Source organism: Malania oleifera, chromosome 10 (assembly GCF_029873635.1).
Source record: "Malania oleifera isolate guangnan ecotype guangnan chromosome 10, ASM2987363v1, whole genome shotgun sequence".
Lineage (NCBI taxonomy): Eukaryota > Viridiplantae > Streptophyta > Magnoliopsida > Santalales > Ximeniaceae > Malania > Malania oleifera.
This window is the reverse complement of record NC_080426.1, coordinates 1,924,261-2,068,118: the sequence shown is the minus strand read 5'-3', so window position 1 is coordinate 2,068,118 and position 143,858 is coordinate 1,924,261. Positions and strand designations below refer to the sequence as shown.

Genomic DNA, 143,858 nt, shown 5'->3' with positions numbered 1-143,858 from the left:
GAAATATTTAGATATTTAAAACGAGACACATGTTAGTAAGACAGAATAAATTATTTACAATGTGTGGCAATATGAGTTTCGTTATATCATAATATACTCATTTCAGTAATAATACCATTTAAGAAAAATATACAAATTATATTCATAACCATATAGATATAAAACATAAGTTTTTATAAGCTTTAATTCCATTTTCCAAACTCATTCACATGCAACCCATATTTATCAGTGAAAGTACCCGAGGATAGGGGAGATTACACGCTCATACATGTAGCTTTCCTCTACTCTGATATCCTTTATAACCTTACCCGAATAGTTTGGGTGCGGCTACAACTGATACTTATCAGGGCACTTACCTTACTCAATAAACCCTCAGGCGGAGAGTTTTACCTCGCCTTAATTATTTATATTGTTAAACTCACACTCCTTCATTCTCATTTCCATTTCACATCTAGCTCATGAGTGTCCTTGGTAACCAATCCATGTGTCTTTTGTAACTCATGGCTGCCCTAAGGATATTCTCCACGCCATACTTCCCCTCATGGTTAAGGTTGTGCGGCTTGAAAGCTGGATCTAAACCGCGGTTGACCAACCCGGTTAGATAAAAAATAAGAACTCTACTTGTCCGTCTGTAGTATGATTGGCCTACCGCAGCCTGATCCAAACTTAGGGGCAGTCAACATCTCTCTAAAGGCCTAATCGACTGTCTCACCACACTCTCCACAAAACTGTGTGGTTGCACTTACACCTCACTAGCAACGGTACCGTGCTATTTATCAACAACCGTTCATCAGGGTTCTTATTTCCACATTTCTCATTCACATTTCGTATTCACATTGCATTATTCTTATTGCAATATTCACATTTCCATATTCAAAATTTCAGTATTCACATTTCAACATTCACATTACAATATTCACATTTTCAAATTCACATTTCAGTATTCACATTTCAACATTCACATTGCAGTATTCACATTACAATATTCACATTTTCATATTCACATTTCAGTATTCATATCTCATCTCATAATGGTATATATCACATTTCAATATTCTCATCATTTTCTGTTTCTTTCTCATCTTTTCAATACTCATTCCATTCTCATAATAGTATATATGTAGAGACCCAGAAAAAAATAATAATTAAATAATGAGGAGAAAGGAAAATTTAAAGAAGGTAAAGTAGGGTTCGTCAACAAACGCTCTGGCTTCGTTGACGAACTCCTTCGTACTATTCGTGGACGAATTTCAGGTTTTGTCGATGAAGAGAAATCGAGAGAGGGTATTTTAGACCCATTGGTTCGTCGATGATCTCTTTGCCTTCATCAACGAAGCCCTTTCTTCGGTTCGTCAACGAGGCCACATGTTTCGTTGACGAAAATATGCAAAAATCACGTTTTCAGCAAAGAATTTCGTCCTCTTCTGTTTCTCTCTCTAGAAAATAACCCTCTCATCTTCTCTCTAAGATTTTGGCTTTGCTTCTCCTTGAGTTGATGATCAGAAGCTACCATGATAATCCTGGGGAGATTCTTTACAACTTAGCTAGAGCAGAATCTTAGTTTGAGGAGTTTGGACATCATCCCAAAATTAGGGTAAGTAGGATATTTTAGAATTTTTATAGTTATTAGACTTTTCTGAACCCATATTTAGTATTAGATATTGATATACTGGTGTTTGAGATGATTAAACTGAGGTGCTATGATTTCAGGGTTTGGGTTTCCAAACACCGCATGCATGAGTTAGGATTCCAATGGGTGTTATTTTAGAAACCCAGGTAAATGACAAATAGTTTATAAACTGGAAATTATGGACATGCGGATTTGGGGAAAATGTGAATGTAATAATTATTCTGGTAAATTCAGTTGTTTGATTGGGGATTATATGTGTGTTATTCCAGGGTGTTGAAATTATGAATGTCGCGTGCATGAGATTGTAAAATAATACCTAGTGCTCAGATAGTCAGGTAAAGGGAATACATGTTATGCCAACTTTATTAGAAACTTTACCAGTAAAGTATAGTAGTTGGTTATGAGTAATAGAATATGATTTTTGAACATATTAGAGCTTGAAAATTATACAGTTTTACTGTTTATAGAGTTTTTTATTTAGTTGTGTGGCAAGAGAAATACTAAATTATTATAGAAAATTCATACAACATATTAAAGCTTGAAAATTATACAATTTTATAGAGTATGTTTATATAGTTTCTACAGAAATATGTTATACAGATTTACAGAGACATGGTTATATAGTTTTTACAGAATTATGATATATAGCTTATACAATTCTATTTACATAGCTACGACTATACAGTGCTTCACAGAATTACAGTTTATATGGTTATACAAAATTATGATATACAGTATTTTACAGAATCATGTTTATACATTATGTTACAGAATCATGATTACACAGTGTATTATAGAACATGATTATACCGTTTTTTTATAACCATGATTCTACATAATTTTATAGAACTATAATATACAGAGCATAGAGCCATGATTTAACATCCTTCTAATTTTTATTTTTTTTACTAATAAATACTATGAAATTCCACCGCTCCGTTATTTTTTAATTAATATAAAACCATCAACCTAAGCAGTGAGAAGCTGAAATCATATAATCACAACCATATACATATACAATACAATACCATAGTGCCAACACGTTCCCCTAGTATAAATACACAGCTGGATCTCCCAAAATATACCTCATTTGAGACTAGAACTATACAAGGAAAACCTTCCAACAAAAAACAAAAAAAAATTCACTCTAACCGCAGGCAGCACTGAAACCCCTCTATCTGCAAGCTTGATCTGCTCGCCTCACCGGATCACTTGAAAAACATAAGTTAAATGGGACGAGGCAACACTCAGTAAGAAGAAACATGCTATTACTAGGGTGTAGCAAGTGAGTCATATACTTGGAGAATCTGATCAAAGTAAATATTATAATTAATAGAATCTGCAGAAAACTCACATGTCTATTACAGTAAAACATACACCTAGGTTGTTTAACATAATTTGGGTTTTCTGAATAATCTGTTCATAATACTTCTAAAATATCTAGGCAGGACTAATTTCTGAAAAATATGATCATACATATATAATAAAACTGAGAAAATTCCCTGGATGGATAGCTGAAGTCATGAATTAACCCCTCAAGACAGGGTTGTGCGGCCCGAAGGCAGGACCCAACCTGGCTGGCCAACCAAGGTAAGTCAATTGAACTCTGACAGTCAGATCGCCCCCCTTAACCCATATTTGATGGGGAGTCTGTCCACAACATAGGCATGATCGACTTCTGAATACCATCTATTATCTGAATAGGGGTTGCACTCTGAATTGAATATAGCTACGGTACTGTGCTCTGCTGCTGAATATGGTCCATCAGGATCTGATACTATATATAAATAACTGATATTTCTAAAATACTGTGTTTACCATGATTTTTCAATAACTGAAATAACCATAACATTATATATTCTGAGCTAAATAAACTGTAATAATTGGATATCTGAAATGTCTGCATAACTGGATAACTGAATTTCCTGATTAACTGTATAAATTGAACGTTATGGTTTTGAAATAGGTACATCATCATATTCTGAAAAATACTGTAAATTTCATGTTTCTGTACGTATACTGAAAATCATCATATTCTGAAAATTATGGAAACTGTGTACTGGAAATAATAAACTCATGCCACACAATTAAACATTAATTTTGTCAGGCTATAAAACTGCATAAATAATCTGAATAATAATTTGCTGAAAAACATATAATTTATACTGAATCAAAGCAAGTTTGCCTAGCATAACATATTTCCCTTACATGATTCCTACTAAAATCCCCTACTGTGATGGGTCCTACACCCGTAGGGCTCCCCACTCAAGACCCTGAAAATCATATATCTCAGAACAAAATATCACTATTTCTACATCTACACCATTCCCTACAACTGCTAGAAAGTCAAATTTTGACAAAAATGTCTTACTGAATCTGGGATGAAATCCAACTTTGTCCCACCGACAATCCACTCTAGAAGACTTAGGGAGAACTTCCCTAGGAGCATCAAGGTGGCCTCAGATTGTCGATCCGGCGAACGACGGGGCTGAAATCGAAGAGAGAAGGAAGAGGAACCGTAGGGAGGAGAGAGAGAAAGAGAATTCCGCGAAATTTCTCGGTAAAAATCCTCGTTTAATACTATTTATACTGTGGCCTTCGTCGACGAGCCACGTCATTGCGTCGATGACGTCACGAAGAAGGTTTGTCGATGAACACCATCTCCTCATTGACGAAACATACCCTCGTCGACGAATCCCCTATATTCGTCGACGAGTCCTTGATTAAATTCTTGAGTTATTACACCCAAAGTGCAACGTCATCGACGAACGCGTAGCATTCGTTGACAAAGCCTACTGCCTCTTTCTGCTTCTGTGTTGACTTTTTGAGTCTGATCCATGTTTTGATGCTGATAAAGCACATATATCTTATGTGTGTATTTAGCATGTGAACAGGTCCATTTATTTAACACACACATAAAGAAACGGCGATGGAAGTTTGCAGGACTTAAAGACTATACGATCAAGCGCATTCCATGAATTCGAAAGAGCAAAAAAACGAAGACATTTGTTTTTAATTTGTAATTGGATTTAATTCTATATCTCTTGTCTGTAATAATATATGCATCTGCATGATGTGTTTCAATGCTCAGAACGATCGTAGATAGATCCTAGAGACCAGCACATCTCACCAAAAACCATTTTCTAAAAAGACTAAAATCATACAAAGTTTTTGGAATAGCTTTAGGGTCAAAATTAGGGCTAAAACGAAGTTTACAAAAACTTCGGTCGACCAACACCGAATTTTTTTCGGTGTCTTGAAAAAGGACCTAGAAATGACCTTAGGACACTCACTCATGCATACCCATACTTGGTCATTTGAAATAGGGTGATCGTTGGCTCGAATAGGACCGAAATGCACAAAATGTGCACATTCAGTCGATCGAACTACCATACACAAAATGCCCCGGTTGACCGAACCCAAACCAGGTCAACTAGTTGACCACAATCCGATTGACCGAGCTCTTGTAGTTCAAATGGCCCTGGTCGACCAAACCTTCCTAAAGTCAACATTTTGACTTCCTAGTCGACCGAGAGAAAAATGTACTCCAACGCTCTTGTCGACCGAGGGTCCTCGGGAGATGCCCCAACGGTCTGATCGACCGAACCATCTAGTTCAAATTTTTCCGGTCGACCGAATCTTGCAAAATGGAAAATCACCCTTCGAACATACATGTCTAGTCAACCGAACGAACAGTTCATTTTTGGCCCGGTCGACCGAACCTCAAGAAATTCGGTCGACCAAACCTATCCTGGTCGACCGGTGCTCTCGGGTTAGAATTTTTTAAAAGGTTTAAAACGTCATTAAAACTTAATTAAACTTTCCCAAAATAATGAGCGTGTCCCCAACAGTCATATTTTTCACAAACTCTATAAATACCATCTCATTACTCCAAATTAGCAACTTTAATTAACTCTAAATTTCTCTCTAATCCTCTATTAATCAAAGTTCCCCCAACTTGTTTTTATTGCAAAAATTTCTTCTTTGGAGCAAAATATTTTATTCAAATCTCTCCAACTCTCTTTCACTTGTTTTATCTCAAAATCACTTTCAAAGAGAGTATTTTATTTTGGGCTTTATATTTGTATTTACATGCACATACTCTCACTTGTTACTTACTTTTTTAAAATCAATCTTTGAGAGTATTGCTTGCATTTCTCCTGGATTATTTCCTTGATAAATATTCTTTGGGAGAAAATTTATTTATTGCACAAACATTTTATTGAGCTTAACTCTTAGATTCTCCAAGTATTTCTTACTTGCATAAATCTTTGTTGGAGAACATCATACACATTTTTCATATACATTCTAGTTGTGCAAAAATCATTGAAAGAGAAAAACCCTAGGTTCTCCTATATTATTATTATTGGAATATCTTTTTGGAGAAAACCTTTTATTAGGGTTTAAATATAGTTAGGCACCCTTACTCCCCTGAGCATTATTTCATATCATTGGAGTGCATACTTTTATGAGTTTAAGCGTGTACATCCCTGCTTGTATTTTAGAAGCATATTTTATTTACAAAATGATTTTATTGTAATGGCTGGGTTCAGTCCTCTAATTAAACTGGAGAGTCTCAGCCCCATAAATGGTTCAGCCCGGAATTGAACTGGGGAGTCTCAGCCCTGCAAGTGAGACTAGTTTGGCTCAACCTAATAATTGAGCTAAGGTTTTCCTAGGCCCATAAGAAGAGGATGTAAAAGGCTTTTGCTCTGCCTGGTTAAGTGAGTAGGTATAGTGGAATCCTTGGGGGTAAGCCCAAGGCGGGGATGTAGGCCGGTTTGGCCGAACCTCGATAACAAATCTGGTGTCGCTCTTTCTATCTTATTTAAATTTTTACACTTTAATTTCAGCATGTGTATGAATGTTTATTTAATGTCGAAATTATTCTCATGCACACATTTGATTTAAATAAGATACTGCACACGTGTATGTTTGCTTTTATTGTTAAACTCGCTTTACATACACATATACATGTTGAATAGGATATGATACTGTGGTGAATCGATGAATTGTTAAAATTAGACAAAAGGTTTTTAAAAACCCAATTCACCCCCCTCCCCTCTTGGGATCACACCAATTCCAATAATTGGTATTAGAACCTCGTTGCAAAAGGCTTAACCATTTATGCTAAAGATCGCAACGGCTCAACTTTTCGGTGTATCCCAATTTTGAGGGTCAACACTTTGCAAATTCTCCATTGTTTTCACTGTGTAGATTTTACTGTGTTTGTTGAAAATACTCTTGTAAAGTCAATTGATTGGAGGATTTGGAAAGTATTTGTTAATGTTATCATATCCTATTGAAAAATGATTTAAAAAATAAAGGCATAATTTCCCAAAATCTGAAAATGATTTGAAAATGCATGACATGTGTTTTAATGCATATCATCTGTGTGCTATGTATACTTTTTCTGTGCCCTAGTCACTAATGCCTTTGTAAGTTTATTCTTTTGAGTGCTAAGGTCCTTTGGAAAACATAAGAGGTATGAGAAACCAAAAGAGAGATGAACACCACTCCGAGCTTAAATGATTAAGAAGGAGTAAAACTTAAAAGTATATCTATTCTCCTTCTAATATATTGAATAACTCATAGTATGATTCATATGATATATCTTGTGCTTGATTTATTTGTTGCTGTGAATCATATGACATTTGTGTTAATTTCATGTCATGATTTGTATGATATATCTTGTATTAAATCTTTGTATAAATCATGATAAATTTTTTATGATAATAGCATGATGTCTTATAAGGTTCAGCTCAAAGAAATTTTTATATACTCATAAGATTTCAAAAATTGTTATACATAGGGTTAGAATACTTTGAATGTCTAAATAGTGTATAATGCTTATAATTAAAAACCTTAATATAAACTATTATCATTCTGAGAAGCCTAAGAAAAATCTAGCCAGTGTGTGAGTTTCAATGATCTTACCCAATCTAAGCTTAATATATGTACATGTAATTATGATTGGTTAATATATGTAGATATTGGCTAGTGTGTGCTTATAACATTATCAATTCTTCATTCAAATGTCATAAGCATATTTAAATAAAATCCCATTCAAATGGACAAATTGATTTAAAATGTCATTATATTCGTAATGCTATATGTATATGCGTTGAAATTTGAAAAATCTTAAATATAACATGTTTTGTCCATCACAGAGCATTGAGTTTTAGGAAATTGATCTTATGTTATGCAATGTATAATCCTAAACTCATAATTGAGCTTAAACGATAAATCATTTTCAAATGATAAATTAAATTCAAGGAATTCATAAGCTTATCCTCCTATTTGAAAATATTTGTTATGCCAAATACAATCAATTAAACATATAATTCTTTGGCTACATAATTGAGGGAGAGCAGCATGTTTTGAAAATTCATCCAATATGCATTTTGTGGTATTGTGCTTATTATTTCATATATATTGGATGCTTTGTATGAGCTGAACGCAAATATCCATGTGTGCTAAATGAATATATTTTATAATGGATGGATATTGTTTAAATATGATCTTATGTGAGCTGAATGCCTATGTCCATTTTTATTTAAATGACTATATTTTCTCATGAATGGATAATTTGTTTTTAAATAAATGCGTATATCCATCTTTTGATTTAAGCTCAATTATATTTGATGGATAACTTATTTGTATTGAATGCCACTATTCATCGCTTGCCTGATGATTATATTTTTGTATGGATAGTTTATATTTTATTTGATATATTGATTGAACTACTTGATTGCATGCTTAGTCTAGAATGTCTCCTGCATGGCGGATGCAGTTGATGAGAATTGCATGCTGGTAGTGGAAATAGGTTCTCGCATACTTAAACTGGATTATTATTTGCTAATTGCGTGAATCTATCTAGTTTTAGGTACATGGTAAATTTGAGAAATGTCCGATTTACAGACGGCATGCTACCGAAATTTTGATAGGATTTTTCCCAAATCAAAACCTTGTGTTAAAGATGATTATGATAAAATTAATGTTAAAACATTTTTGAAAGGATAAGTGAAACCAAATAGAAAATTAAAATTCATCCTTACATAATCATTGAATAACTAGGAGAGCCCAGCTCCATCCCTATAGGGAGCACAAAAATGATCCATATGCATCACCTTCATTTATTGAATATTGAGGCTCTTGAGAATACCCTAAACATTATATCCAGTGCTTAAAGTCTTATGATTTGATATGAAATGTTCTTGGGTCATGAACATTATTGCATGCCTTATATATTTTATGATGCATCTATGGCTTATAGGGAAGACTATACTGAACATATGACAAAATTTCTTAACAGATAACCAGTATAGTTGCATTAAAAGGACCGCTTGTACTATCTGGTATACCTAGTAAAATCAATTTTTGATTAGTATAAGCAACACATTTCCCTTCCTAGGATGCACAGTAATTACATAGGATAGTACATGTGAAATCCAAACCGCTATGTATTTTGAAGACATGTACACATTTAGGATGTGTCTTAGGATAAACTTAGTTCATGGACACCATTTGGTTCAATTCTTGGGTTATGCACTTTCATTCCGGACCCAAATGATAAAACATCATCCTTGTAATCACATGTTTTGATGATGATCCATAAACTATGAAAAATTGCATGACTTATGGGGAGTTTTTCATTTCACACACACTCATTGTGAATTTTGAGTTGTGTCGTCCTTATTGAACCCCTATTGCATTAACCTTGAAGTATAACCTTGATCAGCTATTGTTTATTTAAATTGAAATGCAATATGTCATGCTAGTATGTGCTAAATGCCTATATTTGCTGCATGCTGAAAATCTTTTGAAAGGATGAATTTTTGAGGAATGCTCTTAAATGACTATCATCCCGAACCTAATGCAAGCATGTATGCATGCAAATATACAGGGGGAGTTTAAGCCCCACTCTTAAGAAAAATGAACTTAATGCCTATAATCTCCTGCATGCTAAGTAGTATTTAGAAGGATGAAAATGTATTGAGTGTGCTTAAATGAAATCCATCCTTGAACGTCAATGCACTTTTGTATGCTTGAGACTATACCAGGGAGGTTAAGTGTAACGACCCGAGTAATAATGGTATTTAAATAATAGAGAGGGAGAGAAATGGAAACAGGAACAGAAGGGGGCAGTAGACTTCGTCGACGAAAGCGGATCGTACTTTGGAGATAGTGATAATTTCTAGGAATTTACCAGGGCCTCATTGACGAATACAGGGGATTTGTCGACGAGGGTACAACAGGACCTCGTCGACAAGGGCGAACTTCGTCGACGAGAAAATACTAAGAGAAGAATTTGGGTTACTCTGAATTTTGTCGACGAAGGGTAAGGTTCATTGACGAATTTCCTTAAGGACTCATCTACGAGATGACGTGGCTCATAGACGAATTCCGCAGTATAAATAGCCCTAAAATCATTTTAATCACAGAAAATCAGCCACAAGCCCTCTCCTCTCTCTCTCCTACGACCTCTCACTCTTCTCTCTTTGATTCTGGCTCCGTCAATTTCCGGATCGATGATATAAGGCCACCACGACGTTCTTGGCGGAGTTCTCTTCAAGTCTGCCGAAGCGAATCGTTGGTAGAACGAAGTCGAAATTCATCCCAAATCTAGGGTAGGGTCTTTTATTTGAAATTTGGGTTTTCAGCAATTGTAAGAAATGTAATAAACGTAGAAATAGTAATGTTTTGTTCTGGAATTTATGATTTTCGGGGTATTGAGTGGAGAACCCTATGGGTGTAGGACCCGTTACAGTAGAAGGATTTTAGCAGAAATCAGGTAAGGGAAATACGCTATGCTAGGTTATTTGAGAATGTTTTCAGTATAAAATTATAAATGTTCTAGCAGAATATTATTTACAGTAGAAATTTATACAGTTTATCAAATATGATTAATATGCTTTAAAATTACTATGTGACTTGAGAATATAAATATAGTATAGAAACATGTTTTACAGTATTTTTCAGAGATGTGTTTTACAAAATATACAGAGAATGTATTTTATAGCAATTACAGAAATACCATGATTATTTAGTTTTACAGTACTATGACATACAAATTTATAGTTAATTACAGAAACACAGTTGATATAGATATAGTTTTCCACAACGTCATGGTTTATACAGTTATTACAGAATCATATTAAAACAAATAGTTGTATATAGATATGTATTATATAGTATCAGACCCTGTTGGACCATACAGTTACAGAGCACAGTACCGTAGCTACATACAGTTTATAGAGTGCAACCACTTATTCAGATAATACGTGGTATAAAATTCGATCGCATAGAGCCCATTAGTGGACAGACTCCCCATCAGATATGGGTTGAGGAGGGCTGATCAGACAATGGAGTATAGTGATTTATTCCTGGTTGGCCAGTCAAGGTAAATCCCACCTACGGGCCGCACAACCCTGTCATGAGGGGTTAAATCATGACACACAGTTATCCACAGGGAAGTTTACAGTTATTATTATGTTTATACAGTTTTACAGAAACAGAAAATATATAAATATATTAGCAGTATTTTGAATAGAAACCTAAAGTACAGAAATGTTAAGCAACAGGTAAAAGATGAAGATTATACTTCTAGTATTGCGCTTTATGGATTTAGTGATACATGACTATATAGTAATAGATTTTCTCAGTATTGTAGCTCATTTGCCACACACTAGTAATAGCATATTTCGTCTTACTAAACTTTGACTCATCCCAGTGTTGAATTATTTTTTAGGTGAGCTAATTGGGCGAACGGACCAGGCTCGCAGATAGAGGGGCCACAGTACTACCCTGTCAGAGAGAGTGAGTATATTTTTGGGAGTATTTTTGTATAACTCTCACCAATTAAGGATATTCGGGGAACAGTCATATATGTATATTTTGGGAATCCTGTTAGCACTCTGGTATTGTATATAATTATATATGGATATGTTTATTTGATTTTCACTTCTCGCTACTTAGGTTGATGATTGGGTTCAATCCAGTGTGGTATCAGAGCATGTTAAATGTTATAGTATATATATAAACCCATTTAAATAGCAGGATGTTACATTAAGCCCCATCCTTGAAAAAAAAAAAAGATAAGAATCACCTGACCCATGGACTCACATTACTTCTATGGTTCTTTACTTTTTGAGTCCAAAGGTTTTCTAGGCACCGTGAACATCATATCCTGTCTTTCTTGAACATCTTTGATATGGATTGTTCCGGGTACACATGAACACCATGCACGACTTGGTACTTAATATTTAACGCATGTATGTTTTAGGGACATTTTATTGGTGAAATTTATTCGTCTAACACATATCCAGTAAAATATGAAATTAATACTTATAATGTTTGGACTGTTAATGAACTTTCACAAATTATAACAGTATAAGTAGTTAAAAGAATCTAAGCACGTATTCAAATTGATAGGGGGAGCACCTAGAAATTATTTTCTATCTTTTTGTGCTCACAACATTTCTAGCTTAGATTTGGTTTTTGAATTCATTGTGGTTTGTGCTTAATTGTAATGTTTTCATTAAATATAATAAATGAAAATATTTTGTTTGCTACAGTGGTTTAGGATTTGCCATATGATCCCCATTCTTAAATTTATTTAATATCTTTGGATCTATATGGCTGCATTTTTCTGGTCATTCTTTGTGTCGTGCTTAAATGCTTAACTAGGAAAATGATGCTTGCTTGAGCTTTTAATTAAAGTTTCCTTTTTAGCAAGCATAAGCCCCTTGCATTTATTAAAAATTTTAAGGGGATATATTTTTATAAATATATATATATATATATATATATATATATATATACACATACATATATATATATATATATATATATTTTATACACATATATCTATATATACTTATATATATACATTTATGAAAGCAAGAATTGAACTTATATTGAAGATATTTTATGTCTTGCTTGTGTGTTGAAATGCATTCATGACTTGTGCTGTTCTATATTAAAATTTTATGTCATGAAATCTTTTAAGGGTGTTATATTACATAACTGGTTCATTGATTGTTCATGAAATGCATATGAACGAGTTAGACCACTCTTATGCTCAAACCTACATTTGTTGTCATATGTCGTGCGTATTGAACTCAAATCTTTCACGAGTCTTATAATATGATTAATTTGTCATGGTTTGTAGATAATCTTGGTTTGATCTTGTTTTTCATATGTTTTTTAATTTCTTAATGACTAGTTATGAAAATTATTTTGTGCTTAACAGTCATATATCTTTAAAACAGTTTAAATTTTCATGCTCATAATCTATATTAAAAAGAAAAGAGTTTTCTTTAAAAATTATTTTTTAAAAAAAAGGGGAGTTCTCTTTACTAAGTTTGTTTTATATGATCAATCTTTTCTACTTAACTTTGCCCTTTTGCTGATGACAAAAGGGGGAGAATATTTTTTAGCAAAATGTTTATGACTATGGGGGCAAATATCTTGAGGGGCGAAAACATAGGGATAAATATCTGAGCATGAGCTTTAATGTTAAAACTGAATGCATAATCTTTTGAAATGTCTTCTTTCATGAATATGTTTGAACTTTAATGTTTATATTTTACTTTATGCATATTCTTAGAGGGAGCCCTTTCAGACTGTACCAATTTTGCTCTAGTGTGTTTGTCATCATAAAAAATGGGGAGATTGTTGACTTTTTGAGTCTAAACCTATTTTGATGCTGACAAAACACATGTTTCTTATGTGTGCATTTAGCATGTGAACGGGTCCATTTATTTAACACACACATAAAGAAACAGCGATGGAAACTTGCAGGACTTAAAGACTATACGATCCAGCGTATTCCATGAAGTTGGAAGAGCAAAAAAACGAAGACATTTGTTTTTAATTTGTAATTGCATTTAATTTTATATCTCTTGTTTGTAATAATGCATGCATCTGCACGATGTGTTTGAATGCTCAGAACGACCGTAGATAGACCCTAGGGACCAACATATCTCACCAAAAACCATTTTCTAAAAAGACTAAAATCATACAAAGTTTTTGGAATAGTTTTAGGGTCAAAATCAGGGCTAAAATGAAGTTTACGAAAACTTCGGTCGACCAACACTGGATTTTTTTTTGTGTCTTCAAAAAGGACCTAGAAAATGACCTTAGAACACTCACTCATGCATACCCATACTTGGTTATTTGAAATAGGGCGATCGTTGGCTCGAATAGGACCGAAATGCCCAAAATGTGCACATTCGGTTAATCGAACTACCATGCACAAAATGCCCCAGTTGACCGAACTCAGACTAGGTCAACTAGTTGACCACAGTCTGGTCGACCAAACTCTTGTAGTTCAAATGGCCCCGGTCAACCGAACCCTCCTAAAGTCAATATTTTGACTTCTCGGTCGACCAAATTTCACAAAATGGAAAATCGCCCTTCGGACATACATGTCCGGTCAACTGAACGAACAGTTCATTTTTGGCCCGGTCGACCGAACCTCAAGAAATTCGGTCGACCAAACCTATCCTGGTTGACCGGTGCTCTCGGGTTGGAATTTTTTAAAAGGTTTAAAACGTCATTAAAACTTAATTAAACTTTTCCAAAATACCGAACATGTCCCCAACAGTCATATTTTTTACAAACTCAATAAATACCCTCTCATTACTCCAAATTAGCAACTTTGATTAACTCTAAATTTCTCTCTAATCCTCTATTAATCAAAGTTCCCCCAACTTGTTTTTATTACAAAAATTTCTTCTTTGGAGCAAAATATTTTATTCAAATCTCTCCAACTCTCTTTCACTTGTTTTATCTCAAAATCACTTTCAAAGAGAGTATTTTATTTTGGGCTTTATATTTGTATTTACATGCATATACTCTCACTTGTTACTTACTTTTTGAAAATCAATCTTTGAGAGTATTGCTTGCATTTCTCCTGGATTATTTCCTTGATAAATATTCTTTGGGAGAAAATTTATTTATTGCACAAACATTTTATTGAGCTTAACTCTTAGATTCTCCAAGTATTTCTTACTTGCATAAATCTTTGTTGGAGAACATCATACACATTTTTCATATACATTCTAGCTGTGCAAAAATCATTGAAAGAGAAAAACCCTAGGTTCTCCTACATTATTATTATTGAAATATATTTTTGGAGAAAACCTTTTGTTAGGGTTTAAATGTAGTTAGGCACCCTTACTCCCCTGAGCATTATTTCATATCATTGGAGTGCATACTTTTATGAGTTTAAGCATGTACATTTCTGCTTGTATTTCATAAGCATATTTTATATACAAAATGATTTTACTGTAACGGTTGGGTTCAATCCGCTAATTAACTGGGGAGTCTTAGCCCCGTAAATGAGACCGATTCAGTTTAGCTCGGAATTGAACTGGGGAGTCTCAGCCCCGCAAGTGAGACTAATTTGGCTCAGCCTAATAATTGTGTTGAGGTTTTCCTCGCCCCGCAAGGAGAGGATGTAAAAGGCTTTTGCTCCACCCGATTAAGCGAGCAGGTATAGTGGAATCCTTGGGGGTAAGCCCAAGGCGGGGATGTAGGCTGGTTTGGCCGAACCTCGATAACAAATCTGGTGTCGCTCTTTCTATCTTATTTAAATTTTTGCACTTTAATTTCAGCATGTGTATGAATGTTTATTTAATGTCGAAATTATTCTAATGCACACATTTGATTTAAATAAAATAATGCACATAGTAAACAGATATTACATATTATAGTTAATAGTATTTTTTAATAGAAAACTCAGGCTCATGTATTTTTAAATGTCATAAATGTGATTTACTATACAGTCATTTTTAAATAATATTTCATGTATAGTTTAGTTAAAGATATTAGTATGAGCTTTAACTCATATGTCACACACTGGTAATAACATGTTTTTCCTTACTGAGAGGTGTCTCACCCCAACATTATAAACATTTCAGGCAATCCAGAAAGGCGTGCGGGGCCGACTCTGAGGTAGAGGAGGTGGCTGAGTCGGCGTAGTTTTGGGGTGAGTCTTGTGCTGAGTTATAGAGTCCTCATCGTTTTGGGTTTTTGGGGTAATGATGTGTATGTATATATATATAGGTGGATTTGTAGCACTCTGGTATTGTGTATTTTGAAATATGGTTTGAATGCTTATGTTTTTCGCTGCATATGTATTATATAGGATATGTATAGGTTACCACGGCTCCCACTCCGAGCCGTGATGATGACAAATATTTACATGCAGGGTATCAGAGGTTATATATATATGGTTTTAAAAAAAATGGTATGAATTTTCAGGTCCTTACAATATATATATCTCATTTCGCGAATTTCCACATTTCTCAATAAAACATATCATATTCTCATATTTCCCCATTTATCATAGAAAACATTTCTATAATCATATTTTATATTCCAAAACATCACAATTCAATATTACTCATATACCACACAATTTTATCTGATGTTCTTATCATAATAATTTCAGGAAAAATATCATATTCTCATTTTCACGTATTAATTCAACCAAAAATTCTCAAAATGTCTGTTATAATTTATTCTCCTTACCTAACTTACTAAGAGGTACGTTAAAAGCCCAAAACCTACGCCCACGGCGTCTGAAACTCAAAACCCTAAAAATCACATTTTTCCTGGATCAATCAACTCATCTCCTGGAATAATTCTCATTTAACACTTCCCATGCCCTATATATTCCAAATAAATACTTAAACCCTTAAATACCTACCCTGATTTTGGAGTGGTGCCCAAGAACTCCAAATCAACAATCCGATCCGGTCAAGTTGTAGAGAATCTCCCCACAAACCCCGTGGTGACTTCTGATCGTCAAAACGGGTTTAGATGGAGCGAAAATCGAAGAGAGAGAGAGAAAGAGAGAGAGAGAGAGAGAGAGAGAGAGAGTGAAAACTGTAGGTTAGAGAGAGAAAACAAGAGGAGAGAAGAAATTTCGTTGGAAAATGACGGAAGAGCTATCTATTGGCCAAGCTTCATCGACGAGTTAAAGTGATTCGTCGACAAGCCCACGAAGGCACTTCGTCGACGAGGAGGCTGTTTCGTCGATGAACTTGAAATTCTCTAAAATTCCCTATCTCTCTATATCTTCTCGTCAACGAGACATGTGTATTCGTCGACAAGATCAAGAAGGACGTTCGTCGACGAAAACTCTGGGTTCGTCGACAAACCCCTGCTGATGCTCCCTTTAAAATTGATTTTCATTTTTCTTATTCTTTTATTACTTTAATTAATTAAATTTTCTAGGCCTCTACATTGAAACTCTCAAGCAACTGACTAAGAATCAATAAGGCACGGATCTCACTGTCAAACTTGATTTCAATTGAGGCGAGTTGATCCAACAGCTCGTTGAAATTGTTCAGATGTCTACAAAACCTTTCACCTGTAGACATGTTCATGGTAAATAACTTCTTCACTAAGTGTACCTTACTGGCGACCGAGGGCAGCTCGTACATGTTGGAGAGCAAATCCATAAGAGCCTTGGTGGTTGTCATATGCTTGATATTGAAGGCAACAGACTTTGCCAACGTCATCCTGATAGCTCCAAGAGCTTTTCGGTCAAGCAACTCCCACTTGTCATCCATCATGAAATCTGGATTTCCCTTCAATTTTAAGTGCAACTCCTTACCAAACAAGTAGTCCTCAATTTGCATCTTCCAGAAACCAAAGTTGGTGTCGTTAAACATCTCGATCTTTGAGCTTTTCATTTGACATCTTGATTCATCAATTTAGAGATAGAATCGGCACAAATGAACAGCACGGTTGGATCCAGAATGGCCAAAAACCTTAAAAATGGTTCAAGTTATTTAAAAAAAACAGGCCTAAAATGACTCCGAAAACCTGGTCAAACTTTCTAGTCAAAATCGGTCAATTTTCTATTAAACTTAACGGAATATACTCCCGCTTAACAGAATATTTTGACGCTGTTAACTAGCTGTTGACATGGTAGGTGGAACCCAGTGATGACATGTCATTGGTGTGGTAGGTGGGGCCCATTGATGACGTGGTGCAGACATGGCAGTAGGGCCTAGTGCTGTTATGGCACTGGAGCCCAATGATGATTGTGCTAAATTACACCAGGTAAATTCTCATGAAAGTGGGGGATCACAATGGACTGCTTAAGTCCCACTTTCCTAGACAGAATTTTCTTTAGATATGTAATTAGCACAATATAGCTCCTCAATTATGAGATACTGGGCAGGGCTCTGATTTGACGATTTTGCTCCAATCTGGCGACTTTACTTCTATTTGGAAATTTTGCTTTGATCTGACTCTGATACCAATTGTTAAGGATTTAGGAAAAATAATCACACACACAAGTAAAACAAGCACATAAAATAAGAACACCAGATTTACGTGGTTCGGTCTAATTTGACCTACGTCCACGGAGCACACCAAATTTACTATAACTTGGGAGAAAAACAAGAGTAAGAGACACACACACTCAACTCAACTCTTCTCACGCTTTACTCTCTTACCTTCAGCACCCTCACACTTCTCGCTCACTCACTTCACTATATTCACATTCACGTACAATTGCTTCATTATATAGCTATATTGAATAGATAGGAAAGAAATGGAGTAATTGAGATATTTAATGGGTTATTTTAGCACGCGTGCATTATCATTCAAGCATATGAAATCTGGCTCCTCCACTGCAGTGTAGTTCATCATCTTCAAGGCCATTAAATTCTATTTCCATTTTCTCTGTTTCCATATTTGCTTAACATGATTCTCTTCCCCGTCTGGTTTTCCACTTCAGCCTTCCACAACTTGAACCTGGCAAACGTATCAGACTTGTGCCACATGAAGTATACCCAAACTTTCAATAAGTAATCATCAATAAAACTAACATAATAAACATAACCACCTCTTGATGCTACTTTAACCGGGCCCCAAACATCAGAATGCACATAATCAAGAATACCTTTTGTTTTTGTCTTGTGTATAGATGACTTGAATTTTGCCCTATTTTGTTTTCCAATAACACAAATCTTTCAAAAATCAAGTTGACATGATTTTAAACCTTTCAAGAGATTCCTCTTGTGTAATTCCTTCATACCATATTCCCCTATATGTCCAAGACACATATGCCACAAGACGGTCTCATCAGATTCAGCATCTACGATTACAGCTCCACCTACAACAATTTTAACAACTTGCTATTCTATTTCCAGTTCTTTTTTTTATATACTATAAAAATTATAATGCTCTGATACCAAACTAGATTAAACCAAACCCTTAACCTAAGCAGTGAGAAGCGGAATTCATATAAACACAACCATATATAAATATATACAATACCAGAGTGCTAAAATGTTCCTCAAAATATACACATATGACTGTTCCCCAAAATACCCTCAACTGCACTAGGGCTATATAAAATTATTTCCAAAATACTCACTCTACTGATAGGGCAGTACCGAAACCCCTCTATCTATGAACTTGATCTACTCGCCTACCTAGATCATCTGAAAAATGTTAAAGTTAGGATAAACCACTATACTCCATCAGTCTGATTCGCCCTCCTCAACCCATATCTGATGGGGAGCTTGTCTACTCATGGGCTCTATACGAACGACTATCATACCACGTATTGTCTGAATAGGTGGTTGCACTCTATACGGTATGTAGCAATGGTACCATACTCTGTAATATGTAATGGTCCGTCAGGGTATGATACTATATAATACATTTCTATATATACCTATCTGTTTTACCATGATTCTGTAATAACTGTATAAACCATGACGCTGTGATAAACTGTATTTGTATCAGCTGTATTTTCTGAAATAAACTGTAAAATTGTATGTCATGGTACTGTAAACTGTATCTGTATCAACTGTATAATCATGGTATTCTGTAATTACTATAAAATATATTCAATGTCTGTATAATCTGTAAAACATAGCTCTGAAAAATATTATAAAGCATGTCTCTGTACTATATCTATATTCTCAAGTCACACAATAATTTAAAACATATTATACATAATTGATAAACTATATAAATTTATGTTATGAATAATAATCTGGTAAAATATACATTTCATACTGAAAATCGTTCTAAAACTACCTAACATAGCATATTTCCCTTACCTGATTTCTACTAAAATCCTTCTACTGTGACGGGCCCTACACCCGTAGGGTTCTCCACTCAACACCCTGAAAATCATATATCCTATAATGAAACATCATTATTTCTATGTCTATAGCATTTCCTACAACTGCTGGAAAGTCAAATTCTTACAAAAAGGTCTTACCCTAAATCTGGGATGAAATCCAACTTCGTCCCACCGACGATCCGCTCCGGTAAACTTAGGGAGAACTTCCCTAGGAGTGTCGTGGTGGCCTCAAATCGTTGATCAGACGAACGATGGGGCCGAAATTGAAGAGAGATGGAGGTGGAGTCGTAGGAGAGAGAGAGAGGGAGTGAATTTCTGTGAATTGGTTGCGTAAAAATCCAAGTTTCAGCTATTTATATTGCGACCTTCGTCGACGAGCCACGTCATCTCGTCGACGAGTCTAATAGGAAATTCGTCGATGAACTCTCCCCTTCATCGACGAAATTCAGAATCACCCAAAACATTCTCTCAGTATCTTCTCATCAACGAAACATGCCCTCGTCGAAGAGACCCTCTTGTACCCTCATCGACGAATCCCTTGTGTTCATTGACGAGGCTATGAGAAAATTCCTTGGGTTATTATATCCAAAATGTAATGTTGTCGACAAATGCGAAGCGTTCGTTGACAAAGTCGGCTGCCTCCTTCTGTTACTGGTTCCATTTTCCTTCCTTTTATTATTTAAATACCCTTATTCTTCGGGTCGTTACAACAATAGTTCCCTACAATGTGTAGATATTCCCTTCTAACTTTTACCCTTTCATCACCGTTGTCATGATGTTTTCCTACGCGGGGTGAAACACACATGAATGTTGCCCCGGGGTCGCCACTAACATTTTAGTGTAGTTAGAACACTTGATTACCACCCAATTAAGAGTAAAATCAGTCTGCGTTAATATAGTCGGGCTCGGAAGTTTGTGTAACGACCTCGACCCGCCACGTGGGCCCGGAGTGCTACTTTAGTGACGTCAGTGTACCTGATATCTTATTCATCGAATATTAAAAAAATACATACGCAGCGGAAATAAAATATAAAATCCTCAAATTACATTACCAGAGTTCTAACTATCTTTATATACGAATATATCCATTTCCACATAACTACATCCAATAAAACTAAATAAAAATAAAATATCTATCTACACACTACCTATATAAAATTTACACCACTAGCCTGGCTACGCTAGCCTGCTAGACCCGATCTATAGGATTTCCTGAAAAGACAGTTTGTAAAGTAGGGGTGAGGCACAAACTCAGTAAGGGAAAGACTAAGTTAATGTCAGTGTGTGGCCAACATACATTTAGTGTACATAAAATAACCAGTTCACTAAATAGATAAATACATTTATGAAGACATTCTTATTTTACACTCACACACACAATTAGTCGAGGATAGGGAAGATTATCTGCCCATACAAGTAGCTTCTCTCTACTCTAGTACCATTACTGCTACCAGGTCACTCACCTTTCTCAGTAAGCCCTCGAAATTATCTTATTAAATAACCGTATTCACATAAATTAACAGATATGCATATAAGACATTTCCTGTGACAAACACGTCATTTACATCCCCATGACACGGGTTGTGCGGCCCAAAGGCTGGACTAAGCCTGGCCGATCAGCCCAAACAAAGTCAAAAACAACATCCTCTGCAAACACATCTACAGGCATCCACAACAAAGTTGCAAGTCCGACGCCCTTACTTCAACCTCACGCAGGTAGTCGGCTGGACCCCCTACACTTCTATCTAGACAGTGTGGGTGCACATAGTCTAACTAGCAACGGTATCGTGCTCACAATACCTTGGTCCCCAGGGTTCCTAAAGCATATCATGCAATTTAGATAATAGAAATCATCCTTTAAAATATTAATTCATATATATTTCCTGTTATTCCAAACACCTTACCCCTGACCACAAATAATAACCCTACATATAGCCATCAATTAAAACTCGGCCCTCGGCCATCAAATAATAATCCTGGCCCTTGGCCAATCAAATAACACCCGGCCATTAGCTGTTAATTCAAACACCTGCATTTCATAAACAATTCATGTAAGAACCCAAACCGTGATAAATGGGTTTAAATAAATAAGAGAGGGGTAAAATTGGTATTTGAACAGGTCGACGAAGCTAGAGTTTGTTGACGAAGGCCATGCATCTCTCGTCAATGAAGTTCAGAGACTTGTTGACGAAGAGAAGCCGAGGAGTTTTGGGAACCGGTGATATCAGGATTCATCGACGAATCCACCGTCTCATCGACGAGAGGACTATAGAGCCTCGTCGACAAGTACACCATCTCGTCGACGACTTTGCCCAGGTCAAATGGCTATAAATGTCATTTTTCATTACTTAACCATTAAGAAACTTCAAATATCTCTCTCTCTCTCTCTCTCTAGAGCTCTCCCTATACTTCCTCTTTCTAGATTTCTTCGTTGTTCGTCGCTAGAATCGTGAATCTGAAGTTACCACGAGGATCGTGGAAGGATTCTCTACAAGTTTTACGGATCAGAATCCTGTTTCAGAGATTTTGGGTTTTGGCATAAAATTGAGGTAAGGCTCGGTTTTCAATTCTGATCCGGTAGTTTTGTAGGGAACAGTGTTGTGAGTATATTCTGTACTGTTGATGTAGGTTTTGGAACTTGGTTCGCTGTTTAGGGACCTTAGAGTTCAGGATTTGTAATTTGGGGAAAAGGTAAGGGGATCTGTGTTTATATCGGTTTTTTTTTTTTTTTTTAAATTGGACTCGGTGGAACTGTGGTTCACGGTCCTGTGTGTGTTTTAGCTACTCATTTGGGGGGATCTAACGGGGAAAACTATGGATTTTTCATGATTACAGCTTTGGGAAAAAGGGAGCGACGGGCTGCATCCTTGGTTTTGTTGAAAACCGAGCGTATATATTGATTTATACTGGATTATTGGGATGGTCATGCCTTAACTTGTTTAAACTGTATTTGTTTGGAAAACCATGATTTAGATTACCAAATGGGTGTGGTTTGTTTGGTTATATGAGCATGCATGGGTGTGTGATTGTTGAAATGCTAGTAGGAACGGGGTTTTGAATTGTTCCAGGTACTGAAAGTGTCCGGCTCAATATCCGAGGGCGTGTGTTTATCGCCTAGCACATAGGCAAGAGTGTCCAGCTCTATATCTAAGGGCGTGAGCCTATTCCGGCAGATTAGGCCGAAGGGTGTGGATCCACCAGTTAGCGTTGATACGATGCCATGGGAGTTGGGGACTAGCCATGTGTCGATGGCTCCATGTTTGTGAGTTGGCTACCGGCCAATGCCGTATGTCGCGGGCCGGCTTCGGGTCGAAGGATGTGACGACATTAGGATTGCTGATCATGTGTATGTGTGCGTGTATGCACTGTGTAAAATTAGTACTGGACTGCATTTAACTACGTGTATGTTGCATTATGATAACACTCAAATGCCACACACTGATAAAACATGTGTTCTTCCTTACTGAAAGGTGTCTCACCCCTGCTGTACGTATATTTTTATAGGTCCTTCGAGTAACCGGAACTAGCGTCCTAGTGTAGGAAGCGTAGTGGTCGATGTACTGTGGTTAACTTTTGGGTAAGTGGTAGGACTGTATTTTGGTAGGTTGCCATTTTGAGATGTATTTGGGCACCCATTTGTACTTTTTGATAGAACCCGTGTTCTACTCTTGTATAGACTCTGGTATGGTACTATATATATATATATATAGAATGATCTTTTCCGCTGCGTATATTCTGTTGTGTTTAGATGTGTTTAGTGTAATGCCTTAACCTGGGTCTGCCAAGGAGCACTACATCTCTCCTCCTCCACCTGGACCAAACAACAAGGGGCAGGCCTTATCGGACTAATGACTGGCCCCACAAACCAACACGAGTCATTTTCAGTGTGTTTTGTCCTCACTCACACACTTCTTAAGAAAATTTCCCAAGTGGTCACCCATCCCAAGATTCCTCCAAGCCAAGCACGCTTAACTATGGAGTTCTTATGGGAAAGCTCCCGAAAAGAAAAATGCACCTTGTTGATATAGGTAGTAATATCTAATCTTTTAAGTCTTTCATCCATGGGGTATCACATTTTTGTAACACCCAAACCTGGGTTTGCCTGGGAGCACTGCGTCTCTCCTCCTCCACCTGGACCAAACAACAGGGGGGCGGGCCTTATCGGACTAATAACTGGTCCCACAAACCAACACGTGTTCTTTTCAGTGTGTTTTGTCCTCACTCACACACTTCCTGAGAAAACTTTCCAAGTGGTCACCCATCCCAAGATTGCTCCAAGCCAAGCACGCTTAACTATGGAGTTCTTATGGGAAAACTCCCGAAAAGAAAGGTGCACCTTGTTGATATAGGTAGTAACATCTAATCTTTTAAGTCTTTCATCTATGGGGTATCACATTTTTGTAACACCCAAACCTGGGTTTGCCTGGGAGCACTGCATCTCTCCTCGTCCACCTGGACCAAACAACAGGGGGGCGGGCCTTATCGGACTAATAACTGGTCCCACAAACCAACACGTGTTCTTTTCAGTGTGTTTTGTCCTCACTCACACACTTCTTGAGAAAACTTCCCATGTGGTCACTCATCCCAAGTTTACTCCAAGCCAAGCACGCTTAACTATGGAGTTCTTATGGGAAAGCTCCCGAAAAGAAAGGTACACCTTGTTGATATGGGTAGTAACATCTAATTTTTTAAGTCTTTCATCCATGGGGTATCACATTTTTGTAACGCCCTAACCTAGGTCTGTCAAGGAGCACTGCGTCTCTCCTCCTCCACCTGGACCAGACAACACAGGGACGGGCCTTATCGAACTAATGACTGGCCCCACAAACCAACATGTGTTTTTTTCAGTGTGTTTTGTCCTCACTCACACACTTCCTGAGAAAACTTCCCAGGTGGTCACCCATCCCAAGATTGTTCCAAGCCAAGCACGCTTAACTATAGAGTTCTTATGGGAAAGCTCCCAGAAAGAAAGTTGTACCTTGTTGATATGGGTAGTAACATCTAATCTTTTAAGTCTTTCATCCATGGAGGAGGAGAGACGCAGTGCTCCTTGGCAGACCCAGGTTGGGGCGTTACAAATGGTATCAGAGCCAACACCCAGCCGGAAGTGTGATGAGATTCACATCGCCTGAGTTTGGAAATGTGGGTTTGCAACGAGGACGTTACGTTCTATAAGTGGGAGAGAATGTGATACCTCATGGATGAAAGACTTAACAGATTAGATGTTACTACCCATATCAACAAGGTGCAGCTTTCTTTTCGGGAGCTTTCTCTTAAGAACTTCATAGTTAAGCGTGCTTGTCTTGGAGCAATCTTGGGATGGGTGACCATCTAAGAAGTTTTCTTAGGAAGTGTGTGAGTGAGGACAAAACACACTGAAAAGAACGCGTGTTGGTTTGTGGGGCCAGTCATTAGTCCGATAAGGCCCGCCCCCTATTGTCTGGTCCAGGTGGAGGAGGAGAGACGCAGTGCTCCCTGACAGACCCAGGTTTGGGCGTTGCATTTAGGGTGCATGGGAACCCCACGGGGTCGGACCCTCATCCTTTGTACTGTATCTTTGGATGTTTTATCGGATACAGGGACAGGTTAGCTTACATTTTCACCCCCAGGTCACAAGCATTTCTAGTATTTCTCAACAACAATTCCAGTATTTCTCAAATAATTCATACAAATTAAGTCATCTTCCACATAATTTTTCACATTTTAACGTATCCATATAAATGAACAAACTTTCCACCGTTCATTTTATTCAAAAATATCATACCATATATCCTAAGTTTCTAAAATTCATTTCGAATAGTTGGTTTTCAAAATAACCTTTAAATTCTCAAATGAATAAATAAATAAATAAGTATATTTATATAAACATAACAATTTAATTGATTCGAATTTCATAAAATTGCTAACTTAACTTAATCCCCTTACCTAATTCCTTAAAAAGCCCGATAACACCCCTGCTTATGCCCCAGGTGTTCAAAAACCCCTAAATCCTGAAATTCAAATTTCACCATATTATTCGTCATAATTCCTAGAGTAACTTTCCCTAAAGTTTCACTAAGTTTTGAATACCCTAAATAGCTTAATAAAAGCCTAAATTATCAAACTTACCCCTGATTTAGGATTGGTACCTCGGAGCTCCAATTCGAAAACCCACTCCGGTTAGATTGTAAAGAATCTCCCCACGAGTCTCCTAACAATTTCCGTTCGTTAATGGGGCTTATAGTTTAATAGAAATTGAGGTAAGTTTGAGATTTGATTTTACCCCAAGAGATATATCTACGCCGCTCCTATGACAAATCCGCTCCAGTAGAAATGTCGGTGGCGGCGAGCAGAGTTCAATGATATTTTCAGATTTTTGATCAGCCGAATAATGGAGACGAGATGGAGGAGAGTGAGAGAGAGGAGCGGAGGACTGCGCAGGTACAGGAAAGGGGGGTTTGCGGCGTCTCTTGATTCAATATGAGATTTCAATCTCAGATTGAATCTTATCCTAATATATATATATATTATATTTTTATAATATTATATTATTATTATATTATATAATTTAATTTATATTAATTAATTAAATTATTTTAAAAAAAATTAATTTAAATTTAATTAATTTAATTTTTTTAATAATAATAGTTTTTTAAAAAATTAATTTGATTTTTTTTTATTTTTTTTACTTTTATTTTTTGGATTACTACAGTTTGGTTAGGCGAGGGGAAGGTATTAGCACCCCCTACGTGCCCGTTCTTACGAATGATGCCTAATTAATCGAGAATTATCCCATAAATCAAATTTAATAAGTCTTTAAAATTATTCCATTTCAAAAAAGGTGAAGAAACAAAAAAAATAAATAAATAAAATACTATATAGATATTCCCTCAGAACTGGGGCATACCATACTCCGAAGAGCTCAATGCCTCCTATTGCAATCATCGGGATCGAAAAATCTAGAAAATAGTTTGAAAATACACTGCCGGTATTTTTAAAATTTTTTTAGAACTTTCTAACTATGAAAAATAATATTCCGAGAGGTTTGATACTTCAAAAAAATGTTAAAAATGATCTTCAACTTCAAAAACATTTTTCTTGATTTTTCTTCCATTTTTTTATAATTTTCTTGAATTTTGAAATAACAAAAAGACAATTAAAGCAAAATCATGAAAATAAAATCCAAATTTTTTTTTATATTTTTCTCATGAGTTTTCTGAATTTTTGTGTTTTTTCTAAGTGTAGGAACAATTTTTAGCCTAAAAAATATTTTGGTGAATTTTCCTAAATTTTTCAAGTGCAAAAACAAATTTTTAACTTCAAATTTATTCTTGAGAATTTTTGTAAATTTTCTAAATTTTCCTGAGATTTTTCAAGTGCAAAACAATTTTCATAATATTTTTTTGGATTTTTCTGCATTTTTTTGTGTGATTTTTGTTGAATTTTTTAAATTTTTTAAATTTTTTGTGATTTTTAACATGAAAAATTATTTAAAAATTAAAAAGCAATAAAAACTGGCTTTGAAATACTTTTAGAATTTTCCCCAATTTATCTTGACTTTTTGTAATTTTTCTGTAATTTCTATGATTTTTATGGATTTTTTTATGGATTTAAAATATGATAAGAAGGATTAAACCAATTCAAATGACCCGAACCGGTTTGGAGTAGAACTGGTTCGCAAGGGGTCAACTGGTTTAAGGTCTAGTCAAGACCATTGACAAGTGTCAGGTTCAGAGTGGTTGATGCATGCAAGTTGGGATTAATCGTGTGGAGACATCCCTACAGTCCACTGAGGGTGAGCATCCAATGGCTGAGATGAAGCACGCATGCTTCTCAGGTGTGGGGGACAACGTGTCATGTGGTAGGTGAATGGAATAGGCACGCGTACACGAAAAATCAAGTCGTAGTTGTTGCTTCTAATAGGGGCGATGCTAATCGTTGATTCACTGTAGTGATCCAATGGTTGTGGTGGGGAGGATGCGGATCACCACCCACGTGTCTTCATTCGAGGCATTTAACACTAATGCCAAACAAACGGTATAGATCGGACCATGCGCAAGCTTGATCCTAGGGTCATGGGGGGCTCCATGTGTTGACATCGTGTAGTTCTTAAGCTAAACATATTTAAGCTAAAATTTTTTGCTTCTCTCTCATTTTTACTTTATCCTTACTCTGTCTCTCCCTCTTTTCTTTTTTCTGTGAGGCAAACCCAAAAACCTTAGGGTTTCTTGTCATCTTCCTTCGAATGAGGCTCAGAAACCCTAGCATTTCTAAGATCTTTCTCTCAGTCCCCTTTCTTGCTGCAACTCCCTCAATCCTTTCTCTATTCGTGTTCTCTAAACCTCCTCTAAGGTCCCTAAACCTAGCCTTTCAATATCTAAACTCTTTTTGTTCCCTGAGGGTTCAAAGAAACCTCAACCCTACGATTCACCTCTGACCTATCCCTCTGATCTCTTATCTATGATTTCTGTAAACGAAGATTAGATCCTGAAGCCCTAAACCTAACTGCAAACCCTCTATCCTTTCTCCTTTTCTTTCAAGTTCACGTCTCAGTAAAGGCTTTTTCCTGGAGCCTTAAATCACTATGAAGCTAAAGATTCTGGTTTTGCCTACGACTGGAACGTGCAAGATAGGTTTGAACGAAACCTAAGGGAGGTTTGGTGAAAATGCAAGCTAAGTATCTCTTCAACCCTTCTTGTTTTCTTTCATTTTTTTTTATGTCTAATGTGTGCAATGTTGATTGAATGTTGAGTTGTTTGTTTGGATGGTTCTGGGAGTGATGCCATCAATGTTTGGGTTGGGATGATTTTAGGGTTTCTAGGATGGTTGGGGTTTCGGGTTAGGGTTACGGTTTCAACGAGGGTGACTGGTATCAGATCTTAGGTTGAAGACGAGTGAACTCATCTCAACCCAGTGAATGTGTTACTGGGTTGACTCGTTCGAGTCAACCTGATGAGTTGGGTGACTCGGATTACCCTAGTGTGTCACGTGTTTGCAAGCACGTGTGAAAGGACATGCGTGAGGTCTGGTGGTTTTGATGGACTTAGGGCTTGTTTCAAATGGGCTTCAAGTTAAATGGGCTTTGGGGAGTTTTATGGAATAGGCTTAGGGGGGGGGGGGTTTGAGAAACAGACCGGGCTTGGAGAATTTTAAATTTGGGTTATGGGTATTTCTATAATAAGGTTGGGCTGGGGCTAGTGTCAAAACAGGGTGGGCTCAAGTTCAAAAAAAATTGGGCTTCAGGGTTTTGAAAATTAGAATGGGCTCAAGGGTAAAAATTAAAATGGGTTGGGGTTGATATTTTTGAAAGTTGGGCCCGGGTTAGTTTTAAATTGAGGTGGGTTGGGCTTTGTTTAGTTTTTAACTGAGGTGGGCTTTATGGGTTTAAAATTTTTCATGGGCTGGTTTTATTTTAAAACAGGGAGTTTAGTTGGTTAAGTTTTAAGCTGAGGTGGGCTTTGTGGGTTTAAAATTTTTTGTGGGCTAGTTTTATTTTAAAACAGGGACTTGGGCTAGTTAAGTTTTAAACTGAGGTGGGCTTTGTGGGTTTAAAATTTTTTGTGGGCTGATTTTGTGACACTACGATTTTTCATACCATCTTTTGTTTTTTTTCCTTTCAATATATAAAACATATAATCACCTCTCGGCCACGTCATCACCTCTGATACTACACAAACATAACCCGACCCGAAAAGGGTACCAGGTATACAATCATTATCATATTCACAAACCTAATAGCGGAAGTCATTATATATATACATACCACAACGAATACACATACCAAAGTACTAATTCATCCATAAATACATGATTAACACATCACCAAAAAAGAAACACAAAATGCTCTATTAAAGATATTAGCTCCCCTCTACCTCGGAGCTCTATCACCCGATTTATCTCTATTTCCTAAAATTTTTAAATGATTGGGTGAGACACATCTCAGTAAGACGGAATAAATTATCTACAGTGTGTGACAGAATGAGTTTCATTATATCATGACATATATTCATTTCAGTGATACTATCTTCTGAGAAAAATTATACCAATTCCATATTCATAATCATATAGATATAAAACACAAGCTTTCATAAACTTTTAATTCCATTTCCAAATTCATTCACACGCAACCCATGTTTACCAGCGAATCTCATACAAGTAGCTTCCCTCTACCCTTATATCATTTGTATCCTTGCCCAAATAACTCGGGTTCAACTACAACTGATACTCATCAGGGCACTCACCTTACTCGGTAAACCCTTAGGCGGAGTGTTTTACTTCGCTTTAATTATTAATATTATTAATTCACGCTACTTCATTTCTCATTTCCATTTTATTTCCATTTCGATTTCCATTTCAATTCCATCTCATTTCCATTTCACATCTAGCTCATGAGTGTCCTCAATAACCAATACATCCACGTCTGTAACTCATGGCTGCCCTAAGGATATTTTTTATGTCATGCTTCACCCCATGGTCGAGGTCACTCTCCATACTCTATGCCATGTTTCCCCCCATGGTTGAGGTTGTGCGGCCCGAAGGTTGGACCTAATCGCGATTGGACCTAATCACGGTTGGCCTACCCAGTTAGATCAAAATAAACATATCATATACTCATCTATAGTACGAATGACCTACCATATACCCTGATCGGAACTTAGGGGGTAAAACAACCCTTCATACTAGCTCATTTGAACTTTCACGCCACATGCTCCACGAGTCCGTGTGGTTGCACTAAAACCACTAGCAATGATACCGTGTTCAATTCAATAACACATCCATCCATTAGGGTTTCATTTCCACATTTCAATAAATCACAATTGCAGTATTCACAATGCAATTTTTCACATTTCCAGTATTCTCATTTCACAATCATATTGCAGTATTCATGTTGCAATATTCAAATTTCTCATATTCACGTATCAGTATTCACATTTCATCATTCTCATTGCAGCATTAACATTGCAATGTTCACATTTTCAGTAATCATATCTCAAGATTTACATTGTAGATTTCACATTGCAATATTTTCATTTCCTGCATTCACAACTCATTTCATCATTTCAATGATATGTCATCAATTCAATATTAATTTCATCTCATAATAACATATACGTATCTCATTCCACATTATTCAACATTTCTCAATTAAACATTTTCACATTTCATATTTCACCATTTCTCAGAAGGTATTTTTCAGTACATATTACTTTTCATCATCTTTCTCATTTCAATATTTCATATTTCAATACACATTCCATAATCTCATAATTCTCAATGCAAATCATTTAACCCAGTTTCAGATACATTTCAGTATAAATCATATGTCACACAATTTTCATCTAATATTCATATCATAATAAATTTCAAGTTAAATGTCATATTTCATTTCTCATATTTCTCAACCGATAATTTTCAGAAAAGACTGCTATAATTTATTCTCCTTACATAGCTTACTGAAAGGTCTACTAACACCCTAAATCATACGCTCCTCAGTGTTCGTTGGTCAAAAGCCTGAAATTCATTTTTCCCCAAATTATTCAACGCAACCTCCACAATATTAACATTTAATATTCCCTAAACTCTATATACTCCAAATTAACTTTAAAACTCTTGAAATACCCCACTTACCTAGGTTTTGGGATGGTGCCTTGGAACCCCAAACTAAAAATCTGCTTTGCCTAAGTTGTAGAGAATCTTTCCAGGAACCTCATGGTGGTTCCTGATCGCTGATTCAGACTACAATTAGAGCGAAATCGTAGAGAGAATGGAGGGAGAGTCGTGGGTTTGAGAGAGAGAGAGAGAGAGAGAGAGAGAGAGAGAGAGAGAGAGAGAGAGAGAGAGAGAGAGAGTAATTTTTATTTAATGAAAAATGAGGCTCACAGGATCTTCTTATCCTGTTCACTGCAGAGAAAATCGTCGATGATTTTCTCTGACTCTCAAAAAACCATCACTGATTTTATATTAACCAGCTTAATTTATACCATTTAGCTGTTATCGGCCCACTGTAAAATCCCATAATCATCGACTGTTTTCTATCCACTCCAGAAAATCGTCACCTTTATCCCAATTTCTTTTATTATTTTATTTTTCGGGTCGCTATAGGCTTTGTTTTAAAATAGGGAGTTGGGTTGATTAAGTTTTAAACTAAGGTGGACTGTGTTTGAGAACATGATCTAGGTTAGGTTTTAAAAATTAAAACAGGCTTGAAGATTTAAAAATGAATGGGCTATGAGGTTTGATTTGAAAGAGTTGGTGGTTCTCAGGTAACCCAGATACAGTGTTTCAAACCCAGGCTCGGGTTTGGGCCTTAAAGGTTTAGGTATGGGTCTAAGAGGGTAAATGGGTTCGGGGGTTCGAGTTAGTTGGGTGATCATGTCTGAGTGAGTAAACAGATCAGGGTTTCAGGTTATGGGTTCGATTCGAATTAGAAGGTACGAACTTTGATTCAGGTTAGAAGCTTGGGTAACATGGTTAGGATTTGAGGAGCATGAAACAATTCAAAGGTCTAAACCTGAGCTCGGGTTCGGGTATGATCACTGTCCTACCATAATTCAAATTCAGATTCAAACCATAAACATGAAACGTAAAAGAGACGATGCACATTCACACCACTATTAACTGAATTGAATGATTACTATAGAAAGGGTCTCAAATTTTACCCTATCTTTCTCTCCTCCGTTCTTCTCCTTCTCTTCTGTATCTGTCTCCGTGTGAGTCTGAGCATGTCTGTTCTGAGTGATGCTTCTAAATTAGCCCCTTTTCTATGCCTTCTACTTTCTCTACTTCTGCTTCCTTCTCTGCTTTTAATTTGGAAAAATCTCCCACTTTTTTTCTAATTTTCTTTTTCTCTCAATGTTTCCAAGGTGTCACTAAGCTTTTTTCTTCTACATTGTCAGGCTCTCCATTTATAGGGAGTATATGTAATGACCTGCTATTTAACTGGGCTTTTTTTATTTTATACAATGACATTTAACATGCTCCAATACCATACTGGGATAAACTCAATCATTAAACTAAGCAGCAAGAAGCAGAAATCAAATAAACATATCCATATATAATTATATACAATACCAGAGTGCTAACAGTTTTCCCAAAATTTACATATATCACTGTTCCCAAAATATCCTCAACTGGTGAGGGCTACACAAAATATTCCCAAAAATATACTCACTCTCTATTGACAAGGCAGTACTATGGCCCCTCTATCTGCGAGCCCGGTCTGCTCGCCTACCTAGATCACCTAAAAATGATTCAACACTGGGGTGAGCCAACACTCAGTAAGACGAAATATGATATTACTAGTGTGTGGCAAATAAGCTACAATATTATGAAAATCTGTTTCCATATAATCATGTATAACTGAATATGTAAATACAGTACAAGTAATAAAATCCACCACCCTTACCATGTTACTTAACATAACAGTATTGTAGGTTACTGTTCAAAATACTTCTAGTGTACATAAGTATGTTCTCTATTTCTGTAAATCTGTATATACGTAATAGTAACTGAAAATGTTCCTTGTGGATAATTGTGTGTCATGATTTAACCCCTCATGATAGGGTTATGCCCGTAGGCGGGATCTACACTGGCTGGCCGACCAAGGTAAATCACTATACTTCATCGATCTAATCTACCCACCTCAACCCATATATGATGGGGAGCCTGTCCACGTCAAGGGCCTAGGTGATCGACCTACTACCACGTATTATCTAAATAGGTGGTTGCACTCATAACATAACATAATATCCGTAACAACGGTACCGTGCTCTACTATATGGTCCAACAGGGTCTGATACTATATAATATATCTCTATATACAACTATCTGATTTACCATGATTTTAAAATAACCGTAATAACCATGATGCTGAATAAACTGTAACTGTAATCCATATGTCATAGTATTGAGAGCTGTATAATCATAATGCTGATAATTGCATAATCATAGTATAGAAATTCGTATAATCATGGTACTAAGATTCGTATAATCATGATACTAGAATTCGTATAATCATGGTACTGAAATTCGTAAAATCATAGTACTGAAATTCGTAAAATCATGGTACTAAAATTCGTAAAACATATTTCCGTACTATATTCATATTCTCAAGTCACACCATACTTAATACATAATATTCATAATTTAATAAACTGTATAATATTTTAAAATTACCTAACATAGCATATTTCCCTTACTTGACTACTAAAAAGCCCTTATGCTAACACCTGCAGGGTCTCCTACACAACACCCTGAAAACAAAATTTTTCAGAACAAAATATCAATATTTTTTCACCTACATCATTTCCTATAACTGTCATAAGGCCAAAAATGGACTAAAAGACCTTACCCCAAATTTGGGATGAAATCCAACTGCATTTCACCAACAATCCGCTCCAATAGATTTGCAAAGAACTTTGCCAGGAGCGTCGTGATGGCTTCAGATCGTCGATTCAGCGACTGGTGGGGCCGAAATCGAAGTGAGAAGGGAGAGGGACCATAGGAGAGAGAAAGGAGAGAGAGAGAGAGAAAGAAGTCTGAAAATGTGATAAAAAATCGATTTTTCACTACTTATAAGGACAGATTCGTCGACGAAACACGTCACCTTGTCGACGAGTCCTTCAGTAAATTCGTCGACGAACCTTACCCTTCGTCGACAAAATTCAGAGTAGCCCAATCCTTCGCTTGGTATTTTCTCATCAACGAGACGGGACCTCATCGACAAGATCCTTAAGACCTTCGTCGACGAATCCCTGTATTCGTCGACGAAGCTTGAAAATTCTTGAAATTATTATTACCTCAAAAATGCAATGTCGTCGACGAAGCCTACTGCCTCCTTCTGTTTCTGTTTCCATTTCTCTCCCTCATTATTATTTAAATACTATTATTCTTCGGGTCACTACAATATGGGGATCATTTGACACCAAAATTTGTCACTAGAATCCCCTCTAACAACCCTAGCAGGGAATGTTTCCTACTTTATGCACCTATGGGTTTTTATTGCATTTTTTATTTTATTTTCTGCATTTCTAGCTAACAAACTGATTCCATTTGCTCTTTATACGAAGGTAACTTGGGGGATGCAACAGGTGGCAATCGGAGATTGGAGAACCTGGAATTTTCCTTTTGTTTTCTTGTATTTTTATTATTTTATGTATGTATGTACTCCCGGATTGCTCCTCCTACAACCACTATTTGTACCTTCCTTTTTATTTCCTTGTATGCTTTATTTTCCTGTATTCTGTAACTTTCTGCATATACTCACACTTTTTGGCATTTGTATGAATGTGCCTGGTCTCTCACCACGCTCCATTGTACACTGAGGCACGTGCCCTTTCTTTCAATACAATATGTGATGTATGCATTCCTAATTTTGACCAACACTCTGTGTCAAAGTTGACCAACCTTGCCTAAGAATACCTGATTAATAAAATATGATTTTAAGACTTGATCAAAGTTCTTGATTTTTAAAAATTAACGAACTCACTTTTGGCAACCCAATTCACAACTCAAGTTAGAACTTTGACCCATAATTTTGAGAGACTCAACGTAGGACTCAAATAAAAGATTTAAGAAACTCGATTTTCAAAATAAAAGGACTTTATTTGAGGTTTAGGACTCAAGTTTAAGAAACTCGATTTTCATTTTTGAGTTTCAACCAATAGCTTAGGAAAAACGAATTTTAAACATACAAAGGACTCAAAATAAATAGCACTCCATGAAAGAAAACTAATTTTGAAATTAATTAATAGTTAAGGAAACCTAGTCTAGTAGGGACCTATTATTGACTCAAATTCAGGGTCTTGGAGATTAATTTTTCAATTTAGAAGGACTCGCGCTAGGATAACAAAGTTAAGGTTTAAAAAAACAAAACTGAGAAGACCTAATTAAAAATCTAACAACTTATGATTTGAAAACCGAACAGACTCATGAAAACTACAAAACTCGAGTTGACATCAAAAGGACTCGAATTTGGACATTACGGGGATTTCGAGTCTTAATTTTAAAACTCAAGATCATGTAGGCCTCAAAGTCAAACTTTATTGCATCGGGTTTCCTTGGGGCGGCCTGGTTAAATTTGGGGTGCCTACGACCGTCAGATTTCCTTTCCATACTTTCATAACTCCACCTTCGAACTTGTAATTGAAACCATTACAATATAAGGTGTCAAGTGATATCAAACTCTTTCTTAACTCCGGAATATGTTTTACATTGCTAAAAGTTCTCACAGCACCATCAAACATTTTTATCTTAATATTTCCTATGCCAATGATCTTACAAGAAACATCATTACCCATAAGAACTAAACCTGAATTCACTAACTTGTACCACTCTTTGTTTGGAGTTATATGGTAAGAACATGTCGAGTCAAGTATCCAAGAGTCCGCAAGGTTATCTAACCCTGAAGAAACTGAAAGAACATCACCATCACTACAAATTGAACCTCTTTCTTGAACGACATTCGCTGATTTGAAATCCTCTTATGCTTTTCAGCATTTCCCTTCTTCCAATCCGGACACTCCAGTTTAACATGCCCGTTTTTACCACATTTATAAAACTGAATTTCCTTTTTCTTCTTGGATTAGGTGCAGGATTTCAGACTTTACCCACTTTTGAACTTTCCTTTGCCACGCTCATTATTACCTTTCACCACAAGTCCTTCTCCTTCATCACATATTTTTAGTCTTTGATGAAAATTCAGTAAGGCACTTGTTACCTCTTCTAAATCAAGAGTTTCTTTTCCATATGTAAGAGTGGTAACTAGATTTTCATAGGTATGAGTCGATGGCAAAGAGTTTAGTAGCATTAAAGTCTTATCATCTTCATCAAACTTAACATCAACTCTCATCAAATCACTTATGATTTGATTAAAGGCATTGATATGTTGATCTAAGTTTGATCATTCAACCATCTTAAGCCAATAAAGACGCTACTTAAAAAAAGTTTATAATTGAGTGATTTAGACATGTACCGGCTTTCTAACTTTCGTCATATAGCCGCTGGAGAATCCTCCTCCATCACATGATAGAGTATTTCATCGACCAAACACAAGCGTATTGTAGAATCGGTCTTTACTTTCAATTCTCTCCATGTTGTCTCATCCATTCCTTCCGGTTGAGCGCCAAGTAGAGCCTTAGTCATTCCTTGTTGCACAAGTATATCCTTAACTCTCCTCTATCACAAACCAAAATTTCTGGTTCCATTGAATTTGACCAAAAGATTAAGAAACAAATAAGAATTAACGCAAGGTTTACGTGGTTCGGCAAAGCATACATCCACAGAAGCAATCAGCACAAGAATTTCACTAAGAAATGTCAAAGTACACAATACACTTCACAATGATCTCTCTCTTCTGTCAATACACACCCAGAAGAACATAAATAATACTCCCTCATAGGTTTTCCTCCAAACTCCCAACCACCCCAACGTTCCAATTCAAAATTCAAATATTTTCTCGCAGTCCAGATGCACTTGTCGACGAGAACAGTGCACTCATCAACAAGACAGAGAAGAACACTCATTAACTAATCAAATAACTCGTCGACGAGCCCATTTTTCTGCTCTCAGTATCTTAGAACCTCTGAGTTTTCCTTGCTCTCAGATCTACTCATCAACGAGCACAGGGCACTCATTGACGAGTCCTTGCTACATTGCACCCTTATGCTTTTCTTCCTATCTTTGTTTATGAAACCCCAAGTATAAGAGCCACACTATAAACAATAGTGTGCATCATACATTTTTCTTTCTTCTTTTGCTTCTTTTATATGAGAGTTTGAATTTTTTTTTTTTTCTTATTTTAATTCGTCTTGTTGAGGAAAGTTGGGGAAAGGCAATGAAAAAGACAAGACTCCTCGAGATGAATTTGAATTTGAATTTGTATGTATTTGAGGAAAATATAATATAAAATTATATTAAATTTTGTTCAAATTCACATAAATCTAAAATCCATTCTCCAAACTACCATTAAGCTCCTAAACAATTGTATTCTTTTATAAAGTTGTTAAAAAAAGAAGTAGTGATTTTACCAGCACTCAGGATTTTGTTAAAAAAGAAGAAGAAGAAGAAGAAGAAAGGAAAATAAAAAAACATGAAAATTAATTTTTTATTTTTTTCCTCTCTTATAGCAATATAATAAGAATGAAATTCAATTATTTAAATATAATTAAATTAAGAAAAATTAAAAGCTAATATCATGCAATATAAAATTTCTGTTCTCCATTTACTCTTTTTTATTACTAAAACAAACAGAGTAAATTTTTTTTTTCTTCTTTCTGAATCCAGTCTTGGGCAAAGGTGGGGGATAGTTCATAGAATTTGAGAAGATTATGCATGATGAGCTAGTAAATAATAAAATTAAAATGAAATGATTCCATTCAAATCAGATAAAGCAAACAGAGATAAGATTGAATATTTATTCGCATTTGGTGGAGAGCAGATGGTTCTACTGTAGGTGCACGCAGCAGAGGGAAGAAAATGGGAATTGAAGGAATCCAAATTCCAAACAGTCCCGCCTCTGCTAGCTGCATGATTCCATGTTTGAAGCTCAAGCTTGGATTCAATTAGGCAGAAGAATATTGTTAGGACGTAGGCCCAACAATATGCGCAAATAATGCATTAAGCTTTCTTCACTTTACGCATCCCTTCTTTGCATCCAATCTTTAGGGTGTGATTAATGGGAATATATGCTTAAAGCCTAACCTTTAGCTAATCTTAGAAAGGATGAATGTATATATATATATATATACATACGTATATAATTTCTAATCAAAGAACTTTTGTGAAGTCCCTTGGGGAATATATTTGACTTTGGAATTGGAACTGTGGTGGTTGGTACACAATTGATGAAGGCAGTGGGCATCTTCGCTAACCCATGGCCATGGTATATGGGGTTGAAAAAAAAAAAGAGATCATTTAATTTCTTCATACTCTCATTTCAAACGTATCAAAGTGACTAGAACAATACTTAACTAACAAGTTATGTACGTCAGTCTAGTTATTCCTATCATATTGCAGGTCTAGAGGGCCTATATTTGATACTTACTAGAACTTCAAAATAATTTAATACATGCAGTTCTTAGAGGCTCTCCAAGAATCGCTTGATTGGTAAATTTAAATTTTTTATGATTCAGATTTGAATTTTTGGGATTGCAATTTTTCAATCAATGTAAATGAGTAAAGGAGTATAGCTTTTATCCAAGTACGAAGTTGGATGCCTAAATAATTTTAGACTCCATCATGTCAATGTGTTTTGAGTTACTTTTAATCATGTAACATTGCATTACTCGGCAATAAAATTTCAAATGAAAAAGATACTAGCATTGGTCTAAGTTGATCATTCTATTTAGAGCTCAAGAGATTACAAAGAATATTATCAACATTTGGACGTGGATTAAATAATTCCAAAATGGGTGACCAAGCAAACCATATATGTTAAAATCTCAATCCCGAGTATCATTGTAAATAATATACAAATTAGGGAAGTGAGCAAATATGGGGGATTTGATATTATTCAGTATGGAAATTGTTTCCTTATTCGTATTATATATTGGTATGTACATACGAACAAAGTAATGAAGAAAATATTCTATCATTTCTTCTTTCATGGTATCAGAGCTAGGTTTTCTTAAACCTAGTTAAACGATGGCTAACAGCATAGTCAACAGCAGAGGCTCTACCTCTTCTGCAAATATCATCGGTGACTCAGAGGCCACATCCGGTGGGGGTTCGAATGGGCTGGATAACACAGTCTTTCCACTCTCATTGGAAAAATTAAATGGAAAAAATTTCTGTGAATGGGCTCAATCCATGAAATTGGTGATTGAGGGAAAAAAGGAAAGCTCGGTTATCTTACCGATGAATGGGAAAACCAGAAACCTACAACGATGTAGCCTTGCAAAGATGGAGGTTCAAAAACTCCATGGTCATAACTTGGCTCGTCAACTCGATGCAACCATCAATCGAAAAAGTCTACTTGTTCTTGCCAACGGCGAAGGAAGTTTGGGAAGCCGTACGTGAGACATACTCCGACGTCGAAAGCTACTCTCAAATCTTCGATATCAAGACTCGATTGTGGTAGATGAGCCAAGGTGAGAGAGGTGTTACCGAGTATTTCATGGAGATGACTCATCTCTGGCAGGAGCTCGATCTGAGCATCGACGAGGAGTGGGAGTGCTCCGACGATAGCATGCGATACCAAAGGAGGCTCGAAAACAAGAGGGTCTTCGAGTTTCTTGCCGGCCTGAATCGAGAGCTTGACGACGTGAGGCGACAGAACCTTGGCCGACGACCTCTCCCTTCAACCCGAGAAGTTTTCACAGAGATCAGGAGGGAAGAGAACATGAGGCGTGTGATGTTGTGGCCTCAAAATGAACCTGCTGGGCTGGACCTACCCGTACCCGTATCCGGCCAAAAAGTAGATGGCCACACTGGGCCGGATGTCTCGACTCTTGTATCAAAAGGCCCAGGTGGACCTAGTGAACGACCACAAAAAGGTAAATTATGGTGTGAACATTGCCAAAAAACAGGTCATTTAAAAAATACCTGCTAGGAGATTCATGGAAAACCGGCAGATTGTAAACCGAGACAATACCAAAAAAATCGTGGGTACCAGGCCAGCACTGATGGATCAACTGAGAGATTACAAGGAGAGAACAACAATACCTCTTCCAGCAGTGCATTTAGTCCTAAACAGTTGGATCAGCTATATAAGATGATTTCATCAATGCAAACATCGGGTCAGTCTTCCTCTGGTTCCCTGGCTCACCGAGGTAATTATCTGTTAGCTTTAAATACTACATCCTGTTACAAATCTCCATGGATAATTGATTCAGGTGCATCCGATCATATGACTGGGTCTTATCAATATTTTTCATCCTACTCACCATATGCCGAGAATTTGAGGGTAAAAATTGCAGATGACTCTCTCTCACCAGTTGCTGGAAAAGGAAGTATTCGCATATCTGATTCTTTAACTTTACAATCGGTCCTACATGTCCCCAAGTTATCTTGCAATCTATTATCCATCAGTCAGTTAACAAAAGACTCGAATTGTTCTGCTAAATTTATTTCCTCTCATTGTGTTTTTCAGGACCTATCATTGGGAAAGATGATTGGCACTGCTAAAGCGTATGAGGGACTCTACTACTTTGAGAAGGCAAGTTTGGGTGAACTATGTAATACTGCAATTTGTGATTCTACATCTACTTCTAGAAATAGTGAACTTTTGTTATGGCATTTACAGATAGGTCATCCCAATTTTCAATATTTAAAACGTTTGTTTCCTTCTATTTGTTCAAATAAAATAGCTTTTGAGTTTCAATGTGAAGTATGTGAGCTTGCTAAACATCGTCGTACTTCTTTTCCATCATCCATATACAAACCATCTCGCTCATTTACTATGTTTCACAATGATGTATGGGGTCCCTCACGTTCCCTAAATCGCACCAATACAAAATGGTTTGTTACCTTTATCGATGACCATACTCGTCTTTGTTGGGTCTACTTATTGAAAGACAAAACTGAAGTCCGCTCCACTTTCATCAATTTTCATACCATGATTCATACACAGTTCCAGACTCATATTCAGATTTTACGTACTGATAATGGTACGAAATATTTTAATACCATCGTGGGAACTTATCTTCAAGATAATGGGATTGTTCATCAAAGTTCTTGTGTGGATATCCCTCAACAAAATAGGGTTACTGAACGAAAAAATAGACATATACTTGAAATAGCCCGAGCATTAATGTTTACTACCAACATAAAACATTATTTTTGGGGCGATGTCATCTTAACAGTCACACATCTCATTAATCGAATGCCAAGTCGGGCACTTTCATTTGTCACCCCTCTTCAGAAATTCCAGGAACACTTTCCTACCTCTCGACTCCCTTCCAGTCTCCTACTAAAAATCTTTGGTTGTATTGCTTTTGTTCATATCCATGCACACCATCGCGATAAATTGGATCCTCGTGCCATTAAATGTGTCTTCCTTGGTTATTCACCTACCCATAAAGGCTACAAATGCTATGATCCGGTCTCAAAACGACTATTCGTTAGTCTTGATGTCACTTTCTTTGAAACCACTCCTTATTTCCCAAAGCCCTCTCTTCAAGGGGAGAAATGGAGTGAACATCGGTTCTTTGATCTCTTTACTACTGAATCTGCGTCATTCTCTTCGGTTACTCCAATTACTCCATTCCCTGACCCATCTATCGAGCCTTCCATTTCATTACTTCCTAACTTGCCAAACACAACAGAACACTTACCCTCAGGGGGAGATGCAGGAGAGCAAAACAACGCAGACATACTGGTTTACTCAAGAAAGCCGAAAACAAAGGAGAGGGAGAATCTCATACCTGAGGCACCAAGAGCGTTGGAACCGGTGATGGCTCCGAATAACCATGAGCCCATGCCTAATCCCGATCTGGTAATTGAGTCTTCCTTTGATAATCCTACACCTGATGATATCAATTTACCTATTGCAATCAAAAAACAAACCAAGTCATGTACTCAATACCCTTGGTCAAAATACATGTCTTATAAAAGTTTGTCTACAGGATATCATGCGTTTGTCTCTAACCTTGACAGGATAAAAATGCCAAAAAACATTCAGGAAGCTCTAGAAATACCAAAATGGAGAGAGGCAGTCATGGAAGAAATGCAAGCCCTAGAAAAAATTGGAACTTAGAAGTTGATAGATCTACCGAAAGGGAAGAAGCCAGTGGGTTGTAAATGAGTCTTCACAGTAAAATATAAATATGATGGAACAGTTAAAAGATATAAAGCCAAACTTGTTGCAAAAGGCTTTACACAAATTTACGACATTGACTATACTGAAACATTTGCACCAATGGCAAATTTAAATACAGTTCGGGTTCTCTTATCCTTAGCAGCTAATTTAAATTGGCCACTACAACAACTTGATATTAAAAATGTTTTCTTAAATGGAGAATTAGAAGAGGAAGTATACATGACTATACCACCAGGATTCAGTAGAACAGGTGAAGAAAACAGAGTGTGTAAACTCAAGAAATCGTTATATGGCTCAAACAATCTCCTAGAGGGTGGTTCAACAGATTCGCAAAGATACTAAAGAATCAAGGGTATCGACAAGGGCAATCATACCATATACTGTTCTTCCAACAGTCTGAAGGAGGTAAGAGAACAATTCTAATAGTGTATGTTGATGATATAATCCTTACTGGCGATGATACTGTAGAAATGGAGAGATTGAAGAAGGTTCTGACTACTGAATTTGAAGTTAAAGACTTGGGACAAATGCGGTATTTTTTGGGCATGGAAGTGGCAAGAACGAAAAAGAGAATTAATGTCTCTCAGCGAAAGTATGTTACTGACCTCCTAGTTGAAACTAGCATGCTAGGATGCAAACCCAGCGAAACCGCGATGGAAACAATAAAGAGGTTGAAGATTGTGGAAAATCAATAGAAAATGAGAGGTATCAGAGATTAGTTGGCAAGCTGATCTACCTATCATATACTAGATCAGATATTGCATTTGCAGTCAGTGTAGTAAGTCAACACATGCATTCACCAAAAGAAATTCACGTAGATGCCGTATACAAGATCCTTAGATATCTCAAGGAATCCCCGAGAAGAGGACTCTTCTTTAAGAAATGTGAAAGCAAAGAAGTAGAAATTTTGACGGATGCAGATTAGACAAGATCAGTGGAAGATAAAAGGTCCACCACAGGTTATTGTACATTCGTCTAGAGAAACCTCGTAACTTGGAGAAGCAAAAAAACAGAATGTGGTGACTCGTAGTAGTGCTGAAGCTGAATTCATGACAATTGCTCAAGGGATATGTGAAGGATTATGGTTACGAAAACTCTTAGAGGAATTATGGGTCCTGGTGAACCTTCCTATCAAACTCTACAATGACAATAAGGCAGCTATTAGCATCTCTCTTAATTCAATTCAACATGACAGGACTAAACATGTGGATGTAAACAGACACTTCATCAAAGAGAAAATTAAAGAAGAAATTATATGTTTGATTTATGAACCAACCAAGGAGCAAACTGCAGATATTCTCACTAAAGGATTGGGACGACAGAGCTTTGATGATCTTATTAGTAAGTTGGAGATGATTAATATTTATTATCCAATTTGAGGGGAGTGTTAAAATGTCAATCCCGAGTATCATTGTAAATAATATACAAATTAGGGAAGTGGGTAAATATGGGGGATTTGATATTATTCAATAAGGAAATTATTTCCTTATTTAGAATAGGTAATCGTATTATATATTGGGATGTACATATGAACAAAGTAATAAAGAAAATATTCAATTGTTTCATCTTTCAATATAACTCAATAGATAACAGACGTGAGAAGGTATGGTATTGCACAAGTATCCAAAACCCCTACCACACCAAATTATAATATACTAAAATCAAGCAGCTTATTATTTTCATGTCCTCCATTTGAATTTTATCTCCATTCCATCTCATTCTACAAACCATTATGTTAACCCAATGCTTGGTACATGAAATAGAATAGAAGTGGCATGGAATAAGAAAGTATGTAACCAATGCATAAAATTATAAAAATTAATTTCATTCTATTATATTCCATTCTTTTGTACCAAATACAAACAAATCATAAGACAGTTTATAAAGAAAATAAGTTCAGACTTCACAAAATGTACTTCAATTCATGCCATCAACTTTTCAAAAACGACATTGTTAAGAGTTTACAATAACAAAGAACAACCACAAACTATTCAAATATGGCATACTCACAGGGCAGTGTCTCACATTTGGTGTGTTCAAAAAGTATATCTATTACCAGCATTTACAAGCTATGATCAAAGGGCAGCGCCAAGAACACAGAGGCATAGACACAACATTAAGATAATGACGCAGTGGGTTCCCTCATTCCCTTTCTCACAAAACAATAGCAGAGAAAAAACATCTCTTCCCTACAGCTTTCAGGTTGGTTACCTGCCAACCCTGATTCTCCTTGTAAGATTCCACCTGTGATGGGGTGTTTGAAGACAAACCATGAAATTTTTATTTTTTTAAATGATTCGATAGAAACACGATAATGAAAAGTTGATAGAAATTTGATAATATGACATACCGTGTCCAAAATTTCGTCATTGACCTCCATCCCTCCAATTACATAAATCGAATCTCCAATTGTGACGGCACCAGAGTATCCCCTAGAATCATTCATTGATTCCTGTGTCATCCATGCACCGAAGCGAGGATCTAAAGCTTCAACTGTTGGGACCATTCTAGCTCCATTGAAACCGCCCAGAGCGTATCTACATGAAAAACCAATTTATAAAAATCTTGCTTCAAAAAATCAAAATGAAAAAACCAATGATGAGAACAACTTACAACTTATTGTTCAGAACAGCCAAAGAGTGACACCCTCTCCTCGTGCTCATACTTGCTATCCTAGTCCATGAATGTTCTCGAGGATCAAATCTTTCAACTGATCTGAGTTGGTAGGAATAATCAGCATGAATTTCCAGAACACATAGTAATTGAAGACGGAACATTAAGAACTTTGGCACAAACGTCAAGTATGGGAAATCTATCTTTCTTGGTAGGGACTAGGGACAAGGCAGATTTTATCATTCAAATGTTGGAAATTTTTATATATATGTATGGGTGATCTTCATGATCACATAGTGTGTGCCTACATATAAATAATTAACTAAGTATTAAGTTATAACTTCAACTGATTAATGTATATATAAAGGGACATTGGCCAAAGTCAAGTACCTTATTTATTGGTATATAAGATACAATGACCAAAGTCATGTATTTAAAATGGTTAACGTAAAGTCTTCCAATCAAGTTACATTGAAATAATAGAGATGCATTTATCAAAGTCATGAATCTCCTTAATTAGTGTATAATTAAGGAATGTATCACCTTTAATCAAAGTATACTCACCTTGGAGGAAGGAAAATGTCATATGTATGTTTATGACTCTTTGATGGATTGAGTCACTTAAAAATTTTTGTATAAAGGGTTTTTGGTCCCTCCCACCACTCAATAATCAAGTTTGGTATAACATCCATCACTAAGCCAAACATACGAGTAACGGGAGAGAAGATCAAGTAGTACTCTGCATGATAGACTTGTTTATTTTTATTTTTTGGTAAAAGAGGGCGGCACCTCCTAACTTTATTAGAAAACACCTCACTTATGACGGAGGAATACCGTGATTCCAATCTTGAGACTTTGGGACAACAAAAGCAAACTCCAAGACCCTAAAACTAACTAAACCAACATAAACCAAACCAAGAAAACCAAAGACCAGCAACCACTAAAACTAAGAACTAAACAAATATAAGTGGAAAACAAACAAAACTCCATAAGATAACATAAAACATCATGAGCACAAAGAAGGAAAACCCAACAAATCTAATCGAATCATTCCCTTGACTTGCTGAGGAATAGAAGTTTGATCCATCTCCATGGAAATAGAGTAAGGTATATTTTGAATTTCTTTCCTTATCTTTACTTGATCATGGTTCATAAAATAAGTTGAAGGTCCTTCTTATGAAAATTTTCTAGCATCAGATAGGAAAGAATATCAAATTTATTTATAACCACCTCTATGCCAATTCGCTTGCATATTAATGCAGTGGAACCATGGATGATGGTGCTGCCTCACTGTAAATTTTTCTTAAGAACATATGCATTCATGAACATATGTATAAGTTCATATGCATGTAGTATACATGTAGTCATCCATATGAATGGAAATCTAACAGTTCTACTTATCCACCCCGCAGAAAAAGTAAATGAGAACAAGATAAATAAAACTGAGAAGGTGCCTTACTTCAAGTAATCCTTCCCATCATAACCTCCAACAACATAGAGAATGCCATTAATTTCTGCTGCAGCTGGAGCAAATCGCTGCAATAGAAGAAACAATCAAGAACAACTTCCAGCATCTTGAGAATATATGTAATCAAACCATATAAAGCTTCCGTCAAGTCTGTTCAGATCAAAGATTTTACTTGAGGAAAGGACAGGAAAATAAGGTTTATATTTTCCTTCCCTATTAAATACTATCAAAAGTGGAAGTTTGTTTTAATTTGACTAAAAATTAAGAAAAAATAAATATTAATGATGTGTAAAATCAAAATTTTGTTTATACATTTGGTATATTTTTTATTTTCTTTCCTACTTTTCTTGATAACCGAACATAAAAATGTCGATTCTTTGATATTTTCCTTCCTTTACCTAATATTTTTTGAGTTCCAAACAAAACCTTTATGTGTTTTATATCATGGACACAGGAAATCTTTTTCTACTCACCAGATGAACAGTACTAACATAGTTGTTTTACCAATGTAAACTTGTAAAAGGACGGGCACGACAATCTGCAACACTGCTCTTATATAATTTGGCATTTTAATTTAAGGTCTATTTGGAACTTGGAAAATGTTAGGGAAAGGAAAGATAAATATGTGGGTATCCATTTTTTTTGTTTGGTTATCAAAGAAAGTAAGAACATCAAAAAACATACCAAAAAATTAATGAACAAAAATTTGATCTTATGCATCACTAACATTTGATTTTTCTTAATTTTTTTTCTTTTTATTGTATTAGAAGAATTTTTCATTTTAATAATATTTATCATAGAGGGAAAATACAATAAAAAATGAATTTCCTTCTTATTTTTCTTACCTTTCCTTTCCCAAATCAAAATTTTTTATCCAAACAAACCCTTAGTGGTACCACAGTTCTTTCAACAGCACAACATTTTGAAGGGTATAAGCAGATACCAGAAACAAATATACAGTTAAAAAAATTGGAAGATCAAATAACACGTGGAAAATGACTACAATTTCCATATTTTTAGCTGACTACAACTGGTAGAATTTATTAAGGCTTGGGTGCTGTGTTTTGTAGTAAAATAAATAAAGTTTAAATGAAAAAATAAGAAAAATTAGCAATTAATAAACCCCTTGCTAAAAATATTGAACCTTCCCTCATGCATACAAGTGCCAATAAGCAGGGAAGAATGTGCAAGCATGTTCCAAATATAAAGCAGTCCTAAAATCTGATGATAAAATTTTGTGACAAAAAATTAGAGATTTCACACACATACACGGAGAGAGAAGCAGAGGTGCTATATCATAGAAATGCCAACAAATGAGCAATGATTATTGCATAACTGATCACTGAAATTGATATCAATACCTTGTAAATTGATATTAAATTCTACACCCAGGAAACACACATGGAAATACCATAGTCCGTACTTGACCCACATATAAATCTAAAAGTACCTTGTGAAACATTGACGGAGCGAAGATCCAACTTCCTACATTTGGATCAAGCATTTCCACATCCGAAAAACATTCAACTCCATTTCCACCACCAATTGCGAAGATCTTGCTGTTTAAAGAAATTCCAGCCAAGCTTGCCTTCTTTTGATTCAACGGAGGACAACTAGACCACTGATTACTCATTGGATTGTATGATTCAACTTCATACAATAAAATTGCAATGTTATTATTATGTAAAACACTAAAAGTTTTACAAGACAAAATGTTATAGAAAGAAGTTTGCAGCTAATACCTGTATCATACCATAAATCACCATCTACACCACCAAAAATATAGAGTTCACCATTCAACTTTGCTGCTGAGGCATATGTACGAACAAAGTTCATAGGCCTTAGAGATTTCATCAAATCCAGTGAAGGAGAATAGGAATTTAAATCCGACAACCATGAAAAACCATCAAATCCTCCCACAATGAGTATGGATTCATGAAGGTTTGCACTAGCTTCAACAACTAACTCACACTCTCTTCCCTCAACATGCACAGATGAAGAAAACTTCTTAAGTCGCTGGTCTTTTAACTGTTGAATCTCTCTTCTCAATTCTACCTGAATTGCAAAGTAAAATATACCAAGTTGTGATGGAGGCTTGGGTAGTGCAGCCAACAAAAATATTCAAATTCATGCTCCAAAGATGCCTAGAGCAAACTTGAACTATTCACAAACAAGGGTGCATGATATCAATGTGGCATAACAAGTCAAGCATCAAGACAGTTTTGATCCTTGAGTAGCAGCAGTTAAACAATGCTCATCCCACCATGCAAGCTTGAAAATATTGTCCAGGTGTTGGATACTACCAGACAGTAAAAAATAGGTGGCCTTTAAATTGCTATTGTGAACATATAATTGCAAATTTTGCATTAAAGATACATCTGCTAAGACCCAAATTCTGATACACAAATTGCAAGTATTTCATAACTGAAAAGTACTAGGAGCAAACTATTGTGCTAAAGGATAGAACTATAGAAGAAAAATCACTGAGTTGTTCGAAATTAGATTGTAGACAGTTCTAACTTGCCACATCTCCTGAAACATCAAGAGAACGCCAGAAAAACATACAATAGGATGATACACAGACAGAAGCTACTCCTGCTAAATGAAATTCCATCAAACTTAGACTTTCTAATACCCAACTCTGAAGTGCAAGCCTCAGCAGAATGATGGAGGCTTGTACCATGAATGATGACTGAACCTATGCCTTAAAGTTAGATACCTGGCCAAAAGTCCTAGGTTGAACCTAGGTCAGTTGCATAGTTGACACATGATCCCCCTATGCATGCAATGTCCTCTAAATAGTGTCATTCCTAGATGTCAAATCCACAAAATATTTAATCAGCATTGGTGCATTTTAATATTATTAATTTACAAATATAGGTGATATCCTAGGAAAGGGATATGAACCTTTGTAGAAATCCCGAGTGTCTTGGAGTGATTTAGGGGATATTTACGTAGAGAATTGTCTATTATTAAAAGAGATTATTTTAGAAGATTGTTTCCATCTTTAGCATACCCGATTGTATTATAAGTATAATGTATCAGTTTGTACATATGATCCAAGTCAAGAAATACAGAAACCTATTCTGATTTCATGGTATCAGAGCTAGGGTTTCTATAATCCTAGTTAACGATGGCAGAAGGAGCCGTCAACAGCAAAGGGTCGAGCACCTCTGAAGCTTTCGACGGCGAGACTGAAGCCACCTCCACCTTGAATTCGAATGGGCTAGACAACTCGTCCTTCCCACTTTCGATGGAGAGACTGAACGGAAAGAATTTCTATAAATGGGCTCAGTCAATCAAACTCATAATTGACGGCAAAGAAAAGTTAGTCTACCTTACCGGTGAGAAGAAGAAGCCCGCCTCAACCAACACTGCAGCTCTGTAGAAGTGGAAGCCCGAGAACTCCATGGTGACTGCGTGGCTAATGAACTCCATGAAACCTTCAATCAGCAAGACCTATTTGCTCCTACCGACGGCGAAGGACATCTGGGATGTTGTCTGAGAGACATACTCAGACGTTGAAAGCTACTCTCAAATCTTTGAGATCAAAACTTGGCTATGGTAGATGTGGCAAGGAGAAAGAGAAGTCAATGCCTACTATATGGAGATGACGAATCTCTGGCAAGAACTCGACTTGAGCATTGAGGAAGAATGGGAATGCCCTGGAGACGGTGCCCAATACAAGAAAAGACTCGAGAATGAACAAGTCTTTGAATTTTTGGTCACACTCAACCGAGACTTGGACGAGGTGTGAGGGAGGATTTCAACTCGAGAAGTTTTCTCGAAGGTGAGACGAGAGGAGAACTGTTGCAAAGTGATGTTGAAGGAGCCGATTCTGATCGGAAACAATGGGCGCAAAATGTCTGCCCTCATTTCAAGAGGAACTCTTGTTAGGACTGCTGACCTAACAAGGCTTAACATCTTATTTTGATGCTAACAAACAAGTGAAACTTAACATATTTGTTGAGTAATGATATTTCAGGACTCACAAGGATCAAGCATGAAAATGAAGCTTGAAGCATAGATTTCAAGATGACATTTTAAAGCTTGAAGTATATGAGAGAGAGCTTGAAAGTATATCAAAGCTTGAAGAAAAACAAGAAACGCAAAAGAAAGCAAAGCAAAAGAAAGATCAAAGAAAAGACAAGCATGAAGACTCAAGCGCCAAGAATGTTCAAAGTCTTAGAAGTCTTTATGTAAGTGCTTCATATTTTAAATATCTTTTGAAATATTGTTGAAGCTCTTTAGGGGATATTTATGAACTTAGAGACCTATTTTAACAACCTGAAAAATGTTTTATGAAAGATCAAAGCAAGAGAGCAAAACTAATTTTGAAAACTCAAAATGAAAAACCAGAAAAATAACTGGTCGGCTGACTAACCAGATTACACTAGGTTTATTCAGCCGACTGCCAGGAAAACACTAGAATGAATAACTGCCCAGCCGACTGATAGTTTGCACTAAAAATTAGTCAGCCGACTGACAATGTCCAGCCGACTAACACTTTTTGAACATGATTCAGTCAGCCGACTGACAATTTACTGAATTTAATTTCTGACAGACAGAAGGGCCTCAATCGACTGACCCTATGAAAAACACTACCCAGTCGCTTGTCTAGCCGACTGACTCCATGGGATTTCAAGTTTTTAAACTTCAACAGGAAAATTTTAAAAATTAGTTTTTCAATTATGAGCGTTATAAAAACTTGGTGGACACTCCAAGTAACTTGGGGAACAAGAAAACTAATCCTAAAAAGTCTATAAATACTACCTTAGTCCCAAGAAATTCATAACCAAGCAATTATACAACAAACTTGCATTCAAATTCTCAATCTCTCTCAAAGTTCTTTATTGCTCATACTCTTGCTGGGGAGATAACTTATGAATTGCTGCTGCAACATCAACCTACGGTTCTCATACTGAGTTTTCTCAATAACAAAAGAACCCTTGGTGATCTCTACACTTGAGCTTCAATTTTATTTCTTATTGGTATTTAAATTGTTGAAATACCTAGTGCTCAATTTGTACTAATCTACTATGTTTAGAGAGTGTTATTGTATGCAGTGTTTACTTCATATTTTTTGTAATTCTTGGACGATTCGAGGTGTTCGGATCATTAGCTAAGCGAGGGGATATCACTTAGAGAGGCGGGCTCTAGCATACTAAAAGAGTGTGTAAACGGTGTTATTCCGCCCGACAAAGGAACTGGTTTTAGTGAATCCTTTGGTGGTCTGCCAAAGGCGAGGACGTAGGCTGGGGATAATCCAAACCTCGTAAAATCCCAGAGTCTCTCTCTTTCCTTTACTCTCTTAACTTTCAGCATATATTAACTGCATGGATGTTCTAAATTTCTTAATCATATACACTACGTGTATTAGATATTAAATAAACTAAGTTTAATTTGCTTTTGGGATTGCGGAAACCGAAAGGAAGTACGTTGGTTGATCCATACTTTGCAGAAACCGTGAGGGAGTACATTGATTGGTGAAACACCCAAAGTCTCTTTAACTGAAATTTATTTAACGTCTAAGCTTTTGGAAAGAGTATTGGATTTTATATTGCACTACATTTTGAAAAAGCAAATTCATTATCATAGGGCTTGAATCATACTTTCATTCACTACAGAGCTACAAACAAACTAACCGTCTTGATTGAATATTTTGGGGATTTGATTGGTTGGTTTTAAAGTTTGGTGTAATTGATTGTTTGTTTAATTGTGTTGTGGACTGTATAAAAAAGAAATAAGTTCTTGTGTATTTGATAAATCAACAAGAAGTTGAGAATTCTTAAAAAAAATTAAAAGGAAATTTTTAAAACCCAATTCACCCCCCCCCCCTCTTGGGACTACACCTTTGTTTTCAAGGACAAGCCAAAAAAAAGTAAAAAGGAAGACCCTGGTGTGAGCAATGCCGCAATCCGGGCCACTCAAAAGATAATTTCTAGGAAATACATGAGAAGCTCGCGGATTGGAAGCTGAGAAAGAATCCCAAAAATCATGGCTACCAAGCTGTTATTGATAACCCAGCCAAGAAACCACAAGGTGAGAAAAATAACAATTCCACTTCAAGTGGCGCATTCTGTCCAGAATAGCTGGAGGAACTCTATAAAATGTTCTCTACCATTCAAGCATTGGGTCAGTCTTCCACACATATTCCTTCTAGTTTTTTAGCCTACCGAGGTAATTTTTTAACAACCTTAAATACCATCTCTCACTACAAATCACCATGAATAATTGACTCTGGTGCCTCTGATCATATGACCGATTCCTATCATCTAATCTCGTCCTATTCACCTTGTGCTGGAAATTTGAAAGTTAAAATTACAGATGGATCACTCTCATTTGTTGCAAGCAAAGGGAGTATTCGAATCTCTGACTCAATAACTCTAGAATTTGTCCTACCCGTCCTTAGGCTGTCTTACAATTTGTTATTCATTAGCCAATTGACAAAAGATTTCAATTGCTCTGCTAAATTTGTTTCCTCTCACTATGTTTTCCAGGACCTATCATCGGGGAAGACGATTGGCAATGCTAAGGAGTGTGAGGGACTCTACTACTTTGAGGAGGTGAATATGAGTGAACAATGTCAAACTGCTATTTGTGATTCTACATCTGTTTTTAGAGATAGTGAAATTTTGTTATGGCATTCTAGGATGGGTCATCCAAATTTTCAAAACTTAAGACTTTTATTTCCTTCCATTTGTTCAAATAAGACGTCTTCTGATTTTCAGTATGAGATTTGTGAACTTACAAAACACCAACGTAATTGTTTTCCAAAATCCACAAACAAACCATCTAGACCTTTTACTATGATTCACAGTGATTTATGGATACCCTCACGCTCTCTTAATCACGCTCACATGAAATGGTTTGTTACTTTTATTGATGATCACACTCGTATTTGTTGGGTTTACCTGTTGAGAGATAAAACTAAAGTCCATTCTTTTTTTATCAATTTCCACTGCACGATTCAAACACAATTCCAAACTCACATTCAAATCTTGCGTACTGATAATGGTACAAAATATTTCAATAATATCTTGGGAAATTATCTTCAAGAAAATGGAATCATCTATCAAAGTTTCTGTGTGGATACCCCTCAACTAAATGGGGTTGCCGAACGCAAAAATAGGCATATTCTTGAAGCAGCTCGAGCATTGATGTTCACTACAAATATGAAAATATATTTTTGGGGCAATGTCATTTTAACAGCTACATATCTCATTAATAAAATGTCTAGTCGGGTTCTTTCTTTTGTCACTCCTCTTCAAAAATTCCAAGAATGTTTTTCCAATTCTCGACTCAACTCCAATCTCTCCCTAAAAATTTTTGGGTGTACTGCATTTGTACATGTTCATGTTCACAATAGGGATAAATTGGAACCTCGTGCCATTAAGTGCATTTTTATTGCTTACTCTTATACTTAGAAAGACTACAAATGTTATGATCATGTCACAAAAAAATTATTTGTTAGCCTTGATGTCACATTCTTTGAAACCACTCCTTACTTTCAAAAGCCCTCTCTTCAGGGGGAGAATTGGGGTGAAGATCGATTCTTTGATTTCTCTGTTAATGAATCTGTGTCATACACTGAGTCTGTCAACACCACTACACCATTCCCTGATCTGTCATGTACAAAAGACCACTTAAACTCAGGGGGTGATGCAGAAAAACAAAATACCAAGGAGATATTTGTCTACTTAGGGAAGCCAAAATCAAAGAACAGGGAGAATATCATACCTGAGGCACCAAGAGAGTTGGAACCGGTGATAGCTCCGAACAACCATGAGTCCATGCCCAATCTTGATCAGGTAATAAATCCAAATGGCCACGAACTTCCTTCTGATAAGTTTGCTCCTGATGACATTAATTTACCCATTGCTCTCAGAAAACAAACTAGGTCATGTACTCTCCATCCCTGGTCAAAATACATGTCTTATAAAACTCTGTCTACAGGGTGTTGTGCTTTTACCTCTAACCTTAACGGGATAAAAATTCCAAAGAATATCCAAGAAGCCTTAGAGATTCCTAAATGGAGGGAAGCTGTCATGGAGGAAATGCGGACCCTGGAAAAGAATCGAACTTAGGATGTTATGATTTACCGAGAGGGAAGAAGCCAGTAGGCTGCAAATGGGTCTTCACAGTGAAATATAGAGTTGATGGGACAGTTGAATGGTATAAAGCCCATCTTGTTGCACAAGGGTTTACACATACCTATGGCATTGACTACACAGAGACATTTGCACCAATGGCAAAATTGAATACAGTTCGAGTTCTCTTGTCCTTGGCAGCCAACTTGGATTGACCACTTCAGCAACTCGACATTAAGAATACATTTCTAAATGGCGAGTTAGAGGAAGAAGTCTACATGACGATACCACCAGGTTTCAATAAGAAAGGTGAAAAAAATAGAGTATGTAAACTCAAGAAGTCCCTGTATGGACTCAAGCAATCTCCTAGAGCATGGTTCGACATATTTGCGAAGGTGATAAAGATCCAAGGATATCGACAAGGACAATCAGATCACACTATGTTTTTCCAACAATCTGAAAGTGGGAAGAAAACAATTCTGATAGTGTATGTTGATGATATAATCCTAACTGGGGATGATACAGTGGAGATAGAACGATTGAAGAAAGTATATCCTTGATCTCCTAACCGAAGCTAGCATGCTTGGATGCAAACCTAGTGAAACCCCCATTGAAGCAGTAAAAAGAGTTGAAGATTGCAGAATATCAGTTGAAAAGGAGAGTTATCATAGATTGGTTGGTAAACTAATCTATCTATCACATACCAAACCCGACATCACATTTGCAATAAGTGTGGTAAGCCAACACATGCATTCACCAAAGACGACTCACCTAGAGGATGTGTACAAGATTCTTAGGTATCTCAAGGGTTCTCCGAGCAAAGGACTCTTCTTCAAGAAGTGTGAAAGCAAGTAGAAGTTTTCACAGATGCTGACTGGGCAAGATCAACGGAAGATAGAAGGTCTTACACCAGATATTGCACCTTTGTATGGGGAAATTTGGCGACTTGGAAGAGTAAAAAACAGAATATAGTGGCTCAAAGTAGTGCTGAAGCTGAGTTCAGGGCAGTTGCACAAGGGATATGTGAAGGACTGTGGTTACGAAAACTTTTGGAAGAACTACAGATCACGGTGAAATTCCTTATCAAACTCTACTGTGATAACAAAGCAGCCATCAATATCTCTCTCAATGCAGTTCAACATGACAAAACTGAGCATGTAGAAGTGGACCGACATTTTATCAAAGAAAAGGTTGAAGAAAGAACCATTTGTATGACTTATGTTCCTACCAAGGAACAAACAGCAGACATCTTTACCAAAGGGTTAGCTTGACAGAGTTTTGATGATTTCATATACAAGTTGGATATTTTCAATATCTATTATCCAACTTGAGGGGAAGTGTAGAAATCATGAGTGTCTTGGAGTGATTTAGGGGATATTTATGTAGAGAATTGTCTATTATTAAAAAAGATTATTTTAGGAGATTGTTTCCATCTTTAGCATACCCGATTGTATTATAAGTATAACATATCAGCTTGTACATATGATTCAATTTAAGAAATACAGAAAACCTATTCTAATTTACACCTTGGAATGGGAGTATATATATTTAATTGTCATTGATTCATGAAATTCATAATATTAATATAGTGATAATACCTTGAGCTTAGACATGTATCTATTTATTTTGAACACATCATATTTATTAAGTACATGTGTAATGAAGGGTCATGTGTGCTTATAAATAGACCCTAAGGCATGGGCACTGTTGGGAGAAACAACAATACTCAAACTCCCTCTTTGTGTGAATCTGCAAGAAACTATAAAATAGAGCAATATATATGTGAAAAATATATATCCAAACACCACAAGCACAAGACACGATTTTTACATGGAAAACCTTCTCGATGTGAGAAGGAAAAACCACGGGACCATAGTCCACTCAAACAATTCCACTATCAACAATTACGGGAATACATAAGTCTTCTCTAGTCTCAACTAGAGGCATAAAATCAGTAACTATCTTCAAGAAATAAAATTCTTTGGCATAAATCAACTTCTACAAGAATTAAAGAAAGATCTCACCAAAACATAGGCTACTGTTCACGGGATGAAAACAACAATAATGAATGCTCAGAATCCACTCTCCACCACTCACAATGAAGATTCACATGTCATGAACATCCCTATAAATTTTCAGCCCAATCGGACCACGAATGCTCATTGATCGGAGCAGTTGATCAAGACTGGACAGCTTTCTCTCTCTGTGGCGGCAGGAAAAACCGAGGCTACTGCTCATGGGCTGAAAATCGACACCAAATACTCAGAATCCAATCTCCACCATTCACAATGAAGCTTCACGTGTCATGAACATCCCTGCCAATTTTCAGCTCAATCGGATCACGAATGCTCATTGATCGAAGCACTTTATCAAGACTGGACAGCTCTCTCTCTCTACGGCGGCCACGGCTCTCTCTCCTTTTTCTTATTTTCTAATTGTGCACCACTCTTTGCAGCAACAAAGGATAGGGTTTAACCCTATTCTCCCAAATGGGCCTCTCCACACATGGGCCTGTATTGAGCAAGTTTGGGATATCCTCAATTAGGAGGGAAACCCAACCCAACAAATCTCCCCCTTCCCAACTAGGTGGGGGGATTCGCCATCCCAACGGTCAAGCGACAAATCTCAAGCTTCTCCCTTGCTAGAGCCTTCGTTAACATATCGGAGCCATTATCATCAGTGTGAATTTTCTTAAGAGCTATCAACTTGTCATTAAAAGTATCTCTTATCTAATGGTACCTTATATCAATGTGTTTCGACCTCGAATGAAATTAAGAATTCTTAGCAAGGTGAATAGTACTCTAATTATCACAAAACAACACATTGTTGTTGCATGAAACCAAGCTCCTGTAAAAACTTTTTCATCCATAGCAACTCTTTACAAGCTTCTATTGTTGCAATCAACTCTGCTTCAGTTGTAGAAAGAGCAATACATTTTTGTAACCTCGACTGCCAAGAAACAGCCCCTCCTGAGAAAGTGATCAATAACCCGAAATAGACTTACGGGTATCCACATCTCCAACCATATCAGAATTTGTGTAGCCAACCAACATTGGTTTGCCACTCCCAAAAGCTGAGACTCAACTTGGAAGTGCCTTGCAGATATCTCATAATCCACTTTACCGCATTTCAATGTTCTCTTCCTAGATCTGAGAGAAACTAGCTAACACCAATTGCATGGGCTATGTTTGGCCTCGTACAAACCATTGCATACATCAAGCTTCCTACTGCTGAGGCATATGGAATTCTTTCCACATCTTCCTTCTCTTCATCTGTTGAAGGGCTTTGCTTTGTGCTCTGTAAGAACCCGCACCATGATATATGGATTTTTTATGTAAAAGAGGGGTAAAAATGGAATTTCACAGATTTCGTCGATGAGGCCATAATTCGTCAACGAAGGTTGAAGGCTTCTCGTCAACGAAATTCAGAGCCTCGTCGAAGAAAAAAAGCTGAGAGGTCTAGAAAGTTGGAAATATCAGGATTCGTCGACGAAATCGCTATCTCGTCAGCGAAATTTATGAAGACCTTGTCAACAAGGACGCCATCTCGTCGACGAAATCACCTGAGTCAAAGGTCTTTAAAAGATCTTTTCGGGGTTGCTTAGTTGCTAAGTTTGGAAATCCTCTCCCTCTCTCTCTAGAATTTGAAGCTCTCTCTCTCTCTCTCTTCAATTTCTTCGCCATTTATCACCCGATTCGCAAATCCAAAATTACTACGGGGATCAGTGAAAGATTCTCTACGTTTTTAGCGGATCGGAATCTCATTTCGAGCGATTTCGGATTTCGGGTTAAAATCGAGGTAATGCTCTGTTTTCGTTTCTGATTCAGTATATGTGTAATAGTACGGATTGTAAGCATGTATTGTACTGTGGTTTGTAGGTTTGGGAGACTCGGTTCGCAGTTTTGGGAACCATAGAGTTCGTAGTTGGAATTCGAGTTAAGGTAAGGGAATTTTGTTTATATCAGTCCATATTTGAAATCGGGATAGGTAAGCTTGTAGGCTACGATCGTATGTATGATTTGACTACTTATTTGGGAAAATCTATCGGATAAAAATGCGGGATTTTTGGGGTTCAGTTTTCGAGAAAATTGGGGATTTCGGGTATCATCTCTACTTTGTTTGGAAAACTGTTGGTTTTACTAGAACTGTATTATTGAGGTGACCGTAATCCATATTTGTATAAACTGTCTACTTGAATTTGTAAACGATATGATTTGCCGTAACCAAATAAGTGTAGTATGTATGGTTGTATGTATTTGTTCCAGGTATTTGTAAAATAGCTATGTGGCGGCTAATTACCGTACGCTGAAATATATAGGAACGTGAGTTCCAAAATGATTCCAGGGATTTGTAAAACAGCCATGTATCGGTTAACTACTGTGGGCGAGAGTGGCCGGCTCTATATCCGAGGTGTGAAATATCACCAGTATGTTCCGACTGGTCACCGAAGGGTGTGTTTTACACCGTATGTAGCAATGTAATCGCTGTGAGACTAGGTGACCTTGTGTAGTTGCGTATGTAACAATGTAATCACTATTAGCCCTGAGTCGTCGCAGCGTAGTTGCGTATGTAGCAATGTAATCACTATTGGGCCTGAGTCGTCGCATTGTAGTTGCGTATGTAGCAATGTAATCGATGTGAGACTAGGTGACCATGTGTAGTTGCGTATGGAGCAATGTAATCACTGTGGGCCTCGGTTGTCGCAGCGTAGTTGCGTATGTAGCAATATAATCGCTGTGAGACGAGGTGACCTTGTGTAGTTGCGAATTAGTGTGACAACACTGATCGTATGTTTTGGGTATCATATGTACTGGAAGGGTTTTTGTGAAAATACTGGAACTATATGTATATGTATGAAACTGCATGGAAATATTTCGAACTGTATCGTATTTTATAGTGTTATGAAGTATGTAAAATAACACCGCTATGCCACACACTAATATAACCTGTTTTCTCCCTTACTGAGAAGTGTCTCACCCCGAATGTACGTACAATGTTTTTCAGGTCCCTCAGGTAGCCGTAAGTAGCATCCTAGCATCTGGAAGCAAGGGTGTCATAGCTACTACTAGTACCTATTAGGTATGAGTTTTGGTATCCAGGTTGTCGGAATAGTTTTTGTAGATATCTGGGGTATGTTTTGTATTATGGGAACGTATATCCTAGTTTGTATAGACTCTGGTATGATACTGGTTATGTATAAAAGACCGTATTCCACTGCATATTTTGATGAGTATAGATGTTTATGTGTATGTATATAGGGCATCCGTTCACCCCACGAGGTTGGACCCTCTTTTTACGCTGTATCATGTATGTTTTAATTGGTACAGAGACAGATTAGGTTACTAAATTCACCCCTGGGTCCCATTTTCGGGTTCGGGGCGTGACAGCTTGGTATCAAAGCTAACCAGGTTGTTAGGTCTTGTAGACTTGGTTAGGAGTATTGATGTGCACATACCAAAGTATAGGATGTAAGATATGGGTAGTGTTGGTCAAGGGTTGTTCTGTTGCTAGATCGAGATATATCAGCGATATTCCGTGTTTTTCCTAGAATGACGATTCCAGTAAAGGCAGGGCAGACCATTGATGGATACGTGTCGGTGTGACGAGACAGGCTTAGACCTGTGAGAGTAATAGTTGACATGATTAGGTCTATGATTGTGTTAACTGTGTACGATATAGGAATTCTAACCGATTCCTATTCTATTTCAGAATGGAGCCCAAAGATAATAATTTGGAAAGTGGCTCTGAGGAGACGACAAGCAAGGAGTCTCCTTCTGTGTCTCGTGGTTTGGCAAGACAGGTGGTCCGTGAGATTGGGCGGAGTGTTAGGAGACGCAAGAGCTCTCCTACTGATGCGGGGTGCACCATCGAGAGGTTCACACGCATGCACCCTCCGACATTTACGGGAGGACCTGATCTGATAGTGACGGAGGACTGTGTTGGGCTTTTGTGGAGCCTAGTTGTGTCTTAATTTGGATGACGACCCGACCTCTGTTTAATTAGAGATTTCTATCCTAAGGCTTAGTCCATGGAGCGAAGGCTTGGACCGTGAGGCCCAACATATAAAAAGGGTGCTTTCGGGTGATTAGGGTTTGAGTGGTTGTATCCGCGAGAGAGAGCGAGAGCGAGAGAATTGTATCGCCGCACTCTCTGTGCTTTCTTCCTAATAATATTGAAATCCCCGCAACTCCGTGGACGTAGGCAAAATTGCCGAACCACGTAAATATTGTCTTGTGCGTGTGATTGAATTTTTTCTTTGGCGTTATTCTTTCTCTATTTGTTTCTCATAGGTTTCAGGAATTTGTTCGTATATTCCTAACAGACAGGATCGAAAAGACTGAGAGGATTCTGGAAGTCCTCCACTGCACTGTGAAGCAGAAGGTCTTGTACGCTACCTTTCATCTGACTGGGGAGGCAGGGCGATGGTGGACGACGGTCAGTCTGTTTGAGAGGCAGAGAGCTGATCCATCTGGTATGATCTGGGGCCGTTTCAAGGAGGTATTTTTCGAGAGATACTTTCCAATCTCCACTCGAGATGTGAAGGCCGATGAGTTTTCAAGCCTGATACAGGGTACTTTGACGGTGCAGAAGTATGCTGTCAGATTTATCGAATTATCTAGATTTGCGACGTACTTGGTTCCGAATGAGCACGAGAAGGCTCGGAGGCTCGAAAGGGGTCTGAGGAAAGACATCCGTCGTCTTGTGGGGATGCTGCAGATTCTTGAGTTCTTTGTCCTGATGGATAAAGCCACCATAGTTGAGACCGACCTTCGGGGAGATGAGGTAGTGCAGGTTCAGGGGAAGAGGCCAGTATCTTCTGGTCCTCAGAGTGGTTATCGGCAAAGTAAGTAGTAGAAGAAGAAGAATTACAACTCTGGTTATCGGCAGAACACCGAGCGAGCGAGTTCTTAGAGGGATCCACCCTCCGTACCATCAAATGTCGTAAATGGCATGATGGCGAATGTCAGTCATTCTAGGGTGTTTGCTACAATTGTGGCAAGTCAGGCCACATGGCAAAGAGCTGTCAAGAACAAAGGAGGATTAGCCTGCACAGAGCCAAAACCGTTGGAGTAATCAGATGCCACGAGGGAACCACCAGGCAACCACGGCTCCGACGAGAGTATATTCACTTACTCCAGCAGATGCAAAACATGCTGGGAACGTGGTGACAGGTACCATGTTATTGCTTTCGAATAGAGCTGTTGTGTTATTTGATTCAGGGGCAACCCATTTGTTCAAATCTGCTAGCTTTGTGAAATTGTGTGGGGTTGAAACCGGTGTGATAAAGGAGATGTTGTCTATGACTACGCCGACTGGGAGTGTAACGATTTGTAGTAAGATGTTAGGAAACTGCCCAGTTGTGATTCAGGAGAGACTGCTACCGGCAAATCTTGTAGTATACAAGATGTCAAGTTTCGACGTCATTCTGGGAATGGATTGGTTGTACTCCAACTATGCGGTGATTGATTGTCGTAGGAAGGCAGTAGTGTTCAGACCTCCTGGGGAGCAGGAGTATGAATTCGTGGGATCGTGTGTGCGTTCGACGCCACAGATTCTGTCGGCACTACAGGCGAAGAGGTTACTCTTGGATGGGTGTCAGGGGTACTTAGCCTGCGTGAAGGAGCCGCTGAGGGATGAGTCGAGACTCGAGGATATTCAGGTGATCAACGAGTTTCCAAATGTGTTTCCAGACGATTTACCCGTTTACCTCTAGATCGTGAGGTGGAGTTTACGATTGAGTTGCTGTCTGGCAAGGCACCGATCTCTAAAACTCCGTACTGGATGGCTCCAACAGAACTTCAGGAGTTGAAGGAGCAGTTGCACGAATTACTGGACAGGGGATTCATTCGACCTAGTGTTTCACCCTGGGGAGCTTTAGTACTGTTTGTGAAGAAAAAGGATGAGTCGATGCGTATGTGCATTGACTACCGTGAGATCAACTAAGTGACGGGGAAGAACCGTTACCCTTTGCCTCATATAAATGATCTCTTTAACTAGCTGCAAGGAACGCATGTCTTTTCGAAGATTGACCTACGGTCAGGGTATCATCAGGTGAGGGTTAGATCTAAGGACGTAGCGAAGACTACTTTCCGAACCAGATACGGCCACTATGAATTCTTGGTTATGCCGTTTGGGTTAACCAATGCGCCGGCAGTGTTCATGGATCTGATGAACAGGGTATTTCATAAGTACCTGGATCAGTTCGTAGTGGTGTTCATTGACGAAATTCTAGTATATTCGAAAAGTTCGGAAGAGCATAAATACCATTTGAAATTGGTACTACAGATTTTACGGGAGAAGAAATTGTTTGCTAAGCTGAATAAATGTGAGTTCTGGTTGAATCATGTCGCGTTCTTAGACCATGTGGTGTCTAGGGGTAGTATCTCTGTTGATCCTAGTAAGATTGAAGCTGTGGTCGACTGGGTTAAACCGAAGAGTGTGCAGGAGGTTTGGAGTTTTCTGGGACTGGCAGGTTACTATTGTCGATTCGTGGAAGATTTTTCTAAATTGTCTAGACCTCTGACACGATTGACTAAGAAAGGAGTGCAATTTGAGTGGACCAGTGATTGCGAGCAGTACTTTCAGGAGTTGAAGCACCGCCAAGTTACTGCTCCAGTATTGACCATTCATTCGGGGGATGGGAGTTTTATGATTTATAGCGACACGTCTCTGAAAGGTTTGGGATGTGTGCTTATGCAACAGGGTAAGGTGGTAACTTCTGCTTCTTGGCAACTTAAAGAGTATGAGAAGAATTACCCTACGCATGATCTGGAATTGGCTGTTGTAGTTTATGCCCTAAAAATCCAGCGACACTACCTGTACGATATTCAGTGTGAGATTTTCATTGACGAAAAAAGCCTCAGGTACTTTTTCACGCAGAAGGAGCTGAATATGGGGCAGAGGCGGTGGCTAGAGTTGATCAAGGACTACGATTACACGATCAATTATCATCCGGGGAAAGATAATGTGGTAGCTGATGCGTTAAGTCGAAAGTCAAAACATGCAGCAGTATCTGCAGTTGTAGCTCAACATCATGTCAAACGGGATCTGAAAAGCCTTGGCGTGGAAATGGTATCCGGTTATCATCAGGCTTTCATTGCTAGCTTGGTGATTCTGCCGACCTTGTATAAGCGTATTAAAGCCGTGCAGGCCAATGATGTAGAGTTAATTGAGATTGTGGAGAAAGTGCAGCAGGGTTTGGCTATAGATTTTAACATCTCTGACAAAGGTGTGTTAAGGTTTGGGACCAAATTGTGTGTTCCAAATGACGATGAGATCAGAAGGGCGATTCTAGATGAAGTGCATCGTTCTTTGTATACAGTATATCCAGGTAGTACGAAAATGTATCGGGATTTGCGCGAGTCCTTCTGGTGGAGTGGTATGAATAGGGATATTGCCCGGTTCGTGGAGCAGTGTCATGTCAGCAGGTGAAAGCTGAACACCAAAGGCTGGCAGGGCCGTTGCAGCCCTTACCTATACCGGCGTGAAAATGGGAGCACATTTCCATGGACTTAATTACCGGATGGCACCGTTTGAAGCTTTGTATGGTCGAAGGTGTCGATCTCCTTTGTATTGGGATGAAGTCGGTGAACGTCAGGTTTTAGGACCTGAACTCGTGCAGCAGGCATCTGAGAAGGTAGGTTTGATCCGGGAGAGGATTAGATCGGCTCAGAGTCAGAAGAAGAGTTACGTGGATGTTCGCCGCCATGAGTTAGAGTTCGAGGTAGAGGGTAAAGTATTCCTTAGAATTGCTCCGATGAAGGGAGTAATGAGATTCGGAAGGAAGGGCAAGTTGAGCCCGAAGTATATCGGACCATTTGAGGTCATTGAGCGAGTGGGTCCAGTAGCCTACAGAGTTGCACTACCTCCAGCATTCTCGAGGGTCCACGATGTGTTTCATGTATCCATGTTGAGAAGGTACGTGTTGGATCCATCTCATGTTTTCAATTATGATGAGTTGAAAATCGAGGATACTTTAGCGTATGAGGAAATACCTATTCAAGTTCTGGACCGTAAAGTTCAGAAGTTTCGTACCAAAGAAATACCGTTGGTGAAGGTATTGTGGCGGAACCACGAGGTTGAGGAAGCTTCTTGGGAACTGGAAACGGAAATATGCCGGAAGTATCCACAATTGTTCTGAGTAGTACTTGGATAGTAGGGTGGTATGAGTATGTATGTATGTATGTAAACCTCTGTTATCGTATTGTATTTAGTGGTTAGTCTCTAGGAGGGTCCTGTAGTATTGCAAGCTCCTGAGACCGTGTATGTATGTAACCACAGTATTCCTCCGCCATAAGGGAATGTATGTATGTATCGTAACGGGGCTGCGTATAAATGGCTATCGTATTCTCTAGAGTATGTATGTATGTATGGTAACGGGGTTGCGTATAAATGGCCGCCGTATTCTCTAGAGTATGTATGTATGATAACGGGGCTGCGTAGAAATGGCTGCTGTGTTTTCTATAGTGTGTATGTATGTATCGTGAAGGGGCTACGTATAAATGGCCGTCGTTTCACTTCAGGGTGTGTATGTGTATAATAGTATGAATGTGTTCGTAATGAGAGATTGCAAATTTTGAGGACGAAATTTTTGTAAGGAGAGGAGGTTGTAAGAACCCGCACCATGATATATGGATTTTTTATGTAAAAGAGGGATAAAAATGGAATTTCACAGACTTCGCCGACAAGGCCACAATTCGTCGACGAAGGCTGAAGGCTTCTCTTTGGCGAAATTCAGAGGCTCGTCGACGAGAAAAAGCCGAGAGGTCTGGAAAGTTGGAAATATCAGGATTCGTCGACGAAATCGCTGTCTCGTCGACGAAATCGCCCAGGTCAAAGGTCTTTAAAAGATCTTTTGAGGGTTGCTTAGTTGCTAAGTTTGGAAATCCTCTCCCTCTCTCTCTAGAATTCAAAGCTCTCTCTCTCTCTCTCTCTTCGATTTCTTCGCCGTTTGTCACCTGATTCGCAAATCCAAAGTTATTACAAGGATCAGTGAAAGATTCTCTACGTTTCTAGCAGATTGAAATCTCGTTTCGAGCGATTTCGGGTTTCGGGTTAAAATCGAGGTAAGGCTTGATTTCCGTTTCTGATTCAATATATGTGTAATAGTACAAATTGTAAGCATGTATTGTACTGTGTTTTGTAGGTTTTGGAGTCTCGATTCGCAGTTTTGGGAACCGTAGAGTTCGTAACTGGAATTCGGGTTAAGGTAAGGGGATTCTGTTTATATCAGTCCATTTTTGAAATCAGGATCGGTAAGCTTGTAGACTACGATCGTATGTATGATTTGAATACTTATTTGGAAAAATCTATCGAATAAAAATGCGGGATTTTCGGGGTACAGGTTTTGGGAAAATTAGAGATTTCGAGTATCATCTCTACTTTGTTTGAAAAAATGTTGGTTTTGCTAAAACTGTATTATTGAAGTGACCGTAATCCATATTTGCATAAATTGTATACTTGAATTTGTAAAACAGCCATGTATCGGTTAACTACCGTGGGCGAGAGTGGCCGGCTCTATATCCGGGGTGTGAAATATCACCAGTATGTTCCGACTGGTCACCGAAGGGTATGTTCTACACCGTATGTAGCAATGTAATCGCTATGAAACTAGGTGACCTTGTGTAGTTGCGTATGTAACAATGTAATCACTATTAGGCCTGAGTCGTCGCAGCGTAGTTGCGTATGTAGCAATGTAATTACTATTGGGCCTAAGTCATAGCATTGTAGTTGCGTATGTAGCAATGTAATCGATGTGAGACTAGGTGACCTTGTGTAGTTGCGTATGGAGCAATGTAATCACTGTGGGTCTCGGTCGTCGCAGTGTAGTTGCGTATGTAGCAATGTAATCGTTGTGAGACGAGGTGACCTTGTGTAGTTGCGAACTAGTGTGACGACACTGATTGTATGTTTTGGGTATCGTATGTACTGAAAGGGTTTTTGTGAAAATACTGGAACTGTATGTATATGTATGAAACTATATGGAAATGTTTCGAACTGTATCATATTTTATAGTGTTATAAAGTATGTAAAATAACACCGGTATGCCACATACTGATATAACCTGTTTTCTCCCATACTGAGAGGTGTCTCACCCCGAATGCACGTACAATATTTTTCAGATCCCTCAAGTAGCCGTAAGTAGCATCCTAGTGTTTGGAAGCAAGGGTGTCGTAGCTACTGCTAGTACCTATTAGGTACGAGTTTTGGTATCCAGGTTGTCGGGATAGTTTTTGTAAACACCTAGGGTATGTTTTGTATTATGGGAACGTATATCCTAGTTTGTATAGACTCTGGTATGATACTGGTTATGTATAAAAGATTGTATTCCGCTGCGTATTTTGATGAGTATGGATGTTTATGTATATGTATATAGGGCATCCATTCACCCCATGGGGTCGAACCCTTTTTTTACGCTGTATCATGTATGTTTTAATAGGCACAGAGACAGGTTAGGTTACTAAATTCACCCTTGGGTCCCATTTCTGGGTTCAGGGCATGACAGCTCAACCTAAAGTGTGTAGCAAGAGGAGAGCTAACCACTTTAGCCTTGTTCATATTGAACCTCTCAAGCACTTTCTCAATGTATTGCTTCTATGATATAAATAGCTTCTTATCTTTTCTGCATCTAAGAATGCAAACCCCAAGAATTTGCTTTGTTGGCCCCAAGTCCTTCATTGCAAATGACTGACCTAACTGCTTCTTCAACCTGTCAATTCTAGAAGAATTCATGTCAACAATCAACATATCATCAACATAAAGCAATAGAATAATAAAATCACCATCAGAAAATTTCTGCACAAAAACACAATGGTCAGAAGTAGTCTTCCTGTAGCCTTGCTCCTCCATAACAAACTCAAACTTCTTATACCACTATATGGGTGCCTGCTTCAAACCATAAAGACTTTTCTTAAGCCGACACACATAGTCCTCTTTTCCTTTCACCCTGAAACCCTCTGGTTGTTCCATATATATCTCCTCCTCCAAATCACCATGAAGAAAGGTAGTTTTCACATCCATCTATTCAATCTCTAAGTCTAGGCTAGCAGCAACCAGACAAATGGATGACATCTTCACAACAGGGGAAAAATCTCATCAAAGTCAATACCTTTTCTCTGTCTGAATCCCTTGACAACCGATCTAGCTTTGTACCGTGGTTTTGAAGTGTGTTCTTGTTGCTTCACCCTGCAAATCCCCTTGTTAATCAAAGTTCTTTTGCCCTTCGGCAACTTCACCAACTCAAAAGTGTGATTGTCATGCAATGACCGCATGTCATCCTGCATAGCATCAACCTAATTTGTCTTATGGTCATCTTCTATGGCTTCTACTTAACACTCCAGCTCTCCCCTACTAGTTAGTAACACAAACTCATCTACAAAATACCAAGTGGAAGGATATCGGTCTCTGGTAGACCTCCTGCGTGGAACATCTAGTGGTATCTCTAGTACTAGCATCTGATCATGAATCTTTGTTAAAATCCCAATCCCAAGTATTATTGTAAATAATACACAAATTAGGAAAGTGGGTAAATATGGGGGATTTGATATTATTCAGTGAGGGAATTGTTTCCTTGTTTAGAATAGATAATCATATTATATATTGGGATGTACATATGAACAAATTAATGCAGAAAAGATTCACAGCTTCTGCTTACATGGTATCAGAGTTAGGATTTCTCAACCTTAGCTAACTATGGCCAGCGGCACTATCAACAGCAAAGGGTCGACCTCTTCTGCAAATACCGATGATGACTCAGAGGCCACATCTATTGGGGGTTCGAATGGGCTAGATAACACAGCCTTTCCACTCTCATTGGAGAAATTAAACGGAAAAAATTTCCGTGAGTGGGCTCAATCCATAAAGTTGGTGATTGAAGGAAAAGGGAGGCTAGGTTATCTTACCGATGAACGGAGGAAACCAGATCCTACCGACGTTGTAGCCTTGCAAAAATGGAGGTCCGAAAACTCGATGGTCAGGGCTTGGCTCGTCAGCTCGATGCAGCCGTCAATCGGAAAAGTCTACTTGTTCTTGCCAATGGCGAAGGACGTCTGGGAAGTCCTTCGTGAGACATACTCTGATGTCGAGAGTTACTCGCAAATCTTCGAAGTCAAGACCCGATTGTGGCAGATGAGGCAAGGTGAGAGAGGCGTTACCCAGTATTTCATGGAGATGACCCATCTCTGGCAAGAGCTCGACCTGAGCATCGACGAGGAGTGGGAGTGCTCTGGCGACAATATACGATACCGAAGGAAGCTCGAAAACGAAAGGATCTTCAAGTTCCTTGCCGGCCTAAACTGAGAGCTTGACGACGTGAGGGGACGAATTCTTGGTCGGCGACCTCTTCCTTCAACCCGAGAGGTCTTCGCAGAGATTAGGAGGGAGGAGAACAGGAAGCGTGTGATGCTGAGGCCCCAAAATGATCGTGTTGGGTTGGATCTCCCCGTACCCGTATCCGCCCAAAAAATAGATAGGCACACTAATGGGCCTGATGTTTCGGCCCTTGTATCAAAAGGCCCAGGTGGACCTAGTCAACGACCACAAAGAGACAAATTATGGTACGAACATTGCCGAAAAACAAGTCATTTAAAAAATACCCACTAGGAGATTCATGGAAAACCGGCAGATTGGAAGCCAAAACAATACCAAAAAAATCGTGGGCACCAAGCTAGCACTGACAGGTCAACTGAAAGATTACAAGGAGAAAACACCAATACCTCTTCAAGTAGTGCATTCAGTCCTGAACAGTTGGATCAACTGTATAAAATGATTTCGTCAATTCAAACATCAGGTCAATCTTCCTCTAGTTCCTTGGCTCACCGAGGTAATTATCTGTCAGCTTTAAATACTACATCCTGTTACAAATCTCCATGGATAATTGACTCGGGTGCATCTGATCATATGACTAGGTCTTATAAAAGTTTTTCATCCTACTCACCATATGTTGGGAATTTGAGAGTAAAAATTGCATATGGCTCTCTCTCACCAGTTGCTGGAAAAGGAAGTATTTGCATATCTGATTCTATAACTTTACAATCTGTCCTACATGTTCCCAAGTTATCTTGCAACCTGTTATCTATCAGTCAGTTAACAAAAAACTCAAATTGTTCTGCTAAATTTGTTTCCTCTCATTGTGTTTTTCAGGACCTATCATCGGGGAAGACGATTGGCACTGCTAAGGCGTATAAGGGATTCTACTACTTTGAGAAGGCAAGCTTAAGTAAACTATGTAATACTGCAATTTGTGATTCTGCATCTATTTCTAGAAATAATGAACTTTTTTTATGGCATTCAAGGATGGGTCATCCCAATTTCCAATATTTAAAACATTTGTTTCCTTATATTTGTTCAAATAAAATGTCTTCTGAGTTTCAATGTGAAGTGTGTGAGCTTGCAAAACATCGTCGTACTTCTTTCCATCATCCATATACAAACCATCTCGCCCATTTACTATGTTTCACAGTGATTTGTGGGTTCCCTCATGTTCCCTCAATCGCACCAATACAAAATGGTTTGTGACCTTTATTGATGACCATACTCGTCTTTCTTGGGTCTACTTACTGAAAGACAAAACAGAAGTCCTACTCCATTTTCATCAGTTTTCATTCCATGATTCATACACAGTTCCAGACTCATTCAAATTTTACGTACTGATAATGGAACGGAACATTTTAATACTATTCTGGGAACTTATCTTCAAAAAAATGGGATTGTTCATAAGAGTTCTTGTGTGGATACCCCTCAACAAAATGGGGTTGTTGAACAAAAAAATAGACATATACTTGAAGTAGCTCGAGCATTAATGTTTACTACCAATATGAAACATTATTTTTGGGGCGATGTCATCATAACAGCCACACATCTCATTAATCGAATGCCGAGTCAAGCACTTTCCTTTGTCACCCCTCTTCAGGAATTCCAAGAACACTTTCCTACCTCTCGACTCCCCTCCAGTCTCCCGCTGAAAATCTTTGGTTGTACTGCTCTTGTTCATGTTCATGCATACCACCGAGATAAATTGGATCCTCGTGCCTAAATGTGTCTTCCTTGGTTATTCTCCTACCCAAAAAGGCTACAAATGCTATGATCCGCTCTCAAAAAGACTGTTTGTTAGTCTTGATGTTACTTTCTTTGAAACCACTCCTTATTTTCCAAAGCCCTCTCTTCAGGGGGAGAAATGGAGTGAAGATCGGTTCTTTGACCTCTTTACTACTAAATCTGCGTCATCTGAACCTCCTGTCGCTTTATTCCCTAACCCATCTATCGAGTCTTCCATTGCATTACTTCCTAACCTGCCAAATACAACAAAACACTTAACCTCAGGGGGAGATACAAGAGAGCAAAACAACGCAAACATACTTGTTTACTCAAGAAAGCCGAAAACAAAGAATAGGGAGAATCTCATACCTGAGGCACCAAGAGCGTTGGTACCAATGATGGCTCCGAATAACCATGAGCCCACGCCCAATCCCAATCTGGTAATTGAGTCTTCTTCTAATAATCCTAAACCTGATGATATCAATTTACCTATTGCAATCAGAAAACAAACCAGGTTATGTACTCAATACCCTTGGTCTAAATACATGTCTTATAAAAGCTTGTCTACAGGATATCGTGCATTTGTCTCTAACCTTGACAAGATGAAAATGCCAAAGAGCATTCATGAAGCTCTATAAATACCTAAATGGAGAGAGGCAGTCATGGAAGAAATGCGAGCCCTAGAAAAAATGAAACTTGGGAGTTGACATATCTACCGAAAGGGAAGAAGCCAATGGGTTGTAAATGGGTCTTCATAGTGAAATATAAATCTAATGGAACAGTTGAAAGATATAACGCTAGACTTGTTGCAAAAGGTTTTACACAGACTTACGGCATTGGCTATACGGAGACATTTGCACCAGTGGCAAACTTAAATACAGCTCGGGTTCTCTTGTCCTTGGTAGCCAACTTGGATTGGCCACTACAACAACTTGATATTAAAAATGTCTTTTTAAATGGAGAGTTAGAAGAGGAAGTATACATGACTATACCACCAGGATTCAGTGGGAGAGATGAAGAAAACAGAGTGTGTAAACTCAAGAAGTCCTTGTATGGCCTCAAACAATCTCCCAGAGCATGGTTCGACAGATTCGCAAAAGTAATAAAGAATCAAGCTTATCGACAAGGACAATCAAACCATACACTGTTCTTCCAATAGTCTAAAAGAGGTAAGAGAACAATTCTAATAGTGTGTGTTGATGATATAATTCTTACTGATGATGATACTGTAGAGATGGAGAGATTGAAGAAAGTTCTGACTGCTGAATTTGAAGTTAAAGACTTAGGACAAATGCGGTATTTTTTGGGCATGGAAGTGGCGAGAACGAAAAAGGGAATTAGTGTTTCTCAGTGAAAGTATGTTACTGATCTCCTAATTGAAACTGGCATGCTGGGATGCAAACCCAGTGAAACCCCGATGGAAGCGGTAAAGAGGGTTGAAGACTGTGGAATACCAATGGAAAAGGAGAGGTATCAGAGATTGATTGGCAAGCTAATCTACCTATCACATACTAGACCAGATATTGCATTTGCAATCAGTGTAGTAAGTCAACACATGCATTCACCAAAAGAAGCTCACTTAGATGCTATGTACAAGATCCTTATACATCTCAAGGGATCCCCAGGAGGAGGACTCTTCTTTAAGAAATGTGAAAGCAAGGAAGTAGAGATCTTTACAGATGCAGATTGGGTAGGATCAGTGGAAGATAGAAGGTCCACCACAGGTTATTGTACATTCGTTTGGGAAAATCTAGTAACTTGGAGAAGCAAAAAACAGAATGTGGTGGCTCGTAGTAGTGCTAAAGCTGAATTCAGGGCAGTCGCTCAAAGGATATGTGAAGGACTATGGTTACGGAAACTCTTGGAAGAATTACAGGTCCCGGTGAACTTTCCTATCAAACTCTATAGTGACAATAAGGCAGCTATCAGCATCTCTCTCAATCCAGTTCAACACGATAGGACTAAACATGTGGAAGTGGACAGACACTTCATCAAAGAGAAAATTGAAGAATGAATTATCTGTATGACTTATGTACCTACCAAGAAACAAACTGCAAATATCTTCACTAAAGGGTTGGGACGACAGAACTTTAATGATCTTATTAGCAAGTTGGAGATGATTAATATTTATGATCCAACTTGAGGGGGAGTGTTAAAATCTCAATCCCAAATATCATTGTAAATAATACACAAATTAGGAAAGTGGGTAAATATGGGGGATTTGATATTATTCAATAAGGGAATTGTTTCCTTGTTTAGAATAGGTAATCGTATTATATATTGGGATGTACATATGAACAAATTAATGCAGAAAAGATTCACAGCTTCTGCTTACAATTTCATCCTGTAAGGGAACATTAGTATCACTCGGACCCTGCTGGTCATTGTGAACATCATGTTCAACCTGTGTTGGCAACTCTATCAAAGGAACAGATCCAAGTCAATCAAACCATCACCGTATTAAGGCACTACTTTTTTAGTCTTCTCAATATCATGTATGATTTGATCTTCCATAAACACAACATCTCGGCTTCTCACAAGTTTCTTCTCAACTGGATCATACAACCTATAGCCAAACTCATCTAGGCCATAGCCTAGGAAGATACACTATTGAATCTTCACATCAAGCTTAGACTTCTCATCTTTGGGAATATGCACAAATGTCTTACATCCAAAGACATGCAAATGATCATAAGAAACATCTTTTCCAATCCAAACCCTATCTGGTACATCAAACTGAAGAGGAACACATGGAGTGAGATTAAGAACATGTACTGATGTACTCAAAGCCTCCCCCAAAAAGGAGTTTGGCAATTGTGATTGTGAGAGCAAGCACCTTACTCTTTCAACCAGAGTTCTGTTCATCCTTTTAGCTAAACCATTCAACTGAGGAGTCTTTGGAGGTTTCCTTTGATGTCGAATACCCTGTTGCTTGCAATATTCATCAAAAGGACCCAAATACTCTCCCCCATTATCTGTTCTGATGCACCTCAACTTCTTCCTAGCCTGTCTCTCAAATGAAGCCTGAAACTGCCTTAACACATCCAATACCTGATCTTTTCTCTTCAAGATATATACCCATAACTTCCTTGAATGATAATCTATAAAGGTCGCAAAGTAAAGGCAGCCACCAAGTGTTCTAGTCTTCATAGAGCCACAAACATCTGAATATACAAGATCAAGTATACTTGACTTTCTTGAGGAAGGGGAACTCTTGAAGGAGACCCTATTTTGCTTCCCTACCAAACAATGTGTGTACTCTTCATCCCAAATAGAAGATTCTTGTTAGCCAATATTGCCAAGCCTTTCTCACTCATGTGGGCAAGTCTCTTATGCCACAACTCTACTGAAACCTCATCATCAATTGCATTAATAATGTCTTTGGAGAGTTTTGCCTACAACATGCACAAGGTAGAAAACTTAAGTGCTTGAGCAACAACCATAGCACCTCTAGTGAGCTTCCACTGACCATTGCAAAAGGTGCTACAATACCCATCATCATCAAGTTTACCTACAAAAACCAAGTTCAAACGAATGTCAGGAATATGCTTCACATATCTAAGAACAAACTTCATGCCATTACTCATCTCCAAGCACACATCTCCAATACCAACGATTTTGGCCAAGCCACCATTGCCCATCTTCACTGTCCCAAAGCCACCGACTGTATAGAACGTGAAAAAATCATGTCAAGATGTAACATGAGTTGAGGCACCACTATTAATCACCCAACGGGTCTCATGGCATGCAAAATTAATGACATCATCATCATAAACAGCGAAGAAGTCTCCGGAAGTAGTGATGGCAACTCGATCATCATTCTGACTAGCGTCATTCTTTGTATCCTTCCCTTTCTCTTTGTTCTCTTTCTTCAACTATCTGCAATATTTTCTTATATGCCCTTTCATGCCACAATGATGACACTCAACATTAGCAAACTTGTTGGACTTGTTTCTACTTTTATCTCTATTCTTCACACCTCGGCTCATACTCCTCCCCCTTCTTTCTGTAACCAAAACTTCTGATTTTGAAGAGGATCCCTGTGATTTTCTTCTCATCTCTTCATTCAATACACTGCTTTTAGCCAGATCCATATAAATAATGACATTCTAAATGTCTCCCAAGAATCCGACAATGTACCAAGTAAACACAAACCCTGAACCTCATCATCAAACTCGATACCCATCCCAGCCAGCTGATTAATAATTCCTTGGAAAGTGTTCAAGTGATCTATTAAGGGAGTTCCATCTTGGTATCTCAAATACATCAACTGCTTCATCAGAAACATTGTATTATTTCCGTCTTGCAAGCATACAACGCCTCAAGTTTTTGCCAAGGTGTGCGTGCATGTGTCTCACTATCAATATGATTCAAAACATTAGCATCTACCCACCGCCTAAGATATCCACAAACTTGTCTATGCAACAAAGTCCATCCTTCATCAGATTTATTTTCTGGCTTCTCAGAAGCAAACACAGGTAAATGGAATTGTTTCACATAAAGTAGGTCTTCCATTTTTCCTTTCCATATATGATAATTTGAACCATTCAAAGACACCATTCTACTTAGATTAGCCTCCATAATTCAACACAATATATTTAACAAAATAATAACCACTTAAGGGGGCTCAATCGAACCTTGCTCTGATACCACTTTGTTGGGAGAAACAACAATACTCAAACTCCCTCTTTGCGTGAATCTGCAAGAAACTATAAAATAGAGCAATATATATGCTTAAAATATATATCCAAACACCACAAGCACAAGACACACGATTTTTACGTGGAAAACCTTCTCGATGTAAGAAGGAAAAACCACGGGACCATAGTCCACTCAAACAATTCCACTATCAACAATTACGGGAATACATGAGTCTTCTTTAGTCTCAAATAGAGGCATACAATCAGCAACTATCTTCAAAAAATAAAATTCCTCGGCATAAATCAACTACTACAAGAATTAAAGAAAGATCTCACCAAAACAGAGGCTACTATTCACGGGCTGAAAACAACAATAACAAATGCTCAAAATCCAATCTCCACTGTTCATAATGAAGATTCAGGTATCATGAACATCCTTATAAATTTTCAATTCAATCGGATCACGAATGCTCATTATTCAAAGCAGTTGATCAATACTGAACAGCGTTCTCTCTCTGTGGCGACGGGAAAACCGAGACTATTGTTCATAGGCTGAAAACCGACACCGACTACTCAAAATCCAATCTCCACAGTTCACAATCAAGCATCACGTGTCATGAACATCCCTGTAAATTTTCAGCTCAATCAGACCACAAATGCGCATTGATCGGAGCAGTTGATCAAGACTGGACAACTCTCTCTCTCTCTATGGTGGCCGCGGCTCTCTCCTCTTTTTCTTTCTTATTTTTTGATTGTGCACCACTCTTTGCAGCAGCAAATGATAGGGTTTAACCCTCTCTTTTTTCTTTCTTTTTTTCTGATTGTGGACTACTCTTTGCAGCAGCAAAGGAGAGGGTTTAACCATATTCTCCCAAATGGGTCTCTCCACACATGGGCCCGTATTGGGCAAGTTTGGGCCATCCTCACTTAGGAGGGAAACCCAACCCAACAGGCACTTCACACCAATCTTAGCACACCATTCTCTCATTCCAACTCAATCATTCACAATCTCAGTCTAAAGAATTTGACAATCAAAGAAAGGTGTTTCTGTGTAAGGCATTGGACTCTTCCATTTGTGTAGAATTAAAGAGAGTCACACAATTCAAATTGGGCTGCTGTATCCTCAGGGAGATAAGAGGAGTTCTAATGTACCGATTCGTGGGCTAAACCAAAAAAAATTTTAGGGCTTGAATCTCTTTAAAGAGAGAGTGTATGGCTGTGAATTATGTTTGCATTTTATTCATATTTTGTTTAATTTTTATTTGTACTAAATCCCATAAACTAGTATTTAAGTTCCCTTTGGACTGGAATCCACATTTTATGGCAATGACAAGCTGAGCACCCATAATCCACATTCATACAACAACAAAAACTTCAATCAATCTTTACAAAGCATATTCATCTCTTTGTTTATATTATAAATTAACTAAGGCCAGGCATGAAGCTTGTATATGATATTTTAATCAAGTAAGCATATGTAAATTAAAATAGAGAAATTGCTGCACAATAGAAAATGCTTCTGAAAACAGAATGGATTTCTGTATTTCTTGAATAAATTTGTACAAGCCATTACAAACTACTTATGATACAATCTCTACTCTAAATATGGAAACAATCTCCTAAAAGGATCTCACTCAATAATATACAATAAATACCCCCTAAATCTCTCCAATATACACGGGATTGCTACACTCCCCCTCAAGTTGGATCGTAGATATTAATCATGTCCAACTTGCAAATGAAATCATCGAAACTCTGTTGGACTAACCCTCTAGTAAAGATGTCTTCTGTTTGTTCCTTGGTAGGTACATACATCATACAAATAGTTCCTTCTTCAACCTTTTCTTTGATAAAGTGTCGATCCACTTCTACATGCTTAGTCCTATCATGTTGAACTGAATTGAGAGAGATACTGATGACTGCTTTGTTGTCACAATAAAGTGTGACAGGGAATTTCACCGAAATCTCTAATTCTTCTAAGAGTTTCCGTAACCACAGTCCTTCACATATCCCTTGTGCAACTGCCCTGAATTCAGCCTCAGCACTACTTCGAGCCACTACATTTTGCTTTTTACTCCTCCAAGTCACCAAATTTCCCCATATAAAGGTGCAATATCCGGTGGTAGACCTTCTATCTTTTGTTGATCCTGCCCAATCTACATCTGTGAAAACTTCTACTTCCTTACCTTCACACTTCTTGAAGAAGAGTCCTTGAGATACCTAAGGATCTTGTACACGGCATCTAGGTGAGTCCTTTTGGGTGAATGCGTGTGTTGGCTTACCACACTAACTACAAATGCAATGTCGGGTCTGGTATGTGATAGATAGATGAGTTTACCAACCAATCTCTAATACCTCTCCTTTTCAACTGATATTCTGCAATCTTCAACTCTCTTTACTGCTTCAATGGGGGTTTCACTAGGTTTGCATCCAAGCATGCCAGTTTCGATAAGGAGATCAAGGATACACTTTCGCTGAGAGACACTAATACCCTTTTTTGATCTTGCAACTTCCATTCCTACGAAGTATCACATTTGTCCCAAGTTTTTAACTTCAAACCCAATAGCTAGGGCTTTCTTCAATCTTTCCAACTCCACTGTATTATCTCCAGTTAGGATTATACCATTAACATAATCATAATTGTTTTCTTACCACTTTCAAACTGATGAAAAAACATAGTGTGATCCGACTGCCCTTGTTGGTATCGTTGGTTTTTTTATCACATTCACAAATCTGTTGAACCATGCTCTAGTAGATTGCTTGAGTCCACACAAGGACTTCTTGAGTTTACATACCCTATTTTCTTCACCTCTCTTACTAAAACCTGGAGGTATCGTCACGTAGTCTTCTAACTCGCCATTTAGAAACACATTCCTAATGTCGAGTTGCTGTAGTAGCCAATCCAAGTTGGTTGTCAAGGACAGGAGGACCCAAACGATATTCAATTTTGCCACTGGTGCAAATGTCTCCATGTAGTCAATGTCATAGGTCTATGTAAACCCCTTTGCAACAAGTCGTGCTTTGTATCGTTCAACTGTCCCATCAGCTCCATATTTCACTGTGAGGACCCATTTACAACCTACTAGCTTCTTCCCTCTCAGCAAATTCATAACGTCCCAAGTTCCGTTATTTTCCAGAGCCCACATTTCCTCCATGACAGCTTCTCTCCATTCAGGAATCTCCAAGGGTTCCTGGATATTCTTTGGAATTTTTATCCTATCAAGGTTAGAAGTAAAAGCACGATACTCTGTAGACAAGCTTTTATAAGACATGTATTTTGACCAAGGATATTGAGTACATGACCGAGTTTGTTTTCTGACTGTAATGGGTAAATTGATGTCATCAAGTACAGGCTTATCAGAAGGGAGTTCATGGCCCCAAAAATATTTTTTCATATTTATAGTGAACATTAATGCCCAAGCTACTTCAACAATATGCCTATTTTTACGTTCAGCAACTCCATTTTGTTGAGGGGCATCCACACAGGAACTTTGATGAACAATCCCATTTTCTTGAAGATAATGTCCCAAGATATTATTGAAATATTCCGTACCATTATCAGTACGTAAAATTTGAATGTGAGCTTGGAATTGTGTTTGAATCATGGAGTGAAAACTGGCAAAAATAGAACGGACTTCAGTTTTATCTTTCAACAAGTAACCCAACAAATACGAGTATGATCATCAATAAAAGTAACAAACCATCTCATATGAGTGCGATTCAAAGAGCGTGAGGGCCCCCATAGATCACTGTGAATCATAATAAAGGGTCTGGATGGTTTGTATGTGGATTTTGGAAAGGAATTATGTTGGTGTTTTACAAGTTCACAAATCTCACACTGAAATTCAGAAGACGTTTTATTTGAACAAATGGAAGGAAATAAACGTCTTAGATATTGAAAATTTGGATGACCCATCCTAGAATGTCATAATAAAATTTCACTATCCCTAGAAACAGATGCAGAACCACAAATAGAAGTTTTACATTGTTCACTCACATTCGCCTCCTCAAAATAGTAGAGTCCCTCGCACTCCTTAGTACTGCCAATCGTCTTCCCCGATGATAGGCCCTGAAAAATACAATGAGAGGGAAGAAATTTCGTAGAACAATTAGAATTCTTAGTCAACTGGCTAATGGATAGTAAGTTGCAGGATAAATTAGGAACATAAAGAACGGACTCTAGTGTGATGGAGTCAGAGAGTCGGATATTCCCCTTGCCTGCGACAGACGAGAGTGATCTATCTTCAATTTTAACTTTCAAATTTCCAACACGAGGTGAATATGATGAGAAAAGACGATAAGCATCGGTCATGTGGTCAGACGCACCAGAATCAATAATCCAAGAAGTTTTGGATTTAGAGGTTATATTCAGGGCTTGCAAAAAATTACCTCTTTGGGCTAAAGAACACGTAGAAATATTTGTGGAAGACGAAGCTTTTTGATAACTAAAGGAAGTCTGGTCTGCCAATTGCTTGAACATTTTCTCATCAATCCCAATCTCTCTGTCATTTCCTCTTCTTCTTCTCCTTCTTCCTCTTGTTGAATAGCAATTTGATGTCGCCATTCACAAAGAACGACCCCTTCATTGGCCTGCATTTCATTCGGTGGGGGAGCACCAGCCCATCAAAATCAAAAATGCAATTCGAGTTAGCGGCAATGTCATACACACTACCTTTGTCGTACGTAACAGGGATCAACAACGAGTAGGGAGTTTGGGAGTAGTTAGGGGTCGAATCTTCGCCGAAACTATATGGTTCGGTGGGCGGGGGGACGCCATCGTAGCCCAAGCAGCCATCTTCTTCGAACGAACAATTCGGTTCTGTCATGTCTTCGTCGTTACTATATGCATCAAACGAAGACATCTCTACTTCTCTCTCTCTCTCTTAGGATGGGAAGAGCCCACTGAACTTCTTGGGCTCGCACTGCCGGAGATCAGCAACGAGGACAATCTGGTCGTAGCGGACCATGACGTCCTTGATCTCCTTCTTGGACTGCTCGTTGACGTGCTTCTGGTGGAAGGCAATGAGGGCCTTGGTGATGCTCTAGCGGAGGCACCGATCAAGGCGGAGATAGCCAAATGCAATGACGACGCCTGTGACGAAGAGGAATCCATGGAGTTCTCGAACCTTGTGTAACTCTGTTGGAGGACCTCGAGAGATTTAGAGGTAATCGAACCTCTACTTTGGCTAGTGATTTCCGCCATTGATAGCCAGGTTTAATCTCCTAGCTCTGATACCATGAAAACCGAATGGAATTTCTATATTTCTTGAATAAATTTGTACAAGCCAATACAAACTACTTATAATACAATCTCTACTCTTAATATGGAAACAATCTCCTAAAAGGATCTCACTCAATAATATATAATAAATACCCCCTAAATCTCTCCAATATACAAGGGATTTCTACAGCTTCAAGGCACGTTACAATATCATTTTTCTTGAAACGTTATTTGCCCCCACTAGATTGGTGTGTATTGAGTTAGCAAATACATTTCCAGGAACAATGAAGCCCAGAATATAATATGATATTAGTTTGCGTTATACAAAAACGAAAAACTGATCACAAACACCTTTAGAAGAATCTGAACAAATTTTCTGTAATTCTATTTCTGCAAAAAACAGAATCCAGATTTGAAGAAAATATAATTTGTGAAAGCTTTAAGGGAGAAAGAGGAGAGAATGACTGAATTTTCTATATATTTCGTGGAGTTAATTCTCTCTTTAAATAAACAGAATTATGCCTTTTCCCAAAAGTTACAAAGGTATGAACAGTTGCATCTGTTCAAAGCGTTATGTGCGTCGACCTAGTCGCACCTCCAAAATTTCTTGGTCGCGCCCTAGTCGACATATTTTGGAAGATTTTCGTGTACAGTTGATAGCATAATTGACCAGGTCGCACTTCCAAGGTTTCCTGGTCGCGCCTTGGTTGAACCATTCTGTGAACTTGCTATTATCTAGTACTTTGGAATCTTCTAACTTGACCTAGTCGCCCCTTGTGTCTTCTGCAAGCGTGCAAAGTGCTAAGTGTAATGACTTTTCATTTTTCATTCTTTCCAATGTGGGACAAACCCGCATAACATTAAATGCTCATCAGAAATACTATAGAAAATACAGAAATGAAAGACTTTGAAAACCCATAAAATTGATTATTTTAGAAAATATTTCAACATTCCCCCACCATTTTCAAAATATAGATGAAAAATAATTTATTCAGATTAGAGAAAATTTATGCATAAATGAAGGTGTTTTTAGAACTTGAACCTTCACTTAGTGAATACATATCAAACTTAATCAGGATTACATAGTAGACGAACTTTGAACTAGCAACCCTCTTTTGATTAACCACATACATATCACAAACAAATTATCAGATCTTTGAGTGTTACCAAAAGTCGATGAGTGGATTGGCCTTGCATCTATATCCCAATTTAATAAGTGCTCTAGAGATAAATCCATTTCTCATAGGAAGCGGCACCACTTCAGACACTCATAAGGTAGGTTTATCAAAAGTACCCTTGTAATTAAAATACCTCACAGAATTAACTCCTAGAGATTCATTTGGTTCAATTACCAAGAATTTGTAAACTTTGCTATGTTCAGCATAGCCAAGGAATACACATTCTATTCCTCGCTTACCTAATTTCCTTATCTTAGTTTCCACGAAGCCTTACAATTGCTCTATAACCCCAAATCTTAAGATATTTTAAATTAGGCTTTCTTTTCTTCCATAACTCATATGGAGAAGTCTTAGTCTTCTTAAAAGGAACTTTGTGTAATATACGACGAGCAATTAGTAAGGCTTCACCCCAATAACCACTACTTAGTCCTGAATTTGACATCATGGCATTGATCATTTCAACCAATATTCGATTTTTCCTTTCTGTCACTCCATTTTGTTGGGGAGTATATGCTGCAAAAGTTTCATTGATCACACCTATAGATTCACAATAGGCAGGAAAGTAATATTCACCCTGTCTATCCAATCTAAGACACTTTATCTTAGTGCCACATTGGTTTTCAACTTCTGCCTTATGAACCTTAAATTTATTAATTACTTCATCTTTAGTATGCATAAGATAAGCAAAACAAAATCTAGAAAAATCATCTATAAATGTTACAAAATATTTTTTGCCTCCTATGGTAGGTGTACCATGCAAATCATATACATCACTATGCACTAATTGAAGTAAAGAAGAAATTCTAGCAGTTTTGTTAGGAAAAGGTTTTCTGGTTATTTTGGTTTTAATACATACACTGCACTTATCATTCGTGTCATCTACATATCTAGGAATTAATTTCATATTAGCCCATATCATGCAATTTTGTAGTATTAATATGTCCTAAACAATTATGCCATAACAAAAGTGAATCAACAACAATATCAACAATGTACCCTCATACATATAGTTTTTTCCCACAAAGACTTCACCATTGGAGAGTACAAATTTGTCAGATTCAAACACTAACTTAAAGCCAAACTTATTAAGTAGGCTTCCAGAAACTAAATTCTTCCTAATTTTTGGTACATGGTATACATCAGTAAGAGTTAAACTTTTTCCCAAAAGTAAATTCAAAAGTGACCTCTCCTTTGCCTTTGACTATAACAGTGGACAAATTTCCCATATAGAGAACATTGTCATCTTCCACCGGTTCATACTTTAAGAATGAACTCTCGTCTTTGCAAACATGCCTTGTTGCACCTGAGTCAATCCACCATGCACAGTCATCTTCAACAGCCTTGATTTCAGAAATCATGGCCACAAACTTGTTAGAGTTTGTTGATTCTTGAGAAGATGACACTCACTTTTGTAGTGTCTAGGTTTTCCATAATGGAAGCATGAACCTTTCTTTTTCTTATATTGATTCTTGACAGAATTGAGCTTCCTCTTCAGATTCCCTTTTTGGGATGTTGGGGCTGCTTAGAACTACCACCTTTTTCCATCATATGCACTTTGGAAGTATGCTCTTCTGCACCTTTCTGTTCTGCCTAAATACTTCCTCAATTTGGAAATGTTGGCCCAATTATTCAAGAAATATATCATCCTTCTTATGTTTCAAAGATTTTCTAACATCTTTCCAGGATGGAGATAACTTATCAATAATAAACGAAATAGAAATGCATTCATCCATTTTCGTATTATGTTAGATTAAACTGGTTAAGGATATGCATAATTTCATGAAACTACTCTACAACAAGCCTACTTTCAAGCATGATATAAATGAAAAAATTTATAGTCAGAAAATTCTTACTAGTGGCATCATTTGTGAAATACTTGGCTTCAAGTGCATCCCACAACTCTTTTGCAGTAGCCATATACTGATATAGATCAAACAGATTGTCTAACATTGAATTGCAAATGTGGCCTTTGCATATATAATCATCTTGTTCCGATTTTAGCCTTGCACGTCCTTGAGCCAAAGTCTCATTCTCATTCACAGCAGGTTTGGGGGTGGTCAAAACATACACCACTTTGAGACCCGCAAGAAGAAAGTGCATCTTTTTCTGCCAGCGCCTAAAATTGCTTCCATCAAATCATTCAAATTTGACAAAATTCGCTGCAAATCCCTCAAGGTTGAAGAACCAGCCATTTTGTAAATAACATTTTAAGATTGTAAATTAAAATAGAGAAATTGTTGCTAAAAATAAAAAAATGCTTCAAGGCACGTTACAATGTCGTTTTCCTTAAAACGTTATTTGCACCCACCAGATTGATGTGTATTAAATCAACAAATACGTTTCCAATATACAATCAAACCCAGAATATAATTTGATATTAGTTTGCGTTATACACAAACGAAAAACTGATCACAAACACCCTCAGAAGAATCTAAACAAATTTTCTATAAATCTATTTCTATTGAAAACAGAATCAAGATTTGAAGAAAATATAATTTGAGAAAGCTTTATCTGAGAAAGAGGAGAGAATGACTGAATTTTCTATATATTTTGTGGAGTTAGTTCTGTCTTTAAATAGACAAAATTATGTCTTTTCCCAAAAGTTACAAAGGTATGAACAGTTTGTTGGCCTAACATGGCTTTCGAATCTTGCTTTGATGATAACAAATAAAGGTTAATTTAACAAGATTTTCTTTAAGTGATGATATTTTAGAAAACCTTGTATGACAAAGGTCAAAAGGATCAAAGAAATGAAAGTTCAAGATCACAAGTACCATAAAGCCATACTCCATCAACAAAGTGATCAAAAGAAAGCTCAAAAGGACCAAGATGTTCAAAACATATGGAAGCTTAAAGAATATTGAAGCTTAAGTCTACGAGGATTCAAAGCAAAGATATATATAAAGACTTCAAGCTTAGAGTGTTTAAGCCTTTAGGATGCCTTATGTAAGTACTTCATTATAAATATCATTTTGAAATGCTTTGAAGCTCATTAAGGGTTGATATGGACTTAGAAACCTTATTTTAAAAAGCCCAGAAAAAGCTTTTCAAAAGTAACAAAGCAAGATGGCTAAGAGTTTTGAAACTAAACTAAAAAAAACAGATTTTATAACTGTTTAGGCAACTGAACTTTAGACCTTAGGCGCCTAAAGATTTTTCTAAACAGATTTTGAACAGGCAATGTAGGACCAAGCGACTGACCCCTGAAACCTCAGGCGTCTGACCCTTTTTTAAATAGAAAATTTACACTATTTTCAAAAGGCTCAGGCGACTAACCCTGAAGCCTCAGGCGCTTGACCCTTGTTAACGGCTATAGATTTTAAAGTTTTTAAAATTCAAATTTATATTACTTGTGCCCCAAACTTCGTATAAACATGGGAACACTCCAAGTAACTTGGACAACACGAATTAAACACTTTTTGAGTCTATAAATACATGATTTCTCAAATCAAATCAATACCAAGAATTGGAAATCTGTTTTCAAGCCATGTTGCTCTTTCTCTCAAAGCTCTCTTGCTTACACATTCTTACTGAGAATTTATGCGATATACTGAGTCTCTGATCACTCTTCTCTGAGCTCAAACCTCTGAGTTACTGATTCATATCAAAAGAAGAATTTTGGTGATACATTATTGAGCTTCAATTCAGTTTCTCTTTGATATTTACTTTGAAGTATATTAGTGCTATCAATTGTACTAATCAATTCTATCATAGAGCATCTCTTGTACAGAAGAAATCTTTCTTGTTTCCTTGTTTTCTTTGACGGTTTAGGTTTATTGGATCGTGGTAACCGAGCATGGGGTATCGCTTGGAGAGAGGGCTCCACCCAAAAGGAGAGATTGTAAACGGTTTGTTCCACCCGCAAAGGAACATCTTAGTGGAATCCTTAGGTGGTCTTGCCTAAGGCGAGGACGTAGACTGGGTATAAGCCGAACCTCATAAAAAACTTGGTCTCACTCTCTATCCTTATTCTTTAAATTTTCAGCATATATAAATTGTGTGGTTGTTTTTCTAAGTGCAGGTAGCTGAAAGTTTGAGACTGAAAAAAATTTTTAATTTAAGAGAGCACATTGATTAATCTTTTGCGGAAACCTTAAAGGGAGTATGTTGATTAATCGTTTGCGAAAATCTTAGTTAAAAGAAGTGCACCAATATTCATTCATACAAGGCTTTATTTAAGCTTTAAGCTAAGTTTTTGCAAACGCTGAATCAAGGAAATGCTGTAGCTCTTACAATTGGTTAAGTATCGTGTGTTTGAATGATTGGTTGATTTATTGTTATTGTTAAAGGTATTTGGCTTGTGTTGAGATTGAGTGTGGATTGTGGTTGGTTTAATTGAGCATTTAAAATCAAAACATTCTTGTGTGTTTGCTAAGTATACAAAAGGTTGTGAATTTGTAAAAAGACTTAGAAGAATTTTATAAACCCAATTCACCCCCCCTCTTAGGACTACATCTTAGTTTTCACAGTTGCATTTGTTCAAAGTGTTATGTGCGCCGACCTGGTCGCACCTCCAAAATTTCCTAGTCACGCCCTAGTTGACACATTCTGGAAGATTTCTATGTACGGTTGATAGCATAATCAACCAGATCGCATTTCCAAGGTTTCCTGGTCGTGCCTTGGTCAAACCATTCTGTGAACCTACTGTTATCTAGTACTTTGGAGTCTTCTAGCTCGACCTAGTCGCCTCTCGTGTCTTCTTGATCGCACCACATAATCTTATAAAAAATATAAGATTAATTTTAAGTCATCCGATTATGATCAACGATCATAATCTCGCAACGATGCAAACATGCAAAGTGCTAAGTGCTTGTGCGCCACTAGCGCCCTACAACCCACACACCGCGTGCGCGCGCGTGCGTGTCTATGTGCGGACGGTACGAAGCACCGTTCTAGGGTGTACTAGAGTACACACTAGCACTATCTCTTAAAATATTCCACCATATCATTTATTAATGACTTTTCCTTTTTCATTCTTTCCAATGTGGGACAAACCCACACAACATTAATTGCTCATCATAAATACTTTAGAAAAAACAGAAATGGAAGACTTTGAAAACCCATAAAATTGATTATTTTAGAAAATATTTCAACTGCATAGCCATATTTTGAACCTCAAGACTAATCCCATACTTGGAAATTAATCAAAATGATGTGCCAGCAGTTTTATAATATTATCACTACACAGCTAGATTGAATGCGAGCAACAAGATTCTCAAGCCAAAGCAAGCTTAAAGAAGGAAGAAACCTAGAATTATAGTCTACACTATGAAGAAAGAAATCTAGAATTATAGACTAGACTGTGTGAGGTGGTGAGGCCTAGTCACGACCTTTCATGTATAGCTTTGTTAAATACTCTGAACTGGTAGTATTTAAAGCATATCAATTCTCTATAAAATACATCTTTTAAATAAAAGATGCATTGGCTCCTGATTTGATTTATCAGATTCAACATTATGCACCGCGATAAATTTGTAGGCTGTAGTTTAAAACTTTAAATGATATTTTAATAAGGAGCTAGTTTGAATGTGGATAACAAGAAACACAAGAGAAAGCAAGCTTAAAGAAGAAACAAAAATTCTCTACACTCTATGCAGGTTATGCTTAGGGCCTTAGTCCAAGTTTAGGTTTATTTAGGTTAATAAGCTGCTGCTTTTACCTTTACTAGCATGATGTTTAAGCTTATTGAATAAGACTATGTTGGTATATTATATTTTCTTCCTTAGTAAAACTGAGTCAAATTATAGGCCTCTATGCATGTTTTTTCAAACTAATAAACCTCACCTACCAGGTCAAAACATCTATTTTGTGAAGCTTTAATGTTGGAGTTCCTTGTCTCATTAGACTTGGGAGTCTTCTGGAAGTCAGTCTAGACTTCATTCAGTGCAATAAATCTACAGATAAATCTACATAACTTTTCCATCAATAATTCTACTTCTAAAGGATCGCACAATGAAGTCTAACCCTAACTATGACGCTTAGGGAATTTTAGGCCTAGAAATTTCTTTGAATTAGCCAATAGCCATTTGAAAATTGTACTTCATTATTCTAAGTTCTAACCCTTTCATCCAACACACGTTGAGCACTAACAGCCCAAACACTTCAAGAGTCAAGCAATTAGTGGTTAATGTTCACCTTATTGTTCATAGCACTAGGAAGTTATTATTTGCTTATCTTATTTAACCAAACCAGTACACCTTGTAAAGACCTGAAGCTATATTAATCCCCAATAATCTTCCCTGAATAATAGCCCACAATGTAATAAATTGTTGACATGCATTCAATTTGAATGATGGTGCTATCCTACACAACAAAAGTGCAATCCATGCAAGAGCTAAATAACTTGGCTAAGAAGGATCATGGAATGCTTTAACAGAGAAACATAGATCTTGGGATTCGGGATGGACAATAACCCACACATAATACGATGGAAACGTACCAGCTCCTGCTCCAGAGAACTGATTTTTTGGGTTTGTGCCAGCTGAGAAGCTTTCAACTCTTCTGTTATTTTTACCAACTACAACAGCATACACAAGTGTGACAAAGATAAGGCAATCTTATCTATACTACTTTGCAATTACAAGCATGACAGACAATTATGTTTACCTTAGTTAGCTGCAAATGAAGATCAGAAGGCTTCATCACTTCAGGAACTACTGTTTCTGAACATATGTCCTCTCGATGCAATTCAGTTAAAAAAGGAGCATGGTCTTCCACATGATTATCTAAATTTGTATCTTTTAAGATGGTAGAAGAGTTAAAGCACCCAGAAGTAAGGGGCAGAAGCTCCTCCTTAGATATGTCAGTTGTGCTGTCATCCATAGAAGTTTGTGAAGGCTGCCTTCTTCCCTCTAAAAATGGTGCTACAAATGAGGAGCTCAATGCCATATCGAATTCATCTGAATGAGGAAGGTTAACCCCTGAAACGACAGTCTTAAATTCTTCAACATCCTGAGATGTATCAGTCGAGGGAAATGAGACAGGTGAACTGCTCGCTGGAAAAGAAGTGGTCAATTCTGTCACAACATGTGTAGAGGCATCATCACAGTTTAATTCCCAGCTTCCAATTTCACCATATTTTTCCATACCCTTTTCTTCTGCAGGAGTTTCTGAGGGATGGTTTTCTCCATCTAAAGAGGGCGCAGCACTACACAGTGAATCCCATTCCACATTGGGCAGACTTGAATAAGGAAAATTCACCTCCAAAACTGGTCTATTAGAGTCCTCATCTTGCTTCATATCAGAAGTAGGTAGTTTGAATAGAGCACTCCATTTCTTTTGCGGAAGGTCACTGCCTGTATCTCTCACAACGGAAGAGTACGAACGTGCAAAATTTGGGTGTTGGGATCCAACTTCTTGCTCACGTGTTTTCACTGCTTCACCGTTGACTGAAGGCTGCAGTGAACGGTATTCTCTGCCCAATCCAGAAGAATGCCTAGAGGCAGTACGTTCCATGTTTGTGTGATAGCTGCAAGAAACATCTACCTCAAAATCCAGTCTCTCTGTCTTGTCTTCTACCTGGTTATGAGAAATAGGTATGGGTCTGCTCCGCATCATCATCTTCTGATCTAGTGAAGATGAAAACAATGCAATCAACCTGCTGATCTGAGCCTTGTCCAGCTCAAACCAAAAAAGCCTCTGTTCATAATAGTTTTTAGCTATTATGGGCCTGAATTGATCTTCAAGCAAGGGTTGACATGCCATCTTTATTTTGACCCGTACCTTAAGAGACAAACAGCATACTAAGCAATAAAACCATAAAAGAAATTCAAAAATAAAACATGATAATAATAAAAAGGCAGGAGCATACCTGTGCAGCATATGGTGTATACTCTGAACCATCCACTGTCCATGCACCTGGATTTATGTTCATTTGACCACAGCTTATCGCTTCAAAGATACCATGAAGTTTCCTATCACTATAATTGAACAAAAATAAAGGCAAACCAGGATCGATGTTCCTAACATATGCGAAGTGGGCAGCTGGTAAACCTGTTCACCATTTGAAAAAAATTGCTACCTTTTTTAAAGAACAGGTTTTCTCAAAGAATAAAAGGAAAATAAAACAATATAAAGATATAACAAACTATATTCAAAAAGAAAATTTGCTTGGTATACTAGAGAAGTGGAACTGACCAAACAACAGCTTCGAATAACATTCTTCAATAGTATTATGCTTGCATCCAAAAATAACTCCAGCTAAATCACTCTTTCTTAGATTCCTGGCAGTCCCACTGCAGTTCATTGTCCAGTTAGTATCAGATTTTTCCTTTAAAGGGTATGTCTGTGTCTTCCTCCCTGCACCCATCCTGTTATTCCAAAAAATGTTGAAGGTCAATCTCAAATCATAAACTTTTTAAAGAATTCAAAGTATGCAAATAATAAACGTGTTTGTATTCTTATAAATAACCACCCACAGCCCTTTAATTAGAAAAAGTAACGAAAAATAACATATATATATGTTATTTTTCATTATTTTTTCTAATTAAAGGGATATATATATATAAATATATAAAATAAACACAAAAAGGAAATCATTAGAGCACACAGACAACTGTACCATGGTTTGAAAGCATACCAAGTTGATCGAGAACTTCTCTATTATTTATTTATTTATTTATTTTGTTGAGGGAGAGGTGGTGCTGGAAAGCAGCAAAAATCAAAAGCAATATTATTATGATTGAAAACCAAATGCATGCATTTAATTTACTCATCTCGTCCTCATGAAAATATATTAGATACACCGAGTGTATATATTAGATCTAACATGATTTTGCCATGCTAGAAAAAACTGTTGGGAAGTGATCTATGAGCAACAATCGCACAAGCAAAATAAACAACCAAGAATACGAGACCAAATTTACGTGGTTCGGTCCACTGTGACCTACGTTCACGAGAGACCACACAATCACTATAAACGGGGAGAATTACAAGGAGGAGGAGGCTACTGCCCTCAACTCTACTCTCTCTCTCTCTCTCTACAACACACTCTGCCTCACACGGCACACTACACTCTGCAACTCCCTCTCTCTACACACACACCTCACAACTCTCTGCTGCACACACACACAGCCACACAACTCACCACCTTGCCACACACAATTACACACATATATATTTACACATATGAGAGGGGGATAGTCAAACAAGGCGGCTGCAAAGTCAACATAATAGGCAGAGTTTGGTGGTTGTCTGTCTCCAGCGTCAACGATTGCGGCTGGGTGGTGCGACTACCGACACCAATACGAGCCACACCCTAACAATCTCCACCTTGGGGAGTATCAACTCACAGGTCCACAACTCCACCTTGATACGAGCTTGATCAAGGCAAATCATCATAGCTTGGTTCAAACGTCTGAACCATGCAAAGAGTATCGCCTTCTTCATCGGCAAACCGAACTTGTTTGTTTGTTTCTGACGACATGCCGCTATCATCATCTGAGGTCAAACCACCAACTACTGTGGTTCCCATCAACTGAGTCACGTCAGGTCACCTCCATAGCACCACCTGCGACAAAGATTTGGCAACCCTTAGAATCCAACCGACTAAGGGAGATCAAATTTCTTCGCATCCTTGGAACAAAGTTTACGTCATCCAAACTACGAACCACTCTAACTGGCGTCTTCAGCTTCATAAATCCAATCCCTCTGACGCCGCATGAAGACCCATCACCGAGTGATACCGTACCGCGAACTTCTTTGAAAGAATGGAAAAATTCTTTATTAAAACAAACATGAACTGAACTCCCAGAGTCCAAACCCATCCATCATCGTTTGGACTGCCATGAACACTCATGTTCTTTCTCATCAACTTCCGGCACTCCCTCTTCATATGGCCATACTTTTTGCAGTATCGACAATGCACATTTCTTCAATTTTGTCGATGTAAACTGCTCACCGTTACGAGGACCTCATCATTACCATGCCATGTGGCATGCTCTGATACATTGACACCATCCCGTGTCTTCTTTTCTTCTTCGTATCGTTTTCAATCTTCACAGTCCCTCTTGAAGTGCCCCTTTTTATCACACCAATAATATACGACCTCGCTCGTATCTCGTCCTCTTAATTTTGAACACTATTGTTTACCTCCGAGCCTTCGATCTTTGCTTCTTCCTTGTCTCTCACTATTAGCCACCAAAGCTTGCTCACGAGACGTCACAATTGGCTTTCTTAACGTCTCAGAATCTTGAAGTGTTGTCATCACATCATCCAATTTCAAGGTATCCTTCCCCACAAGCAATGCAGTTACTAGACCATCAAATGAAGCTGGTAGAGACGACAAAAGTGGAAGCGCCTTATCCTCTTCATCAATTTTTACGCCGAGGCTCAACAACTGGGTCAAAATCTTGTTGTAATCATTTATGTGATCAAAAAAACTACTTCCCTCATTCATTCGAAGTTGATAAAGTTTCTTTGCTCCAATTTCTTCTAGAGCTCCATCGGTGAGGTTTCGTCTAACACCAAATGTTTAACTTCATTTTCCAGACACAATCGGATTGTACTGACCGTCTTCATCTCCAATTCGGTCCAATCATCATCTTTGAAATCATCTAACTTCTTTCCAATCAACGGCTTGATCAAGCCTTGATGAACCAAAATATCCTTCACCGTGCTTCACACCCTTGTGAAGGGCAGTGCAGTACTAGCTAAAGCACTCTTGTTTAACTAGCCAGCCTATCGTTTACCAACATTCATCCACGAAGCACTTTCATTAACATTCATTCAGATAGCAGCGGAAACAATAATCAATTCACGAAAGCCATGGCAAGCAAGCAGTAAACATTGAAGCCAACGTAATTCATTAACATATCCTCCGTTGACATGGTGTAGGCTAAGTAGGCTAAGCACGTTGACAATTGCTAGTGAGTTTTACAATGACTGATGAACACTCACCCTCCCCTAAAGAGATTTTTATGCAATTATCATCCTGGCACTAGGAAACATCAAAGTGACCGAGGAGTCATACTGCCTTATTTGGCTTACAAAGACTCTACTAGCAGAAAATAACCCTACACTAGTATTTACATGATGGAAGCCCATCCCAAGCACACGAGATAAGCGGTCACAAGCAAGCATAATGCCCTGAACAAGCTTAGCTCGTGACATTCTCCCCCACTTATGCGATCGACGTCCTCGTAGACTTTTGGCGGTAGGTACACTTCAAATTCGTCCACGAATGGTTGAATATCTTCCGCAAAAATCCAGCTGATTTCTTTGTCATCAAGGCATTTCCACTTCACTAGGAACTTTTGTCGCTTCTTCCCTGAGGACATGAACTTTCTATCTGCAAGGATCTCTTCAACTTCATATCTGTCAAGTTGCACTGTCTTCAACTCTACGCTATTTGACTGACTTCTGCTCAAGTCGTTGGTGTTGGCGTTGAATGGCTTGAGGCAATTGACATGAAACTGCGGTCTTCTCTCCTGATTTGCCCACTTCATCTGCTCAGAAGCTTTCTCCAGATAGGCTTGGGCAAACTCTGCATTCTGTCTCCCTTCACTGGTGAAGATGTACACCCTAAGACTCTTTCGTCTGTACGGCTCGCCCACTGTGTGAGGTAACAGTGGCAGCTGACCCGTAACAAGCTCAAAAGGGCTCTTGTTGGTTGTTAAGCGCCTTTGGGCGTTGCCACAGAACGGAGCCACATCAAGTAGTTGCACGCCATTCTTCTAGTTGTCGTTGACAAAATGGTACAAGTACTCATCTAGCAGCTCTCTGAATCTCTTCATCTGTCTGTCTGTCTGTTGGTGAGAACTCGAAGAGATGTCAATATGTGACCTGAATATCCTGAAAAATTCTGTCAAGAAATTGTCAGTGAACATTAAGTCTCGGTCACAAATAATAATTTGGGGAACACCCCAATGTTTCACAACAGTCACAAGGAACAATTGTGTCATCTCCTTTGCCAAACAGTACTTTGGTGCGGCCATGAAAGTGCCATACTTCTTCCGCTCCCCTTTGTCTTGTTGGCAAGTGAGACAAGTTTTGGTATAATCAACTACATCATCCCGCGTGTGCGGCCAATAATACCTCCCCAGTAGTCCTGTCATTGGAGTCATTCTCCGCGAATAACCCTTAACGAACTTCCTGCAATATTTAGTAAGGCCAAGAAAGGAACGCAACTCCTTCACTATCGTGGGGATCTTCCGTTCTTGAATCATCCTTACCTTCTCCATACCCCTCTGGATACGACCTTGTTCAACCACTTGACCAAGGGATTTGTTGTTTCGCCGAGCGAAAGAGAAATTCTCCTTCTTCACATCCAGATTGTTTCCCCTCAGCCTGTCGAACACCTTTCATAGATGCTCTTCATGTTTCCTCTGAAACAACACCGATGCTCCCAATGGTGTTTTGGAAGGGCGAACACATCCCGCTTCCAATTCATCAAGTTGCTTCCCCAACTCTACTATCTCTCGAGGCGCAATCCGACATGGCCCTTTAGCAGGTGGTTTCACTCCTGATAACAACTCGATCTCATTCTCCACAGTCCGTCGTGAAGGCAAATTGTGAGGCAGCTTATCCGGCAACACCTCCTTATACTCATCCAACACCGCTTGGATGGTCGTTGGCTTCAACTTTTGGCCTACTTCTTTGTCTACCACCACCGTGGCTAAACGTGTCTGCTCACCCTGACCCAATCCCTCATTGAGTTGTATGGCTGAAAGGGACTTCCCGTCGTCTCCTTTCATTGCAACGACTTGCACCATGCATGAGTGATCTCCCATCAGACACAGGGAACCAGCCGAAGGCATCAGCACTGCCCTCGTCCCCCTTAGGAACTCCATTCCTAGAATGACTAGAAAGTCATCCAATGGCACCGCTGTGAAATTCGCATGACCTTCCCACTATCCAAGCTTTACAATCACTTACTTGGCTACTCCCAGAGTAGGCTGGGCTACAGAGTTAACTGCTTTCATGCGTCCTGTATCCTTCTCTAAGGATAAGTTGAGTCTCCACGCTTCCAACTGCGAAACAAAATTATGAGTAGCCCCCGTATCCACCATAGCGCGAGTACTCTTCCCATTTATCCTCAAGTCCACAAACATTAACCCTTTTGCTCGTGTAACTTTTGGTATTTTTTCTTGTTTTTCCAATGCGTTCACCAGCCACACTGAACCCACCCTCAGGGCATCATCCTCTTGCCCATCGTCTTCCACTGCCTGCTCTGTAATGGAAGCCTGCAAAGCATTGAGTGATGCTTTGTGAGGGCACTCAAAAACTCTAAGAGGTCCACTACACAAGTAGCATGAAATTTTACTCTTCCCCTTTCCATTGGGTGTGTTGAACTCTTGAAAAGACGAAGCTCCCTTTGAGGTTGATGATTTAGAGTCGGCTCCCCCACTCTTGGGTTTGCCATTCTTGAAAGACTTTCCACTGTTTCCCTCTTCGCCAAACCGTTTGGACGAAGTGGTCTCATCACCAGCGTAGTCTGTCAAGCGTTCTGCAGCAGCTTGTACAGTTGACAAGTCTTGAACCCTTTGTCTATGAAGTTCAGTTCTTGCCCATGGTTTCATCCCCTCTAGAAAATAGAACAACTTGTCCTTCTCCGACATATCCCGAATATCCAACATTAAAGCAGAAAATTGTTTCACATATTCACTGATTGACCCTCATTCTCAGGAAAGAATTGGGCCTTGAGCTCTCTCTTCAAGTCTGCCCAACTATCAATTACACAGCTTCCATTTTCAATTTCTCTGTACTTGGTACGCCACCACAGTTTGGCATCACCAATGAAGTACATGGTTGCAGTATCCACCTTTGCCTGTTCTGAGGCCATCCTCACAACGCGAAAGTACTGCTCCATATCAAACAAGAAGTTCTCTAACTCCTTGGCATCTCGGGCATCCCCATACGTCCTGGGTTCTGGCACCTTGGTCTTGCTAACTCCCAGAGTGTTGGAGTTCCCCATAGCAAGAACCATCACATTCATCTTTGCATCCAAATCTGCCATCCGCGACTGCAAAGTTTCAACAGTGTGGCGAAAGTCCTCTGACATGTCACCTATCAAACCTGCTTGACGTTTTTGTGATCCCATCACCTCATCAGCAAGTTCTCTCATCTGGGCCACCTCCGCGGCCATAGTGTTGGTTGTTGTCTCAACCTGTACTTCCAGCACACTGATCCTCTCAGCAGTGTTTGGTGCCATGGTCACTTACCAAAGCTTCCCAAATCCAACAACGAAGACAATTGAATTCACGTAGCAACTCAACCTTGGGCTCTCACCAAGTGTCACCGACTTGGCTCTGATACCAAATGTCACGGTCCGACTATTTTCACACCCTTGTGAAGGGCCGTGCGGCGCTAGCAAAAGCACTCTTGTTTAACTAGCCAGCCTATCGTTTACCAACATTCATCCACGAAGCACTTTCATTAACATTCATTCAAATAGCAGCGGAAACAGTAATCAATTCATGAAAGTTGTGGCAAGCAAGCAGTAAACATTGAAGCAAACGTAATTCATTAACAAATCCTCCGTTGACATGGTGTACTTAGTGAGGGAGGCAAGTAGGCTAAGCACGTTGACAATTGCTAGTGAATTTTACAATGACTGATTAATACTCACCCTCCCCTAAAGAGGTTTTTATGTAATTATCATCCTGGCACTAGGAAACATCAAAGTGACCAAGGAGTCATATTGTCTTATTTGGCTTACAAAGACTCTACTAGCAGAAAATAACCCTACACTAGTATTTACATAATGGAAACCCATCCCAAGCACTCGAGATAAACGGTCACAGGCAAGCATAATGCCCTGAACAAGCTTAGCACGTGACACTCTACCACAAACTGAAGTTGTTCCGCCCATCAAACTTCTCCACCTCAAACTTTGAAGTGCCAACACCTGTCATTCTGCTCCGAATCTCACAAAACGAACACAGCCAATGGCTCCGAAACAGCCGAAAACCCTAGAAATGGTTCAAGTCGTTCAAAAAATCGATTCAAAATGGCTCCGAAAAGCTCAATCAAACTTCAGGTCAAACCGGTCAAAAATAGTCAACTTTCTGTTAACTTTAACGAAATATTCCCTCCCTTAACGGAATATTCCTGACGACGTTAACGGCCACTGACGTTGTCTGATGACGTGGCGCCGCGGGGCCCAACTGCCTAACATGTCATGGGGCTCACCTTCTGTGGGGTCCTACTGACGTGGCACCGATGCCCACCATGGGTCTCGCCTGATGACGTGGCATTATGCGGCTACTAACGTGCGTGAGGCCCGTGCTGACGTGCATGGGGCCTATGCTAACATGGCTACTGATTGTGCAACTGACTCAGCACTAACGTGGTCATAGACGTGCTAACGTGTCTGCTGACTTAGCGCTTACGTGGCGCTAACGTCAGCGTCTTCAACCTCCAGATGCTCACCGGACATTCGCCGACGTGTGGGCGCGCATGAGGACACCTTCCGATCACCGGTGGATGCGTGGCAGCATTGTCTCTCCGTTGACAGTGCGTAAGGGCGCATGCGGCCTCTTCTAAGCTCCGTTTGAGCTTCGTTTACCGACGTTGGCTTCGTCTTGACGAGAGGAATGTTTTGGTAGTCTCAAAACTGAGTTTCGAGCTACTGGGCAGAGGCTCAAATCTGGGAATTTTGCTTCGATCCGGCGATTTTGCTCCAACCTCGCTCTGATACCAATTTGTTGGAAAGTGATCTACAAGCAACAACCACACAAGCAAAATAAACAACCAAGAATACGAGACCAGATTTACGTGGTTCGGTCCACTGTGACCTACGTCCATGGGAGAGCACACAATCTCTATAAACAGAGAGAATTACAAGGAGGAGGAGGAGGCTACTGCCCTCAACTCTACTCTCTTTCTCTACAACACACTCTGCCTCACATAGCACACCACACTCTGCAACTCCCTCACTCTGCACACACACCTCACAACTCTCTGCTGCACACACACATAGCCACACAACTCACCACCTTGCCTATAACGCCCCGGCCCTTAATACGGCCCCAGAGTGCTACTATACATGCATAACCTGTACAAATCCTGAAAACATACATAACTATCAGCCCTAAACAAGGACATATGGGTGTTTCATAATGATCTGTACTCACATATATTACGGAAAACATAAACATTCATATGGATTCTAATAGACATACCAGAGTATCTTACTGTTCCTTATCTACATTCATCCGTACGTAAAACATAAATTGTAGTACATTCCCAAAAAGACAACCCATCCTGGCTAAACAACCCATAACTCATACAAAACTTACATCAGCTAACCAGACACTACGCTCCAAAGTCTTTCTAGAAGACTAGGACCGATTTCCCATATCTCCTGAAAACAAGGTTGTAAAATTGGGGTGAGACACTTCTCAGTAAAGAGGAAGATAATACATCAGTGTGTGACTGTACAATTATATTCTTGTTTGAAAACAGTTACATAAATTGCACATTCTCAATACTGTAATATATATATATAGTACATATATAACTCCCTGATAATATAAAACTCAACATCATTACAAGTGAGAGTTCCCGAGGTTAAAGCAGGGTACAGGCCCATACACTGTACAATCCCTCCACCCAGTACTCAGACCTGTGACTCTGCCCAATAAAGCCTTTAAATTATGTATATGCATATTTAGAACACCGTCCAACTCGAAACTATCATAACTATGCCAGTAACTCCCCGTGGCAAGGGTTGTTCACTAAGAAAACACTGATCGAGCCCTGTACGTACAAGCATCGTCGAGCATCATAACATACTGCAGTCCAATTTGGCCATCACCACCCTGATCCCTTTTGACCAGTAGCCCTTCTTACCAAGCGTACTACTAGGTACCCACACTAAACATTAACTACGTGTGGTTGCACTGTACCTCTGTTTTGGCAACGGTACTGAACCTACATAATATAAGCTTTTTAAGGCTTCATATACTATTGAGACAAGTTGCAGTCTCAATATTATATATACAATTTACATTAAAACATAACAACCTATGCAATTCCAGTATTTTCACAATCTCATTCATGCATACTTTCATTCATATTGTGGTAAAAACCAGCTCATAACCTCTCGATTTTACATTTTCTCATACTTGGCACGATATCTAACCAGCACCTGTTTTCTACAAATTCTGATAATTACTTGGAACCTTAGTCCCCATAGTTCATATACATACACCTCAATCAGTATAAATTCAATTCATATCATACGTCACACTTATTTGGTAAATTATACATTTCATATAAGTTGGTTCGTAAAATATCATTTCTGCTGCTATTTAAGAGTTCCAAGCATTCTCCTACTTTAGTTTTAGTGCAAATAAAGTATTTTAAGAAATTTGGAGATCATATGCCAAAAACCCCATTTTTGCCAAAACCGTAAAATCGTGAAAAACGTAAGAATCGGCATTTATACCCAATAAAACTTTTCAAATAAGCAATCAATAAGTACGTATAAACATAAGCTACATATTATGTGGTTTCTTTTTCTAAAAATAACTTATGCAAACAAATCCCCTTACCTTTTAATGTAAAAACTGAAACACGAGCTTGTTGATCCAAAACTACGACACGGAAACCTCAAAACCTAAAAATCAAAGAACAATACTTGAATATAATCCTATTTACTATAGATCTACCGAATAGAAAACAAATTCAGATCCTTACCTCGATTTTAAGGAAAATCCCGAAAATCTTCAAAACGGCAATCTGATCCATTATAACAGTAGAGTTTCTCCTTCTGATCCACGCAGGAACCTCCGATCGTCGAAAGGGACGACGAATGGCAAAGAATCGTAGAGAGAGAGAGAGAACTCGCTAGTTCTAGAGAAAGAGAGAGCTTTTGGGTTTTTTTAACCCTTAAACAACTAAAAATGATATTTATAGGGTCTTTGAACAAGTCAAATTCGTCGACGAGGCGGCGCCTTCGTCGACAAGCCAGCCACTCAGTTCGTGGACGAAGCTATACCTTCGTCGACAAACCCAATCCGGATATTTTCTTTAGTTCGCTCAATATTTCTTCGTCAACGACGCTCTAAATTTCGGCGACAAAGAACTAAAGGGACTTCGTCGACGAACATACTGCCTTCGTCAACGAACCTGCTATTATTCCCTTTTTACCCCTTTCTTATTTATTTTCCTTATTTATGAGTTCGGGTCTCTACATTGCCACACACAATTACACACACATATATATATACACATATGGTAGGGGGATAGCCAAACAAGGCAGCTGCAAAGTCAACATGGTAGGCAGAGTTTGGCGACCGTCCGTCTCCAGTGTCAACGATTGCAGCTGGGTGGTGTGACTATCGACACCAATACGAGCCACACCCCAACAAAAACTGCTTAATTTAGTTAAATGCATACACATAACAAAATCATATTAGATATGGTGTATAACTAGTGTACCTAATAATTTCTTCAATCTCATAGTATGTGCTAGTCATGAAATTCGTACAATTTTAGCTTTGAGCACAACAGGATGAAAGCACGATAGAGTTAGCTAGCATTTTCACATCAGTATAATTTCGAAAGAAAAAGTTTAAGTGAATTCCTCCTTTAAAAGCAGGTCAACATAACTTAATTTTTCCTAATCAAGCAACCATTTTCTTTTCAAAAATACAAAGATAAGTTCTTCCTTCAACAGCAAAAAATAAAAAAGAAAAGAAAATACCTCATTTTAATCAAGTAATGTGTTACTTCTCACGAAAGTATTGGGTGGTCTAGAACCTTCTCAACCTCAAAAACTAACTCAAAACGTGAGATTTTCCCTCACACTTAATAACTGACCAACAGCCCCTTCCACAATCAATGTAGGATAACCCAACAATAAATAAATCACTCAAGACATAAATTGAACACCATCGTACCTATTACTCCTTTTGACGAACAGCACCAATAAAATCAGAAACATTAAACAAAAATTTTGAGTGGGACGAGCCATGTTTGATTAAAAAAAAATAACACTAAATTATTTAAAAAATGTACACGTTATAATACTTCAAACTAGAATTACAATCATTGAATTTCCACTGCAGTCTCCCCTGTGGACAGACACGACTTTGGAAAATTTAGAATAGCGAACACAATAATCTTAGGGGTCCATTTGAAACAAGGATTTTGGTAAGGAAAGAAAAGGAAAGGAAAGGAAAATAAGAAGAAAACTCAATTTCTATTGTATTTTTCTCTTTGTATTTGCTAAAAATGAAAGCTTAATTTAATATGATTAAAAATTTTAAAAAAAATTAAGTGTGAATGGTGTATAAAAACTAAATTTTTAGTCATTATATATTACCTATTTTATTTTTCAATTTTCTTATAAATCAAATATAAAAAATTAGATTTCTTTATATTTTCCTTTCCTTTTCCTCATATTTTTTAAGTTCCAAGTGGGCCTTAAATTGCATAAATTTTTGGTCGAGAATATGTAAATGTAAACTCGAAGCAAGTAGAAATATAAACAAATATACCTCTCTATTTTACTACCCATAAACGCTAAAAGCAAAAAATGCGACAGAAGCAAAAAATAAAAATAAATAAAATTAAAAGAATCCAAACATCGACAACTAGAAGATATGAACCCACGCTCAGAGACTCAAAGAGAATTAGAAATATTTAAAAAAAAAATATTGCAACCTTTCTCTACTTGACTACTTCTACTAATAAAAGCTAAATTTTAGAAGCAAAAAATAAAACAAAATAAAATAAAAGAATCAAGTCATCGACAGCTAGAAGATATAAGCCATCGCACAGAGAATATTACCAGCAGAGACATAACAATTTACTAGGGGAAAAACAGAAAATGAAGAACGTTCCTTGCTCTTTTCAGCAAATCATTACCGAGCTAAACAATGTCAAACTCTGCAAGTTAAAAAGCACCAAAAACTACATTTGAAAACTAAACATCAACAACCAAACAGCGCATCCCTGAGATGTTTGAGGTTCGAACTATATGCTCTTGCACACGTAACTAAACTTTTTCATAAAAAAGAAAAAAACCAAAAAAGCACATCAAGATCAGGTATGACTAACAACCAACGCAACACACATTTATTTGCATCAGGCAAATCAATAAATAATAGAAAACGTCGCGTATATACGATAAAATCATCCAAAATCCAAACCTTCGAACCCAAAAACAGACGAAAACGCGAATGTCGCGCGCTCGCGTTCAGGCCGTTGATGAACGACCGAAGAATACGCCACGCGCGAGCCAATAGGATCACCGCTTTCGTCGATATGATCTTCGTCTTCTTCTTCTTGAGGAATTCGCCGTAGAATCCTCCGGAGATCAGAGGCACGGCATGGTTGGGGCTCGGAAATTCGTTCACACAGAGAATAGGAGGAAAATGGAAAAGAGAATGGGAGTGAGAGAGGACATGGACTGAGGCTCTGCACTCTGCAGTAGTCGCAGGCTGTTTTCAGGAAGCGCCGAAGCGCGAAACGTGCCTTTTTTCTAAATTTGCCTGCAGTGCAGATAGCGAAATTACCAAATTGTCCTCTCGCGCCAGTTAATGCTCAATACCAATTAAACCCCAACCCCTAGAGAATGAACCTTACTAATAATATCACTATTTCATTATATTTTGGCAAGAAAAGTCATTTTCATTTCTTCTACCTTTGCTCAAACAGCTAAAATGTCGAATTTACCCTCTTTTTATTATTAAAAATTAGAATCAAGTTAAAGTCCAATATATTTAAAATGTTAATGGTAGATTTGTGCCAAATATTAATCTCATATTAATTTGTTTTTCAGTCCCAACTGCAAATAAAAGAATTAGTTAATATTTCATAGTGCACCTTATTTTACCGTTTTACATTCAAATCTTAAAACGTTTCATATGAAAATCACAAACTTTTTTGTGAATATCTTCTAATTGAGATCGTATTGATAATTATTAATTAATATTATAATTTAATTTTTACGTCTCATTTGAATCGGTAGAATAGTTATTCCTTAAAATAAGATCAAATATAAATAATAATAAAAAAAATAGTCATTTTGTATATATATTTATAATTATTTCATTCAATATGTAATAAGAAATAAATATACATCCCACGATGAAATTTGAAATAGATATCCTTTTATTATTTTTTATTATAGACTCATAAAATGTTTCATATTATCATTTATTTTATAATAATAACATATTTTTTGTATAATTTAATATAACTAATCTGTTAAAGGTAATATATTTTCGAGAATAAACACTTTACAAACCAAACGTAATCTATGAGAAGTTCTTAAATTATTTGGCCTCGCGAAGGAGGGCTATTAAGTTCAAGTTGAGTTTGACCACCAAAAAAAAGAGGAATCTCTTCTTGCATAAATTTTGAATTTGGATCTGTATTAAATTTGAATAAGAAATTATATAAAATTTTATTAAATTTATTTAAATTCACTCAAATTTAAATTTAAAATTCACAATTCCTACTCTCAAACGCAGCAATCTAAGGATTGAAAAAGGCTCCACCCATGGTGAATCCTAATTATAACAAATAACTGGAAAGTATTTTCTTAATTTAAAAGAAATTGTGAACAAAATTTAGCATGATTTTTTTAATTACTTTTCGTTGTCAATTTGTTCTTTGAACCAACCTATGAGCAAAGAGACTATTATTTTTCGTTGTCAGTTTTTTTCTTTGTACCAATCTAGGAGCAATTTCTTTTTGTTGTGCATTGCCTTTTTAAGAGTGATTTTAAAAAAAAATATTTGTACACATGCAAGTAGTTATTAGTGTCGGTTAAAAAAAAAGTCAAATATAAAAAAAAAAAAAAAAAAAAAAAAGCATATTCAAAAATTATTAAAAATGAAGATAATAAGTAATTCTATTTTTATTGTACTTTTTGTGTCAAATATCATTAAAAATTAATTATTTATTTTAATATGATTGAAAATTAAATTTTTATTTTCATTCATTGAATTGCTATTTATTATAATTTTTTTATATTTGTAGAAAAACAAAACTCAATGAAATATTATTTAATCAAGATCAAAGAAAATAAGTAAATAAGAAGTCAGAGGAGAAGACACAAGCTCAATAACTCTTCTATTCTCATAATTCAAATTTGCGGTAACAATATATCAATATTATATATACCTAGGTTTTAATCTATGGTTCTTATCCATTGTAAGTAGCCCCATATTACCCAGTTACAATTAGTCAATAAGAAATTGAGTAACAAATAAAACCAATTATAGGCTTGGTTTATAGCCAACATTGTCTTCCTTAAACCAAGCTTGTCACACCATGTATAACATCTTCTTCAACCTTAAGAATAATTTTAACTACAATGGTTTTGTGAGCGAATTTGCCACTTGATCTTCATATTTGCAAAATTCAATAACAATCTCTTTGTTCTTCACTAGTTCCCTGGTGTAGTGAAACTTCATATCAATGTGTTTGCTTCTTCCATGGAAAATTGAGTTTTTAGACAAAGCAATCGTTGATTGATTATCACACACACAAAAAAAAAAAAAAAAACTTGTTGGCTCTTCTTGCCTATGTTGCAAAAAATCAAACATCCATCTCAACCAAATTGCATGTGTTGCAGTCCTTGCTGCTGCAATATATTTTGTATGTGTTGTAGCTAGAGCAACCACATGTTGCTTTTTGGATGACCAAGAAAAAATTTTAAAACCAAAACATAACACATAGCTTGAAGTACTCTTTCGTGTTTTTGCATCTCCAGTCCAGACACTATTTGTGTATCCAACAAGAATCAAACTATCAATCTGGGAATAGAAAATACCATCAAACTACGTACCTTTAATGTAACGAATGATACACTTTGCTGCCTGCAAGTGAGACTGATAAGGAAACTCCATAAACCTACTAATCATGTCAACACCAAAAAATGAGACATTAAACTCATATCAGTCATTTCAAAATCTTTTATCATAGCCTCCTTAAAGCCTAAAATTAACGCATAACAGTTTCCAGTAAAAATCAAATCATCCACGTATAAACACACTATGATCACACCAGCTAGGAATTAATTTTCACATATAAAGTGTGTTCATGTGTGATAGAATTGGTGTATTCCCAAGAGGGGGTGGTGAATTGGAATTTTAAAATTTATCACCTAGGTTAAGCCGGATAAACAGCAGTATATACACAACCTAGGGTCTGCCTATTCAATTTCCAAATGCGTAGATAAGTATAATGTGAAATTTAAGTCATACGCATCATTCACCCATAACATACATGTGCGGCTAATATAAAGTGCGGAAATATAAATGAACACACGATATATTATCGGGGTTCGGCCAACCGTGCCTACGTCCCCGCCTCAAGCTCACAAGCTAGAGGATTCCACTAAGAGCTCACTTAAGGGTGGAGCGTCACCGTTTACAACCAGGTCAAATTAACACAGGGCTGACCTCAACCTTAACCAGGTCAATTAGCGGGGCTGACCTCAACCTACACGCCTTAACAGGACGACGCACCTAGCTTTCCTAACCGGGTCTAAGCCAATCCGGGACTATTCCAGGGCTAGTCTCCTTCTTCAGGCCCGTGCCTGGAAATACAACCAAAGTGTATTACAATGAAATGGTACAGTGATTGTGCTTTCAAGTAAAGCAGATATGTACCCAAATTCGCGCAATAATATACACCACAAATATGAATTAATTTGTAAGCTCAGTGTGGTCTAAGATGTCAACTCTCAAATAGATTTACTATCGTTGTAATGAGTGCGTGAGAGTGCAAACCTAAATGATCTTTGTATCACAGGATATTCAATCTAAGTGCTCAACAAAGATATCATCCAGACTTCATATATTTCAATCAACAAGTTTTCTCAATACACATATGTATATGAAGCTCTAGCAACGTATAAGTTTGGTTTGCAAAAGGATATTCAATCTTTGTATTCAGCAAAAGATATATGAGTTAACAAGTATTGCAACAAAGATTTTATCACACTATCAAATATCTCATCAAATATTTTCAAGATTAATAACATAGTAGATATTTGAAAATGTTTTGCAACCAAAATACAAATACTATCTTCTTAAGATGTTGCAATGGAGGTGCAAATCTTAGAAGATCTATCAAAGTTTTCTTAGGATAGACTTATTAATAAAGTCCCCTAAGAATACTCAAGGTTTTGCTCTCAAGGATAATAAAACAATCAAATATGAATGGGAGAGCAAACCTACTTAGACTAGCACTCAATCAACTTACAAAGGGTTTAATTTGTATGAGAAGGTAAGTATGAGTGTAGGAGGCTTAAGAATGAGTATTATAGGGCTTTGGATTTTCAAAGAATTTTCCCTAATCAAAGTGGCTAATCCCTCTTAATCTTTGCAAATGAAGACATATATATAGGCAAGGGAGAAAATATGACCGTTGGGGACCTATAGGGTATTATTAGAAAAGTTTAATGGAGTTTAATGCATTTTAACCCTGTTTAGAAAAATATTAACCACGGTAAAAATGGGAACAACCCGAGAGGTTCGGTCGACCAAAAGTGGTTCGGTCGACCAGGACTCAAGTAGCTCGGTCGACCGGGAGCATTTTGAACTAAGTGGTTGGTCCACCGGAAAAGGGCGATTTTCAAAAATACCGCGGTTCGGTCGACCTAGGCCTTTTTGAACTGCTCGGCTCGGTCGACCGGGTTGTTGGGAATTTTCCCAAGACCCTTCGGTCGACCAAGTAGTTGGAGTACAATTTTGATCGGTCGACCGAGAGGTCAAAATGTTGACTCTCAGGGTGTTCGGTCGACCGAGGTCAAATGACCTATAAGGGGTCGGTCGACCGGGACCGGGTCAAATAGTTGACCCGGACCGGTTTCGGTCGACCGGGCCAATTTGAACTGAGTTGGCCGGTCGACCGAAGGTGCACCAAGTGTGCATTTCGGTCCCTTCTTGCAACATAAAAACCTTATTCAAGTGCCTATTACATACAAGTGCAAAGGTGAGTGTCCTAAAGTCACTTGGGGTCCAATTTTGAAGACACCGAAAAAGTCCGGTGTCGGTCGACCACCCTAAGGTCTTTCTATGGTTCGGTTTGAGCTTACAAAGTAAATCATTCATGTGATGTGTGTGAGCTTATTACAAACCGAAAAACCCTAATTACTATTACAGACAATTTCACTGGAAAATATTATAATTAAGAGTTTATGAAATTGTCTTCAAGCCTTTATTGCTTTGTGCACATCTTGATCTTATCATTCTTGATTCCTACACAAAAACTCAACTACTCATTAGATACAATGAGTATTTGTCATAATCAAAACCGGGCGTGACCAATAAGGTCAACAATGTGGATACCTCTGAAATCCATGGACACCTCTGAATCCAGGTATGCCAAGCTCTATGAGCTTACTTTAACCCATACAGTGCTCATTTCAATTTACAAACCTTTTTTTTTTCACCCTTTTTAACACGACCTTCAGGCTAATCAACATAGACCTCTTCCTCCAAATAACCATTCAGAAAAGCATATTTAACATATATTTGTAATTTTCTATGAATTTTGTGCAGCAATGAAATAAGCATACAAACAGTATCAAGCTGAGCAACAGGCGCAAGAATCTCAAAATAATCAATACCTGTAATCAATACCTAGTTTTTGCTTATATCCATTCGTTACCAATCTTGCTTTGTAGCGATCCACCTCACCATTCAGCTTGTACTTCATCTTAAAAACCCACTTGACTCTAATGGGTTTTACTCCTCCTTGAAGTGTGGTAGGTAATTCCATGTCTGATTTTTCTCAATGACATAAATTTCTTCATTCATTGCTCGGATCTAATGATCCTCCTCAGACGCCTCACCATATGAAATAGGGTTACTATTTGCAAATAAGGCAAAATTAACAATATCTTCATATGATAAATTAACTTCATCATTAATGTTAGCCTGAGTGGCTACATGATCCTAATTGTCGTATTTTGATGATAACAACTCATTAGTAGTCATAAATTAAACAAATATTTGCATACTAAGTTGTGACAGGTATAAGTGGCGAAATCACACAAATATGAGTTTTAGTGTAAAGATCAAGTGAACATTCTCATAGGCAAAGATGGAGTGGACAATCGAATAAGCAAAGATCAAGAGGACACTCACTTAGGAGATTTTAAGCACATACCAATGGAAGCTAATGTAGAATCATATGTAATGGGGAGTGTTTGAGGTAGTATGTATTGTAACTCTTATAGTTCTGTTTCATACATGTTTATTAAGCAAGAGTTGAGCAATTGAAACAATTTGAGAACCAAATTACAAAGAGAGAGAGAGAGAGAGAGAGAGAGAGAGAGAGAGAGAGAGAGAGAGAGAGAGAGAGAGGGAGGGAGGGAGGGAGGACTAGATTTTTTAGGGTTCCATCCTTTAAAGTACGCCCAAAGCTTTTGTACATATCCATTTTGATCAATCAAATTTAACTTGAGTTTTCGAATGCATATCATACAGAATATCCTATAATCGAATTTATTTTCATAAGGGACAAATTTGAAACATGTTGACTTTTTGAGTATGGTCCTTGTTTTGATGCTAACAAAACACATGTTTCTTAAGTGTGTATTTAGCATGTGAACAGGTTCATTAATTTAACACACACATAAGGAAATTACAATGGAAGTTTGCAGGACTTAAAGCCTATACACTCAAGCACATTCCATGATGTTATAAGAGAGAGGAATAAGACATATTTGATTTAATTTGTATATGCATTTAGGTTTTTATATTTTGGTATGTAATGAATGCATACATCCTGCATGATATGACTTAATGCTCAAAAGGTCATAGATTGACTTTAGGTCCCCATAAACACTTCATGGAAAATCCCCTATAACTTAAAAGTTATACCATTATTAACATGGGTGAATTATAATAAAAATCAGGACCTAAAATGAACTTTAAAAGGGCTTTGACCGACTGAACATAGGGTGTTAAAAATGTCTCGGTTGACCGAACTGGTAAAAAGTCAATACTTTGACTTGGCTCGGGTTATCAGTTCAGATTTGAACTAAAATTCCATGGTCAATAAAAACTTAATGCTGACACTTTTTACCAGCCCTGGCCACCCGAACTTATAGTTCAAAATCACCCCAGACGACCGAATTGTGAGGTACGGCAAACCGAACCAATGAATTGGGTGCCTGAACGTACGAAGGTTTGGGAAATCGCCTTGGTTTTAGCTAATCAGACTCACCCAAACCCAATACAGACTTTGTGTATGTTCGAGCGACCGGCCCTAAGTGTAACTGTAACGACCTGCTTATCTTATCATTTAATAAAACACAATAAATAAAATAGTCAACTCGAAACCTGTGGGTAGCGGGGACACCTGTCATACACTGCGGAACCTAAGCAACAATAAATGTAAATCATCATTCTCATAACCACAAAATATAAAATACCAGAGCCAACTACAATCCACAGTGATACTGTATTCATATACAACCTCAAAATATCAAAAATACATCAAGGATTCCACAACAAAAATCTCTTAACCCTAGTACAAGACTTACCCTCCTAACGGGGTAGCACAACAGACTCAACGGCGGCCACGACCCGCCGGTCCTTCTGGGTTTCCTGAAAAATTATTTAAGTTTGAGGGTGAGACACTTCTTAGTAAGGGAAAATCAACTAAATACAGTTATGTAGCAACATGAATATTTAATGCTAATATAGATATACAATACATTTTGCATACCAAAAAACATTGATCATTTGAATAACTGCATAAACATATACTTTCATATTTCTAATAAATCATATTGTTCATGAACTGTCTGGTATAGCTAATGATAATACTGAAAATTCACCCAAGATGTATAGTTAGTTGATGTCATGTATTACCCCCCCATGATGGGTTGTGCAGCCCGAAGGTGGGCCCCACAATGGTTGGTCGACCACTGCCGAGTAAAAAATGTTTGTAAGTACGATGGGCCTGCCACACCCTGGTCTGAATTGTCAGGTGGACGTCTACAACTCTACACTGAAAGTCACATCGACTATCCATCTCCCATCCCCTCATGGGGCGATTAGCACAAATATGAACATAGTAATCTGATCTGTATATTTACGGTACTGTGCTCCTAAAACTAAACTAAACTAACATCTGGTTCCTGATAACATATAGTACATGATAATATAACATTTAACATAAATGGATTGATAGCATTTTTATACTTTCATAAATACAGCCTTGCCCCAAACATTTCGTAAATAAGGCCTAGCACCGAACATATAACATACACGGCCTTGCACCGGCTATCAATCACGGCCTTGCGCCAAAATCTCATACATACCATTATGAGTAAATAAGTCATTTATCATGTATTTCAAAATCATCATATAGTGCATTATTTCATAATTCCTAAAAACATATTTATTCATAAAATTGTCATAATATAATACATATCATGCAAAAATTAATATTCATGCCACACAATACTGAATAAAAAATCATACATTTCATTCTAAAATCGTAATTCCTGTATAACAGCAGTATTTTCCCAAATATGCATTTACTCAATAATATTCAGATATAATACATGTTTTTCTAAAAATTAATTTGTTGATAAATAATAGTAATTTGCGTGGAAAATAACTGCTTTAGTTTATTCCCTTATCTGACACTGAAAAGAAACCCCCTAAATGCACTAGTCCTGCACTCGCAGGGTTCCCCGTTCAATACCCTGAATCCAACAATCCCTAGAGCTAAACTTTAGTATTTTTCCTTGGATAACACTTCCTATAACTACGGTAAGACCAAATTTCGCTTAAAAAGCTTTACCTGAAATTAGGGACGAATTTCAACTCTGCCCCACCAACGATCCACTCCAACAGATTTGGTGAGAACTTCCCCGAAAGCGTCGTGGTGGCCTCAGATCATCAATCCGGCGAGCGACGGAGCCGAAATCGAATAGAGAGGAGAGAGAAGCCATAAGGAGGAGAGAGAGAGTGTGTGTGATTTTCTGATTTTCCTACGTAAAATATAAGGTTTACACTATTTATACCATGGGTTTCGTCGACGAGTCACGTCACCTCGTTGACGAGGTTAAAAGGCAATTCGTCAACAAACTCTCCCCTTCATCGACGAAATTCAGAGGCCCAGAAATCTTCTCGGTATCTTCTTATTGATGAAACACACCTTCGTCAACGAGCTCACGAAGGCTGCTGCCTCCTTCTGTTCTATTTCCATTTCCCTCCCTCTTTAATATTTAAGTACCATTATTCTTCGGGTCATTACGGTAACGACCTAAAATTTCATACCATTTTTTAAAAATATATACTGTAAATTACCTTACTTTGATACCCCTGTAATGACTACTGGAAAATACCTATGCAGCGGAAAACACAAAATTGTACAATCATATACACAATACCAAAATTCAGCATCTCCCCAAAATATACATACACAAAAACATAACTCTCCAGTATCATCTAACAAAACTCCCTAGATCTACCTAAAAATACTTTTCTCCTGGAAACACTTACCCTACAAACAGAGCAGTGCAACCGACCTCCCTATCTCCGAGCCTAATCTGCTCGTCTAACTGGATCACCTGAAAAATGTTAAATATTGGGATGAGACAACGCTCAGTAAGATAAAATATGTTATCTCTAGTGTGTGGCAACTGAGTTTGTATAAATAATTTACTGATAAATAATTGAATTGAGATACCATGTAAAATATAATACTGTGTAACTCACACCTATGTAACTTAAAATACATCTATAATATCTGAGTTTTCTATTTAATCATACTGCTAGTATTATAATATATCTATTGTTATTTTATAAATTTGTATATATATAAATAACTGTGAAAACTACCCTAAAAATCTATATGTCATGATTTAACCCCTCATAACAGGGTTGTGCGACCTGTAGGCAGGACTTAACTTTGGTTGGCCTACTAGGATAAGTCAACTAATACTCTATCAATCCTCAGTCTCGCCTTACTGCAATCCCTCCAAAGGTTCGGTACTAACATCTCTCTCGTCAAACCGGTCACCTCTACCCATAATACTGGGGAGCCTACAATCCCTCCAAGACATGATTGACTGAAATCCACACACTATTTGAAATATGTGGTTGCATTCTAATCTAAAATAACTACGGTACCGTGTTTCGCTGACTGAATCTTACTGAAATAATTAATCTGATTGAAATAATTCATTAGGGTCAGATACTATATAATACTAATATATAATTATCTCGTTGTTTCATCATGATTCTAAAATAACCATAATACTATAAATCTAATATGAAAATATTGTAATATTTGACTGAAATAATTGTAATATATGATCTGTATTATCTGACTGAATAAACTGTATTATTTGAGTGTTGTGAATTTGAAATCTTGGAAATCATGGTATTTTGTAAATACTGTAAAATATATGTCTGTTTAATTTTGTAAAATTTGGTAAGGCATATTTTTCTGTACAAAAATATTGTATATCAGGATATTCTGAAAAACTATATAAACTCTATACTAAACAAATACCTATTCATGTCACACAATTAATAAAACTCATGTTCTGAAATTTATGAAATTGTATAATTTATACCTTGTATCTTAATAAACAAATACTATAATTTACTAATAAAATTTATGAATTTACTAACATAGCATATTTCCCTTACCTGACAAACTAATCTCGTCTGCTAACTTGCTAACTTACGCCCATGGTATTTTCATATATATCCTTGTTAATCAACTGAATTTCCCATAGTATTTTCATACTCACATTTCATGAATTATAAACTATTTATCATTTACATGGGTCCCTGAGAAAAAACACCCACGGAAAACCTAGCCAACTTGCTGTGTATATACCAACCCTGAATTATACAAAATCCCAATTTCTGAATTTAACCTTAGAAATACATTCACATATAAGCTTATACCTTCAAAAATTAAATAATCAACTCAAAATACTCAAATAACACCCTTACCTTAGTTTTGGGATGGTACCCCAAACCCAAATTGAAATTCTACTCCACCTACGTTGTAGATAATATTCCCAAGAACCTCGTGGTGGTTCCTGATCGTTGAAACGAGGCTTAACGGAGCAGAAATTGTAGAGAGAAGTGAGAGAGGTTCGTGGGTTTGGAGAGGAGAGAGAGAAATTTGATTTGTTTAAAAAAAAAATGAAGCTCTAGGTTCTTTTATATCTTTCAACACTGGCCAAAAAATCGTCGCCGATTTTCTGTGCTTCTCAAAAAGCTGTCGTTGGTTTTCTATTAACCGGCGCCAAAATTTACCTTATACCTTTACCCAACTGCAGTTAAAACCCAAAATCGTCGCCAATTTTCTGGCTTCTTCAGAAAACCGTCACCGGTTTTCTCCTACCTTAGCAAAAAAAAAAAATTCATTTTTCCATTTTATTTTATTATTATAATTTTCGAGTCACTACACTAAGAACATGGCGACCGAATCTCTCGGGTTGCTAAGAAGTAACTGCAGTAATTGGGGTTAAAATTTAATTAAAATTTTCTAATAATACCCAGCGTGTCCCTAACGGTAAAAAAATCTCCCAAACTCTAAATATACCCCATTATAAGCCAAGATTAACAACTTTGATTATTTTCAAAAACCTCTCAAATCATTTCCTTAATCAAAGTTCCCCCACTCTTATTTTTATTGCAAAATCTTTTTGGGGTTATATTTTATACTCTCAATTCTCTTCCTTTCATTATTTTGAAAATCTTTTTAAAGAGAACATTTTATTTGGACATTTATTTGATTATCTGAGATCATTTACTCTCATTTAAACATTCATATTGAAAATCATTTTTGGAGAGAAAAGATTATGTTTCTTCACATAATTTATTTTGATAAATTTTTTTGAAGAAACAATCAATTTTATTTGAATCTTTAAGTACCTATAATATGTATACCTTTTAACTCAAAGATTATCATTTTTATTATTTACAAAAAGTCTTTGAAAACAAAATCCTGGGTTCTCCTACTTTGTACTAAAACTACTTTTGGAGAAGTATTTTATTAGGGTTCCAATTTTTGATGCATTTTGTCATATATATCTTTCGTCAAAGATTGCAATATTTGTTTTACACCCTTACTCTACTGAACATAATGCATATCTTTAGAGAGTGCATGTATTGAGTTAAAATGTGTACATTTCTGTTTGAATATTTCAAAAGCATTTTTAGGTACAAAAATGATTTTATTGTACCGGTTGGGTTCAACCTGTTAATTGAAGAACGGAGTGTCAATCCAGTAAGTGAGATTGGTTTGGTTCAGCTCGGTAAATTGAACTGGAGTGTCTCTGCCTGTTGACTCTATGAGTCTAATCCCGTTTTGATTATGATAAAACCAATGTTTCTTACCTATGCACTGAGCTTCTTGAACAGGTTCATCCTTAGCACGCACTAATGGTGTAAGAACACAAGGAAGTCATACGAACCACAAAGATCATGTTTCATATATGGCATCTGAAGAAGCAAAAGAATGAAGACTTCTTTGTTATTGTATTTGCATTCAATTTTATTGAGTCTGTAATATAATGTGGTCTGTTATAACTGCATCACATGCATAATAGGACTAAATGCTTAAGGCCGTAGACTGGCCTTAAGTTCCTAAGCACTATATGAAAAAATCCTTTAAGCCTATTTGCAAACACACAAAATAGGGATTGAATCAAATAAGGTCAAAAAAAAGAAATAGATTTTTTCACAGGGGTCGGGCGACTGACCTACTGGTGTTATAAACGCCTCATTTGACCAAACGGCCAAGGAGTCAACATTTTACTTGCTCGGTCGACCGAACCATATTTGAACGCATTGTCCACAATCAACTGAACCTTGACCTTGTCTTTTCCCACCTTCCACGGTTAATTGAACGACCAGTTCAAAAGTGCCTCGACAAACCGAGGCCCATGAACTGGCAAACCGAACTTATGGTCGAGTGACCAAACCTTGAAGGATTGGAAAATCGCCCTTGCTCGATTAGCTGACCAGTGTCCCCGGGCTACCAAACCCTGAAATTATTTCAAACTTACTGTGTCTGTTCGGGCGATCGAACCTCTCGAGTTTGCGTATTTTTACCGCGGTAATTAGCACTAAACAGGGGTTAATTTCCAATTAAACTTTTTCAAAATCCCCTATAAGTCCCCAACGGTCAAAATTTGAGGGATATCTATATATACCCCTTCATTTTCCTTAATTAGTAATGAGATTAGTAAAAGTAATTAGCAAAAATTCCTCTCAATTTTTTATACTTCTTTTACTATATACTTTACATCCCAAGCATATTTTTTTAACACTCTCTCTTACACTTACTTGCAAATATTATTTTTGAAGTAGAGAGTTTCATATTATTCCTCTATTGCAAATAAATTGCAAGTTTGTAGCGATTTGATTGTGGTTATTGTGTGCATCTTTCAAATCATTTTCTTGACATTACTATCACATATTCATGCATATTTGAAAAACCTTTTTGAGAGTTTTGCTTGATTTTTTATTCCCATAATATTTCGTATATAAATATTTGATTGGGAATAATTTGTTTTAGTTTCCTAGTCTTTGCATTCAAATTGCAAGACTTGAGAGATGACATACTTTATTTGATAAATCTTTAGCAAGCTTAAACCCTAAGTTTTTGTTGTGATTATATTTGATAAAATATCTTTGTGATACTTGATTAGGGTTTTGAGGTAACCTTGAATATTCATTTGTCGAATATATTGCCTTGAATTAAATTTTCAAGATCTCACTTCAACATTAAATCCATATCATCCGTGAGTGCATATATTTGGACCATATTATTGTACAAATCTGCTTGTGTTAGAAGCACTTTTAATTGTATGAAAAACTTTATTGATTGTAATCTAGGCGTGGCCTGAGGTGGGGATTCTCCGCCCCTTAAGGAGTTTTTGGGCCTTCTCCATCTCGTAAAGAGAGCTTGTAAGGGTTGGGGTCAGCCCTGCTAATTTGACCTAGGGTATTCCCTTACCTAGTAAGGAAAGGGTGGTTGTAACCGGTACCGCTCCACCCGTTAAGTGAGCATTAATGGTAATCCTCGGGTTTGCGAGCTGAGACGGGGACGTAGGCATGTTTGTCGAACCCCGATAACATATTCGGTATCACTTTTAATTTTCTTGCTTTGTATTCTGCTTCTTGCTTGATTTAATTCCTTTACTGAATATACTGCATATTTGATTAACATAAAATTGTAATTTATCGAGAGATACTAGAATTGTATTGCATGTGCTGAGAATTGATTGATTTATCGTTTCTCCAATTTCATACGTGCTTAGACTGCCCCTAGGTTGTGTGTTACTGCTGCTGGCTCAGTTAAACTTAGGAAGAAATTTTAAATTTCCAGTTCAAGCTCCCTTTTGGGAACACACCAATTCCAATATAGCCCCTTAAAGGAGACTAGTTGGGCTTAGTCTGGTAATTGAGCTGAGATTTTCCTCGCCCCGTAAGGAGAGGATGTAAACGACTTCTACTCCACCCGTTTAAGTGAGTAGGGATAGTGTAATCCTTGGGGGGTATGCCCAAGGTAGGGATGTAGGCTGGTTTAGCCGAACCTCGATAACAAATATCGTGTGTCACTCACTCTCTCTCTCTCTCACTATCTTATTTAAATTTCTACACTTTAATTTCAGCATGTGCATAAATATTTATTTAATGTCATAATTATTTGCATATACACATTTGATTTAAGATATACTACACACGTGTATGTTTACTTTCATTGTTAAAATTATTTTACATACATGCGTGTACATTAAATGAGATATGATATGTGGTGAATCAGCGTAAATTCTTAATTTAGCCAAAATATTTTAAAACCCAATTCACCCCCCTTTCGAGATCACACCAATTCCAACAATTGTTATCAAAACCTAGTTGCAATAAACATAACCTCTATTTGCATAAAGATTAACGACTCATTTTTCGATGTATCCTAGTTTTGAGGGTCAACTTTTTGCAAATCCTCCATTGTTTTTATTGCATAAATTTTACCACTTGGATATTTAAAATGTTGTTGTAAAATCAGTTGATATGAGGATTTGGAAAGCATTTGGTACAGGATATCATATCCCATAGAAAAATGATTTTAAAACGCATGTTTCCAAAACCTGAAAATGATTTAAATTTGCATGACATTGTTTTAATACATATCATTTGAGTGTCATGCATATTGTATTGTGCCTTGACTACTAATTTTCTTGTAAAGCTTATGTTTTATAGTAGTCCTAAAGATTTTTGGGAATCATAAGAGGTTTTGAAAAATCAAGAGAGAAATAGACACCACTCCGAGCCTAAATGATTAAGAAGGAGCTAAAATGAAAACGTATTTATTTCTCCTTCTACTTGGTTGAATGTTTTTATAAAATGATTCATATGGTGTATATTATGTTAAATGTTTTTATATGGATCATATTGTTATTGCATGATATCTTATGACGAGCTTGAAAAGGAATTTCATTTATACTCAAAAGATATTAGGATTTATAATATATATATATATATATATGAGGTTATAACTGTAATGACTCGAAGAATAATGGTAATTAAATAATAATAAAAGAGGGAGAAAAGGAAATAAAAGGGGGCACAATAGGTCTTCGCCGACAACGTGACATATTGGGCTCATTGATGAGGGTTGTAATGACCCGAATAATAATAATATAATTTAAATAAAGAGGGAGAGAAATGAGAGACAATGATAGAAGGAGGCAGCGTTCGTCGACGACGTTGCACTTTGGGAGTATTAACTGAGGAAATTTATCAGGTCCTCGTTGACGAATACAAGGGATTCGTCGAGGAGGATATAAGAGGGCCTCATCGACAAGAAGATACCGAGAGAGGAATTTTGGAAGTCTGAAACTTGTCGACGAGAGTGTAGGTTTGTTGACGAACTTTCTACAGGACTCGTCGATGAGGTGACGTGTCTCGTCGATGAAACAGACTCCCTAAATAGTGCAAAAAGCTCGGATTTACGCAGAAAATAAGAAACCCTCACAATCTTTCTCTCCCCCTTTGATTTCTCTCTCATCTCTCTTCGATTTCAGGCTGGATTTTCACCGATTCGACGATCTGAAGCCACCACGACGCTCTTGGAGAAGTTCTCTCCATTTTTACTAAAGTGGATCATTGGTGGGAGCAAGTTGAAATTCGTCCCCGAATCAAGGTAAGGTTTTTTATGCCGAATTTGGTCCTACTGCAATTATAAGAAATGATATTCACGTGAAAATACTGAAATTTAGTACTGGGAGTTTTCATTTTTAGGGTATTGATCAGGAAATCCTACGGATGTGAGTCCAGGAATTCATAAGGGCTTTTTCAGGAGTTATGAAAAGATACAGTATATTATGATGATTTTGATAAGTACATGATAGTTGATTTATTTTCAGAATGATATGTATGAAATGTAATGACCCGAAGAATAATAGTATTTAAATAATAACGAGGGAGATAAATGGAAACAGTAATAGAAGGAGGCTGCCGACTTCGTTGACGACATTGCAATTTAGATGGAATAACCTGAAAGATTTTCCACATGACCTCGACGACGAACACAAGGAGTTCGTCGACAAGTGCATAAGGGAACCTCATCGACGAAGCTATGACTCGTCGACGAGAAGATACCGAGAGAAGAATTTGGGCTACTATGAATTTCGTCAACGAATGGTAAGGTTCGTCGACGAAATTACTTAAAAACTTGTCGACGAGATGACGTGGCTCGTCGACGAAGCCCGCAGTATAAATAACCCTAAATTGATTTTAATCGCAAAAAATTGTCACAGTCTCTCTCTCTCTCTCTCTATACCCCTATGGCTCCTCCCTCTTCTCTCTTTGATTTTGGCCTCGTCAGTCACCGGATCGACGATTTGAGGCCACCACGACGCTCCTGGTGGAGTTCTTTGCAAGTCTGCTGGAGCGAATCGTCGGTGGGATGAAGTTGGAATTCATCCCAAATCCAGGGTAAGATCTTTTATTCAATTTTTTGCCTTCTGACAGTTGTAGGAAATAATGTAGGTCAAGATATATTGATTTTCTATTCTGGAAAATGTGATTTTCATGGCGTTGAGTGGAGAACCCTGCGGGTGTAGGATCCGTTACAGTAGGCGGATTTTAGTAGAAATCAGGTAAGGGAAATATGCTATACTAGGTAATTTTACTATGTTTCAGTATAAACTATACCTTTTTATCATATGATTATTCACGATAGAAATTTATACAGTTTATCATTTATGTATAATATGTTTAAAATTATTGTGTGGCTTGAGAATATGGGTATAGTAAAGAAACATGTTTTATAGTATTTTCAGAATACGTTTTACAGAATATACAGTCAGTGGTTATGTTTTATAGTAATTACAGAATACCATGATTATACAGTTTCCAGTACCATGATTATGCAGTTTTTAGTACCATGATTATACAGTTCTCAGTACCATGACTTATAGATTACAGTTCAGTTGAGAGATACAGTTGACACAGTTACAGTTTATTTCAGTGTCATGGTTAATATAGTTATTACAGAATTATGGTAAAACAGTTAGTTGTATATAAAAATATATTATATAGTATCAGATCCTGTTAGACCATACAGCAGAGCACGGTACTGTAGCTACATACAGTTTACAAAGTGCAACCACCTATTCAGATAATACGTGGTAGTAGGTCGATCGTATAGTGCCCTGACATGGACAGGCTCCCCATCAGATATGGGTTGAGGAGGGCAGATAAGACCGAGGGAGTATAGTGGTTTACCCTGATCGGCCAGCCAAGGTAGATCCTGCCTACGGACTGCATAACCCTGTCATAAGGGGTTAAATCATGACACACAGTTATCTACAGGGAAGTTTTCAGTTATTATTATGTATATACAGATATACAGAAACAGAGAATATACTTATGTACATTAGAAGTATTTTAAATAGTAACCTAAAATACTGATATGTTAAGCAACATGGAAATGGTGGTGGTTTCTATTACTTGTACTGTATTTACAGATCCAATTATACATGATTTTATAGAAACAGATTTTCATAATATTGTAACTTATCTGCCACACACTAACAATAGTATATTTCGTATTACTGAGCGTTGGCTCATCCCAATTAATTTAACATTTTTCAAGTGACTCAGGTAGGCGAACAGACTAGACTCGCAGATAGAGGGGCTGCAGTACTGCCCTGTCAGTAGATAGTGAGTATGTTTTTGGAGTATTTTTGTATAGTCTCAGCCCAGTTGAGGGTATTTTAGGGGACAGTCGTACATGTATATTTTGAGAAACAATTTAGCACTCTGGTATTGTACATAATTTTATATGGTTATGTTTATTTGATTTCTGCTTCTCGCTGCTTAAGTTGATGGTTGGGTTTAATCCAGTATGGTATTAAAGCATTTTAAATGTTATAGTATAAAAAAAAAATCTCAGTTAAATAGTAGGTCATTACATGAAATGATTTTGGCGTGAGGTCGTATATATATGAAATGATTTCGGCGCGAAGCCGTATTTATGAAATGTTCGACACGAGGCTGTATTTATGAAATGTTCGACGCGAGACTGTATATATGAAATGATTTTGGCGTGAGGCCATATTTATGAAATGATTTTTGGCATGAGGTCGTATTTATCAAATGATGAAAAATACTATAATATCATGTATTATATGTTATCAAAACCCGGATGTTAGTTTAGTTCAGTTCAGGAGCACGGTACCATAGCTTATAGATCATATATCTATGATCAGATTGGTGCTAAACACCCCACGAAGGGGTGGGAGATGGATAGTCGATGTGACTTTCAGTGTAGAGTGTAGACGTCCACCTGGCAGTCCGGACCAGGGTTTGGTGGGCCCATCGTATTTACATACATTTTTGACTCGATAGTGGTCGGCCAGCCATTGTCGGGTCCCGCTTTCGGGCTGCATAACCCGTCATGGGGGGTAATAAATAACATCAGCTAGTTATTCATCCTGGGTATGTTTTTCAGTATTATTAGATATACCAGACAGTTATGATTAGTATGATGTATTAGAAATATGAAAGTATATGTTTTTGCAATTATGAAATGATGTTTTCTAGTATGAAGTTTGTATTGCATATCTATATTTTCATTAAGTATTCATGTTGCCACACAACTCTATTTAGTTTATTTTCCCTTACTGAGAAGTGTCTCACCCCCGAATATTAAATGATTTTTAGGAATCCCAGAGAAACCGGCTGGTTAGGGCCGTCGCTGAGTGAGTTGAGCTTCCCTGCTAGAAGGTTAGGTTCTAATCTAGGATCATGAGATTTTTGTTGTAAGATCCTAGGTTCATTTTGATATTTTTGGGAGATTGTATATAAACACAGATATTTGGGAATGTAGCTAACTCTGGTGTTTGGATTTTATGGTTACGAAAATGTGATTTAAATTTACTACTACTTAGGTTTCCGCTGTGTTTGACAATTATCCCCGATACCCACTGGTTCGGGTTGACCATTTTATTTATTGTGTTTCATTTTATATTAAAATAAGCAAGTTGTTACAAGGGTATTCTTCGTTGATGAGAAAATACCGAAAGAGGGTTTTGGGTGATTCTGAATTTCGTCGACGAGGAGAGAGTTCGTCGACGAGGGGTAGTGTATAAATAGCCCTAAACGTGATTTTCTAGCAGATTTTACATGCAAAAACAGTTCTCTCTCTCTCCTTTTCGGTTTCTCTCTCTTCTCTCTTAGTTTTTGGGTCCGTTCTTCGTCAGATCGATGATCTGAAGCCACCACGACACTTTTGGGGAAGTTTTCTACATATCTGCCGGAGTGGATCGTAGGTGGGGCTAGTTCGGAATCCATCCCATATCTAGGGTAAGGTTTTCTACTCAATATTTGACTTCCTGACAGTTGTAGAAAGCATAGTACGCGTAGAAATACCGAAGTTTAGTTATGAGAAATATCATTTTTAGGGTATTGAATTGGAAATCTTGCGGATGCAAGACTGTTTATCTTAGGGGCTTATCAGGAATCGGGTAAGGGGATAAACTAAGTTAGTTATTTTATGAAAATGTATGTATGTTATTACAACATCTAATTTCAGGAAAATTAATCTGTTTATATATATGCTTTATGTTTAGGAAATAGTGCTGCAAAAGATGATATGTTTAAATATGTATGAAACTTATTTCGTGTGGCATGAGTAGAATTTATAATAAAATACTATTTTATAGGAATATGATAATGATATGGATTTTTATAATGAAAAACTGGCGTACGGGCCGAGAATTTTATATATGATTTACCAGCATATGGGCCGAGCTATTGATATGTTGTGTCGGCGTACAGGCCGAGCTATGGTAAAATGTGAAATACTGGCATATGTGCTGATGATTTTCATAATATACGTATATATGGAAAATGATGTGATGATATTGATTTGGCAATTAATAGTATGAAATACTCATGTATCAAAATTTAATTATATGTTATATGTTATATGAACTTGGTTGGCTTGGTTTAGGCTAACACTTGCACGGTACCGTTGCTATGTATTCATAATCATCACGATATTGTATTAACGCTACTGTACGGAGTAACGTGAGGACAGATAGTCAATGTGGTTTTAAGAAGTGTGAGTGCCCCTGGTGTATGCACCAGGTCTGGCAGACTCGTCGGACTTACAGACTGTACTTTTGACTTGGCAGTGGTTGGCCAACCATTGTCAGGTCCCACATTCGGGCCACGCAATCCAGTCATGTGGGGGTAATACATGACAACAACCAACTAACCTACCAGTATTGTTTTTCGTATTATTATTATATGAGATGAATTATGTTATTAAAATGAAGTATGTTCTGTCATGCTATGATGATATATGTTTTCCCAAATATGACATAACAGTTTTCTAAATATGTTTTTGTATGGTTTACGTATAACACGAAATACTCATGTAGTCACATACTAGTATTAGTTTATTTCCCTTACTGAGAGGTGTCTCACCTCGAATTATATAAACATTTCATGAGTCCCTGATAGGAGAGCGGATAAAGCTCCGCTGAGATAGTGTTGTTGATCTGCCCTCTTTGAAAGGTAAGTTTTGGTGGGGACAAATGGATTTTTATGCGAAATGTCCCTAGGACTTTCGTTTTGGATGTATATAACTAAATACAATGGATGTAGTAACTCTAGTGTTGAGATGAATGGTTTTGTGTTTATGATGATTTTATGTTTCCTGTTGCTTAGGCATCCATTTTGTGTGTCTGTTATATCCCTGGTACCCACGGGTTTAGGTTGATTATGACCTACTAGATTTGATATGTCGATATTGTATTTTTTTATTTAAAAGGAAAAAAAATATATGGAAATTAAGCAGGTCGTTACAATAACGATGTAAATGCTTAAATAGTGTTTTGTGCTTAAAAATCTAAATTTTAATATACACAGTATTTTCATTAAGAACTATTGAAAAGCATGTTAATATGAATATATTACATATCATTGTGATTGGTTCTTACATGAAAATGTTGACAATTGCATGCTTGAGTGAATCCCCTTCAAATGGACAAAGTTTTTTTATTTAAATTGTGAAATAATGTTTTATATAAGCCTTAGTATAAATATTTTAAATATAGCATATCGCTTTGTCCATCATATTGAATTGGGCTTTAGGAAATTAAAACTTATATAGTATATCATATTTTCCTAAATCTCAACAATAAAAAGCCAAAGTTTGTCTATTGAAAATTTAATACTTTTGGCTAAGAATTTAATTCATAAGCTGAATTGAGAGGGAGCAATAATTTTAGAAAATTCATCCAATAAACATTTCAAATTTGTGCTTATACTTTTTGGATGATCCGTTGTTAAACTAAATGCAAATATCCATTTGTGTTAAATGATTATATCTTCTGATAAATGGATAATTTTATCTTTAAACTGCGTTTGAGCTGAATGCCATTGTCTATTACTCGCAAAATGATCACATCTTTTGATAGATAGTTTATATTTGATTTGAACTGTCGTCTGAACTACTTATTGCATGCTTGTACTGAATGTCTCTTGCATGACTGATGCAGTGATGTGAATTGCATGCTGGTAGTGGATATAGGTTTTTGCATGCTTAAACTAAATTACTATGATTTTCCTGCTTGAATCTATCGGGTTTTAGTGCATAAATTTTTGGAAAATGTCTTACTTACAAACGGCATGCTGCCGAAATTTCGATAGACTTTCCCAACATAGTTAAAGAATATAAATTATGCACTAACAAGATAATGAGTTAATGCATGCAAATTTTTTTTTGAAATGATGAGTGAATTATAAAATAATATTAACTTTTCATCCTTAGTTGAAAATGCATGCACAAGAACATATATGGAAGACTGCACTGGTCATATGATAAAATGTTTTAATAGATAACTAGCGTAGGTATGTTAAAATAAGTGCTTATACTGTCTGGTTTACTTAGTGGAATTAATTTTTGACTAGTATAAGCAGCTCATTTTCCTTTCATAGGATGCCAAATAATTGAATAGACTTGTACATATAAAATCCAAACCACTATAATTTATTCCCCTTACCTAACTTATTGAGAGGCTTGCTAAAAACCATAGATCCACGCCCGCGGCGTTCAGAACTAAAAACTCTGATATCACAATTTCCCCAGTTCAATTAACTCAACCCCATAATTACAATTATTTTAACATTTCCTAGGCTCACACGCTCCCATTAACCAGTTAAATTCAAAAAAACGCGGGTTTGATCTGATTCCCATATTTAAATTTAATTTATAACATATTAAAAATACCAATAGGACCAAATCCTTGCAATTAATCTAATTCCAAAATATTTCCCAAAAAGATGATATAACCAAAGAGTCCAATTTAATAACGGTTGAATTTCTAAAATAATTGACATAATTTGTGCTCCTCACCTTAGCCTTTGAGTGGTGCCTAAGACCCTCAAATCAAAAATCTATTCCGACTAACGTGATGAGGATCGAACCTAGGACCCTGTGGTGGTGTCTGATCGTCAATTTGACTAAAGATTTAAGGAGAAATTGATGAGAGAGAGAGAGAGGTTACATTACCCCAAGAGTGGTGCCTACGTCGCTCCTATGACAAATCTACTCCTGTTAAAATTTCAGTTGTGGAGAATGGAACCCAAGGATATCTTATGTTTTTCAATCGGCGCTCATTTGGTTGAGGAAATCGAGGAAAGAGAGAGGGAAGGCACGAGGAGAGAGAGAGAGAGAGAGAGAGAGAGAAGCTGAGACTTGGCGCAGCTCTCTGCTTCTCAGAGAAATATATAAAGAAAAAAAAATCTCCTCTCTAGAAGGTTACCTAATGTATATATATATAAAATATAATAACATTACTTTATTTAATTATCTTATTGTTATCTATATATATATATATATATATCTTATTATATTATTTATTTAATTAATTTAGTTTAATAATAATTAATTAACTAAATAATTAATTTTAAATTTTTTTCGCTTCCATGCATATAATTTTTTGAGTTGTTATGCCCCCCTCTTGGGATCACATCAATTCCAACAAAACGATATTAGTATTGTAATCTTTCATTTTATTGGTCCCGGTTAAGTTTAAACTAAGAATAAGCACCTAAGCAAAGAAAAAGGGCAAAACCATCTACGGTTTGGCTAGGTGCTTCTACGGTTTCAGGAGGTAAACCACATGGATTTTGGCTAGAAGGAAACCGTTGATGGTTTGGGTAAATCCGTCAACGGTTTGCGTTGGATTCTGAACCTAACTGGCATAAAACGGATAGTTTTCAAAGTAATAAATTATTTTATTATGCCAACAACCATAAAAAGGATAATAAGCCAATTTTCCTATAAATATAAGTTCAAAGACTTGTTTAAGGATTGATCTTAGTGATTAACATTTAATGATTATCATTCACAAGCATTTTGCATTTAGTTCATCATCTCAAGTGCTCTCTATTTCTCTTGCTCTCTAATCTTTGTTGTGATTCATTACTTTGATTGATTGGTGTGAGGTTTTTATTGTATCAAATATCCGCTCATTCAATGTGTAACACCCCAACCCTCTACGAGGGCCTGGAGTGCTACTAATCCATTCATTACCTGGTAATCCACATACTAATATCATATACGCAGCAGAAAACATAAATATAATCTCCAAAAAATATAATACCAGAGTTTTCAAAATGTAAAGTCCTTCAATTTCTTAATATAAAATATCACATAATAAATAAAGTGGTCAACCCGAACTCGTGGGTAGTGGGGACACCTGTCAAATACAGCGGAAAACCTAGCAGCAGTAAACATAAAATCTCAAACATCCAATTATAAAACATAATACCAGAGCATTCTATACATCCTCACATACATCAAAATACCTTTAGGGTCAAACACAAAATAACTCTGACGCTATTACAAAATCTTACCCTTCTCACAGGGTAATCTCACTAGCTCAACGGTGGCCCTGACCCGCCAGTCTCTCAGGGTTCCTGAAAAATTAATTAAGTTCGGGGGTGAGACACTTCTCAGTAAGGGAAAATAAACTAAATACAGTTGTGTGGCAACATGAATATTTAATGCATTTATACACATACAGTACATTTCATAATTCTATAAACATCATCATATCGTACTGGGTAAACATATATTTTCACATCTGTTAATAATCATAACATACATAAAATCATCTGTTATAACTGTAGTACTGAAAACAAACTCAGGACAGGTTGTGCAGCCCGAAGGCGGGACCCAACAATGGCTGGCCGACCACTGCCGAATCAAATATATCTGTAAATACGATGAGCTCGCCACACCCTGGTCCGGACTGCCAGGTGGACGTCCACACTCTACTGAAAGTCACATCAACTATCCATCTCCCATCCCCTCGTGGGACGGTAGCACTAATAAGGCCTCGTGCCAAAATTAACCCATAGTTACTGTACCGAACTCCTGGTCTGAACTAAAGTAACATCCTGGTTGTGAAAACATATAATACATGATCATACGTAACATCATTACGGCCTCGTGTCGAAAACATAGATATGGCCTCGTGTCGAAAACATAAATACGTGGCCTCGCGCCAATAACATAAATATGGTCTCGTGCCGATAACATAAATACGGCCTCGTATCGATAACATAAATACATGGCTTCGCACCAATAACATAAATACGGCCTCGTGCCGATAACATAAATATGTGGTCTCGCGCCAAAAACATAAATACGGCCTCGTGCCGATAATATAAATATATGGCCTCGCGCCAAAATTGTTTCAGGTATATATATTCTGAAAATACATCATTTATCACATAATCGTCAAAACCATCACAACATAACTCATATTTTCATAATACCTGAAATCATGCTTTGTTTGTCAAATCTTTCACATCATAATACATTTCACACAAAATAATATTCATGCCACACATATGCTGTTAAAAGTCATACTTCATATTCTAAAATCGTGAATTACTTACATCTCATACATACATATACATTTTAATCATCATAGCAGTATTTTCCCAATCATACATTTCTTTCATAATACACAATATAACATATGCTTTTCTGAAAATAAATTTACTCATAATCAATAATAATTTGTATGAAAAATTACTGCTTTAGTTTATTTCCCTTACCTGACTATTGAGAAATTCCTTAGGACCCAAAATTTCACGCCCTTGGTACCTGAAATTTAACTCCTGCAATTTACATTTTTTCCCAGATTAATTAATCTGTTTCTCCAAAATAATACTCATCTAACCTTCCTTAGGCTCCATATACTTCAAATTAACATTTAAACTATTATTTAACATCCCCACTTAATTTTCCAAATTTTGCCTGCGGGTCCCAAAATTATACCCGCGGCACTTACCTGAGCCCTAAATTCCAGAAATCCTACTTTAGTCCTAGATGCTTAATATTTTAGCATTTATAAATTAATACTAATTAATTAAAAATAAGCCCTTTAATAATCGCCGCACCCCAAATTTGAGGTTTTGGCCTGACACCCCCACGAGAATTCCGTCCCACTAGACTTATAGAGAATCATCCCTAGATTCTCGTGGTGGTATCCGTTCATCAATTGGGCTTATATTTTGCAAGAAATTAAAGAAAAAAGAGAAAATGGCTTACCTTAGGGAATACGGTTATGCCGCTCCTACCACCGATCCGCTCTGGTAGAAATGACGGCAGCGGTAAATTGAGTCCAGTGGTATTTTCGGATTTTCAATCGGATAAAAATCCATCACGAAATCGATAAGAGAGGGAGAGAGAACGTGAGGAGAGAGAGAGAGTTCAGAGAGTTGCAGAAGAGAAAACAAAAGAAAAGAAATAAAAATGAAGAAGAAGAAGATAATCTGGGGGGGTGGCGCATGAATTCAATTTAGAATCCACCTGAAGCTTCAGGTGGTTAACATTATATATATATATAATAATAATAATAATAAATTTAATTAATATTAATAATAATATATTTTATAAATAAAATAAAAATAAATTTTAATTAATTAATTTTTTTCTTTTTCTTTTTCTTTTAAATCCGATTAATTAATTAGTTAGTTAATTAATTATTATTATTATTATTATTATTATTATTTTTGGAAATCAATCCACTAATCTTTTATATCTCTTTTTGGGGTTTTTACACAAAATCTGTCATCCAACCATAATAAATTAATCATCCACCTGTATTCAAATATATACATATCTTTAAAAACATAACTTACACTTCCAGTATTCACAACACCAATATGTTTCACAACCATTCATAAAATTTTGAAAACTTAAAACATAAAACATCAAATATTTACATTCTCAAAAAACATCATTAAATATTTATACCCTTTTTCTTATATCTCTAAAAAATGCTATAAAACCTCAAGCTCTCTAAGCTTGATCTCGAGGAAATCTTGAAAAAGATAAATTTACATTCGAGCGAGACACATCTCAGTAAGGGAAGAAACAATATACTAAAATAGCGTGTGGTTAACATGAGTTTATATAACAACATGATATTTAACATTTGAAAATCGTTAACATAATTTCTGAAATCATTCTCTGAACCTAATCAATCACATGCAAATGATTTAACCCACGAGATTATCCAATGATATGGGTGATCACTCGCCCATACAAGTAGCACTCATCTGCTCTGATACATTTAGTAACCCAAAGGTCACTACTAAAACATATCAGGGCACTCACCTTACTCAGTAAGCGCTCAAGTATTAGATTAATCTCGTACTCACACAGTTCAAATAAAGGTTTACCAGTGAAAGCCCCAAGAATAAGGAAATCTACCCGCCCATACAAGTAGGTTCCCTTTGCCCTAGTACGTTATGCAGCTACTGCCACATCTGAAGTTACTAGCGCACTCACCTTTCTCAACAAGCCCTCAGGTGAAGAGTACGCCCCACCCAAACGTAACATGTTCTACGAGCATAGATACTTCTAATATCATAATACATTATTTTTTCTGTCATTATCCAACCATTCACCTATGTTTATGTTCATAACTTTAACATTTCATTTCATTTCATTTCACTTTAAGTGACTCTTTCCCATTTTACATTGTTCACATTTCACACTTCATTTTCATTTCATTCATTTCCATTTTCATTTCATTTCATTACATACCCAACATCTTTTAGTTGTTTTGCCTAGCATCTTTCAGCTGTTTTACCCAGCATCTTTTAGTTCTTTTACCCAGTATTTTTCAGGTCTTTTACCCAACATCTTTCAGCTATTTTACCCAACATCTTTCAACCGTTTTACCCAGCATCTTTCAGCTGTTTTACCCAACATTTTTTAACTCTTTTACCCAATATCTTTTGGCTGTTTACATGGTTACATTAACACACACAAGCAGTATAGTTCATATCATATTTCATTCTCAATACATTACTTACTTAACCTGCATCTCATACATTTAACATATATTTGCACAGAACTTACATTTACTCATGCCACACAATTTAGCAATAAAATTCATACACTGCCTGTAAAATAAGCCCACAAACATTTAATGTTTATATTCTGAAAAAACCTTTCATTTCTTAAATACTTATCCTAAAAATATTTTCCACTTTCATCAGTTCATTTTCGCATATACGTATATAATAAATAACCTTAAACTTGGAAAAACATAATTTAAATGGTTAGCATTTTAAACCCATACTGAGACATATACACGTATATATAGCACAATTTATTTTCCATCAAATTCATAAAAATTCTGATTTAATATATATTTTTTCCCTTACCTAATTTCTTAAATTATGCCAACAGGAATCCCAAAAAATACTTGCGGCGCTCACCCGAACCCTGAATCAAAAATCCTTATTCCATTAAATTAACCGTAAATAATTATATATTCATATATATAATCACCATTTTACTTAACTTAATTAATTCAAGCCAATAATGTTTAACTAATTAATTCATTAATAATTTTAATTAATTATTTATTTATTTTAATTTTTTTTTCAGGTTATTACACAATGAGCTTTGTTGCATTTCATATTCATCTTGTAAGGGTTCTTCGTGAACCAAGTGTTAAAGGGATTGGTTCCCTTGTTTGGGCTCTTTTGAATGGGGATTGGTTCCCGCGTGAAGATTCTTTGTGAGCCGAATTGAAACGATTCTTGGTAAACCTTGCTGAAAGACTCTGGGTGAACAAAAGGAATTTGTTCTCGTGTGTAAAGGCTTCTCCACCAGTGAAGGAGGTTGATAGTGGATTGTAGAATCCTTGAGTGTGTCTTAAGGGGGAGCTTACAATTATATCCTATAAAAATATCAATGGTTTATCATCATCAAAAGGGGAGAAATTGTTAGCCTGAGTGGTTACATGACCCTAATTGTCGTATATTGATGATAACAACCCAATAGTGGTTTTAAGTTAAACTAATCTTTGCACACTAAGTTATGACAGGTATAAGTGGCAAAATCACATAGATACGAGTTTTAGTATAAAGATCAAGCAATCATTCTCATAGGAAAAAATCGATTGGACACTCATATAGGCAAAGATCAAGAGAACACTCACTTGGGAGATCTCAAGCACATACCAATGGAAGCTAATGTAGAATCATATGTAATGGGGAGTGTTTGAAATAGTATTTGCTTTAACTCTTGTAGTTATGTTTCACACATATTTATTGAGCAAGAGTTGAGCAACTGAAAAAATTTGAGAACTAAGTTACAGAGAGAGAGGACTGGATTTTTTAGGGTTCCATCCTCTCCAGTATGCCCATAGCTTTTGTACATATCCATTTTAATGAAACAAATTTATCATTTACCGATTAAAAAAAAATTGAGCGATTGCATAAGCATTCTAGTATATAGGATATCAACGATTCTTAGAACAAAACTTAATGAGTTTTCAAATGCATTTCATACAGAATATCCTGTAATTGAATGTATTTTCACAAGGGAGAAGTTTTAAATGATATTAGCATTATAATCTTTTATATACTTGGTCCTAGTTAAGTTTAAACTAAGAATAAGCGCCTAAGCAAAGAAATAGGACAAAATCGTTGACGGTTTGGCTAGGTGTTTCGAAGGTTTAAGGCAATAAGCTAAATGGATTTTGGCATGAAGGAAACTGTCGATGGTTTGGGTAAATCCGTCAATGGTTTGCATTGGATTCTTAACCTAACGGGCATAAGACAACTAGTTTTCGAAGTAATAAATTATTTTATGAAGCCAATGACCATAAAACGGTTAGTAAGTTAATTGGCCTATAAATACAAGTCTAAAGACTTGTTTAAGGATTGATGTTAGTGATTATCATTCACAAGCACTTTACATTTAGTTCATCATCTCAAGTGTTCACTATCTCTTCTACTCTCCATTCTTTGTCGTGATTCATTACTTTGAGAGATTAGTGTTGTAAAAACCCAAAAAAAAAAAAAAAAAAGATATAAAAGATTAATAGAATGATTCAAAAAATAATAATAATAATAAAATAAAAAAAATAAATATATTAATTAATTGGATATTAAAAAAAAGAAATAATAATAATAATTAAATTTTATTTATTTTAAATAAAATATATTATTTTAATATTAATTAAATATATATTTATTATTATTATTATTATTATAAATCTAACATCCTGAAGCTTCTTTGAAGCTTCAGGATGAAATTTTTTTTTAAAAAAAACTTGTTCCTGCAGCCACCACCCCCCCCCCCACCTTTCTTCCTCTTCTTCTTTTCTTTTCTTTTCTTTTCTTTTCCTGCAACCTGCAATCTCTCTCTCTCCTCACGTTCTCTCTCCTCGATTTCGTGACAGATTTTCGCCCGATCGAAAATCCGAAGATACCATTGGACTCTATTCGCTGCTGCCGTCATTTCTACCGAAGCGGATCGGTGGTAGGAGCGGCGTAAGCGTATTTCCTGGGGTAAGTCATTTTCCCATTTTTCTTTAATTTCTTGCAAAATATAAGTCCAATTGACGAACGGACACCACCACGAGAATCTAGGGATGATTCTCTACAAGTCTAGTGGGACGGAATTCTCGTGGGGGTGTCGGGCCAAAACCTCAAATTTGGGGTGCGGTGATTATTAAGGGGCTTATTTTTAATTAATTAGCATTAATTTAGAAATGTTAAAATATTAAGCATCTAGGATTGAAGTAGGATTTCTGGAATTTAGGGCCCAGGTGAGCGCCGCGGGTCTAATTTTGGGACCCGCAGGCAAAATTTAGAAAATTAAGTGGGGATGTTAAATAATAGTTTAAATATTAATTTGAGATATATGGAGCCTAGGGAAGGTTAGATGAGTATTATTTTGGAGAAATAAATTAATTAATCTAGGGAAAATGTAAATTGCAGGAGTTAAATTTCGGGCGCCAAGGGCGTGAAATTTTGGGTCCTAAGGAATTTCTTAGTAGGCAGGTAAGGGAAATAAACTAAAGTAGTAATTTTCTATACAAATTATTATTGATTATGAGTAAATTTATTTTTAGAAAAGCGTATGTTTGTGTATTACGAATGAAATGTACGATTGGGAAAATACTGCTGTGATGATTAAAATGTATATGTATGTATGAGATGTAAGGAATTCACGATTTTAGAATATGAAGTATGACTTTTAACAGCATATGTGTGGCATGAATATTATTTTATGTGAAATGTATTATGATGTGAAAGATTTTACGAACCAAGCATGATTTCAGGTATTATGAAAATATGAGTTATGTTGTGATGGTTTTGATGATTATGTGATAAATGATGTATTTTCAGTATATATATATATACCTGAGGCAATTTTGGCGTAAGGCCATATATTTATGTTATCGGCACGAGGCCGTATTTATATTTTTGGCGCGAGACCATATATTTATGTTATCGGCACGAGGCCATATTTATGTTATTGGCGCGAGGCCATGTATTTATGTTATCGGCACGAGGCCGTATTTATGCTATCGGCACGAGGCCATATTTATATTATTGGCGCGAGGCCATATTTACTATGATTTTGGCGCGAGGCCATATGTATGATTTCGGCGCGAGGCTGTATCTATGTTTTCGGCACGAGGTCGTAATGATGTTACGTGTGATCATGTATTATATGTTTTCACAACCAGGATGTTAGTTTAGTTCAGACCAGGAGCTCGGTACCATAGCTATGGGTTCATTTTGGAACGAGGCCTTATTAGTGCTATCGTCCCACAAGGGGATGGGAGATGGATAATCGATATGACTTTCAGTAGAGTGTGGACGTCCACCTGGCAGTCCGGACCAGGGTGTGGCGGGCTCATCGTACTTACAGACATATTTGATTCGGCAGTGGTCGGCCAGCCATTGTCGGGTCCCGCCTTCGGGCTGCACAACCCGTCATGGGGGGTAATACATGACACCAGCTAGCTAGTCATCCTGGGTTTGTTTTCAGTACTACATTTATAACAGATGATTTTATGTATGTTATGATTTATTAACAGATGTGAAAATATATGTTTACCCAGTACGATATGATTATGTTTATAGAATTATGAAATGTACTGTATACGTACAAATGCATTAAATATTCATGTTGCCACACAGCTGTATTTAGTTTATTTTCCCTTACTGAGAAGTGTCTTACCCCCAAACTTAATTAATTTTTCAGGAGCTCCTGAGAGACTGGCGGGTCAGGGCCGCCGTTGAGCTAGTGAGATTACACTGTGAGAAGGGTAAGATTTTGTAATAGCGTCAGAGTTATTTTGTATTTGACCCTAGAGATATTTGGATGTATGTGAGGATGTATAGAATGCTCTGGTATTATGTTTTATGATTGTATGTTTGAGATTTTATGTTTACTGCTGCTAGGTTTTCCACTGTGTTTGACAGGTGTCCCCGCTACCCACGGGTTCGGGTTTACCATTTTATTTATTATATGATATTTTATGTTAAGAAATTGAGGGACGTTACAAGTGTGAGGTTTTTATTGTATCAAATATTCGCTCATTCAAGGAGTTTTGTTATATTTCATATTCATCTTGTAATGATTCTTTGTGAACCAAGTGTTACAGGGATTGGTTCTCTAGTTTGGGCTCTTTGTGAGCAATAGGGATTGGTTTCCTTGTGAAAAGTCCTGGTGAATCGAATTGTAAGGATTCTTGGTAAGCCTAGCTGAAAGGCTTTGGGTAAGCAAAAGGAATTTGTTCCTGTGTGAAAATGTTTCTTCGCCGGCAAAGGAGGTTGACAATGGATTGTGGAATCCATGAGTGTGTCTCAAGGCGTGGATGTAGGCAAGAGGCTGAACCATGTTAATATCATTTGTCAAGCTTCTCTTCCCCATACTCCTTTATTTATATTTTGTGCATGATTTATATTATTTATATTGTGATATAATTGCTTGTATCTTACCAAGATTTTATATTTTGTAGAGGAAAGCTAAAATCTGTAAAAAAAAAGTCCATTCACCCCCCCTTTAGACTTGACTCTAGGGCCAACAATTAACAACATAATCCTAAAAACACACTAGCAGATACATTATCTCTAAAGTCGTTGAGATAACTCTGCATGTATAAGAAGTCTAACTAATGATGATGAATTAAGAAGAGATTGCTCAGATTGATCTGTAGGTTCCTCAAGAACAATAGCTGGTGGTTCCGCCTTCTTCCAAGACTAATCCTGTAATGACCCCAAAAATAATATGCATCAAAGTGTAAAATAATAATAATAATAATAATAATAATAATAATTAACTAATAATTATTATTAATTAAATAATATAATATAATGTATTAATATAATATAATATAATATAATATAATATTATATATATATATATAAGTAACCTGAAGGAATCAATCCTTAGGAAATTCTTCTAGAGAAACCCCCCAATTGTCGAAAACTCTCTCTCTCTCTCTCTCTCTCTCTCTCTCTCTCTCTCTCTCTCTCTCTCTCTCTCTCTCTCTCTCTAATTTCTCTTTTTTTCCCTGTTAATCGAAAAATGAACATTATATCCGAATCCTAACTCCGCTCCTGAACACTTTAACCAAAGTGGTTTTATCGTTTAGACGTTGTATGCACCACTCTAGGGTTAAGGTAAGAGGAATAGATTATGTCAGGTATTTAAAAAAATTTACCCTATTAAATTGAAGTACATGAATTTAATTAGATTTATGTTATTTAAAATATGTCTGATTTAAATTGAGTATGTGAAATTAATTATATTTATGTTCAAAATTTATTTTAAAAATACGTCAGAGTTAAGTGAAACTGTAGGGATTTGATTTTATCAAATTTTTGGTAATATTTTGAAAATTAATTATGTTAATTCAATTATTTCCATATGCCTGAGTTTTTGACTATTGTGCAATTAAATTTAAAAATGGGGAGTTGATCATACCTACGTTATAATTATATTTACCAATTATATATTTTTAAAATTTAGCAGGCAATTTTGTGAAATTATAATTATTGAATAAATTGTGTGCCATAAGTATGACTATTTTCACTGCATAGATAAGCCTGTGGAATATTTTATGTTAATACACGACAAAGTATGATTTTATATAGATTTATGAAAAGATAGAATTCAGACGGATTTATGATTATGATAGCATTATACAAAATCATGATACGACAGTATTATTCAAAACAATATTATTCAGATTCATGATATGACAGTTTCAGAAAGATCTATGATCTGACAATATACAGACAAAATTATGATATGATACTACTAAGACAAATTTATGATATGACAGCATTTAGACATGTTTTATGAAATGAAATCATGTATCAGTTTTATTATATATATGGGTAGACAGTATTATATGGTATTAGAATCCTGATGGACCAATGATATTCAAAGCACGGTATTGTCGCTAGCCAGATCAAGCAGTGCCACTACACTACTCAGATTGAGTGTTGGTGTGTGGATAGTCGATTGTGTCCAGAGAAGAGTGGAACACCCCCCCTGGCGGTTTGGACTAAGTTGGGTAGGTCAATCGTACCTACAGACGCGTTATGTTTGGCTTAGCATGGTAGGCTAGCCATTGCTAAGTCCCACCTCGGGCCGCACAACCCTATCATATGAGGTTATTACATGATACTATATGATTGTCCATCTAGGGAAAAATCTTTTATGTATACAGATATCAGATTATTTATGTACACAGAGAAACTTATTACAATAAAGTATGTTTATGTTGAAAATATGTATTTTCAATATATATATATATAGGTGTGAGTACAAATTTACTTGATATTATCAATTAAAGTTAGTTATTTGAAGTATATATTCATGCTACACCAGAACCCACATTGTCACACACTGATGATAATCTATTCCGTCTTACTGAGAGGTGTCTCACCGTATGATTATCCAATATTTTTCAGATGCAATGTGGAGTATAATAGTGATTAGAGTAGTGCAGTGAAGTGTGGATAGGATAGAAGGTTGTGTTTAGAATTATATTATTTTATTCATATTGTAATGAGTTCAGATCTTTATTGTGATAATGGGATTGATATTGTTATATTGTGATAGTTTAGTACTCTGGTAATTATTATTGAGGTCTTCCGCTATATGAAATATTCAAGTTATTACAAGTGGTATCAGAGAAATTTAAGCAAAATTTTTCGGGTCGTCACAAATCTCATGTAATCTGCTTGTCAAAACTGACATCTCAGCTCATAATTGTCTTCCCTGTCTTAGGATTATGCAACTTCTAACCTTTCGTTATTGTACTATACCCAATAAAAATTCATTTTTCACCTCTATCATCCAGCTTCTTCCGAATAGCATTCAGAACATGTGTATAGTCTATACAACTAAATACTCATAAATGATAAATATTTAGTTTGTATCCACTTTAGGCTTCCTGTAGGGTCTTTCCATAAACACTTCTTGTTGCACTCCAATTCAAAATATAAACATCACAAAAAACGACTTCTGTCCAAAAAATTGTAGGCAAATTTTTAGATCTCAACATGCATCAAACCATATCCATAATTGTCCTAGTTTTCCTCTCCGCCACGCCATTCTACTGGGAAGTGTATTAGTAGTTAACTGATGGTTAATTCCACAATTTTTCAAAAATTATCACAAACAATATATTCCCGACCTCTATTAGTTATTAAAATTTTTATTTTATTTTTTATCTGCATCTCAACATAAGCCTTAAAAGACTAAAAATATCATAGGCTTCGGATTTTTACTTTAAAAAAGAAACTCAAGTTTTTCAACTATCAAAATCAAGAAACTCCAAAAGATCAACTGTCTCTGAGAAGGAGTGATGAAACACGGCATAGCCGGAGCGGGATTGGCTGACTAGCAGATCAGACCCAATACGAGTAAGCCGGAGACGAGATGAAGACGACGACAAGGACTAGCAGATCAAACCAGAGATGATAGTGGAGAGCTGCGAAGTCACTCTGAAATGCAAAGCTCCTAACTGACAGTTTATGTAACAAAAAAATTAAAGAAAAATAGAGGTACTGAGCTACATTCTAACATGGGCGCTGGAATAAGGACACCGGAACCAGAGAAGAGCTGGAAAGCCCAAGGTTGCAAAAGAATCTTGACATTGATGTCATTCTTACGAGAAATCGAGAAATTACTAGGATTCAGTGCTTCAATTGTGATAATGGAATAGCAAATATGGAAGGAATTTCCTGAAGACCTATTCCAGAATCCCAATTGCCACATTTTTTTAACTAAAAACAACAAACAACAGCTCTGCTCAATTGACAAGTTAACAATCAGCAAAAGATAAAACAAAATTCCATCCAAACTTCAACGAAAAACCTGAATAAGACCAAGAAGCTAATGCTTGGTTCACGGGATTCACCCATGTTCTCCCATGGTATAAAGGAATAACCAGCACAGGGAGGTATTGTTACTAGAGATGGTGATTCCGGGGACTCTATTGCAACCTTAACCTTAATCTTGGACCAAGTCCAACTTCTCAAATCCAAAACCTTATCATAGACGTAACGACCTATAACGACCCGAAAAATAATGATATTTAAATAATAAAGAGGGAGAGAAATGGAAACAGTAATTGAAGGAGGCAGCCGACTTCGCGTTCGTCGACGACATTGTACTTTGATAAAATACTCCAATAATTTATCAGGGCCTTGTCGATGAATTCAGGGAATTCGTCGACGAGGGTACAATAGGACCTCGTCGACAAGGGCGAGTTCGTCGACGAGAAAATACCGAGAGAGGTTTTGGGGTAGTAGCCTGAAATTCCTCGACGAGGGAGGAAGTTCATCGAAGAAATTCCTTAAAGACTCGTCGATGAGATGACGTGTCTCGTCGATGAACCCAGGGCTATAAATTGGCAAAACCTGGATTTTTGATGGGAATTGATGCAAGAAACTCCTCTCTCTCTCTCTCTCTAAAAACATCTTCCACCCCTTCTCTCTTCGATTTCGGCTCTGTTTCTCATCGGATTGAAGATTTGAGGCCACCACGACGCTCTTGGCGAAGTTCTCTGCAAGTCTGCCGGAGCTGATCGTGGGGAAAGTCGGTTTGAAAATATTCCCAAATTTAGGGTAAGACATTTTATTTAGATTATGCCTTTCTTGTAGTTATAAGAAATGTTGTAGGTAAGAAAATACTAATGTTTTATTCTGGGGGAATTGATTTTCAGGGTGTTGAGTGGAGAACTCTTCGGGTATAGGGTCAGAAGTTAGTAGCGGTTTTTCAGAGTTAAGGTAAGGGAAATATGCTATGTTAGGAGTTTTATAATGTTATCAGAGATTTTTATATGTGTATATACCAGCTTATTACCCAGTTTTACAGAATATGTGTTTTAAATGCTTGTGTGGCCTAAGTAGATAATTATTTGATGGAGAACATATACAGTTTCTATTGTATATCATACTATACAAAATGCATAGATATAGACAGTATATTACAAATATTTATCCAAATTAGTATATTACAGTTTTACTCAAATCAGTATGTTATAGTTTTATACATATTAGTATATCACAGATATTTGTCCAAATTAGTATATTACAGCTTTACTCAGATCAGTATATATTATAGCTTTATATAGAACAGTATATACAATGTTTATAGTATGCCATGTTTCCTATTACCATAACATACAGAGTATACAGACAGATATACAGAGATAGCATTAAGATGCTACAAATATAGTATACAGAGATTACAGTATTTACAATACAGAAAGATAGTGTTATAGTAATTTTGGAAATATGATGAAAACAGTAAAAGAGTATATATGTTGTTAGAATTGGTGTTTTCCCAAGAGGTGGGGGTGAATTGGAATTTAAAACTTTTTCTCCTAGGTTAATCTATCCTACAACAGTATATACACAACCTAGGGTCTGCCTATTTAATTTCCAAATGCGTAGATAAATATAATGTGAAATTTAAGTCATACGCATCATTTACCCATAACATACATGTGCGGTAAATATAAAGTGCGGAAATATAAATGAACACACGATATGTTATCGGGGTTCGGCCAACCGTGCCTACGTCCCTGCCTCAAGCTCGCAAGCAGGAGGATTCCACTAATAGCTCACTTAAGGGTGGAGCGGCACCGTTTACAACCAGGTCAAATTAACACAGGGCTGACCTCAACCTTAACCAGGTCAATTAGCGGGGCTGACCTCAACCTACACGCCTTAACAGGACGACGCACCTAGCTTTCCTAACCGGGTTTAAGCCAATCCGGGACTATTCCAGGGCTAGTCTCCCTCTTCAGGCCCGTGCCTGGAAATATAACAGTATTTGAAATACAATCAAATGGTACAATGAATAGGCTTTCAAGTAAAGCGGATGTGTACCCAAATACGCGCAATTACAAACACCACAGTATGATTCAATATGTAAGCTCAATGTGGTCTAAGATGTCAACTCTCAAATAGATTTACTATCGTTGTAATGAGTACGTGAGAGTGCAAAGCTAAATGATCTTTGTATCATAGGCTATTCAATCTAAGTGTTCAAACAAAGATATTATCCAAACTTCATATATTTCAATCAACAAGTTTTCTCAATATATATATGTATATGAAGCTCTAACAATGTATAAGTTTGGTTTGCAAAAGGAGTTTAATCTTTGTATTCAACTATGGATATAAATCAATGAATATTGCAACAAAGATTTTTCTTACACAAACAAATATCTTTTTAAAGATTTATCAAGACAAAGCACACTAGATATTTGAATGTATTTTGAAAATGTTTTGCAACCAAAAACAAATACAATCTTCTTAAGATGTTGCAATGAAGGTGCAAATCTTAGAAGATCTATCAAAGTCTTCTTAGGATAGACTTATTGACAAAGTCTCCTAAGAATACTTAGGTTTAGCTCTCAATGAAAATAAATCAATCAAATATGAATGGGAGAGCAAACCTATTAAATATAAACACTCAATCGACTTACAGAGGATTTAAGAGACCGAAGAAGGTAAGCATGAGTGAATGGGGATTGGATATGAGTATTATAGGAGTTGGGATTTTCAGAGAATTTCTCTTAATCAATATTTTTAATCCCATGTTAATTATCCCAAATGAGGGGGTATTTATAGACAACTCTTGAAATATAACCGTTAGGGACCTATTGGGAATAATTAGGAAAGTTTAATGACCTTTCAAATATTTTAACCCTGCTTAAACCATTTAATCGCGGTAAAAAAATATGAGCAACCCGAGAGGTCTGGTCAACCAGAAATGGTTCGGTCGACCAAGACTCAAATGGCTCGGTCGACCAGGGGACTTTTGAACTGAAAGGTTCAGTCGATCGGCGAGGGCGATTTTCCAAACTCCGAGGTTCGGTCGACCGGGGCATTTTGAATAGCCTGGTTCGGTCGACCAAACCGCTGGGAATTCTCCCGAGAACCCTCCGGTCGACCAGGTCGTTGGAGTACAAAAGTGGTCGGTCGACCGGGAGGTCAAAATGTTGACTCCCAGGTGGTTCGATCGACCGGCAAGAAATGAACTATGAAGTTCGGTCGACCGGGCCTTGGTCAAACCGTTGACCCAGGGATGGTTCGGTTGACCGGCAAGAAATGAACTATGAAGTTCGGTCGACCGGGCCTTGGTCAAACCGTTGACCCAAGGATGGTTCGGTCGACCAGGCCAAGAATGAACTGTTTTGGCCGGTCGACCGAAAGTGCACCAAGTGTGCATTTCGATCCCGTATTGACCCAGGCAAGTCCTATTCAAGTGCCTAACAAACATATGTGTATATATGTGTGTCTTAAGGTCACTTGGGGTCCAATTTGAAAGCACCGAAAAAATCCGGTGTCGGTCGACCGAAGGGCACCCTAAGGTCTTTCTAAAGTCCATTGTCATTCATGGTTTGTTTGAACTTACGTATTATCATGCATGTGATGTGTGTGAGCTTATTACAAACCAAAGACCTATTTACTATTACAGACCTTTCCTACTTAAATATTACAGACCCGAATATAAATTACAACAAATAAATTATATCAAGGGTCTTCAGAGTCTTCGTTTTCCTCCGGGTCTCCGAGTGCCATCATAGGATACTGCCAAGATAAACCTGCACATCAACTTGGCAATCATTAAATACCTGAGTATTTGTCATAATCAAAACAGGGTATGACCCATAGGGTCAACATATGTATATATATATATATATATATATATATATATATATATATAGTATCATATCCTTGAGGAAAGAATACAGATAGATACAGCTAAAGAATACAGAGCACGGTACCGTTGTTATATACAGATAGAGTATAACCACATATCTCAAATAGTATGTGGGTACCGTCGATCATGCTCAGAGAGTATGCAGCTCTCCAGTTCACTGGGTGGAGGGGGCCGGTTTGACGAGGTAGCAGCCAGTCCCAAGCCTAGGAGTGGATGCAGTTTGCCCGGACTGAGGTAGTGCATAATATATTGACTTATCTGGAGGGCCGACCAGATTAAATCCCGCCTACGGGCCGCACAACCCTGTCATGAGGAGTCAAATCATGACATACAGAGTTTCAAGGATAAAACACAGTTATGTATATGTATACAACTTTACAGTATATGATGAGTATAGTATGATATTAGCAGTATAAAAAGTAGAAAACACAGATGATACAATTATATTTTAAATTGTGAAAAGAAAGATATGCTTTATAGATTTATTATTGTATTACAGTTCAGTTGTTATTTCAAAAGTATTCTTAACTTAGTTGCCACACACTAGTAATAACATATTTCCACTTACTGAGCGTCGACTCATCCTATGACTTTAACATTTTTCAGGTGAGCCAGCTGGGAGAGCGGATCAGGCTCGTGGATAGAGAGTATATTGATTACCCTACTTTAGAGGGAAAGTTTGTGTAAGGTTTTGTGTTTTGGGACATGTATTTTGGAGAGAGATGTGTTATATAGTCATGGTATAGAAATACAGATTTTTGGTATTGTATGATGTGTATGGATGTATGGATTACGTTTTTGCTGCATAGGTATAATTTTTTATTCAGATTCACCCCGGTGCCTTCCAAGGCTCGAGTTCCATAATAGGGGGTATTAGGATAGTTAATATATATAAATAATAATAATAATAGATAAATAGATAAATAAGGAGGTCGTTACACGACCATTGTGGTTTCCAAAAAATATATACATTTTATCTTGAACAACTGCTACTCCATGCTTATCTTGGGCTTTCGGGCCTTGACTATAAATTGAAGGTGAAACTCATTGATCATATACACCAACTGAAGCTGAGCCTTCCAAAACAACATCTTTATCCTGAGTTTCCAACATGCTCCCATTTTCAGTGGCGATAGTCTTCATCCCCAAGAAAGAATTGCTCTTCAGACGCCATTACAGCTCCTTTGTGTCATTCTTTTGAACACTTGGAGCACAATCAGCATTTGCCATAGAAGCAGAATGCCCAGAAAACTCAGGTTCCACCGTGAATCACCAACTCCTTTGTGTCATTTTTTTTTCCGAACACTTGGAGCACACACATGTAAATCCTTTTAAATGAAACCATACTAAACAAAATTTCCTTTATTTCAGAGCAGGATATAGGAGAAAGAAAAGAAAGAATAAAAATATATGTTGAAGTAAGAATCGAAAAAATAGAAAATCCGAGGAGTGATCCCGATCGTGAACGAGAACCCATGAATCTTGATTGCAAGAATAGTTTACTTGTTCTTCGAATGCTAGAAGCCAAACTTGAAGTTGTCATCGCCGGAGATTGTGTTGTTGGCAGACCTGACAGTGGCTTCGAGATCGAACCCAAAGGAGGTGCTCTCGTCGAAAGATTTGGACGCAGTGTAGGAATTCCAATCCGCCAAAAGAGACGATGAAGATTCCGTCATCTGCTAATCGTCGCCACCGGAGCTCTTAACAACCGGTAGGTACTTGCCGTCTATCTTCATATCAGTGTTGATTCCTTGCACAGCTTCATCACAGCAGCTCTGTGAAGAGAACAACAGAGAGCAGCAGCAGAAAATGCTCTGATACCATGTTAAAATAAATAAAATTGTATTATTCCGGAATTGATTACAAAAAATTATCTTTACAGTGGTATTTATACTAGTATATAAAATGGAAAATACAACTGAATTAATAACTTAACTAACAATTAACAAATTAACAACTCTAATATATGTGTCATAACCAATCATCCTCAATAGTCACAAAACTATAGCAGGGAGCACATCTACAATTAATTTTCAAAGGAAACAAGTGGTTAAGAGCCATATTTACCTTTGCAACCACAACTTCTTTCTGATT

The 143,858-nt window shown here is 37.1% G+C and overlaps 1 protein-coding gene across 2 annotated transcripts; it reads right to left on the bottom strand.

Annotated features, from left to right (window-relative positions):
- Nucleotides 1–44,301: 44,301 nt before the first annotated feature.
- Nucleotides 44,302–102,120, bottom strand: LOC131166019 (uncharacterized). Of its 2 annotated transcripts, none has more exons than XM_058124235.1 (12): nt 101,837–102,120; nt 97,976–98,040; nt 89,874–90,046; nt 89,548–89,729; nt 88,344–89,459; nt 88,177–88,254; nt 48,316–48,628; nt 48,024–48,223; nt 46,565–46,641; nt 45,106–45,207; nt 44,843–45,029; nt 44,302–44,736 (listed from the first exon to the last, which is right to left on the bottom strand). In XM_058124235.1, coding segments are annotated over exons 2-12 (2,520 nt in total). In that variant the 5' UTR covers nt 97,978–98,040; nt 101,837–102,120; the 3' UTR covers nt 44,302–44,646. The 2 variants fall into 2 exon arrangements, with proteins under 2 accessions (XP_057980218.1, XP_057980217.1); XM_058124234.1 differs by lacking the exons at nt 97,976–98,040; nt 101,837–102,120 and adding exons at nt 99,233–99,297; nt 99,378–99,441.
- Between the last annotated feature and the right edge of the window lie 41,738 nt (nt 102,121–143,858).

Excerpts from the sequence above, each read along its gene's own strand:
- LOC131166019 (XM_058124234.1), bottom strand. The coding sequence starts at position 99,428 with ATGGATCAGATTGCCGTTTTGAAGATTTTCGGGATTTTCCTTAAAATC. Across the intron at positions 90,047-99,232 it reads TTCAGTTTTTACATTAAAAG|GATGGGTGCAGGGAGGAAGA; the intron begins GTAAGGGGATTT and ends TTGGAATAACAG. Across the intron at positions 44,737-44,842 it reads ATGACGAAATTTTGGACACG|GTGGAATCTTACAAGGAGAA; the intron begins GTATGTCATATT and ends ACCCCATCACAG.